This window comes from Silene latifolia, chromosome 2 (assembly GCF_048544455.1).
Source record: "Silene latifolia isolate original U9 population chromosome 2, ASM4854445v1, whole genome shotgun sequence".
Taxonomy (NCBI): domain Eukaryota; kingdom Viridiplantae; phylum Streptophyta; class Magnoliopsida; order Caryophyllales; family Caryophyllaceae; genus Silene; species Silene latifolia.
The window spans coordinates 188,041,257-188,177,686 of NC_133527.1; the positions used below are offsets into that span (position 1 = coordinate 188,041,257).

The 136,430-nt window shown below is 38.9% G+C and overlaps 4 protein-coding genes, 1 non-coding gene and 1 pseudogene across 10 annotated transcripts; 3 read left to right on the plus strand and 3 right to left on the minus strand.

The window, feature by feature from the left end:
- Positions 1-41,695: 41,695 nt before the first annotated feature.
- LOC141643893 (E3 ubiquitin protein ligase RIE1-like) lies at positions 41,696-46,534 on the minus strand. Of its 2 annotated transcripts, none has more exons than XM_074453264.1 (5): positions 46,002-46,534; positions 44,790-44,912; positions 44,094-44,223; positions 43,911-44,015; positions 41,696-42,136 (listed from the first exon to the last, which is right to left on the minus strand). In XM_074453264.1, exons 1-5 carry the CDS (start codon positions 46,376-46,378, stop codon positions 41,966-41,968), a joined length of 906 nt encoding a protein of 301 aa, XP_074309365.1. In that variant the 5' UTR covers positions 46,379-46,534; the 3' UTR covers positions 41,696-41,965. The 2 variants fall into 2 exon arrangements, with proteins under 2 accessions (XP_074309365.1, XP_074309364.1); XM_074453263.1 differs by having other exon boundaries at positions 43,911-44,018.
- Positions 46,535-47,924: 1,390 nt separating this feature from the next.
- Positions 47,925-53,043, minus strand: LOC141643889 (putative UDP-3-O-acyl-N-acetylglucosamine deacetylase 1, mitochondrial). Its single transcript, XM_074453255.1, has 8 exons — positions 52,855-53,043; positions 52,322-52,630; positions 51,538-51,744; positions 50,422-50,520; positions 49,439-49,503; positions 48,854-48,998; positions 48,320-48,488; positions 47,925-48,206 (listed from the first exon to the last, which is right to left on the minus strand). Exons 1-7 carry the CDS (start codon positions 53,026-53,028, stop codon positions 48,444-48,446), a joined length of 1,044 nt encoding a protein of 347 aa, XP_074309356.1. The 5' UTR covers positions 53,029-53,043; the 3' UTR covers positions 47,925-48,206; positions 48,320-48,443.
- A 9,143-nt stretch (positions 53,044-62,186) lies between these two features.
- On the minus strand, positions 62,187-68,044 carry LOC141643890 (E3 ubiquitin protein ligase RIE1-like). Of its 2 annotated transcripts, none has more exons than XM_074453257.1 (5): positions 67,527-68,044; positions 65,973-66,092; positions 64,553-64,682; positions 64,310-64,468; positions 62,187-62,617 (listed from the first exon to the last, which is right to left on the minus strand). In XM_074453257.1, the coding sequence occupies exons 1-5, from the start codon at positions 67,910-67,912 to the stop codon at positions 62,453-62,455; spliced, it is 960 nt and encodes a 319-aa protein (XP_074309358.1). In that variant the 5' UTR covers positions 67,913-68,044; the 3' UTR covers positions 62,187-62,452. The 2 variants fall into 2 exon arrangements, with proteins under 2 accessions (XP_074309358.1, XP_074309357.1); XM_074453256.1 differs by having other exon boundaries at positions 62,355-62,617; positions 64,310-64,471; positions 67,527-68,022.
- Positions 68,045-70,921: 2,877 nt separating this feature from the next.
- LOC141643894 (mediator of RNA polymerase II transcription subunit 23) lies at positions 70,922-87,305 on the plus strand. Of its 4 annotated transcripts, none has more exons than XM_074453266.1 (22): positions 70,936-71,156; positions 71,257-71,300; positions 72,743-72,839; positions 72,955-73,159; positions 73,265-73,926; positions 75,161-75,395; positions 76,354-76,571; positions 77,079-77,286; positions 77,993-78,270; positions 78,901-78,984; positions 79,553-79,647; positions 80,245-80,407; positions 80,498-80,743; positions 81,041-81,211; positions 81,840-81,953; positions 82,034-82,159; positions 82,804-82,952; positions 83,585-83,825; positions 84,147-84,921; positions 85,781-85,962; positions 86,245-86,348; positions 86,558-87,305. In XM_074453266.1, exons 1-22 carry the CDS (start codon positions 71,058-71,060, stop codon positions 86,760-86,762), a joined length of 4,701 nt encoding a protein of 1,566 aa, XP_074309367.1. In that variant the 5' UTR covers positions 70,936-71,057; the 3' UTR covers positions 86,763-87,305. The 4 variants fall into 4 exon arrangements, with proteins under 4 accessions (XP_074309366.1, XP_074309367.1, XP_074309369.1 ...); XM_074453268.1 differs by having other exon boundaries at positions 70,972-71,156; positions 72,671-72,839; XM_074453265.1 differs by having other exon boundaries at positions 70,922-71,156; positions 72,955-73,926.
- A 12,610-nt stretch (positions 87,306-99,915) lies between these two features.
- On the plus strand, positions 99,916-100,022 carry LOC141644819 (small nucleolar RNA R71). The gene has a single exon (XR_012544424.1). It is a non-coding gene; the product is annotated as a small nucleolar RNA R71 (small nucleolar RNA).
- A 13,183-nt stretch (positions 100,023-113,205) lies between these two features.
- On the plus strand, positions 113,206-123,859 carry LOC141643896 (uncharacterized; annotated as a pseudogene).
- The last annotated feature ends 12,571 nt before the right edge of the window (positions 123,860-136,430 follow it).

Consider the following 136,430-nt stretch of genomic DNA (forward strand, 5'->3'; position numbering starts at 1 on the left):
CAAAGTCTAATAGTTTGTTTGGCTAGACAAAGAGTTCCGGACATGGCGGATTGGCAAGGAGGAATGGGAAAAAAAAATTAATTTGCAGATGTTAAATGCTGGTTTCTCCTCCAAATACCTTCAGTTTAAACTTGGCCCAAAATAAAACTTGTTATGTAATGTCATAAAATCGTCTAATCTCTATTTAACAAAATCGGGCAAAATCGTTGAATCACGGGTTTATTACGATTTATGGAGTAATATATCTTTGTAATAGTAGTCGCCTGCGATTTAACAACTATAGAGTAATAAAAATTCAATCTAACATTTAGTGACTTGGTACCAAGTTTGGAAAAGAAACAAGGAACATATGTTCCTTATACTCATAGTAAACATTTTCAGTTCAACCTCATTTACGCAATTATCTTGTCTTCCAACTAAAAAAAAAACTTAATTTCACCATAATTGTAGTTTTTCAAAGGTTAAAAAATTTATCATTTCATATTTTTCAACATAAAGAAAAAAGAAAAAATAATGATTATATTTCATCATGTTTTTTGCCGAATAAACGCAAATACTTCGACAAACAATGATAAAAGTTGCTTTTACATAAAAATATTTGATAGAAAATGTTTACTTATTTGGAAAACAAAATTCACGTTAAATAAAAAATATTTGTAATATTACTGATTGGGCATATTCTGCACGGCTGACCAAGTCAACATATTGAGCAAGGTCAAGGATATCCACAATAAGTCAACGACTCAGACAGCTTAGCCGATGCAACCCATCGGCCTGTCACCTGGGTCTCGGCCTGGCAACTGATCAGCCGGGACACATATCCGCGTACTCATATCCAAGACCCTCGGCCGGCCTGCCATGGGTCCAGCGGCCGAGGGTAGAACGGTCTTTCCACCTGCTAGCCACTTGGCCACTACGTGACAAAAGGTGAAAGTCTATAAATACTCCTCAACCCTCATTGAGGAAAGGATCCATAAATTAACCTAAGAATCACTATTCATCTGGTAATATCTTCCTTATCTCTCTACAATACATCATTAGCCGAGTAATAACAACTTATCCCACTAAGTTCACTGACTTGAGCGTCGGAGTGAGTACGCTTGGCACAAAGCCAAGCCCTCAGTTCGTTCATTGTTGCAGGTGAGGCCGAGAGGAACGATAGAGACGTGAGGAATCCAACTCGAGACATCATTCTACAAGCCACGGGTGGTAACAATACTTGCTCTGGAATTACACCCGGAACAATTGGCGCCGTCTGTGGGGAAAGATACTAGAAGCTAGTCACATTCATTCCCAAACAAAATACACACAAAAACCCACCCCAAAAGCCAAGAAGATGTCGAAAGAACAAGAGGCATTCGTGACCGACGAAACCGAATTCTACCAAGATGATACCGTCCACAAATCTGGAGTTGTGCAACCCTCCGCCGGTCAAGTGATTCAACCGGAGTACGGGATGCCAATAATACCAGACACTCCGCTGCCTGCCGACCAGGTCACCATCATGGGACATGTGGTTGACGTAGCAAAACTGAAGATGCTCTTGGACCTAATTGGGAGTACGCCGACTCACACTGTCACGCCGACAAGAGCGACGAAAACCGTCTAGGAGACCAGGGCCCAAAATGTGACCCCCAGAAACTTAAACGGAGCATTAGGAGAAGCTGACCCTGTCAAGACACCGGGGGAGCCCAAAGTGGTCGTGGTGAACCTAAGTCCTTCTCGCACTCGTGAGAAGACTGCGTCGCCGCGGCGCGAACGAGGCACACCCCGGAGGAGCGAGAGAAGCCCAACTCGTCAGAGTTGGAGAAGAAGCCCGACTCGCCAGAGTCGGAGGAGAAGTCCTTCTCGCTACGAGGAGAGAAGCCGGAGTAGGAATATGAGGAGCCGATCGCCGCGTGTCGTCCGACATGTGGTCAGGCAACCCCTCAGCGCCTACGTCCTAGATACTCCGGTGTCGACTAAGCTGAAGTTACCACCTATAGCATACAAAGGGGAAGGTGACCCGACTGACCACGTCGAGGCTTACGAGTCTCACATGTCAGTATGGGAGCAACCTGATGAGGTTTGGTGCCGAATCTTCCCAACGACACTGCATGGGATGGCACAGAGTTGGTACAAGGGGCTACCCGACGGGTCGGTATATCTTTTCGTTACGCCGACCTAAAGGACGCATTCCTAGCCCAAGTATTCCGCAACAAGAGGAGGTCCGTGGAGACATCGGACCTCCCGACTATCGACGGGGAGGGAGGCGAGTCTCTCCGGAGTTATGTGAAGAGGTTCGACGCCAAGGTTCAAGCAAATTCGTGAGCGAGCAATGAATCGGCGACCTTCGCGGCGATGAAAGGCCTCCCAAGGGGGACCTAAAAAACGAGCTCATCAAATGTGGCGGCCCGACCTTTGACGCCGCGGACAATTGGCGATCAAGCCATTAAAGTGGAAGACTACCACAAAACACGGGTAGGCCCTAGCGAGCCCAAGCCCTCGAAAGAAGAGCGCGGGAGGACAACCCGGACGAAGGACGCCGCGACAATGATCGGTCACGGTCAGTGAAGGACGCCGTGACAATAACAGTCACGGTCGATAAACTGCCAGAAACAGGACTCGACGGGCGCCGGGTGGAGTTCGGGATCGTACCGCCGCAGGCGGTATAATGATAAAACCCCCTCGTCGTATCGGCCGCCGAGGTCTTCGCCCGAGCAAGCACGAGGGCCGAGAAGTGGGAAAGGCCCCCAAGCCGAAGGGAGACGGTGACACGAGCCGATCGTGAGTACCACGGCCACACCGGTCACCCATCGACAAGAGTGACAACTTCCGGCATCTGAAGAATGCCATTGAAGAACTGATCCGAAAGGGGAGCCTCAGCAAGTACGTTGCCAAAGGCCATAAGACTGACGCCAACAGTTCGGATAAGAAATCCGTCTTCGAACGGATAGGAGTGATCCATGTTGTCATCGGGGGCAACGAGAACGGAGGGTCCGCTCATGGGCACAAACGGCACCTGAACGAGCTATATCAGGCCATCAATTTTGTGCCCAACACAGCAATCCCCGCTTCCAACATCCCCGATATGACTATTGGAAGGAAGGACTACGAAGGAGTCATCGCTCCTCACAGCGACCCGCTTGTAGTCAATTTGGACATATCCAACCACCTGGTCAAGAGGTGCACGATTGACACAGCGCCTACACGAACATCATGTTCGGGAGTGCTTCCTCGCCTCGGTCTCGAAAGTCAAGGACCTAAGCCCCCGCACCAATCCATGTGCGCCTTCTCCGGGGCCGGCCTGGTACCACTGGGGTCAATCAGACTGCCTATGATGATCGGCGAAGGGAATGCGGCTAAGAATGTCCTAGCCGAGTTCGTGGTCATTGACGGCTCGTCCGCCTACAACGTTTTCATAGGCCGAGTCACTCTGAGCGAGGCCGACGCAGTGATGTCCATCCGGGCCCTCGGCTGACTGGGAAGGTGTGCATTTGATGAGCCATTAGGACGTTGGTAATCTCGGGAAAACTCTGTATAGCGGCGGAGGTGTCCAAGATAGCTGTGGGCACCCCACCGCATGTTTACACCTAATGAGAAATCGTCCCAAGTCTTCCATCTAAGTGTCCATTTTTTTCTCATCAGTCGTCATCAAGAAATAAGACGTCAGCTCATACTGTCACACCGACAAGAGCGGCAGTCTCCATCAAGAAATATAGCGCCGTCGCAGTCACCCCAAGTAGTAGACGCTTCGGCAGTCACTCCAAGTGGTAGACGCCACGTAACACGTTATCAAGAAATAGATGCCAGCTCATACTGTCACACCGACAAGAGCGGCAGTCTCCGCAAAGGAGCAGGTGCCGTCGCAGTCACCCCAAGTAGTAGACGCCACGGCAGTCACCCCAAGAGGTGGACGCCGTCGCAGTCACTCCAAGTGGTAGACGCCACGGCCGTCATCAAGAAATAAGACGCCAGCTCATACTGTCACACCGACAAGAGCGGCAGTCTCCATCAAGAAATATAGCGCCGTCGCAGTCACCTCAAGTAGTAGACGCTTCGGCAGTCACTCCAAGTGGTAGACGCCACGTAACACGTTATCAAGAAACAGACGCCGGCTCACACTGCCATAACCGACAAGAGCGGCAATCACCCTCAGGAAGCAGACGCCGCGGCAGTTACGGCAAGCGCAGTCGATACTCGCAGAAACGGTCAAAACGCCTTAAAAGCGTTTAAACACAGGTGGGATGCGCACTCTAGACTGCCTCGGCCAGACCGAGGCGAAAACAAAAAGGAAACTCAGACGGAGACACTAAGTACAGTTGATATGCTCAACCATTAGTGCAAGGAAACTCAAAGTGAGGTAAAGACCTCGGCCAAGCCAAAGACAAAAGAAACGAACTCTTATTAAAAATGATAAGTTACAAGTGAGGAGAATACGGATGACGGCCGTCCCCATAAGGACAAGCCAAAACACAACCTGCCAAAGTTGTACAAAATACAAGGAAAAGAAAAACAAAAGATTACAGGTATCATATGAAGCGCCAAAAGTGGCAGGGAGGGAAGGCTTAATAATTGGCTCCCGAAGTGAAGCCGTCCGAGACGCCGGTGAGCTCGGTGACGACGCCCGTCTCCCTATGCCTGTTGCTGCTCGCCATCAGCAGCAGTAGCAGCATCTTCTTCGATGGGCAGCCCAGCGGCGTTCTTAGCGACCTCGGCTTGGCGAGCCTCGGCTGAGCCTCGGCAAAGATCACCGCCCTTGCCCTCACGGCTTCCTCCTTGGCCGCCTTAGTCTTCTCAGCGAGGGCTGCACTCTCCGCGGCCGCCTCTTTTTCTATCTTCACCCTCACCGCCTCCTTGGCCTTCTCCTCCACGGCCTTCTCCTTGGCTTCGAGCTTATCGTCAAACAGCTCGTCAAATTTGGCCCACGGAAAGGAACCAGGAAGAGGGAAGAGCTCCTCAATCACTTCCCTGGCAGCTTCTTCGGCCAGATCCCGGAACTCGGTGCACATGTTAGGGAGCATTTCGGTTTGGAGCATCTCGATGTCGTCCCCCTTTTGTCTAATAATGGCCTCCTTGCTCCGAATCACCTTCCCCTGGATCTGAAATCGGCCCCGAATTCATTCTCTCTTTGGAGATAAAGGTCGGCATGCCTCTGAACAAGGTCGCACTTATCCAGCAACTTTGCAACTTCGGCCGCAGCAGCCTCGGCCTTGGCTCTCTCAGCAAAGACCTCCTTTTCAGCGTCCTCCCTGAGCTTCCTCTCAGCCAAGAGCGCTTTCTCAGCATCTACCCTAAGCCTCTGCTCATTGAGGAGATCCAGCTTCGCCTTCGTGGCCACCTTCCTAGTGGCATCAAGCTCAAAAGCGGACTGAGCCGCGGCCTTCTCCTGCTCTATAATACGAGCACCGCCAGCCTCGTTCCATCTCGCCGCCTCCTCGACCAACCTCGCGCCTTCCGCCGCAAGCGATCGGGAGGGGGAAGCCTTCGGGATGAAGGGTCACAGACGTTTCGATCACCACGGCTGCGGCGGGAAGGGGAAACCTTCTGGGATGAAGAGTCGGCGGTGACGTTTCGATCACCAGCCTGCAGTCGGGAGGGGGAAGCCTTCTGGGATGAAGAGTCAACGGTGACGTTACGATCACCAGCCTGCGCGGGTCTCTCCCCCACTTGCTGCTCATTAAGAGCGACGGCCGACAATGGGCCGTCGATCTCGCAAAATTTAACAAAAGCATCGTATCAACATACGACATGCCGAAAAACCCGTCATCAGCAGCGCCTAATGAGCCGGCCAAATCTGAGCCACAGAGTAGATCAGTACCATGCTTGGCCTTCTTGGCCGAAGGACGCATTTCCTCGCCAGCGGCAGAAGCAGCGACAGCGGTAGAGGCTGTCCCCTTCCTCTTACGGACAAGGGGAGGCCCCTCCTCGTCAGAGTCCTCCCCATTGGTGATATCAACGATCTCCACCGTTGCCTTCTGAACAGGGGAGTAGGAGGGAATCGATGTCGACGCCATCGCCGCCGAAGACTTTGTTTTTCGCGTATGGCGCGACATGTTACTAACAACCTTCGCCTGGGCCTCCACCACATTCAAGCTCCTCAGCCGCTGATCCATGAGATCATTCGGCGACGTCCTGCGATCATGGTCAAGAGCCTTGGGGTGCAAGTTAGCAACGGTTTTATCTTTGTGCAGCCCCATTCTCCGGAGAATATTCTCAGACAGGTCCGGTCCGAAGTGGTCTGCGAAGGAAACAAAGCAAGAATTAAATAGAAGAAATAAACCGAAACTCGAGAAACAGGAACATTGAGAGCGGCGATAGGCCTCGCACCGACCCCACTCACTCTGTGCTAGGGCCGGTATGAGGCCGACGTGACAGAGCGGCTCATCCTGGAGGATGATCTGCGTTGGGGGAATCCATCTTTTCGGCACCCCACTCTTGTCCGCCTCGAAGAGCCTCATCGCCAGCTTCTCATCCTCCTTAAGAAGGACCTTGCCGGCATCCATCTTGAGCTTCTTCCGGGTGACCCATCTGTCGTGCTCCGCTTTAGTTTCACACCGCAAATTAACTTGTGTAGACACCTCGTTTCTGCACCCCTCGCAAACCACCCGGTGATGATTGGGCCGCATGTTTGATTCGCGGAACGATTTGTGACAATTCGTAAGATTATCGTCAAGTGATTGCTCAAATATTAATGTCAACCTCTTAATTTTCATCTACGTCCTGGTACGGTCGTTTTGACAGTAATTAGAGTGCATTCGGAGTCCGGGTCAAAAACCGTCTCCATTTTCTGATAGCTGTTAAATCCCGAGTCAGAATGTTCTGGAATGTTCCGGATAATTCTATTCCATATTTCTCAAATTTTATCTTTTGGCAAATAATATCCCGTAATATTCAAAAGATAATCGAATCAAATCCGTCCTACCATAACTTAAACACGGAAATCTTTCTTAAACAGGAGGAAACCTCCCGGGAAAGACGCAAGCAGAGTCTGCGCCTCTTCCAAGAGACGCAGTGGGCTCGCTGCGCCTCTTCCCAGGCCCTTCTTTGCATGATTTACGTATCTTTTTCATATCTTTCCGAGATTCACTTCCAAAGAGTCTCCGAAACCCTAAACCTCCGCGTGATTAGTATAAATAGGAGCTTTCGTTCCTCATATTTCTCACGCGAGTGTCCGCCCTTCTCTTCTCCCTTTGCATTCTAGACTTCGTTCTTACTAATTGGCGCCTACGTGCTTGAACCTTCGACCACGTAAGCTCGGATCTTTCCGGGTACCAGCCTCTCCGTTGCATGACTGACCAATTTGACCACTACACTCAATCAATCTAATTAATCAACTTGTTAAATCGTTTTCCTCTTTCGAGGGCATTCTTTCCTTGCATTCGCGTCGAGCATCACTAATCGATTTTCTTAGTTCATCTCGTTCCGTCAACATGTAAGTCTGAGGGTGTAATAATCCTTATTTTATTTATTGTTATTTATTTTATTGTAATCATCATTGTAAGATTCACGTCGAAAGCACCTCATTAAAACCGATTTCTAAAAACCGTCTTTAAAACTTTTTTTTGCGGATTTCCGGTGAGATGGACGTCGAGAAAAGACGCAAGAATCGCCGCGCCTCTTCAAAGGAGCGCAGCACCTGCTGCGCCTCTTTGTGAGGCTGCCGCAGTTCCTGCTTCTTTTCTTCTTCCTCGTCCTCTGTAATTCGTCTTTTGTTTTGTTTTCTTTTGCTTCGTCTGTTAATTCGTTCATCATGATAGTATATTATTCACATGTAGGTTGTATATTATTCGTTCACATGTTTTAATCATCATAAATCCGACTCAAATCCCTTATAATCAATATTTGCGGGTTTTTTCGTCATTAAATTCAATTCGAGTTTCAGAAGTTCAATTTCATCATGTTGAGTTTCTGGGATTCATTGTTGATATACTTGCATCCTGTTTAGTTATTAATCCGTCGCATTCATCATGTTTAGTAATTAGTTTGTTTTATTAATTATTCATTAACATCGTCCCTTCACATAATTAATCCGTTTGTTTCCGTCTCATCCATGTTTTACTGTTTTCATGACCTTAATCGCATGTAAATAATCCATTAATCACTTTTATCCGAGCAAATAATTTAATCAACCATTAAAATCACCAATTAACATTAACGGTTTGCAGTTCCGGCTTCACAGCCAGAACTCACCCTTGGAACCGACGCAAAGAATCGCCGCGCCTCTTCCAAAGGGCGCAGCGATTACTACTGCTCTGTTCGGTGATTGCACGAACTCCTTTTTCTCGCCTTGACGTAGTTTAATTAGTTTACGTATTAACCAACTAATATTCGTATTATCGCTAATTTCAGTTCGTTAATTTATTTCTTTTATTTCTTTTATTCTTTTTTATTAAATCATCCGTTTTAAAGGTATTTTCGACATAAATCACCTATTCCATTGTAATTAATGTAATTTTCATTATTGTAATTTTCTTTTATTATATTTACCCTATTTCTTGTATGCTTTCACATGTAAATCAACATTAAATCCAACTTCGACCCAATTGTTTGATAAACTAGTTGTTCACCGACTTAGCCTAATTCTCACATGCTAGGATTAATCTATGGATGTCGCATTGCATGCATATAGCCGACAGTATATCAAGTACAAATAAACTTCCCTAATCATTAGTAGAGGCCGCTATCGAGGCGGGCGGGATTAGGTGTTCGATCAAAAGAACTTCATAATACGTACCCTCACCCCTTACTCCAGATCTCCGTGAGCACCCGTGTTCATTAGCATCCACGAGAGTCATTCTAGACATAGAATGCTAAGGGTAACGATTGCTTAGTGTTCATGTCACTACTTTGTGTCTTGACATGACACGAGGTATTCGAACGGTTCCAATTTCCCATAAAAATTGGTGGCGACTCCATACAAAATGCAAACGCTTGTCCCTCGTTTCTCAACCAAGCGCCCCCGTGGGCGGCCCGCTGTCCACAGTTTGGCGACTCCGCTGGGGAATACACTTACGTGTAGCTAGGGTGAAACTTGAACAAGGTTAGGGAATAGTTTGTACAAGACAATTGTCGGTTTTCATAACTCGGTCTTCCTAGACCGTTTAATTCGGCCTTCCTAGGCCCAACCCAACCCTTTCGACCAATTGTCCCGTCTAAACGGTCCTAATTCTTATTTGGACCTAAGGATGGATAGCGATTGACGTCATCCATACCATGATGCTTACTCTTGTTTGTATCAAGGGCCTTCACTACTTGAGGAAATGGACTAGGAATCGGCCTTACTCTTGTTTGGCACGAGCCTCTCCACAGACTTCGGGTTTGATGGTTCGGTATGGCAACCCACCCTTTAAACCAAAACCCTTCTAAATGCACTCAGCATCCCGTTATAATGCTTGTATAAATGTGTAAACCTTACGTGATCACCATTTCAAAACAAATCATGACGAATTTTCAAAAAAAAATCAAAACCCCATTTTCAATCAAGAATTTCGAAAAAAAAGGGGCCTTTAATTAGCACAAAATCCGGTCAAAACTCTGTCCGTTTGTCGCGTCAAAATTCGGGCCACAAGCCCATTTCAAACCTCACCTCGAGTCCACTCCTACAACTACACTACAGTTGGCTAGGACACACATTTTCAAAGACCTTGTCTTTCTTCAAAACTCACTCAACACAAGTGGCACACACCCACTTCACGAGTCAAAACTTTTCCTCTTTTAGCAAGTGTGATAGAATGGTCGATCGTGTTTTGATTCGTCGTCGATCTCTTATCCAGTTTCCAAGATGCCTGGGTCAAGTGATGAAACAAACCTCCAGCAACTTCAAGAAAATAGCGATCGAATCCTAGCCGCGATAGCCCAAATGCAAATCACTCAAGAACAAACCTATGACCGCCTCGAACTTATCGAAGGCCGCATCTTTGATGTAGAGGGAAAGTTACCTTCTCCTGAAAAAGAAGTACTACAATTTTCTGATGATGAGTCTAAAGATGAGAACCCTTTCCAAGGGACGACCGCAGCTGAGAAAAGACTCCAATACCTAGAGGAGCAATTGATGTACCTTAAGGGGAATGACATTTACAGAGAGAACAATCGTAAGTATGAAGCCGTCAATTCCAAATTGCCCACTAACTTTAGCATGACGGATATCCCTAAGTTTAAAGGACAAGAGAATCCTTTGAACCACATCCGCGCATTCAAGGACTACATGTCTATCAAAGGCATCAAACCTGAGATGTTCTTAAGGATCTTTCCTTCATCTCTCGACACCATCCCAAAGCAATGGTTCTACACTTTAGATCACAAAAAGGTCGCTACTTGGGAGGACGCCGCCATCGAGTTCTCGAAACAATACGCGGATAATGCCGAGATCCAAGTCAACATGCGTACTCTAGAGGTTCTTACCCAAAATGACAAAGAAGGATTCACCGACTTCCTAAGTAGGTGGAGGAAGACTAGTACCCAACTAGTTGAACGCCCGAATGAGGCCACTCTTGTGGAAAAGTTCGTGGACAATCTCAAGCCCATATATGCCAACCATTTGAGATATCAAAACATCAAAACCTTCAAAGACTTAACTGTACTAGGGACACGAATTGAAGACAACATCCGTAAAGGACTCCTGTCCAAAACGGTAGGTCGAGGATACCAAGGGTCCACAAGTCGTTCATACGGCTCTACTAGCAAGACCGACGAAGTTAACCTTCTCGAGCCATCCAAGAAAACTAGCCCGCCAAGGAAGTTCACAAACCTTGGAGATACATACTCCAACGCTCTAAAAAGACTAATGAAGCAAGGTAAACTCCAACCCATTGGGCCTACTCCCGAACCTGAAAGGAAGTCCAAATTATGGGACGAAAATTCCTACTGTGAATACCATAGGGGCAAGGGGCACGATACAGAAAAATGCTACAAGTTGAAACACGTGCTTCAGGATATGATTGAAGACGGTCGACTTCCAATTCCACCAGGAGGTAAACCCAACAACACTCAGAATCCTCTTGGAGTTCTAGTGATTACAAGTGACGAATCTACCTTAGATTGCTCACATCTCATTTCTCCCACCGAAAATGAAATTCATGCAATTGAGAAAGAAAGACTCTACTCTACCATCTCCCCTACCATTTCCGACTTCATCGCATGGGCAAGGAGTGTAGATAGACAAGTGTGGGAACTAGAGAATATGGTAACAAACTTACGTGATCCTAGGGCAACGCCTAAAGAACGCGCACCATTGACCTTCTCTCAAAACGCCACCATGCAAGAAGTAGTCGCCGTGGTCGACAAGCTAGTCAATCAAATCATACAACTAGAAAATGACATCATGAGGATGAAGGAACTAGCTGCAATCAATGGGGTTTGGGCCGATGACGACGAGGACGAGTATCTCATTGAAAACTCCTTAGTCAAAGAAATAGTCCAAAATGGCGAAGACCAAGATGTGGATCACCTAACTCGCTCGGGTCGTCCATACCAAAGCACCACTCAAAACGGTCCAACCAATGTCATCACTCCAAATGACAACGAAGACGACCCCACTGATCATTTGCTCAAGCAATTACAGAAAACCAAGGCTGATCTTTCAGTCTGGCAACTAGTGGCAAGCTCATTCCCGCATCGCCAAGCTTTACTGCAAGCGTTGGCCAAACTGAATGTAGCGCATAACTCTACTCCCGAAGATGTAGTCAACTTGGTCTTCCAAGAATCACCGAGGTTAAGTAATCCTATTACTTTCTCAGATGAAGACTTGCCACCTTTTGGCGCTAGTCACAACCTCGCTTTATACATCACCGTCATTTGTCTAAAGAAGAATGTGCCAATGACCTTGGTAGATGATGGCTCATGATCAACGTCATACCTCTCAAAACGGCGTACAAATTAGGCATGAAAGAGTCGGATTGGACTCCCACCAATCAAGGTGTACGTGCATACGACGGTACACGACGAAAAGTGGTTGGACTTACTAGCCTAACCATAGCCACGGGACCAATCGAGCGAAAAGTCAACTTCCAAATAGTGGACATCGAAGCTTCATTCAACATACTTCTGGGAAGGCCTTGGATTCATGCTTCCAAAGCAGTAACGTCCACCCTTCACCAAAAGATCAAGATCCCACTCAATGGCAAAGTTGTGACAATCACTTCGTCGCCTATCAAGGCAATAATTGAGAAGCAATCAAACAATCAAGTCCTTACGGATCCCATATATGAACTTGGGGGCTTCCAAGGTGTAAATGTCATAGAAAGTGAGTTGGCACCTTTATACTATAATCCCTACTCTAACTTGGTGGTCAACCACATGCTCAAAAATCAGGGATACTTCCCTGGAATGCCTTTGAACCCGATTCGGAAGAACACCTTCGCGCCATACAAGAAAGGCAACTCATCGAGAATACCACTTGGACTAGGGTACAAACCCACAATAGAAGAAGTTCTCGAAATGCTTGCCCAAGTCCAAAATCGCAAGTATGTAGGAGTCCAAATGAGGCCATATCTCCCCACCTTAAATGGATACTTCGTTCAAGAAGGAAGTTCGAACTCTTTCACGGGTTTCCCGAACCTTGGCATTACCTTGAGAGGAAGTTAGCCGGAATCGAGATCTTTCACGATTGCTACTTCATCCCTCCCGAAACGGTTCCTACCGTCAAAACCCGTCAAGCACCTTGCTTTGACGAACAAGCCGTTAGCCTATTGTTTGGAGAGGACCGATTCATTAGGGGCGCGCGCAGGATGAGATCATTACCATGATACTTGGGACGATCGCTTCAACCCCACCGCGTTGATCACGTAAATCGACACAAAACAGCAGAAAGGATGGAGGAAATCCATCAAATGGACCAACAATCAGGGAAGACTCTTCAAGCTCACTCTCTGGAGAAGGAGAGATGTTCAAAGGAGAACCAGAAGACGACGAGTTCGAGTCGAGTCGGAGTCGAGTCGGAGTCTAGAGAAGTCATTAGAAAGTCTACTCCGTTGTCATCCCCACTCCCTTCGTTTCTCCTAGCCTAGCATCGAGTAGTCACGGTAGTTCGGGAAATGCCCCAAATATCGTTCCTTTACCGCCACCGACCATGGATCGGTTGGCTTCTTTGTTTCAACTTTACTCAAATTTTAATATGAATAAATCAGTTCGCTTACTCTTTGCGTTATCTTGAGTGCAACTGTTTATGATGATACCGAGGATGACCAAGACCCGGACTTGACCGAAATACCTCCCTACGTAGCCAAAGAAATATTACGGGGAAAGGGAAGGGGGACCAGTAATTGAGGACACCGAACCCATCAATGTAGGAACTGAACTAGAACCCAAAGAACTTAGGATATGGACTACCTTGAGCTCTACCGAACGGGCCGACCTCATAGACCTCCTAAATGAATTCAAAGACGTCTTCGCTTGGTCCTACAAAGACATGCCAGGGATCGATAGGGATATTGCCGAACATAGAATTCCGATTAAGCCAGGTTTCAAGCCTGTGAAACAGAAGCTCCGACGAATGAGAACAGAATGGGCTCTAAAGATTAAGGAAGAAGTGGATAAGCAATTCAAAGCCGGGTTCATCAAAGTTTCCGAGTATTCTGACTGGGTAGCTAACATAGTACCCGTACCCAAAAAGGATGGGAGAATCCGAGTTTGTGTTGACTTTAGGGATTTGAACAAAGCGAGTCCAAAAGATGACTTCCCTCTGCCTCACATCGACATATTGGTGGACAATACTGCAGACCACGCATTACTATCCTTCATGGATGGGTATGCGGGTTATAACCAAATCAAGATGGCCATGGAAGATATGCATAAGACCGCGTTCGTCACCCAATGGGGAACCTATTGCTACACAGTAATGCCGTTCGGATTGATCAACGCCGGAGCTACATACCAACGCACCGCAACTACACTCTTACACGACATGATGCACAAAGAAGTTGAGGTATATGTAGATGATATGATCGTCAAGTCCAAGGAGCGAGGGGGACATATTGCGAACCTTCGCAAGTTCTTCGCAAGGCTACGGAAGTACAACATGAGACTCAACCTCGAAATGCACATTTGGGGTAACATCCGGTAAACTCCTAGGATACGTCGTTAGCCAACGAGGTATAGAGATAGATCCTTCCAAAATCAAAGCTCTGATTGAAATGCCACAACCTCAAACAGAAAAAGAAGTCAGAGGATTCCTGGGAAAAGTTCAATACATAAGTCGATTCATATCGAAACTTACGATGATTTGCGAGCCTATCTTCAAGAAACTCAAGAAAACAGACCACACCATGTGGGATGATGATTGTCAAAAGGCGTTCGACCGAATCAAGGAGATATTGGCTAAACCACCAGTGCTCATGCCACCACAACAAGATCAACCTCTTGGTTTGTATCTCACGGTAACCGAAACCGCCATGGGCGCAATGCTAGCTCAAACCGTAGGAAGTGAAGAAAGAGCTATTTACTATCTAAGTAAGAAGTTCTTAGAATACGAGTGCAAATACTCACAACTCGAAAAGACATGCCTCGCTCTTGTGTGGGCAACAAAGAAGCTACGTCACTACATGCTTAGCTACTCCGTTAAGATATTCTCCAAAATGGATCCAGTCAAATACCTCTTCGAGAAACCCGTCCTCAACGGACGCCTGGCAAGATGGACCATGATGCTCTCGGAATTTGACCTCAAATATGTACCACTGAAAGTAATAAAGGGTCGCGCCGTCGCCGAATTCTTCGCAGAAAATCCCATCGACGACGCACAAACCATAGATACTTGGTCGTTTCCCGACGAGGATATACTTCAAACAGATGTAGACTCCTGGGACCTATACTTTGATGGAGCATCCAACCTAAGAGGATTTGGAATAGGGGTGTTGCTCATTTCTCCTGAAGGTGAGCATACACCGATTGCTGTCAAACTCGACTTCGAGGTGACAAACAACGCCGCAGAGTATGAGGCTTGTCTAATTGGACTACAAGCGGCAGTAAGCTTAGGCATCAAAAACCTCCGAGTTCATGGAGATTCGTCACTAATCATCAACCAAGTTACGGGATCCTGGAAAATCCGAAGTGAAAGCCTAGCACCCTATCAGGCTAGGATAGATCAAGTCGCTCAATCCTTTGATCACGTAACCTACTTACACCTACCTCGAGAGGAAAATCAATTTGCAGACGCTCTTGCGAAACTTGCATCTTTGATAAACATGCCGGATTACATGATGGAAATGCCTTTGTGTATCGAACGACGGTCGGAGCCGGCTTATGTCCATCAAATTACCAATGAAGAAGAAATCGCACAGGAGCCCTGGTTCCAAGCAATCTTGAACTTCAAGCTTAATGGTACCTATCCACCAGATATGGATAAGAGGGGACAACGAGCTATACGCCTATTGTCTTCACAATACGTTCTCATGCAAGGAGAATTATACAAAAGAACACCTCTTGGTGTAATCCTACGTTGCCTTGATCATTCACAGGCACGAAAGGTGATGGAAGAAGTCCACGACGGAGAATGCGGTCCTCACATGAGTGGACCTATGATGGCAAAGAAAATCACACGTCTGGGGTACTATTGGACCACAATGGAATCCGATTGCGTCAAATATGTGAGACATTGCCACAATTGCCAAATCTTCGGGAATGTACAACATGTCCCTCCTTCGTTACTCTATACGATGACATCTCCTTGGCCATTCTCCGCATGGGGAATTGACATAATTGGGAAAATAACCCCAGCAGGAACAGGAGGTCACTGTTTCATTCTAGTAGCAATTGACTACTTCACCAAGTGGGTGGAAGCGGCTTCCTACACCGCTCTTACGGCCAAAAATGTAGCCAAATTCATCCAAAATAACATCATCTGTCGATATGGTTGCCCACATGAGATCATCAGTGATAATGGCTCCCACTTCCAGGCCGAAACCGAACAATTGCTAGCCAAATACAAAATCAAGCATCACCACTCTTCGCCCTATAGACCACAGACTAACGGCGCGGTAGAAACGGCTAACAAAAATGTCGTCACAATCCTCAAGAAAATGACTGACAACTATAGAGATTGGCCAAGCAAAATACCCTTCGCTTTGTGGGGGTATCGAACATCCGTCAGGACGCCCACTGGGGCTACTCCTTTCTATTTGACTTACGGCATGGAAGCCGTACAACCAGTCGAGCTATAAATACCATCCCTGTGCATCCTACTAGAGAGTCAAATCCCAGAGGCCGATTGGAAGAGGGATAGATACGAAGAACTCATCCTCCTGGATGAACGTAGGCTTCGTGCCTTACATAATGTCCAAACATATCAAGCACGTATCAAACGAGCTTTCAACAAAAGGGTTAGGCCAAGAAACATAAAAGAAGGAGATTTAGTTCTCAAATCGGTCAGAGCTCTTTTACCTGTCGACCCAAGGGGAAAATTCAAACCTAACTGGGCCGGACCATATCTAGTCAAATCAATACTCCCAGGGGGTGCGGTTAGAATCACAGACCTAGATGGGAATGAGTTCTCAAACCCCACAAATCTCGACCAGCTGAAACGATACTATGCCTAGAATAGGGACAAAAACGCGCCTCGCGTAAACCTACGTGTCGCTCTTGTGGCACTAAATAAACGGCCCCTGGCCCATTTGAATGTCACTATGCTCGTGCATCTTGGCAAACTTGTCATCCTCATATCATCGAACAAACTAAATTCGCACCTCCCGAGTAAGCACAGGCTCATGCCTATTTTCCATGTTCATTACAAGCTCTTGCTTCGAACATTTATTCTTTTACATTTACTTGAACTACGCGCAAGGGTTTGATTTCGCTTTCTTAAAGTGAATACGTAGGCAATCCTTCACAGGATTCAACCCACCATTATATTTAAAATGTAAATAGAAGGACATTTGCATTGCATTTGAAATTCGACAAGAATAATTAAGGAAAATCACAACGGTTTCGTAACCACTTAACCTCTTTTATTTCATTCAATTTCTAATAATAATAATACGTTACATAATATAAAAAAATAGAATAGGCTAGGATTCTAAAAATCCCTCCCTTTTATTACAACAATAATAATAATAATCAAATAATAAATAAGACTTGGGCTATTCCTCCATCTTTCCTTTGCCCTTGTCGTTCTTGTCATATTTCTTGTCACGACCTCGAGCCGGGCGCTCTTGCACCACTTCAGACCTAATCACCAACGGTCTTTCTCGAGGCCTGACTTTTCCATTCTTGCCAATCACCATCTCTGCGACAGGAGTAGTCTTCGATTTCTTCGAAGGATGAATGACTTGGAACCCGGCTTCTTCTTCTCCTTCAGTCAGATGCTTCTCCTTCTCTTTCTCTCCCTCGCGCACCTTGTAGTCAACAGGCTCGCGCTTCCTCAGTCTTTCGCGCTCTTCCGAAGTTGAAGCCTTCCTCCACATCAGATAAGAGTCCGACACCCACAAGGCATTGGAGGAGAAGTTCAAGAACCACATGTTTCTTTGGGCCCACTTCATAGCCCACTCTCTTCGGCTCTCTGTAGTAAGCGCCATAGCATCTGGAACGGTGTCAAGCCTAGGGATCATCTCGCTTCAACCCGACTTGCCTCATCAATCTCTCGGGAAAGATGCACACCATAAACTCCAATCCAGAATGCGGACGGACCTAGTAGGATCCAAAGAAGACACTCCAGTGACGGACTTGAGGTGCCACCACGGAACGACCCATCCGATCGGCGGGCCATCATCATTCTTGACTTGTTCTTCCAATAATCGCAGACCGGGTGAAGTCCACCATGTACGATCGTGTCCTCATCGAAATCATACGGGCATGATAGGAAAGTGCATGAACCGGGGGCTCGAGCAATCGGAGCCGTTCCATGAGCCAAACCTACCAAAAAACAGTATCGACACCCAAAAAAAAAAAAAAAAAAAAAAAAAAAAAAAAAAAACGAAAAGAAAAAAAAGAGAAACAAAGAAGGGTGTCTTTTACCTGTAGGATAACGGGACTCCCCAAAAATGGAAGATCGCGGTTGGATTTCCTATTATCCAAGCCCAAGATGATCTCCCCCAAACATAGACAAGCTGGGCTCCTGCGCAGCTCCATTTGCTCAATAAGGCCCAATAGACGAGGATCACCTCTCAAATCTTCGTCAACATGTCCCTGAAAGACATAAACATGAAGCAAACAGAAGCCAAATGCTCTCCTCCTAGCAACATAAGAGATAGTAGGGTCGGCCCTGTTGATAAATCGATCTATAAAGTCTAGCATCCTCACGCCCTTTGGAGTAACAAGGCGATCTACCTCAAGTCTAGTAAGTCCAAGCAAATCTCTAAACTTGCCCTTATACCCCTGAGCAGTAGAAGGGATGGCAGGTAAATATTCGGGGTCCCACCCGCCAATAGCAGCAATCTCCTCCGGAAAAGGACAAATGTCACCTCCTGGGAACGCAAAAACATGGTAATTCGGGTCCCAATAATCAAGGCAAGCGTCCAAAAACGGTTTTGCAACCTTAATGAGTTTCAAACTCAGCAAAGATCCAAGGTTATAAGCACCCATGTCATGTTTCTCAATATTCGAAAACTCATTAGTCCATTCCTTCAAGCGAATCTCTAGGGTATTCATGATGATAATTTTCTCTTGAAAATTTATTGGGAATTTTTATGTGTAAATCGACGAAGAGGAGACGGAAGAATTATATGATTTAAAGCTTCGTCGACGCCTCTATTTATACTATTTGCCGTTTCCAAAAATCCGTCAGAACCGACCTGCTTGGGAACAGGCGCGGCACCTGCTGCGCCTCTTCAAAGGGACGCAGCTCATGTTGCGCCTCTTTCCCAGCCTTATCTCTGTGATTTCCGCATTTGGATCTTTCCTAATTCTATAAGCGAATAATTTCCTATTCCTACGGGATTTTATTTTGGTAAATCCGAGTAATTTACCATGCTTCAGGTTTCCTTGATCCGCAAGCGCGCATTTCGAGGCGATATCGACATTTTCCGCCATTTTTCTCACACTTTTATATTTGATTTTTTCATTTTAATTCTTTTTTTAGTCATTTCATTTTCTTAATATTTTTTAATTCTAATTTCTAACTTATAGATTTCTTTTTTCTTTTTTTTCGGGGGTAACCCTCCCTACCGTCCGGTCATTTCCGACAAAATTTTTGCATTTTCACATCCCTTCGAGTCTCATTTTGCACTAATTAAAGGCCTTATGTGTATATAAAAATGTATGTTTTACGTGATTTGTCTATGTAAATTTCGGCAGCATGACGGTGTAAACCGTTGTCTACCAAACCTGTTCAAAGGCTAACTGCAGTACGATAACGCAACCCAGCAACAAAAGGCACTCAGGCCGTCGTATATACAAAGAAGCAAATATACAAGCAAACTGGGGGCTTCGCCCCAAGCAAGTTCAAATGTGCAACTGGGGGCTTCGCCCCAAACAAGTCCAAATGTAAACTGGGGGCTTGCGCCCCAAACAAATCCAAAAAAGATGTTCAAAATCAAAACCAAGCAGACTACTGCTGGGCACCCTCCAACTCGGCAACCCTCGCCATAAGAGTGGCGATCTCGGCATCCCGAAACTCGAGCTCCCTCGACAAACGAGCCGTCTCCTCCCGAGACTGGGTCAACTCTCGCTCCAGCTCACGATCGGCCTGTGGACAACAAGAAATTGGCTCATGTCAATCAATTCAAACAAAACTGGAAAACCAAAGATCAATGAAAAACAAATGAGGTTCATACCTGACGACCTCGACCGCCGACGAGTGCCTCGATGGCTGTAGCTCGTAGCCGGTTGGCCACCCTCCATAGTGCCACAAACCGAGATGGCGCGACCTGCATTTCAAAAGAATTGTCAGTAAACTGAACAAGTTCAATCAAATGTGTTCTTACACGAAAACTGCGTAAGATAAGAACTCACCCTCCGAATCGATCGCCGGTCGTCTAGGCGTCCGTCACAGCCACGTCAAAGTCACGCAGCTCGGAGATCGTCGTCCTCCCAGTAGCGTCAGTGTACTCAAGGGTCTCGGGGTACTCTGGGGGCTCGATGCCCGCCGCCTCAACCTCCTACAAAGACAAATGGCTCTCGTTAATCGATGATCTTTCGTCGCAATTCTCGAAAATCAAAATCCAACAAGAAATAAAAGACACTCACCACTACCGGCCAATACGCCAACCTCCCGTAAAGGAACGCCGAGTAATCCTCGTCAGGGAGAAGAAGGTCGTCGCCACTGGCACCAGCCAAGTCCGCCTCCCTCTCAGCCTCAGAAGGCTCCCTAAACATCGTCCTAGGAGGATCGACGGGAACCGTCAACGCGCCCCGAAAGCACTGACGAGCTAACCGCTCGCCCAGATACCACACAGGACCCATCGACGTCCACAACAGCAGCCGACTCGAGCTCCTAGGTCGAAGGACCTCAGCGACAAAAGGAGGCGCTCCAGCGTACTCCGCCCAAGGTCTGGGCACCCACTGCGATAATATGAAGGCAAAAGTCATTCCTATGATCAATTTAAAACAAAGTATGAGAAGAATAAATGCATACAAATAGGATACTCACGCTGCTCGGCTGAAGAGCGTTCACATCTCGCCGGTAGACATTGTGAGAAGAGCGTTTGCTCTTCGTCCGGCACATAACTTGATCCCTCACCACGGGGTAGGCCCTCTCCAGCGGCTCCGTCCTCTTGGGCGCGAGGCCCGGAAAGTAAGAGTACACCCACGCCTGCAAAGCATAATAATCAATAACGATCTTTTGTGATTCAACGAAGAAAAGAATTTACTTTGGTCTAAAGAAGGTTCATACCTCCAACAATAGCCCAGGTCCGACGGCGCCGGGAGAAGTCCCCTTCTCCATCAACTCCGGACGAACCATGGCCCTCATAAAGCGGATGAGGACCGCAAAACCAGCAGTGACCCAGTCCCAACGCCCTAGGGAACTCAAGTCAGAAAGAAAGGGGAGAAGCTTCGTCGACAGCCTCTCACCCTTGTCTCCGAGGTAAATCGAAGACAAGAACCACCAAAGCCAAAGACGAGCCCTCTGCTCAGCTGTACAAGGAGGAGGAGCAGTCTCCCTCCCATCAATCACCACCGATGCCGGGGTCTTCCCCGCAAAGTAATCTCGAACATAGGTACTGGGTACCAAGCCCGGCACCGCAACAGCCTTCGGCGACAGGTTCCAGCCGATCAACCTCCTCGCCTCGGCCGAATCCGCCCTCATGCCAGCCTCCGGCCACACCATCTCCTCAGTCCCGCACGGCAGACCAGAAATCATGCCGTAATCCTCCAAGGTGACTCCCACCTCACCAAAAGGCAGGTGAAACGTGGAAGTCGTATCCCAAAATCGATCCAAGAAAGCACGAACCAGGCTAAGGTTGGCCCGCAACTTCCTCTTCACGATATCCCTCCAGACCTGAACCAGAGGACCGAACGCTCCACGCTCGATCATGGCTCTCTCCTCTCGACAAACCCGCTCGTAGTGCTCCATCGCCGTCGTGTACCCCGAGAACGACCGGATGTTCCCAGCCTCCTATTATGATTCGAAATAAAGCTATCTTTAGTTTTGAGTAAATTTGAAAGGAAATTTGAACAAAAATAGAAAGGGATAGGCAATGAGTTAGGGAATTCCTATTTACCAAACTCTTCACCGTCCTGTAGGACAAGTGACCCTCTGCAGCCCACACAAGGTGCCTACTCTCCTGTGTCTCGGCCACGCGGAGCTCCCCGACGACCCCTCGTCCGAGGTGGGCCCGTCTCGAATCTCCTCCTCGTCGCAGCCTCCTCCTCGGGAACCTCGTCTGCAGCAGCCATCATCGCGGCGGTGAAGGCTTGCTCCAAAGCCTCCTCAACAGCAGCAGCGTCTATATCCATGGGAGTCCTCCCAGAAGTAGAAGCATCATCACCTGCAGCATTAAAGTGAATTCAGGCCGCGTCACGTGACGACAAGCCTCTATTAAGAAATTTTCGAGCCTCCAAGGCCCGAGAATTCCCCATTTCTGGCCATCCTTGGCCATGTTCTCGCCAACCCAATCACTCATGTGACAAATTGGGTCAAGTCAAGTCCGAGTCAAAGCCTAGTTCCGGGTTCAAGTCGAAAATTCGGCAGCATTTCGCTACAATGGCGGTTATGCCCTAGAAGAGGGTCCTGCAAAAGTTGTCACAAACCAAAATTCCAAGATGACAGGAAGTTTACCCATCACCCAAGGGTCCCAAATATCAAATTTCATCACAAATGGGCGGTCCTAAGGCCATTTTCGAAGCAATTAGCGGTTTAGCTGTGAAACCGTCTCAAAATTCGCTCAAGGGCTCAAAACTCGATGAAAATTCAAAGCAAATACATGGTTATGTCCCTAACATTACCTATTATCCATTCCTAGCATCAATTTGGCAAGACAAGTCCATTTGGGGGGAAAAGCCCCAAATTTTCGATCAAATGGGTCGAAAACCCTAATTATTGCGGCTCAAAATTCGACAAAAATGGATGATTAATGCAAGATTAAAATGCATACCTCGATTAGTCATATTTCAAGCAAGCTTTTGAATCCAACCTTGGCGGAAATGGTGAAGATTTGAGAAAGAAATTGAAGAAAATAAGTTTCGAAAATAATGAACATAAACCTTTCTGATTTCGCGTTTTTACGCAGAATTGCCAAATTGGGGAACAGACGCAGCAGGTGCTGCGCCTCTTCCAAGAGACGCAGCTCTTGCTGCGCCTCTTCTTTTTGTTCCCTCCATACGAATTTTCAAAAGTTCGTTATGAGTTCGTTATTTGTGGGCCCATCTTTGGTGCGCCTCTTCCTCGATGCTATTTTGTCATTTTGGTCCGTTTCGACGATTTTCTTTCGTTCCGGCCCATTCTCCCCAGCGCGACAGTATTTTGCAGTATTGTCCAAACCCATTTTACCCGCGCAGCGAGATTTTGTGATATTGCTCAATTTATTTTATCCAGCGCAGTGGTATTTTGCAGTACTGCTCACTTGAAGTTTCTCCCATGACGATCAAGATGTTCCTAGTCGTCAAAATAATCACCCAACGAGAGTTTGCTTGAGGACAGAGACAGGCAGATTCCCCAAAGTCATCAGTATATTCCCCAACGAGAGTTTGTTTGAGACCGACGCAAGCAAATTCAGCCTCTAAATTTCGCCAGAGTTCGCTTGAGACCGACGCAAGCAGACTTCCCCAGCAGTTTCTACCGACGTCCTGCTATTTTTTTAATATCTCTTGTTCCCCGCAGAGTTCGACCAAAGTTCCCTGTGACTCCCTAATGCCTTCAGACACCAAGTTATCTTCAGACCAAAGAGTTTTTTCCGAAGCGTCTTCAGTCCCGCTTCACCCAGGGGTATCTCAGGTATGATCTCTTCTTATGGCTGGCGAGCTTCCTTACGTAGTCTAATGGACTTTAAACGACCCTCCCCGATAGTCGACAGACTCTAAAATGTTCCCGACGATAGGTCCTTGGCTCAGACCCCTTGAGCCGCCTCGCGTCGCCATAGTCGTCAGGTTGTAATCTTCGATTGACCTGATGGCTATACTTTGACTTTCGCCTTGTCCAAGCCTCGGTCAAAGTGGGGGCTCAGAGACACCTCGTTTCGCACCCTCGCAAACCACCCGGTGATGATTGGGCCGCATGTTTGATTCGCGGAACGATTTGTGACAATTCGTAAGATTATCGTCAAGTGATTGCTCAAATATTAATGTCAACCTCTTAATTGTCATCTCGTCCTGTACGGTCGTTTTTGACAAGAATTAGAGTGCATTCGAGTCGGGTCAAAAACCGTCTCCATTTTTCGATATTTGTTAAATCCCGAGTCGAATGTTCTGGAATGTTCCGGATAATTCTATTCCATATTTCTCAAATTTTATCTTTTGGCAAATAATATCCCGTAATATTCAAAAGATAATCGAATCAAATCCGTCCTACCATAACTTAAACACGGAAATCTTTCTTAAACAGGAGGAAACCTCCTGGGAACAGACGCAAGACAGTTTGCGCCTCTTCCAAGAGACGCAGTGGCTGCTGCGCCTCTTCCCAGGCCCTTCTTTGCATAATTTACGTATCTTTTTCATATCTTTCCGAGATTCACTTCCAAAGAGTCTCCGAAACCCTAAACCTCCGCGTGATTAGTATAAATAGGAGCTTTCGTTCCTCATATTTCTCACGCGAGTGTCCGCCCTTCTCTTCTCCCTTTGCATTCTAGACTTCGTTCTTACTAATTGGCGCCTACGTGCTTGAACCTTCGACCACGTAAGCTCGGATCTTTCCGGGTACCAGCCTCTCCGTTGCATGACTGACCAATTTGACCACTACACTCAATCAATCTAATTAATCAACTTGTTAAATCGTTTTCCTCTTTCGAGGGCATTCTTTCCTTGCATTCGCGTCGAGCATCACTAATCGATTTTCTTAGTTCATCTCGTTCCGTCAACATGTAAGTCTGAGGGTGTAATAATCCTTATTTTATTTATTGTTATTTATTTTATTGTAATCATCATTGTAAGATTCACGTCGAAAGCACCTCATTAAAACCGATTTCTAAAAACCGTCTTTAAAACTTTTTTTGCGGATTTCCAGTAGACAGACGTCGAGAAAAGACGCAGCAACTGCTGCGCCTCTTCAAAGGAGCGCAGCACCTGCTGCGCCTCTTTGTGAGGCTGCCGCAGTTCCTGCTTCTTTTCTTCTTCCTCGTCCTCTGTAATTCGTCTTTTGTTTTGTTTTCTTTTGCTTCGTCTGTTAATTCGTTCATCATGATAGTATATTATTCACATGTAGGTTGTATATTATTCGTTCACATGTTTTAATCATCATAAATCCGACTCAAATCCCTTATAATCAATATTTGCGGGTTTTTTCGTCATTAAATTCAATTCGAGTTTCAGAAGTTCAATTTCATCATGTTGAGTTTCTGGGATTCATTGTTGATATACTTGCATCCTGTTTAGTTATTAATCCGTCGCATTCATCATGTTTAGTAATTAGTTTGTTTTATTAATTATTCATTAACATCGTCCCTTCACATAATTAATCCGTTTGTTTCCGTCTCATCCATGTTTTACTGTTTTCATGACCTTAATCGCATGTAAATAATCCATTAATCACTTTTATCCGAGCAAATAATTTAATCAACCATTAAAATCACCAATTAACATTAACGGTTTGCGATTCGGCCACGACCAGAACTCACCCTTTGAACCGACGCAAAGAATCGGCTGCGCCTCTTCCAAAGGGCGCGATTACTCGCCGCTTTGTTTGGTGATTTCGTCCTGAACTCCTTTTCTGCCTTGACGTAGTTTAATTAGTTTACATATTAACCAACTAATATTCGTATTATCGCTAATTTCAGTTCGTTAATTTATTTCTTTTATTTCTTTTATTCTTTTTTATTAAATCATCCGTTTTAAAGGTATTTTCGACATAAATCACCTATTCCATTGTAATTAATGTAATTTTCATTATTGTAATTTTCTTTTATTATATTTACCCTATTTCTTGTATGCTTTCACATGTAAATCAACATTAAATCCAACTTCGACCCAATTGTTTGATAAACTAGTTGTTCACCGACTTAGCCTAATTCTCACATGCTAGGATTAATCTATGGATGTCGCATTGCATGCATATAGCCGACAGTATATCAAGTACAAATAAACTTCCCTAATCATTAGTAGAGGCCGCTATCGAGGCGGGCGGGATTAGGTGTTCGATCAAAAGAACTTCCTAATACGTACCCTCACCCCTTACTCCAGATCTCCGTGAGCACCCGTGTTCATTGGCATCCACGAGAGTCATTCTAGACATAGAATGCTAAGGGTAACGATTGCTTAGTGTTCATGTCACTACTTTGTGTCTTGACATGACACGAGGTATTCGAACGGTTCCAATTTCCCATAAAAATTGGTGGCGACTCCATACAAAATGCAAACGCTTGTCCCTCGTTTCTCAACCAAGCGCCCCCGTGGGCGGCCCGCTGTCCACAACTTGGTGCTGAAAGGAGCGGGGCAGCGGGTAGTCATCCGGCACCTTAACATACACCCACCGACCTTGCCAGCCTTTGCAGGAAGAAAGCTTGTCAACAGAGACATAGCCCTGCTCCGTTTGCACACTGTACCATCCGACGCGGCCAGAGATTGATGGTCGGAGTGAGTGAAGCCGGCGGAATAAATTCACCGTTGGGGCCTCTCCCTTGAAGAGACAAAGCCAGACAAAGCCGACTATGGTCCTCACAGCTAACGGGTGCAGTTGGGCAACAGCAACGTTCATGGCCCTAATAATGGCCATAACGTACTCATTCAGCGGAAACCGGAGCCCGTACTCCAAATGCCGCATGTATACGCCGGTGTAGCCCGGCGGAGGGCAACAGACGGCCTGACCCTCCCCAGGGATAACAATCTTATATCCCCTGCCAAAGAAAAAATGGCCCTCGAAAAATTTCTCGCCGGAACAACTGGCGAGCTTATGGGTCCAAGCACGGTCAAGGCGGACCTTACAGGCGTCGCCATGATCCATAACGTACTACCTCTCATTAGGACGAGCCTTTTCAGCATCACCACCAAAATCGTCTGCGTCGTCATCGATCTCATCATCGTCATCCCATTCCTCCAAATATCGAGGATCAACTTCAGGAGAAGGGGACCTAGGGCCCCCCGGCGCAGGAGTGCTAGTCCCAGCGTCAGCAGAAGACATGATAGCAATGATTATTTAACAAGAGAAGAAAGGAAATTTGTTTGTTTACCTTGAAGAAAAACACTCGCCGGAGTAGCAACCCTGAAAATTAGAAGACAAAGAAGGCCTTGGAAGTTTAGAGAGAAGAAAATTTTGGGAGAATGAAATTGGTGGCCAAATTCACGGAACAACTGCCCTATTTATAGGAAAAAAGCCCATAAAGAAGGACCAATCAGAGAACAGCCCATAAAGCGTCAGCCAATCAGCAAGCAGACACGTGTCGGACATGCAACCACGGAATGTCAATCATCGCAACAGTTAAACGTCAATCAACGCAACAGTGATCAAGCGTATTCAACACGCCCTTTCATATCTCTGCCCATTCATCTTCCTCAACAAATTCCTAGGTATCTGCTCTCCGCCGGCCACAGGATCAACCATGCTAAGGAGCACCGGCCTGGGGGCAATCAAAAACAACCGACACTCCCAACCCTGGTCTCGGCCAGCGTCACTTCCTTTTCCACATCGGATGCCCTTTACACATCCATGCGGAGGGGGGATATATATGGTACGGCCTGATAAGAACCAGGCCGAGATAGAAGAAGCCGATACAGAAAAGTTTCAAAAATTACTTTCGCAGAATATACGCTCAGCATACATCGGAGCCCATACCACGGCATAGACTACGCTGGGGGCAAATTGATGGGGCATATTCTGCACGGCTGACCAAGTCAACATATTGAGCAAGGTCAAGGATATCCACAATAAGTCAACGACTCAGACAGCTTAGCCGATGCAACCCATCGGCCTGTCACCTGGGTCTCGGCCTGGCAACTGATCAGCCGGGACACATATCCGCGTACTCATATCCAAGACCCTCGGCCGGCCTGCCATGGGTCCAGCGGCCGAGGGTAGAACGGTCTTTCCACCTGCTAGCCACTTGGCCACTTGGCCACTACGTGACAAAAGGTGAAAGTCTATAAATACTCCTCAACCCTCATTGAGGAAAGGATCCATAAATTAACCTAAGAATCACTATTCATCTGGTAATATCTTCCTTATCTCTCTACAATACATCATTAGCCGAGTAATAACAACTTATCCCACTAAGTTCACTGACTTGAGCGTCGGAGTGAGTACGCTTGGCACAAAGCCAAGCCCTCAGTTCGTTCATTGTTGCAGGTGAGGCCGAGAGGAACGATAGAGACGTGAGGAATCCAACTCGAGACATCATTCTACAAGCCACGGGTGGTAACAATACTTGCTCTGGAATTACACCCGGAACAATTACCTTGTTTTATTTTCGGTTAAATTATCCTCGGAAACGTTTTTGTACCAATTTGTCACTTATTATCCACTTTTTTTTTACCAATTTGTCACTTTGCTTAGTTTTTTTTACCAATTTGTCACTTATCCCCTACTTTTTTTTACCAATTTGGTCATTTGGCCTCATTTTGGTCAATATTACCTTTGGATTGGTATTGGTGTGGACAAGGCCCTCGGGAACTGCGTCCGCGGGATCCACACTAGGCATAATCGACTCGAGGTTCTTTCGAATAGAATTAAGACCAATTAGAGTCACCACCAAGTTTTTTGGGAACTTGGAACCGTTCAAGTCAACTTTACACCTTTCATCAAAAAGCATAAAGCCAATCGACTACGAGTGATTAAAGATAAAGACTTGTACCCTATATCACTCGATTTGAATGACTCTCGTAATCCAATGGTATTTAGACGGATCCACAAACCATAGATCTTGAGTAAGGGGTGAGGGTACGTGTTAGGAAGCCCATAAGGACACCTAACCCCGCCCGTCGATAACGGCCTCTACTAAGTCAAGCGTCGGAGTTCAAACAAGGTCATAGCTACTACGATATATGGTATGCAAACATTGTTTTAAACCCTAACATGTGACAACAATTTCTATGTCGTTTTAGATGCAACTAAACTAACTTTGTCAAAGTTGTAATTTAGCATGTGGGTTGATTGATCTAACAACATACAAAACAAAGCAAACAAGGCTTAAGGGGGAATGGGGGAGCCGTTGGGATCTACCTATTACAAACTAGGCATTTCATGCCGACACAACAATAAATTAAAGATACAACTCGATCTAAATACAATTGCTACATACAACACTATACACGACAGCACACACGGCCAATCGGCCTAGAAAAGAGTGCACGTCTTACATGACTTATGGCCTTGGGTCACTCCTCGTGATGTGTGCTTTCGCTCAATCTCATCGAATTAGACATAGGGCCACGCGCCAAAGCATGCATTAGCATAAACCGGGCCATGTTGCTTTAAACAACATGCGGTTTACTACGCTCCTACAAGCATTGGGGAACAACCGTCTAAACAAACAAGACTAAGGTTTTAAGAAATCATTTGACTCGATAAAAGAAGACTAATTACAAACAAATTACAAAACGCGAATCAAAGAAACATAAATTAATTACAAGTGACAAGACAAATAAAGAACGAACGATGCAAAAACAAACGCAATAGGAAAGGCCAAAGGCCACGGCCAAAACCAAACAGGCTACCCTAAGTCCTAGGTTAGGTTCATTAGTTAGATGGATTTGCAAAGCGATACGGGAGATACATTAGAAAACGATGATAAAAAAAAGGTCAGAAAGCTTCGCTTAAGATCGAGTGTTCCACACGGCCCAAAGGGGTTGAATTAGGTCAAGTTTGCAAATTAAGTTAACTCATCGAGTATTAATAAGAAGGTGCTAATCACGCACTCTTATACTAGCGAGAAATTAGGTGAAAGAGAAAGATGCGTTCAATTATTTACAGAATTGTTAGTTGATTTTTAAAGATATGTCGATGTACCCTAAAGTGTCTAATTAGATTATTAAATTAATTTAATATCATCTAAATACGTCATAGGTTAAAAATCAGAGGTTAAACTAACATACAACGGGTCCTAGGGTATGTCGAATTGGCCGAAATAACAAAGGGGTCAAAAGCGAAGAGCGAAGTTAGAAACTCGTTTTATTTATGCCCTACCTTGAACACGAGGATATGTAAATGAGACGGGGGTGTACGACCGACTGAAGTAGCGGTTTATTTTCCCATCTCAAGTCAACGCGGGTGTTCATGGTGGTACTTTAACTCATACTCGGACTAAACTAGCTTCATAGTTAATTAAACGATAAACAAAACGATAAACGAAATAAAACGAGACAATAAAAAACAAACATAAAACAAACGAAATAAAAGGGAAAAGAGGAGGATTTGATGCACCCTCAACCTACATGTATCGTTGACACCGTCTTGGGTCGTAATCGATGGTAGATTTTATCTCGAGAGGCCGTCGTCGACGAAGAAATAAAGCAACACGCGTTTTTTGACAAATCTGGACAGCAACTTTCAAACGATGATATCTCCCTCGTTTCACGACGAAAATTCGATTTAAAAGATGTTTTGAAAACTAGAAAGAGAGGATAACAGGGATCTTAAAGCAACCCCTGCTCGTTTTGGGTTATTGGGCACGAAAAACGAGCACAAACAGAACTGGACAGACAAGAATAAACCGCGAAAGCAGAGTGTATAACACTCTGTTTTTTGAGGGATTTCGTGTACTCTCAAGGGCAATTTGGCTCGTAAATCTTTGTCTAATGTGTATATGGATGTTATGTGGTTAATTAGGAACAAGAAAATCGAGTTTTGATGGAGGTTTGAAGGAGGAACGAATTGTTTTTCGAAGAGGACACACAAACTATTTCAGTTTGGATGTCGGTTTTGTGGAGGGTTTTTGAGAGGCAATTAGGGTTTGTTTCTGAGGTTTAAAGCTTGTGAGTGAAGGTTGGATGTATATAGAACTTAGAGGAATGAATGTATGGTGAAGGGGTGGTATTTATAAGGAGTTAAAGTAGGTTAAAAGAGAGGGAGAGGCAATCGGGCTTCATCACGTATGGCTGCTGTCCAGCAGCTTTTGTGAGGGTTTGAGGGGGGTTTTCTTGGTGATTAAGCTAGGATAATATGGGTAGGATACTAGGGTATGGGTTAGGGTTAATGGGTACGGGTTTTGGTAGTGTTTGGAGCGGGTTTTGGGCTCGGGATTGAGCTGCCAAAACAGGGGCTGCTCGGTTTAATGCGGGCTGATTGGGGGGTGTTTGGGGATGGAATTTGGGCCGTGGATAGGGGGTTCGAACAAGGGTGGATGGGTAGAGGCTTAGTTTGGTTAGTGTACTCGAGATTCGTGCCAATTCGTAAAGGAAACGGGCTCAAAAACCGAGCTAAAACGAGCTCAAAAAAACATGTTTAAAAACGAGTTTTCTTTGCTTTTAAAATCGATTTTTCAAATCAAGTAACCCATTAAAATAAATGACTCATAAAATGATTTTTCAAATCAAATATTTATTTTATTTTCAATAAAATAAACTTGGGAAAATAAAATTCAAAATAAAATAAATTAAATTGAAATCACTTTAAAAAAGCTTTAATTTAAATATCATTTAAATTAATAAAATGAACTCACTAAAAAACATTAATTTAAATATCATTTAAATTAATAAAATACTTCATCGACGACGCCCATTCTACCTCGTAAAACGAGCTCCAAATAATGACAATGACAACTAAAGAATACATGTGTCCTATCATCATCAGGTGTTTGTCGGGTTCTCTATAAATTCCAATATCGACGGATACGGGTATCTACAGAGCCCCCACTTTGACTGAGGCTTGGACAAGGCGAAAGTCAAAGTATACCCCAGGTCCCTTTCGACCTGAGGATTCTTCGGGTCGTTTATAGTCCATTAGACTTGCGTATATAAGCTCTTGACCATAAGAAGAGACCATACCCGAAACTTTGTTGGGGATTGACTCTTGCTTCTGTTGTGTCAAATTATCGTCGTTGGTCGTCGACCCATAAAATTACATATATGGTGAGTTGAGCCTTATCCTTAGGCGCCTACGTATCCGTTTCTGACGGAATCAAACCCGCGTCGTAGTTCGGCAAGAATCGCCGACACATGCCCAAAGTTTATCATCTGCTGGCGTATGTCCAAAATTCATCATCTGCTGACATTTGCCCAAAATTTATCATCTGCTGGCACTTGTCCGAATGGGACGGGACTTTCCAAGGAGGTTGCCGCCGCTTTCATCATTTGCTTTCAGCTACGGAATTCTTCCATTTCATACTCTTGTATTGAATTGAATTCTTGGTGGATATCATCCTTTACATCTTGGTAATGGTCTCTGAAGCCCACGGCTTCAGAGCCCCCAGTTTGCAATTGCTCTAAAGTCGAAGACTTTAGAGCCCCCAGTTGAAGCATATCCTGCTATATTTGAAACACAGAAAATGTACAAGCAATAATCATCACATAAGCACATTTGGATCATCGATCTTGAAATTGGATCATTTGAAAGGTTGGGTCATCGACCTGAAAATTGGATTTGAAAATTTTGAATAATTGGGTCATTGACCCGAATTTTGAATTTGACATCACTTGGAATGTTGGGCCAACGACCCGAAATTTGAGTTTGAAAGACTGGGTCATCGACCCGAAATTTGAACATGTTGAAAATTTTGAATAATTGGGCCATCGACCCAAATTTTGAATTTGAAATGAATCACTTGGATGTTGGGTCATCGACCCGAAATTTGAATTTGAAACGAATCATTTGGATGTTGGGTCGTCGACCCAAAATTTGATTTTGAATTTTGAGATTTGAACCTTGACTTGGATCATCTATCCATAATTCGCAAAAAGTTTTTGGAATTTTGAAATTTTGAATTTTTTGAAATCGAACCTTGATGGGTGAGCATGAAATACGACTCAGACACTCCGTATGACCCGTAAACAACGTGGGCGTAGCCCGCTACCGTAAAACAAAAAAGGAAAATAAAACCGTAAGTGTGCACGGGTTTTAATTCAAATATTGACTTATTGGGGGTAGAAATGTAAATTGGCCAATCCGGCGCCAAAAGATGGCAAATGGGAATCTCAAGGTCGTCGGACTTGGGACGAAGATTTCGTATGGCATGGGCGTGCTTTCGAGGGCACATGGGAATCAAGATCACTTGGCATTGACACGGTGGATTAAAATCACAGAGCAACAACGTTGGCTTCGCCCACACACTAAACACAGACTGATTTTATGAGAACACTTAGACATCACATATCACTCTTGTTGGGAACATTCTGTCACTCTTCTCCTCGCCTCTTTTCTTTTCAGCGAGTTTTCATTATTTCTTGCCACCGCCTTCTTTATTTTCAGCGGGCTTTTACTATTTTTCTTCCACGCCTTCATTCTTTTCAGCGGGTTTTTCATATTTTCTATTCCCAACAAAAACCCACACCTATCTGACTAAGCATCTTTGTCTACACCGTTAGATAAAGCTCATTCCGAGACTAGACACTACTCATCTGAATCTATATCCTTATCCTAGCCTACATCGAGTGCAAAGACCGACTCAAACAAAGGTGGCTTCATTTGGACTTGGTTAAGACCCGTAAGAAACCGACAAGATGACAACTTGGTTGATGAGTGGATTGAATCCTTTAATCTGAAGGACTGCCTACGTATTCGCGTGGAGCGAAATCAAATCCGACGTAGTTCGATCATGGTGCATAAACTTGGTATATTGATTGTGTGTACACACTCGAAGGTTTCACCTAAGGTATCATGTCGTATCCCATTCTAGCCTGTAAGGTACCGTTGTATCCCGTGTCTAGGGTCGGTGAAGAAGGTTTGTGATTTTTCGGGATGTGGAGCTTGGCAACAAAAGGCTTGAATAGTGGACCGTCATTCTGAAGGTTCATTTTGTGGTGTTAAGGCTAAGGGCTATGGCTTCTGATGTGGTTGGAAATGGTGTCTCGGGTTTGATGAAACCCGAGTGCAAATGGGTTGGAAAATGACGTGGGTTCAAATTTCCATGTCTGGACCCTAAAGGCTGGGTGTAACAACACAAGCGGAATAATTCTCAAAATTCTCGACTATCCCCTTGTAACTGTCTCAGGAAGGACTTAGAGGGTAAAGAGGTCACTATTTACGCTTTTGGGCTTCGCCCATTGAACCTCAACTATGGGTACTTGACTTGAATTCTGGCTTCTGTAACTTCGACATTCAACCAAAAGCATTCTGCAATAATTTCAACATCTTTTTTTTTTCTTTTTTTCTTTTTTTTTTCTTTTTCTTTCATCACTTTTCTTTTTTTCATCTTTTCATTCTTTTTCATCTTTTTTCTCTCTTTGAAAATGATCTTCTATTAATTCTCTTAGTCATAAATGGATACACCTTGAAAACATGGCTTCGCCAACTAATTTGGGTCAGAACGAACAATTCCTTGTTAGAACGGGTTGGTCTCTTCTCTCTTCGAGAGGGGATGATTTTGTTGGGAAAAAGGCTTGCCTTCCATCATCGATAAGGGAAACAAGGAGCTAGTCCGGGTTTGTCATAGAATCATCTAAAGGCTTGTGTTAAGCATTGGTTTTGATGGAGGTTTTCTACCGCCAAACATGGAATAGGTAAAGGAATCAAACACAGGATCCTAGTGTACCTTACATTTTTAAACGAGACATATTTCCACCCCAGGGATGCCTTTGAGTGTGTTGTGCGTTTTATCATATTTCGGAATGATTTAGGATGGGAAACAAGACATATTTGGAAATGAAACTGCAATTTTTTTATTGGAAAGACAATTGCTTAACAGACTCGAAGGAACGATTCCTAGGACACACCCTTAGGTCATCGCGGAACAAACGACTCAACTTCAAGAAAAGAAAGTCCTAGACTCGACTCGACTATGATAAGAAAACAGATCCCGACTCATAATTTTCAAATCTGGTCTTGAGCTTTCCTTTGTTCAGCTGTCAGCTTAGATGCTCGGTTCTAGTCCTTGATTTCTGTGATGGTTTGCCTCCATCCTGAGGTAGTCCTCTGAGGATCTACGCAAGTGATGGAGGTTGGTGAATCGAATTGTCTTTTATTAACTTCGTTAAAAGAGAGGAGTACATTCTAGAGCAAGACTCCCGACTTGAATTTCATTCTTCGGGTTTGGCAAGAATTTAGAGCAATCCACAAATATTTTCCCGATAAACACCCCTTTCAAGTGACATGGGCGAATAAGATGGGAATAATCGACATTGTCTTCGACAGAAACAAAATTGGCGTGATCGCTAAATGGATTGGTGATGTCATTGGGTTTAACAGTTGGGATCGGGAGTGTTCCATTCTCAATCATGTCTTGGATTTCGTGCTTCAGTCGATAGCACCTTTCAGTATCATGGTCTTTCCCTTGATGAAAGGCACAGTAGGCATTTGGTTTATACCATTTACCTTGTTGATCAGCGGGAGGGTCCGGAGTTGGACCAATAGGCTTCAGCTTTCCTTGGGCTATGAGCCTTTGGAGAGCGTATGTATAAGTGCATCCGATATCGGTGAATGCCCTAGGTGTTTGGCGCTGCGACTTCTTCGATTGCCCTTCTAAGAGATTGATGGCTTCATCAATATGGGTCGTTGCTGGGGCTTTTGTCTTAGATGACGAGGCCCCTTGGTATCCTTTTGGCTTTTCGGCCCGCCCTTATGACATCATCTTCTACCTTTATCCCGATTCTTATCAATTCTTTGAAAGAGCCAAAATTCTGGTATTTCAGAGCATTGCGGTAAATAGGTCGTAGATTCTTTACGAACTTATCTACCATTTCAACTTCGTCAGGCTTCTTGGCTAATTTCACGCTTTCAGCGCGCCATCTTGCAAGGAATTCAGTAAAACCTTCTTTGTCTTTCTGTGTCATCACCTCCAATGTTCTTATGTTGGTTTGAATCTCGACATTATCAGCATAGTGCTTGCAGAACTCCACCGTGATATCTTCGAAAGTAGGGAAGTTCTTAAGGTCCAGATTGTAGAACCACGCCTTCGGGTGTTCATCCAGAGATTGAGCGAAAATTTCAGAGAGCATATCAGCAGGTACTCCCTTCAGTGCTAAGTACCCTTTATAGGCCTTAACATGGTGGGTGGATCTTGGTGCCCTTGAACTTTGGGATGTCAGTGAGTACCATGTTCGTGGGCAACTTATCCTGAACTGGGGCATAGGCCCTAGCATTCTCATAGTGAATATTCTTCCCCTGGGAGAGTTTTAAACGGTCTTCGATGAACTTGAACCGTTTCTCCAGATCAGTCAGAGGTGGGGTGGATGAAGAGGAATCTTCACTCAGCTTAGATTCGATTGCATCCATTCGGGTCATCATGAGGTTCACGGCCTCAGTGAGCTTGTTAACAGCATCTTCCATTGCTTGACGTTGGGTTTTTGGCGGCCTTTCTACAAGAAAACCCCGTACTGAGTCAATATTCGAATGTAAGAGCCCCTGCACACTTAAGGACACGATACCAACTTGACTCAAACAAAGACTCGACTTGAGATTGACTAACCAGAGGTTCGACTCACGGTTGGATCTAGACCTTGGTTCATTTTAGACTCGACAAAACGACATGACTCAAACTGTCATAAATCGGTTATAAACCGGACTCGGTGTGGCCAAACCCGTGATTGGACTAACATAGCCCATAGGTTCGGGTGAAACGCCCTAAATGGCCTAGCTTGGGCGTTTTTGTGGACTATCCTAGACCAAAAGGTCGACCAACATGACTCAAGGCCCAAGAGGTGAGCTTGGGTGACCCAACAAGGTCGTGTTCTAGACTCTTAGAACGAAACACACCCGGCCTAACACGGCCATGACCTGGACACGACTTGACGCATTTCATGCTTGGTTGAGGTTCGAGAGGCATTTTGGATTTATTTTGAAAAACAAATGATCGATTTGAAAAATGAGATTTGAAATGGACAGCATGCCGGCTATAAAAACTTGTTTTGGGCCGAAAATTCTAGTCCTATTTGGGCAGCATTCCGCGTTTTTAAAATCATGCTATTTTGAAAGTAAGTTGTTCAAAAGTTTGGTTTTGAAAAGGACATGGGAAATTTCGAAAAGACTCGGAAAAACAATTTGCACATTGTCATTCTCATGTTACAAGAATGTATGCTCCTAGACATCTCTAAGTCTCGGCAAGTCTTCTACAAGAAGGTCTATGCCCTCCATCCTTTTGCGGTCTTATAGAGCAAGGTGTCTTAAGGTAGAGTACCTAGAAGATCGTCCCCACCATCAAGAACCACGCGAGGTGAAGTGGAAGCGAGCAATGTGCAGCTTCCTAGCATAGTGGGACGTCGCCCCCACGCATCACGAAGAAACATTTGGGGACGGCCCGGCAAGTCCTTAAGGGTTTATGCATGAATCGTAGCACTATGAGTAATGTTTTACTTTCCAACACTTTCTTTTCAAGTTTCACCTCGGAGGAAAAGACCCTAGAAACAATGTGTAACTAGTCCTCTTTTCCCCAGCGGAGTCGCCAAACTGTAGACAAGGCCCTCGGGAACTGCGTCCGCGGGATCCACACTAGGCATAATCGACTCGAGGTTCTTTCGAATCGAATTAAGACCAATTAGAGTCGCCACCAAGTTTTTTGGGAACTTGGAACCGTTCAAGTCAACTTTACACCTTTCATAAAAAAGCATAAAGCCAATCGACTACGAGTGATTAAAGATAAAGACTTGTACCCTATATCACTCGATTTGAATGACTCTCGTAATCCAATGGTATTTAGACGGATCCACAAACCATAGATCTTGAGTAAGGGGTGAGGGTACGTGTTAGGAAGCCCATAAGGACACCTAACCCCGCCCGTCGATAACGGCCTCTACTAAGTCAAGCGTCGGAGTTCAAACAAGGTCATAGCTACTACGATATATGATATGCAAACATTGTTTTAAACCCTAACATGTGACAACAATTTCTATGTCGTTTTAGATGCAACTAAACTAACTTTGTCAAAGTTGTAATTTAGCATGTGGGTTGATTGATCTAACAACATACAAAACAAAGCAAACAAGGCTTGAGGGGGAATGGGGGAGCCGTTGGGATCTACCTATTACAAACCAGGCATTTCATGCCGACACAACAATAAATTAAAGATACAACTCGATCTAAATACAATTGCTACATACAACACTATACACGACAGCACACATGGCCAATCGGCCTAGAAAAGCATGCACAAGAGGGGTGGCCCACGGCTTACATGACTTACGGCCTTGGGTCACTCCTCGTGATGTGTGCTTTCGCTCAATCTCATCGAATTAGACATAGGGCCACGCGCCAAAGCATGCATTAGCATAAACCGGGCCATGTTGCTTTAAACAACATGCGGTTTACTACGCTCCTACAAGCATTGGGGAACAACCGTCTAAACAAACAAGACTAAGGTTTTAAGAAATCATTTGACTCGATAAAAGAAGACTAATTACAAACAAATTACAAAACGCGACTCAAAGAAACATAAATTAATTACAAGTGACAAGACAAATAAAGAACGAACGATGCAAAAACAAACGCAATAGGAAAGGCCAAAGGCCACGGCCAAAACCAAACAGGCTACCCTAAGTCCTAAGTTAGGTTCATTAGTTAGATGGATTTGCAAAGCGATACGGGAGATACATTAGAAAACGATGATAAAAAAAAGGTCAGAAAGCTTCGCTTAAGATCGAGTGTTCCACACGGCCCAAAGGGGTTGAATTAGGTCAAGTTTGCAAATTAAGTTAACTCATCGAGTATTAATAAGAAGGTGCTAATCACGCACTCTTATACTAGCGAGAAATTAGGTGAAAGAGAAAGATGCGTTCAATTATTTACAGAATTGTTAGTTGATTTTTAAAGATATGTCGATGTACCCTAAAGTGTCTAATTAGATTATTAAATTAATTTAATGTCATCTAAATACGTCATAGGTTAAAAATCAGAGGTTAAACTAACATACAACGGGTCCTAGGGTATGTCGAATTGGCCGAAATAACAAAGGGGTCAAAAGCGAAGAGCGAAGTTAGAAACTCGTTTTATTTATGCCCTACCTTGAACACGAGGATATGTAAATGAGACGGGGGTGTACGACCGACTGAAGTAGCGGTTTATTTTCCCATCTCAAGTCAACGCGGGTGTTCATGGTGGTACTTTAACTCATACTCGGACTAAACTAGCTTCATAGTTAATTAAACGATAAACAAAACGATAAACGAAATAAAACGAGACAATAAAAAACAAACATAAAACAAACGAAATAAAAGGGAAAAGATGAGGATTTGATGCACCCTCAACCTACATGTATCGTTGACACCGTCTTGGGTCGTAATCGATGGTAGATTTTATCTCGAGAGGCCGTCGTCGACGAAGAAATAAAGCAACACGCGTTTTTTGACAAATCTGGACAGCAACTTTCAAACGATGATATCTCCCTCGTTTCACGACGAAAATTCGATTTAAAAGATGTTTTGAAAACTAGAAAGAGAGGAGAACAGGGATCTTAAAGCAACCCCTGCTCGTTTTGGGTTATTGGGCACGAAAAACGAGCAGAAACAGAACTGGACAGACAAGAATAAACCGCGAAAACAGAGTGTATAACACTCTGTTTTTCGAGGGATTTCGTGTACTCTCAAGGGCAATTTGGCTCGTAAATCTTTGTCAAATGTGTAGATGGATGTTATGTGGTTAATTAGGAACAAGAAAATCGAGTTTTGATGGAGGTTTGAAGGAGGAACGAATTGTTTTTCGAAGAGGACACACAAACTGTTTCAGTTTGGATGTCGGTTTTGTGGAGGGTTTTTGAGAGGCAATTAGGGTTTGTTTCTGAGGTTTAAAGCTTGTGAGTGAAGGTTGGATGTATATAGAACTTAGAGGAATGAATGTATGGTGAAGGGGTGGTATTTATAAGGAGTTAAAGTAGGTTAAAAGAGAGGGAGAGGCAATCGGGCTTCATCACGTATGGCTGCTGTCCAGCAGCTTTTGTGAGGGTTTGAGGGGGGTTTTCTTGGTGATTAAGCTAGGATAATATGGGTAGGATACTAGGGTATGGGTTAGGGTTAATGGGTACGGGTTTTGGTAGTGTTTGGAGCGGGTTTTGGGCTCGGGATTGAGCTGCCAAAACAGGGCTTCGGTTTAATGCGGGCTGATTGGGGGGTGTTTGGGGATGGAATTTGGGCCGTGGATAGGGGGTTCGAACAAGGGTGGATGGGTAGAGGCTTAGGTTGGTTAGTGTACTCGAGATTCGTGCCAATTCGTAAAGGAAACGGGCTCAAAAACCGAGCTAAAACGAGCTCAAAAAAACATGTTTAAAAACGAGTTTTCTTTGCTTTTAAAATCGATTTTTCAAATCAAGTAACCCATTAAAATAAATGACTCATAAAATGATTTTTCAAATCAAATATTTATTTTATTTTCAATAAAATAAAATTGGGAAAATAAAATTCAAAATAAAATAAATTAAATTGAAATCACTTTAAAAAAGCTTTAATTTAAATATCATTTAAATTAATAAAATGAACTCACTAAAAAACATTAATTTAAATATCATTTAAATTAATAAAATACTTCATCGACGACGCCCATTCTACCTCGTAAAACGAGCTCCAAATAATGACAATGACAACTAAAGAATACATGTGTCCTATCATCACCGGGTGTTTGTCGGGTTCTCTATAAATTCCAATATCGACGGATACGGGTATCTACAATTGGTATAGAGGAAGTATGTCATATCGGGTGAGGCCGCGAGGGTCGATCAGGTTTTGGGTAGAGCTGGCCAGCAATGCAGGCCAACTCAACTAGGCACGATCCAGTCAGTTGACTGGGTCAGGGCCAAGGTCACCTTGCACTAGGCCCCCGACTCTAGCACTAAAAAAATAATAATAAAAAAATGAAGTATGCCCTCGCCAATCAGTGGGTCGTGCTCGGGCCACTGATTTCAAAACCTAATTCAACACGGCCCAGTACTGAAAGAGAGTAATCAGTGGTAATGTCGTGCCCGTGCCCCTACCCCTCAGCCCAACCCTATGGCGACCCTTAGTCGCATCAAGATTTATGATTATTGGCCCTAAATACAATGGTTCGGGTTTATGAGTGGTCAAATTTTGACATGTCTAGTCTCGAGTTCATCTAATATGATAATATGATAATTTAAGTTGACTTAATTTAGTCATCTATAGACGTTGAAACTAATATGGAGAGGTTTGTTGTCAAGTACATGGAGGTAGCTGAGTTCACTGACGATCACCATGGTGGGGCCAAGGTGGTCCAATGCTAGTGACCCGGTGGTGGTTGGATAAGGCTTGAGTTATGGAAGAGTGTGCAAATAAAATAGAAAATAGAGGGGGAATACTTCTTTTGGCATAATATTGTAATCTTTCCATTTATTTCATAATTGCTCATCAGGGGCGGATTTGGGGGGGTAAAAAAAAAAAAAACGATAAACACAAACAGAAACATCAACACAACCACAAAATAGAACGAAACAAGTTGCCTGGCGATAAACCCAAACCACTGTCCACACCTCACACCTGCAATTTTCAAGTGAGTGATGATGATGTTATTAGGCGTTTTCAAGATATGAATCCTCGTCGGATGGCTTTAGATTTTTCTTAGATTTTTCCTTTGTAATTTACTATGTATTGACGATATTTGAATTTTAATGTATAAATGTTGTCCGCAATTTTTTTTTCTTACTGTGCCCCCTTTACCCAAATCCTGGATCCGCCACTGATTGCTCTTCTACACAAGATAAAATTGGCAAAATTTCGATATTTTCATTCCTTAAACTAGGAAAAAAAAAATAGTTACTCCGTACAAGAAAAGCTTATATACAGATCACAAAATTGCGCAGAAAGGCATAAACACAAGCGCATCTTGGATTAGTTTTAAAGTTTAACAAATTACAGTTCATCAACAAATTACAGTTCAACAGCTAAGCAATAAATAATTAACACCAATTTCACAAAAAATGTATTTCAAGTTTTAACCTTTTTAAGTATCGTAACTACCTAAAGATTAAGACCAATTTGGAGGCCCTTTGCTAATCGTACTATGCAATTGCAATTAACGTAGAGAGGAAATAGTAACATGAAAACGGAAGACTAAAACAAAAGCAAAAATCGGTTTTGACGACTAAAATTTATTAATGAAGTGAGTATTAGAGAGGCAGAGAAAGCTCGTCTATGTGCAAATAAACTGAAAACTATTTACTAGGCACAATGAAATCAAGAACTCGGATTTCAAACGCCAAAAAAGAAGCTCGTCATCAAACAGTTAACAAAGTGTTAATGATGGCTGCATGATACAGCATCAAGCTCCATTCTTGTTACAGACTCTGCTCAACCAGACATGCTACCTGAACATCATACTTGTTTACTTACAACTCGTAACTACTATGCAAATTTACTTGGCTATTGTTTTTGTTTCCTTCATTCACCATATCTACAATGAAACCAAAGACTCTGATTCCCCCCACCAGAAAAGAAAGTGTTACTAGCATGTTCAAACTCATATGCTGTAACGCCTTAAGAGAGTGCGGCAGTTGTAAGCGTTGCAAACGGGGCATGTTGCACTGACTTTGAGCCACTTCTCAATGCAAGTTAGATGAAAATGATGGCTGCATCGTAAAACATGGAGCTCTTTTCCGTCATCATCTGAACAGCGGCAGATACAGCATGCCTTCAAAAAAAAGATAAACAAACACTTGGTCAGTAAACCACATTTAGCAGCATAACAAGGGGCCATAATGAACTATACAACACAACTAAAAGTACAAAAATCAACTGATAATCTTCAGTTTCTTCAGTTCTTCAAAACGTTTTGAAACCCAATACCCTTCCTAAAGGCTTTATGTTTACTTTGTCCAAAAAAAAGAAATTCAATCCTATATTCCCGAACAAGCCAACAACAGCCACAAGATTACCCTAGTGCCTGAAAAGCTCCCACAATAGCAACTAGATTTACTGTGGGGATCATTTTTATTGTCTAGTTCTTGATACTCTCACCTTAGTTTTACACAGTAAAAATGTGAAACACCTTGCTCAAGTTCCAAACATTGTACATGAGAGCCGAGAACAACGGCACAACGCCCACTATATGGTTTCACGAAATCAATCAATCTAGTCATGAGCTGGTCAAATTTTCATAGGTGTCTCACTTTCTCCTAAATCTATATGCATACAAAAGGGTCTGTATATCGTACATATCAATCTTTACTCACCACCTAGCCTTCTTATACACAGTATGTGGTCAAATATTCATTTGAACAACGGTATTTAATCACGGTTTCAGACAGTCATGGCCAAAATGTGGCGCATACAAACTCAAAATGTGGTAGTTGTAAATTTACAAGTTGGTATCATGGCAGGAAGTTAGAGCCCAGGACACTTAATTTTCACGCATAATTTTTTTTTTCCGCTAAACACTGCTATTAGAGTATCAGACTATTAGCAGGGGGAAAACAACCTATCATCACTAATGGGTTACGTTTGAATACCAAAAGTTCCATTCAAATAGCCATTATCAATAAAGCCGGTCCTTGCACCTTCAGTGAATCTTTCCAAAATTCACCGAGTTGATCATTGTTGGCCATGGGACCACTTGATCAATTTGATGCTCAAACACGTCTGACTCAAGAAAAGATGAAAGAATGAATGCCATTGAATTACATGCATTAAGTAGAATCCTGACCCACTACCATTTACAGAGACGACAGATGCTTGAACATTATACTAGTGTGCTAAACCAGAGACATGCTGCCTCAGGTTCAGACCCACTGACTTCGCGCTGCTGCCCAGCTCATAATTAGAAGGTTCACACTATAAATGTGACACCATGCTGCATCATCTATAGCACTAGACCTGGCAAACAGGTCAACCGGGCCGAGTTCGGGTCGGGACAGTTTCAAGTTTGCTGGCTTCGGGTCGGGTCGGGTTATTTCAGGTCCGGGTCAACTTTTATCAAGTTATTCATGGATAATAATCCGTTTGCAACCACCAATATTTGGGTTGGTTTATAGTGGGTCAGGTCAATTCAGGTTTCAGGTCATACTCGAGTCTTGAGCTCGGTGCCAGGTCGGGTTAGTCGGGTCAGGACACTTTACCAGGTCTAATGATGCTGAGGTTGTATGCAGCTTTGCATGTGTGGCCTCATGTGTACCTAAAGGTGTGTTCTGTATAATGAGTGTCTAACCATATGATTTTATGTATTTATTTCCAAGTATAACACCCAATATATGTGGTGATGAAAATAACACCCTTCCAAATTTGGGCTTAAGCAACACGGCTCACTTGGGTACTTCTATAGTTCTATGTTATTGGGATGTATAACAATTGTAAGTTGAGGCACTTGAATCAGTAGTAAGAAATTGCACAATGACTGAAGCACATCAACAAAAGTATTTGCACAAGGAGAAGTTACAACTTAAAAAAATGAATATAGAGAAAGCACTTACTGAATTACGCAGAAGAACATGTTCAGCTCCCCGGTCTCCACTACTGGTATCCATAGGCACGACATCACTTGGCTTTTCCAAATTCCTTGACATATGAGCACCCTCCTGCTTCGAGCATAAAAAAATCAGTATGTAAAGAGTTCACATAAGGTACATCTTTACTTCAAATATATAGTCTCATACTTGTTGAGCAACTGTCCGCACTCTATATCGTAGGATTAGAATGAAGCAAGGCAAACCGCAACATGCAGTGATCCCCGCTAACCAGATCATGGCAAAGGTAACATCATATGCCAGAAAGGCCCTAGTAAACCTGCACAAATTTACATTAAAAGCTGTTATAGCTGATCAACGAAGGTACTGCAGTCTTATGAAGAAGCAATGAAGCATGTACGGTGAAGTGCCTCCAACTTAGTACTGACACCAAGCAAGTAAGAAAAGAAAAGAAAAGATGTATATATAATAGACTCTGAGTTTTAAGGCAAATTTTTGAGGGAAAATCATCAAAATCAACCCTAAACATGATGTGTATAACATATATTACCCAATTTTCATCCTTTTACACACAAAAGACAACCAAAATTCAATTCAAAATCTCAATCCCTAGAAATTTTGGGTCATATAAACTCCTAATTTGATTCGATTTTTGCATAGCTAACAACAATAATCATCAAAGGAAACATCTAGGTCATATTTCAACATTTAGAGGCAAGATTTAACCCATACAAATCGATTTTCCAACAATTTCCAACTGACATTCTCCTGGAAATAAGTGATTGCGGAACTACAGAGCAATAGCAGAGTCTTCTATCCTGAATCTTAATAACATATCCTTTACTGGAAGCACTGAAATCATGTCTGAAATAAAGGAGAGCATACCACAAATACAGCCATTGAGCATGTTGCAAAAGTAGCTTGTCCGCAGACTTTACCCAATTGAGAGCAACATTCAAATAAACAAGCGGCACCGGCAAGTAGAAGAACTCACAACAATAGGCGAAGCTGATCCATGAACCCACAGGTAAAAACACAGTATTAATAAAATATCAAAAAAGAAACGGCAACGGACCAAACAACAATAAACCAGATACACAAGCTGATGCAACTCCGAAAACCGTTCTAAGCAGGACAAGTTCATACAGACAATTATTATAAGGAACCAATACACTCATTTGCAGTAAGAATATCCATGAATTGACAACCCTGAAGTATTTTAATAAGAGCAAACTAATCATTTTTGCATTTTGAGTTGTGCAATCACCCAAATCTTTTTGGGACTAAGGCTCTGGTGTTGAACACTAACTATGAGACTTCAGGACTTCAGGAATCAAGCTTACAACAGTCACATTCGGACTCTTTTCAATCAAGCCTAAAAATGTTCTTTCACTAAGGAAGCGACCCTCAGTAAACTACTGAAAGGACAAGTTACGGCTATTTCACTTGCATTGAGAAGAACACTAGTTCTTCATGGCTAGGATCAGGATCTTGGAATTCGAACATTTTCATCCACAATAGTAGTTTGCACAGCACAGCTTAGAATCAGGATCTTGGAAATCGAACATTTCCTTCCTAAGAAATCTCTATCTTGCCTCTACAAATCAATACAGAAATTCCATCTGCTTCTAGGCATAAATGCATAATATTCTCAAGAAAACATATCTTACTCACAATAATAAGTTAATAACCCATACACGAGTCTTGATAGTAAGACCTAACAATCAATGCATAAAACGTAAACTTTCCTTCTCTGCACAACAATCACAAAACCCTAAATATCGAAGGGAAGGGGAAAGTGTCATGTAAAACCGTTTTACACCTTAACAACACAATCTTGGATTCTTGGTAGTTATTAAGTTGCTAAATTAGGGGAATTCACGTCAATTGTCAGTTAATCGGCAGTTTTAACACTGATTTAAACCCGTCTTCCACAAGTATTAGTTCAAATCGAAAGCAAATCACACAATCTTGGTAGTTTATAGTTATACGCAGTTAATTTAGGGGAATTCATGTGAATTGTCAGTTAATCGGCGGTTATAACACTAATGTAAAACCGTCTTACACAAGTATAAGCGGAAATCAAAAGAAAATCACCTAGTCAGTACGGAAGTGATAAAACCGGCATTGTCGATATCTCCCTGCAACTCAAGCTCTCTCCGTCTCGAGACACGGCGATACTCAAACCAGACCAAAATCAAATGTAACAAATACCGAACCAGATACTCGGACACCCAAACCCTAACCGAAAAACTGGGATCATTGGTCCCGAGACAAAGAAACGTGACGGCCGACATCAGAAGGTGAAACGAAATAAATAAGATATTGGTAATTATTTCGAGGGTGATAGTATCCTTGGAATACGCGCTATCCTCCATTTGACGCATCAGACTCTCCCTACTCGGCGCTAATGGGCCCCAGATGGTTATCAAGCTGCATAATATGACCGGCAGTGTCGTAAGGCTAATCGCCATTGTTGCGTTGCTCAAGTAAAGTAAATTGGTAGGATTCGGTGTAGAACTGTAGTCCACTATTTATGGTAATTTTGGGCGGGAGTGTGTATTTGTTGAATTGTTGTATTCGAGTCTTCTTTGGTTCTTGAATTTAGGTAGGGTTAGTCGGTTTGATATAATGGAGTCTACTTTGGAGACTTGGTTGTATAATTTCTAATCGAGTCGGTTTTGGGTCTGATTATTTTAAGTTAGTCAACATCTCTAGATAATTGATGAACTGATTACGGAGTGATATTATTTGTTTAGGCTAAGAAAATTAAATTCCCACGAATTTACAACACATTAATTCATTTGTATTTGAGTCCAGTAATCTACTATTTCTTGAGTTCGGGTTAGATGTAACCGAGACTACTTTGGAGAATTGGACCACTCGGTTGTATAATACTTGGGTCTTGAGTAAACCGGTTAATTGGGTTGGACGAGTCAGTTCCCTGGTCGGTTTAAATATGGTTTAAATTTTATAATACTTATAGAAATAGTTTTTGGTATCTTATTTTTAACCATTTTTAAGGGGTGAAAAAGGAATTATTCATAGCCAATATTAATAGCATAATTATATTTATTACTTACCGTACTTATTTTAACGCGTTTATAGAAATTATATTTTTTCCTTATCTCAATATAATATATCAATATTAATATTTTAATGAAATTCTTAAATTTATCTTAAACACAATGGGTCAACTTGTTCAGATTGGCTTTCAACCCCAAATTAACAGGTCTTAGCGAGTTAGGGACAATCAGGTCGCGAGTCAAGATTTATGGTTACGAGTCTTGACTCTAAATAAAACAGCTTGGGTTTTACGGGTGGGCAAATTTTGACAGGGGTTTAGTCTCAAGTCAAACATGTCTTATCTGATTGTTTTAAATCCAGCTTAATTTAGTCATCTCTAAACATTAAATCTATAGTATATATTTATAAACCTAGAAATAAGTCTAATGTAGTTTTTATTCCCAACCACAACCAAGAGTACCAACCACAATTTTCACAAAATCTTATTATAGACGACAACTATCCGTCTATAACTAAAGATGGGTCAAGTAACATACCACATTACGCATAAGACAAACAACCACTTGCGTGATGGGGCCCCAAAATATCACCACTTTAAAGGTATTTGACCTGTCTCTTACTATAAACGATATATACGTTATAGCAAGACTTGTTGCACAATTTTAGGCTCACCCTTCGGGTCGCTGAAGACCGGCGACTCCGGTGCTCCTATACCCCTATCGGATGATCACAACCACCAATCTAAACTTCCTAAGCTTCCCCACATTGCCATGGTTGCCAACTGCCGGCAACCGATAACGCTAGAAAGGGAGTTTGTTGTTGACTACATGGAGGAAGCGGAGATCATTGGCGATCAAGGTAGGGCCACGGTGGTCCATTGCTAGTGGGCTAGTGGTGGTTGGATAAGGTTTGGGTTATGAAAGTGTAACTAAAATAAAATAGAAAACAGAGGGGCAATTGTATTTTATTTTTCGCGGAGTTGGTATAATATTTCCCGAAAACCGCCCTTCTACATCGGATAAAATTGACAAATTTTCGACATTTCATTCTTTGAACTAGGAAAAAAGAGAAGATTAATTACAATAAACGCTTATATATGGATAACAAAATTGCGCAAAGAGCCAGAATCACGAGTGCGTCTTGAAGTAGTTTAGTTCAACAAAATACAGTTTTCCAAGGAATTTTCCAAAAAAGTAGATTCTTTGCTTCCAGCCAAGATCCCATATCGCTTGAATGCTTGCTGACGCCTTTGACGATCTCAAAATGTGTAGCTCCCTATAAATCGGAATATTAGGTTAGGAGTTAGGACAAGCTTAATATATTTCAAAGCATACTGGTGAAAATATTACTGCGATAAAAGATTGTTGTAATCACGGTAGAGCTTGTACCATTTCATGATAAAGCGTGCCAAAGATCAAGAGCCGCTTGCATCTTTAGATCAAATTCGAACAGCCAAAGACAGGTATTCTTCAGTCTCTTCGCCAGCTCTAAGCCTCTGATTGAGAATAGAGTTCAGCTAAAATTACGCAGCAAATCCGCGTGTAGCGCATGGCCAGCCTGTGATTAAAGAAAACAAGGACTGCATAGTGAGCTCTCAAAAGTCAAAACGTATGCTGGAGGTTACAAGAGGAAACAATTAGGCCAAACTACATTGTATTAAGGTAATCAGGAATTCGTAGAAGAAACTGTCTTTCAGTTTCATATAGTAGGGAATGAAATAGGACAACAAATTTGCACGAACGGAAAAAAGAATAATAAAAGGATTGACAATGAAAATTTGAACCCAATGACATCCTTTTTACTGGCAGCTGTAGACATCAAACCCAACAAAAACCGTGTCCTTAGCAGTTTGCCATTTTACCCGTCTACCGGTACCAACATTGAAAGACAATTCTCTCACACTTTCACACAAAGAAAATCACCCTGTAAGCAACAATGTGAGCCACTGGAACACCTTGACTACCAGACTTTGCAAAAAGAGAGAGATCCCCGATGAGATCCAGGACTTTATGGCGACAGGGTTCATCATCAAAACGCAGGGGTGGGTTTAACCAGCCGTCTGAGGCACTGCACATATGAAGAGGCGTATTAATTTCAAGAGAGATCTAAAAGACCTGGGTAACCCAAAGTTGCTGATTTCTGAAACGGTCTGTCTATAGATATTCTCTCACTTTTCTATAGCCTAGTAGAATTTGTGTCCGCAAATTTGCATCGATCAAATAACTGGACAGACTAAAACTCATCAAAGTACTGGAGAGGTGATCAAATGTGGGCTTATGCCAGACACTGGCCAGAGTCACATGGATATTTTTGGCCCACAGACAAGCAAGTTAGCGAGGTTGCAAGGAGTTAGCGGACAGGCCTTAGTAAAATTTGGGGAAGTGCATTGTCTATAACGGCTTATTTTGCGAGCAAATGGGTTGGGTTCAATGAACGGGAAGGCCCTTGAACAGATTATGGAAAAAAAAAAATTGTGGCAGAAGAACAGCCAGAAATAAGAGGCATACCTGCAGACAATGGCATTTTCCATTGATCCCCCTTTTATGAGTCCCATTTCACGCATTCGCTCCACCTGCCATTAAATACTAATTAGACTTAAAACAGAGGAAGCAACATACTAGAGAAGTTATTCACTTTAGACTGCAAAAAAAATGATGGGAAATAATATACTACAACAGTTGCATCATAAATGTGTACTCTACCACTCCACTCCTCTCTATCCAACACCATAGATCAATGCGAATTAGATCCGTATCATACTTGATCACTCCTATCCACAGTTTTTAGGTCTTTCTGCCCTTATCATGTCCTCAATTTTCCGTTGATCAATTTCCAGAACTTTGGCCATAACACATTCAAGATAAGACATTTATTAAAATCGCGCAAAAGCTTTATAATCATGTATTGTAAAACTTGTTTAAGGGAATAGACGTAGACTCTTTATCTTCTGTTGAACTCTCTTCTTTCACTTTAAAATGTTCTTAACATTTTTCATTTCTCTAACTCAAACATCCATACTTTGGACCAATCACACACCTGACAGGGGCCCTTAACCACCTGCATAGGACATCACTCAATTGTACTGACTTAAATACAGCAGTAACATAATCAAAATTTTGCCAAAATTAAGCTTATAGATGTTTGATAATGGTGTCCATAAAAACAAACTTAAGACACTTTTTTTTTTCTTGTAAGCTACATTCACCTCCTAATAATCGTCCCACTTATTACGCTTGGATGTGAACTTTTGAATTTTCAATTTCAAGTAACCATTATTTTGACCACAAATTACAATGTTTTCTAAGACTGTGCCCAAGCCCCCGGGACAGTTTTGTGGACGAAAGAGCATGATAGTATAACAATGTCCTGTTAATTAGCTAGCATCACATATTACATGGAAATTTGAAAACTGTGTCTCTTCATGCAAAATGAGCCACAAAAAACCACAAATATGATATGAATCCGAATAATTGTTTGGGGAAAATCCAACCTCCTCGTAGACACAAAATGTTCTGGAGGAAGCTATATCAGTCCTGTAAAATGATTTCTCAGGGGTGCAGGAGAACCACTGGCAGCCGATAGAAGGCACCTGTTAAAACAAAAGTGCATAAACATAAGTCTACAAACCAATTTCCCTAGGCCAAATACGTCTTTAAGAGCATAACCAAAAGAATTTGTGGGATTTGTCACCCCACAGAAAATTCCAAACACAAAAGCTGAGGCATTGGCTTATTGCCAAAAAAAATGAAGTGAATGATACTAATGTAAAAAGATATAAACCATCGAAATGAGGTAACTGACACAGAAACAGATGCGACAAATTTCAAAAACATTATATTCAACATTATTTACACTAGGAGCAACAAGATTAAGTTTAACATAATGGACACTAAACTATACTAGGAAAAAGAAAAACAACTTAACTCAGCTCCCAACCACATCCAAAGCACAATGTCCGTGTGACAACCTCTAACATATTCATCCATCTTTTCTAAAAACTAATTGGAGAAACATACAACTTTAAAATGGACACAATCAAACCACAAATCTAGGGAAACTATGGTCATCCGAGAATAGTGCTCACGCCATCATATATATGTGATCAAGTAATGCTCAAGACATTCTCCACCCAATTGACTAGACAGATGTCAACAAATGCTCAAATAGTCGATGTCATTATGCCAGCGTGCCAACAGTTATAAGGATGAACTAAAACCTTTTCTTTAGAAATAATAGCCTCTGCATCTCATTTATATTGACCGTTATATATTCCAAAATCTTAAATAGCCTAGTTTCAAAAGGCACGAGAGTGATGAGCCGCACCAAGTCAACTTGGGTCTGTAACGATAGGGCAGAAGGCATGAATCTCATAGACATGAGGCACACTATTTTGCAAACAAATTTACCCTTTCAAAATTAGATTTTGTGCTGCAATACTCTTTTTTAAACTTTAAGGGACTAAAAGCTAGGGACAATGTGATAAATAGAAGTGGATGATGAAAGAAAACGAGGGATAAAAGTAGGTCTAGCAACAACGATGATAGGTTAACAGTGATCCATTTAAATCAAAACACCAAGAAGCCAAAAGAGAATTAGCTATATAAACCTCTGAAAAATTGATGCCATACGTAATTAGAAGTTTCGATGATGGAAACGCTGCAAGAAAAGAGTCATTTCTCTTTACACAAACAGGTGCATTGAGAAATGGTGTCATCTTCTCGAAACTTTTACCCTTTTCATCAACGGCATCATCCAACCCCGCTTCATCTATTGCCTCCACCCACTCCCTTGCTGATCCATCCAAGATAGGTACCTGGCATGGCATCATTGCAGCAAAACGCTTCAGCGGTCACTACACTCATCTCATGAGTAAGCAACATAGAATCATATCAGGATGTCCAAGCATGTTATTCAAGTCTAATTACGAGTAACATGCCGATCTTTTGGACTAATATTGGCTACACTAATACTCCCTCCGTCCCGGTCATTTGTTGTCCTTTGGTTTTGGCACAAAGACCAAGGAAAGGAAAATGGGTCAATTACTAAATAACAACTGGAACAAATTGAGTGTGAATGATCAAATTATTCATCAAGTTCATTCTTAAAATAGAAAGAACAACAACTCACTAAGACACCCCAATATGGAAAAGGACAACAAATGACCGGGACAGAGGGAGTATTAACTTAGACGAACTAAACTGAAGTGAAAAGCAAAAATAAACCGAGCTGAACGGAAGTCAAATGCAATAATAAACCGAACTGAACTAAATTAAACTTAAGTTATAAGGCGTCACCTGACCTAAAATTAAGTCCAAAAGAACGGGGCCTAAAAACAGTAGCAATTCTACAGCATTGACAGCATAAACCAAGAGTAAAAACTAGTGCTAAACCTCAAATTCACGGTCATTCCGATCATCAGAATCGACATGAATGCGACAATTATCGACACCGGAAGCTTCCAAAGCAGAAAGAAGATGTTCAACAGTGCGAATAGTGAAACCATCCTTACAGAGCTGAGTACAAAGCGGCGATTCTCGAACAAAGTCAACGGATGCCGGAATTACGCCGGCGTTGACTTCAAAATACCGACCTTTTCCGGCGAATTCGGGCGATATTTGAACCCGAGTTTGTTTACCAGAATGTAAACCAATGCCTGAGATTTGTATACATTTGCTGATTGTTTTCTGCAGATTTCCTGTCTATATGACAGTATAACAACTATCAGAAAATGCAATTAGTCTCTCTTAAGACGGATATAGTATAAGACGAGTCAAACATTTTGTTAGTCCGTGGTCTCTTTTAGCATATTTGACCCGTATTAAGCTTGAGACGGATACTTCCGTCTAAAACAAGATTTTTGTGCAGAAAATGAGATTAGTGTTACTGAAATCATTAAATTGAAGAAATTAGGGTAATTACGTACTGATTTCCATGAGATAATGGCGGAGGACTTGAATGCGTTGAATGCTGCTGACTTCGACATTGAGGCTAACTCTCGTTCTCCAGATTTTATCAGTCCATGTTTTGCACTAATCCACTTAAATGGGGTGTAACCGAGCCGATTAAAGAGGTAATAATCAAGGGTCCTGCTATACATCGTCGACAAATTACTAAATATCGTCGACAATTAACGTAAATTTCCAAGTTTGCTCTCCATATTATAACTCCATATCCGTCTCACCAAAATGCAATTTCCGTCTCAAAACACAAATGCAAATTCCGTCTCACTAAAACACAAGTCACCGTCTCACTAAAATATTTCAAACAAAAAAAGAAGTCGGGTTTTGTAATTAACAACATGAACGGGAACGATTTTAACAACGATTTCAACAATGAAGCTAGTAACGAGGTTAGTTTACGATTTAGTTTTGTTAAAAATTTATGTTTTATTATCGTTTGAATCCCGAAATAGGATAGATGCCATGAATGTAGACGGAATTATGATAGAATTTGTGACGGATTTATATGAAAAAGCAATTGAAAAAAAAAAAAAAACAAAAAAAAAAAAATGGGCCAAGTATAGAACGAACAAGATAAGTCATTTTGGGAATACTTCTACATCCCGGGTTGAGTCGGCTCATGCGAATTTGAAGAGATGGCTGAATAGTGCGAAACTGGCAGTTGATAGCATCTGGATTCGGTTTCATTCTTTGATGGAAACGCAACATGTTGAGATCCGACACTTGTTGGAGTTATCTAGAACGAGGCGGTTGACGGGGATTCAGAGATTATTTTCCAGACTTTCCTATAAAATATCAAAGAATGCCATCATTGAATTGCGTGAAGAATTCGAAAGGGGTGCCAAGATGACGGAAGATGCCTTGATGATCGATTGCGGTTGTATAAAGGCTACTACACTTGGTTTGTTATGTGCTTGTTCACTTCATCGCATTGCTAGAAACGGATCTCGGGTTCCTGTTGATGTGTTACATGCATTTTGGAGGAAGTTGGAGTACGATGGTTCGGAGGCAATGCCGACTTGTGACGATGATCGATTGGAGGAGTTATTCGATGAAATTCGGAATGCAGATCTGAGTATGAGATCATCCATGTTCGATGCCCTTTACTCTCAGATACATCCGCAAGAGGAGGATGTAAACGAGCCTCGGGTGAACGAGAACCCTAGAGGACGTCCGAGTAGGGGAACTCATAGAGATCCGTCCGCCGTTGAGCATGCACGGGTTCGGGTTCGAGTAGGTACTCCGTCTTCCCAACGTACTCCGTCTAGTACCCCCCGTTCTACTCCGACGGTTCCTGTTACTCCGTCGTCTACTCCCCGTTCTACTCCGACGGTTCGTTTTAGTCCGTATAGTACCCCCCGATCCACTTACACCGTCTACCACTGCTACCACGAGTACGGGGAGTTTCGGCACATCGTATTGCGCACCTCTTGAGGTAGGCTACACCATTGGTCATTCGAGGTACTTTCCTTATCGTGACTTTTTGCCTTCATGGTTTCACGAGCATTTAGAAGCGTGGTTTAATCCTTCCGGAGACGGTCATTGTGGTTTTCGAGTTATCTCACATGCTGTTCGGGGTGACCAATCTCATTTCACGATGGCTAGAACAGATTTACTTAGGGAAATCCGTAGTCCCCTTTACCGTGAACATATTTATGGCCCAGGGAGATTTGATACGGAGGTAGCTAGAATTACATTTATGGATCAGATACCGTGTGGCTCGGGTCATTGGATGGACGGTTTCGATCTATATGGTTATGCTACGATGTAAAATTGGGTGATATATTGTATTTCTGCATTTGACGATCGAGAAAGTCAGCGACATTGGAATGGTAGTTTTACTTATTTGCCTTTACAAACACCCCCCCCGGAGTACGTACCCCATATGGTGTCTTATGGGTATTACATGCGGGAAACCACTATTTGCGGCTCCGGGTACGCCCCTTGTCACCTATGCCTCCAGTAGCCCCTTGTTGGGTACATGATGCAAACGTAGCTCATTATAATGGCCTGTATCGACATCAGTTTCGTGTATGGCGCGATTTCGCGAGTTCATGTTAGCTTTTATTTGTCCGATTATTGTATCTTTTATATTATATATCCGAATATTGTACCTTATATTTTTTTTTATTTATCCGATTATTGTAGGTTATTATCTTCTGCATCCGATTAAATGACTTAAAACGTAATTTAATTAAAACAATCTTTAAAACACAATTTGACATATTTTAATTAAAACATTCCTTAAAACGCGTTTTGACATAATTAAAACATAAACCAATAAAAACATAATTAAAACATACCATACCCCAAATAGCAAACCCTAAATAGCAAACCCTAAACCCTAAACCCCAAACCCCAAACCCCAAACCCCAAACCCTAAACCCCAAACCCCAAACCCCAAACCCCAAACCCTAAACCCATACCATAAACGATTATTACTTAAAACATAACATAATTAAATAACTACCGAACTTAATTATCTTCCGATGATGAAGATGACGATTCCTTATCTTCTTCATGATCTTGAATCTCAATTTCTTCAGGTTGGATAGACATATATTGAGTCAACAAATCATTCAAGTAGAGATAAAGAATTCCTTGCCCCTAAGACTCTACCAAAGACATAAGTCTGATAGTCTTGGGTAATCGATCACGGTGAGAATGCGCTCAAAATATGTAAAGATATCACTTTTCAACCTACGAAACTCCCACATCTTCTCGTTTAGTACTTCATCAGAAACAACCTCATCTCTAACTTCTGGAGTTAAAACATGATCCGGGTTTCCTTGTAAAATTATACAAAGGGTTCCAATTGGAGGTTCTTCAAGCATGTGCCATACAGTGTCACTGGGAACCACTGATTCAAGACGCTCAATTAGAATTGGTAAATTTTGAACAATTAAATCGATTCTTATTTGATAAACTCTGATTTTTTGAGCATTTGTGAGAACCATTTTAGGATTGGATGTTGTGAGTGAATAATTAGTATTGTAGTGAGTGAAGATGATTGGATGTTGTGATTTAAATTGACATAGAATGGCCTATTTATAACCTGTTAATTGTAACGGTTATTTTGAAAAATAACGGTTATTTTGAATTATAACGGTCACATTTGAATTGTAACGGTTATTTTTGAATTGTAACGGCTATTTTGAATTATAACGGTTATTTTGAATTATAACGGTCACATTTGAATTGTAACGGTTATTTTTGAATTGTAACGGCTATTTTGAATTATAACGGTTATTTTGAATTATAACGGTCAAATTTGAATTGTAACGGTTATTTTTGAATTGTAACGGCTATTTTGAATTATAACGGCTATTTTGAATTATAACGGTCACATTTTTCCCTATATAAACATCTACATAATGTTGTAATTCTGCACTCATCTTCAACCTTTTCTATTTTCCAATCATCTTCATCATCTTCCATTTTCTTCTTCAAATCTTTACTTATGTCAATATCATCCTCAATGTGGGGAACCCGACCAATTGAAGGCCTTGATTTTAAAAATCAAATTTGCAATCGTTGTCAAAGAAACGTTATCATCAAGATTTCCGGGTCACTACTAATCCGAAGAAAGCGTTTTTTAAGTGCGTACCTTGCGATCATTTTGTGTCGTGGTTGACTGAAAATCATTTAACAATAACAAAAAAGTTGAATATAGCATGTCAAGATGAAGGTGATGATGCATCAAGTGGAAATGTCATGAAAGAGCAAGTGATAGGTATAAAAAAGGAGATTTCGGAAATGACAAGGATGATGAAGTTTTATTTCAAGTGTATCTTGTATTTGTTTGTTTTCATTATGTTGGCCATTGTCATGAAGTAGTTACTATTTTCAGAAATGTATGAATTTGCATCAGTTGCTATGTATTCAAGAAATTTAAGAATTTAAAACCGTCATGTTTTTTGAAATAAACAACGTTCAAATAGTCAACTAACATAATCATCCAACATAAAAAATGTCTTCAAAAACGTACAACATAAATGAAAACAAACATAAACTAGTCTCCCGACTACTTATCATCCTCTTGCTCGCTATCAGTGTACACACCATCTGATCTACGCTGAACAACATCACCGGGTGTTTGACGAGGTCCTCGCTGACGTATGATATCCCCAGCCCTCGCAATCAATGGGTCGATGTTCTTCATCATCTTGCGGAAGAAGGCAAGCTGTTTCTTGTCATCCTTAATTCTTTTGGCCTCGAAAAACTGAAACACTAAAGCACGTGCAGTCTGCAAATTGACAAAAACAACTAAAACATTATAAACATTATCGAGGAACAGTAAGAAAGTTAAACAATTATTACAACAACTGTAAGTAATATTATTACCTCAGCAGGAATATCAAAATCATCATGTGGCGGGGGGGAATCATGGTGGTCGGGATCAATGATGAACGGGTGAGAATTCCCATTATACCAAGCCTCATACTCTGGCTCCGTCTCACCCGGGAAACTAACTGGTCTCGATTTACGAGAAAGCTGAACCACGTGATCCTGCCAGCAATCCCAAAGATGATCAGTCTCCGCAACCCCAACCCTAACCTCGTACCCTATCCCCGAAGGGGACGATGCGTTTGTCAATCTCATAATGGGATTGGGTATGATCTGCACATACCCAAACTGTCGTAAACACCGATCAGGCTGGTACGGCTCCGCTATGTCCATGAAACGAATACAACCGGCATACAAAGTACGAGGATGATACTCCTCCTGACGCGGCCCGTACGGGTCCCACCTAATGGAAGCACAAGTAAGCCCATCCAACAACCTCCGATACTCCAACAATTTCTCCGCATTTTGAGCGAAAGGACCAACGGATCTCCAAGAACACGACCGAGACTGAGTAGGGTCAATTGCCGAAGGTGGACCGGGTCTGAACATAGGAAAATACTCATAGATCCACGATTGCAACAAAGTCAAGCAACCACCAATAGTCTTCACACCAAAGACGTTAAGCCACCCCCAATCTGTCGGTACATGAAGGCAAGTACACCGCTCCCCAAGCGTAGTCGTGTACACCATCAAGCATCATACACTAAAGGAAACAACTGAGGACGTAACCTATCACCTGATTTGTCGACAAAAAGTGTCGACCCCAATACCGCAGCCAAAAACCCCTGAGCAAAAACAACATCACAATTAGCTCTCGCCGTTTCACAAACTGCATCTACCAATATACCCCCACTCTTGTAAATAGGGACCTTATTACTAGAGTTTAACGGCAACCTCAACTGGTCTGATGAAATCCCAAAAAAGCCACAAACATACATAAGGGGATCCGCCAACGTCCCGTCATTACTCTCCACCTTACAACAGTTACCATCAACCCGAACGCCTAAGATCTGCGCAACATCGTGAAGGAGTATGGACATCTCCCCAAAAGGCATGTTATAAGAACCCGACCCGCCACTGTCGTAACACAACTCCAATAAGATGGGTGTGCACTTTTGGGCCCATTAATTGTCCTCACTTAAGCCCAAAAGTACAAGGCCTTGTTACTAAGTGGTGGGTGGAATCCCTTATAAACATATCACAACCTCCTCAATTTCCCGATGTGGGACAACATTACTCTCAATAACTTGGGGTGTTACAATCTCCCCCACTTAAAGAACATAACGTCCTCGTTGTGCCTCCAACTTGACCGCAGCCAAGCCCAGAATCATCCCCCGCTAGGTGTGTGACCCGGGTACTCCCGACCACGGGCTCACCACACGGTCGCAGGGTCGCTCTGATACCATTTATAAGAACCCGACCCGCCACTGTCGTAACACAACTCCAATAAGATGGGTGTGCACTTTTGGGCCCATTAATTGTCCTCACTTAAGCCCAAAAGTACAAGGCCTTGTTACTAAGTGGTGGGTGGAATCCCTTATAAACATATCACAACCTCCTCAATTTCCCGATGTGGGACAACATTACTCTCAATAACTTGGGGTGTTACACATGTGAAAACTGTTGGTGTCGGGTTGCCATCTCTCAACAAAAGCAGAAATAAGGGGCATGTTATAATACTCGGCCATGGAATCTAATAGGTGAGAAAGACCAATACCGTCATAAATAGTCTGAACGGCCGGAGGGAGTTGCCAACAACTCAACAACCTCGTCTTACCAAACCGGTGGTAACCCGTCAAAACTGGTCGACCAACCTCATTAGGAGTCGCCCATAAGGTGTTGGCAATGTGGCCCCCGAAGCTAGGAATCACGAGGGGAAACCCAGGACCACCAGGAACACGATGATCGATCAACCAAGAGACATCCTTACCCGACTTCTTCTTCGGAGCCACCACACTACTAGAACTACCATCCGACCTCCGCAGGAAACGCCCCTCCTCATTCCGTCTACGTGGCACCCTACGCACTCGCTCATAACCCGACTCCTCCTCACCTATCACATCACCAGACCGAACCAGCTCCTCCTCCAACCGCTCATCAGTCCACGAATCAGTACTACCATCTCCAACCTCAGACTCAAACTGGAGCCCCTTTCGAGCTCGAACGTGACGGTCATTTCCTCCACCGGCCATCTATTCAAAAAATAAAACAAAGAATTTATAAATATAAGTTTAAGTAAATTAAAAATTTAAAAAAAAAAACAAAATAACCCGGAACGGGGTTTATTAATAATAATTAATTAATATTTTACGTAAACTAAACGAGACGCAACAAAAATATATTTACAACAACTTGATTACTTAAATTAATAAAACAAAGAATTTATAAATATAAGTTTATGTAAATTAAAAAATAAATAAAAAAACAAAATATCCCCAAAAGAAGTTTATTAGTAATAATTAATTTATATTTTACATCGACAAAACGAGACGGAAAAAATATATATTTACAACGACTTCGCCACGAACGACAATTATTATTAATAATTTATTACTTTATAACGATAACAAAACAAGACGGAAAAAAATTTATTTTTTTTTTAAAAAAAAAAAAAAAAAAGTAACGAGAAATTCTAAAACAAAAAGAAAAAAAAAAAAAAAAAAAAAAACTGAGGAATGGGCCAGACGAAGAATTCTTTCGTCCAACACCAAGCCCAGACGAAGGAATCCTTCGTCCAAAGGCCATATGAGACGAACAATACCTTCGTCTGGCCTGGGTCCGGGACGAAGAAATCCATCGTCTCAGCCCAGAAAATCGTCTTCCTTTTTTTTTTTTTTTTTTTTTTTTCGATTAATTGTTTCGATTATTCCGTTTGATTTTCGCGTAACACGACTAAATCCGATTGAAATCAAAGCATTTATCCTAATTCCGTCACTAATTTGGCATCTATCCTAATTCCGTCACACATTTACAAACTAAGCAAAATACTACAAAAATTTTTTAATCCCGAATCACATACCTTGTTGAATGTTTGAATTCGTGACGGAAATGATGCGGTCGATACGTTTGTGTCGGGTTTTTTTTCTTCAAAATCTGAGTCGGGTTTTTTTTTTCAAAATTTGGAATGTGATAGGTAGTTTTTGAATAAAAGGGAAAATATTAGGGGGAGTGTGAGGGAGGGGCAAATTTGGAAGTTCATTAAAATTGTCGACGATATTTAGTAATTTGTCGACGACCTTTAGCAGCCAGGATAATCAACCCGACCTCAACTCGAGCTTAAATAGGTTTGGGCCGTTTGGCAATTTGAGATTGAATCCAATTTGAGCCCGGTGTCACGAACGACAACTCACTTATACGCAAACACAATCACATACTTCATAGATAATTTTTATTTCTCATCAATGCAAAAAGTTGCATAATTTTTTGTGGGCCCTCTTTCCCTCTCCTTTTATGACATGAAACTGATTTCTTAAATAAGAAACCGGTTTCATATAAGGAGCTCTTTATTTTATAAATCAATGGATAAGGAGCTTCTTATATTTAAGACGAAAAATAAATATAATAACAAATGTTTAAAATACACTTAAAAAAATGATCTCAAGCAAGCTTTAAAATTAAATCATATGAAAACGATCTAGGTATTGTAATAAGGCATGAGCTGATACATTTTAATTTTCTGCCATCAGAAAAATTAAATTATGAAAATACGGATTATTATATTTAAGACGAATTTTTTTTGCATATTATATCCTTAGCTTAACTTGGGTTGTTTCATTAACCAATGCCAATTGTTATGGATTTTTATGACTACCATTAGTTTTGTTAATAAGATTACTAATTTAGGGGTGTTTGGTTGGAGCTTTTGGAATAGATTGGAATTGATTCAATCTATTCTAATGTTTGGTTGGAAGTTTTTGGAATATGGTTATACCCAATGGATTCTAACTCCATACCAGTATCACAATCCATTCCATACCATTCCAATACCTCGAACCAAACGACCCCTTATAACTTATAGCATTAGATGCGTAGGTATATATATGTTTGGATCAGTTTCACACTTAAATGATTTGCAAGAGAAGCATCATAATCATGATTCATCGAGTTAGGTTGGTGAAAGACAATATAGCTTTGTATATACATACTTCATAGATAATTGAACTTTCTACTTTCTTCTTTGTGTTGTTAAAGATCGAATTATAAAACCGAAATTTTTACAAACTAGTTGTATATTTAATTTCTTTGTTTCAACATACCACTAATAATAATATCACTAATATGCCTTGTTTGAATTGAGGGTAAATGGGGGAATGAATAAGGAAGTGAAATATAAGGTACATTTTTCATGTTTGGTATGAGAGTAATTATTCACCTCCTGAATCTATTACCCTCATGAAGGGGTAATACATTACCCACCCCACCCCCTATGGCTAATGTGATTAAGGGAGTATCAAGGAACTCATTTTCCAACTAATTAACTTCTCCTGTAATTATCACCCAATTAAAATTGGGAAATGATAATGGGTTGTATTTAGCATTTAATACTCTTCCAAATTTGGTGTTAATTTAGAAATTAGGGAATAAATTACACATGAATCAATACAATTAATGCATGTATTAAGTATTTATTTCCTTTATTAGTTGCTTAAGTGTATTGGCAGTGTGCATGTATTGAGTTGTATTTATCATTTCCCATTAAAATTTACCCCCGATTATTCACGGACTCCAGACAAGCCCTTAAAAACCGATATACCATCTCACTTAGCAAACACCGTCGTTGCCACTCCGCGAGCTTCTATTTAATGATTTCTACTTCCATAAATACAAACAACTAAGCCTCAACACGACAATAAACCCTATTTCAAATCATCATAATTCCCAACCACCATCTCATTTTGTTCAACCTTACCGTAAAACGATTTTATGCGAGACTTTCTCAACCAAAAAAAAAACATCAAAAATTTTTCTTTACTCATTCAATATTAAAGACCTGTTATTTACATGTTACAACTAGTAAATACAGCTGCCAAAAAAAAAAAAAAAAAAAAAAAAACTAGTAAATACAATGAAACTCTTTGCTCCGTACTAGGCACTCTAATAGTCTCTTGTTTTTGTTTCCTTCACTATGCTTCTACAATGAAACCAAAAACTCGAATTTCGAACACCAAAAAAGAAGCTCGTCCTCGAACGGTAAACAAAGGATTGCTAGCATGTTCAAACTGCTGCTACACTCCAATTGAGAATATTGTACTTGCAAACAGGGCATGCTGACTTGATATTGAGCCATTTCTTAATGCATGTTGCATGAAAGTGATGATTGCATGGTAGAGCATGGAGCTCTACCCCTTCCTCATATGAATCAAGGCAGATACAGCATTCCTTAAATACAAAGATATAAATAATCAATCAGCATAGAAAATAACTGGCAAATCATAATGCACACAACAAAGCCGAATGAACTATACAATATTAGAACTTAAAATAAAAATCAGCTGCTAATCTTCAGTTTTCTACATTTGCTCGAAACCTTTTGAAACCCAAAACCCTTCCTAAAGGCCTTTATGTTTACTCGGTCCAAATAAAGCCATTCAATGCGATATTGCCACAGCAACAATAGCCATAAGATATCTAGTGCCTCAAGACTCAAGAGCTTTCACAAGTAGCAAGATGGGAGGAACTTTACGGTAGCATGTATCAAGAACTAGACATTAGTTTTCAGCTGGTACTCCTCCACTTAATTCTACACAGTAATAAAATGTGAAATACCTTAAGTTCTTAACATGGTACAGGGCAACCGGGATCTATGCACACTACATGGTTTCCCGAAATCAATGAATCTAGCCATCAGTTGGTTATGTTTTCATAGCGGTCTCCGAAATCTATAAGCACACAAAAGGATTTATATGTCGTACATATTATTCTTTATTCAGAATATTCACCACCAAGCCTGTTATACATTGTATATGGGCCAATATTCGTTTGAACAGCGGTATTTAATCAAGGTTTCAGAGCCATCATGGCCAAAATGTGACGCAGACAAACTCAAAATGTGGTCGTTGTAACCTTCAAAGCTATTACAAGTCAGGTATTAAAAACCCTGAAAACTTAAATTTCATGCAGAAGATTTTTTTCCACCAAACACTTGTATCAGACTATTAGCAGGTGGGACACTCACACAACCTATCATCGCTAATAGGTTAAATTTGAATACCAAAAGTTCCATTCAAATTGTCATTATCAATAAAGTCGGTCCTTGCACCTTCAGTGAATCTTTCATAAACACCCCCAGTTGATCAATTTGAATATTTGATGCCTAATATAAGTCTGACTCAAGAAAAGATGAAATTATGAATTATGAATGCCAATGAATTACATTCATTAAGTTGAGCCCTGATCCACTGCCAGTTACAGAGTATACTTGGACATCATAATATCATACTGGTGTGCTCAACCAGACAGACACGTGCTACCCGAGCTTCAGACCCATTGACATCGTGCTGCTGCCCAACTCTAAAATTAGAAGGTTCGCAGACTTCACACTATAAGTGTGCCACCATACTCATCCATGGCGAGGTTTACGCACCTTTGAATCTGTGGCCTTATGTGCACCTAAAGGCTAAAGGTATGTTCTGTCTAGTGTCTAATGATTGTCTAGCCATATGAGTTTATTTAACTTACTTCTAACTGTATCCCCCTAATAATTGTGATGATGAAAAATGACTCACATCAAGATATATACCCTACTCTAACGATTATGATGAGATTTCATTTACTCCATTGGTCAAAATTGAACCCTTTTTGTTTGTGGCTTAAGCAACAAGGCTCACTAAGTCACTAGGGTACTCCTGCGTTATTGGGATGTACAGCAACAATTGTAAGTTGATCTATTACATAAACCCTAAGAAACCCGAGTTGAAGCACTTGTATCAAGCTCACCTCTAATAATACTTGGGTTCAAAAAAGCAGACACTACCGCGATCAGTAGCAAGAAATTGCACAATCACGTCAGCAACAGTATATTCACAAAGAAAAGTTACAACTTTGGAAAAAGAATATAAAGAAAGCACTTACTGAATCCTCAGGTAAAACAACACGTTCAGCTCCTGAGTCTCCATTACTGATATCCATAGGCACCATCACTCCAGCACCAACACTTGGCTTTTCCAAATTCCTATACATATGAAATCTGTATTTTGGGAGCACATTGAGGTCTGCTTCTGAGGAACCCTCCTGCTTTTAGCGTAAAAAAACATTGCCAATATGTAAAGATTCCACAAAAACTACACATTTAGTTCCGAGAATATAGTCTCATACTTGTCCAGCAACAGTAGGCACTCGATACGGGATTAGAGGGAACCATCGCGTCAAGCAACAAAAGAGGGTGATCCCTATGAAAGATAATATGGCAAAGTAAACATCATATGTCAGATAAGACATAGTCAACCTGCACAAATTTACATTAAACACTGTTATAGCTGACTGCCTGACTAATAAGGGTACTACAATCTTAACTTTAATAACAAAAAAGTAAGCTAAAGCACAGCATTTTTCTAGTTAACTACTGTAAATTTCTGACTGTCATATAACACTATATGAAAAGAAGCAACGAAGCATGTATGCCTGTATAGTGAGGTGGCTCAGACGAAGTACCACTACCAAGCAAGTAAGAAAACAAAACGGAAGGTGTTCTAAAAAAAATTATATAATAGACACTGACATTCTCCTGAAAAAAGCGATTGTGGAAGTACAAAGCCGCAGAGTCCTCCATGCTAACTAGGTGAGAGTCCAGTAGAAACCTTGGAAAAGTTGAAAGCACGTTTTGTGTTATCCAATAAAGATGCTATATAAGCAATTCAACCCCTAATGCACTTCATAGATTATGCATTAGAATGAAACCAAACACCCCGCCATCCAAGGAAATTCAACAGTTTTGCTCCTAGGCGTTTACCATGTCCCGTAGACACCGAACATGAACACAACCACGTGTCTCTACAACTACAGTCAAGCTATGCTTAAGGTGCTCCTCTCAATACACCTCTTCTTAGCCACACTGACATTGCAGAAAAAGGTAATAACGCGCTGGGGTATGCTATGTGAGCCTCATGGTAGGTTGGCACGTAGGGACTGCATAGAGTATGATAATAAATATTTATATTCAGTATTTTTTACAGGTGAGAGTACTAAGGGATACCAAAGGGTTGACAACTTGACACACATTACATAAAAGATAGTGTGATGATAAAGATTTTAAGGAATGAGAGAGGTTAACTAAGGCCATCACCAACAACATTACCCCAACGCCTCAATGGCTCCCCCTAATTGCGGAGTAAAGAGGTCGGATGTATACAGTCTTACCCTTGTGTTAGCAACACAAAAAGACTGTTTCCCAATGGGGAACTAAGGCCAGCATGAAGGAAAAATAATTTGGGGTGAGCTACCGAGCTATCATGATTGTTAAGTGGAACCATTTCTGAAATGAGGTAAAAAAAAAAAAGGAAGAAGAAAGAGGGAGGCAAGAGTACAGCAAATTGAAACAAACTGTAACAGCCCAGACAAAACATAAATGAATAGAAAAATGAAAAGCCAAGCCAAAAGGCCAAAAAAAATTCCTACCACGTAGCAACAAGCCAACAAGGTCAATGGGAACACACATATATATATTTAAATGAGAGTTTGTAAACCTATTCTGTACTGGGAATACTGAATTCATGTCTGAAAATGAAGGAGAGCATACCCATACAGCTTTGGAGCATTTTGCTCAAGTAGCTTGCCACCAGATTCTACCCAATAGAGGCCAACACCCGTCCAAACAAACGATGCCATGATGTTCAAGGAGTCACATCGATAAGCAAAGCTGATCCATGAACGCACAAGTAAAAAATAGTATGAATGAACTATCAAAAAACAAACTGTGAGTCTGTGACAGACCAAACAACAATGAACCTGGTACACAAGCTGATGGAAACATAAAAATGTAAAATATGGTGAAAATCCTTCTCAGCAGCACAAGTTTATACACACAATTATGATAAGGCATTGATGCACTCACTTTCAGACTCTCAGTAAGAAGCTAAGAACATGAATAGACAGGTCTGCAACATTTTAATAAGGGCCCACTAGCTTCAGGAATCAAGTGAATCAAGTTTCAATATAGCCTAAAATTAATTTTCTTTAAAGAACTGACTTTCAGTTAACTACTAAAAGGACAAGTTATGACTATTTCAATGCAATATTGCATTGAGAAGCACACTAGTTCTTCATGAGTAGGATGAAGGGTGAAAAGGGTCCAAAGTGATAAAGTGCTTCCTTACATACTTGTGTCGAGTTTACATTTAGGGCTCGCTTGAGATTGAGGGATTATTAACCGAGTAATATAGCTTTCAACAGGAAAAAAACAGGATGATATTGATGGTTGATGGTGGAATAATTACCCCGATATGGAGTAATACATAACTTAGATGGGAGGAGGGTAACTATTCCCCTCTTAATGGAGCAATAATTGCACTCTCTTCCTCATTTCTACCTTCCACCACCATCACATTCCTCCATTTTCGAGTTCATCAAAGCTCTATTACCCGAATGACAATTACCTCCCTCATATGCGAACCTCTTAGGGTGTGTTTGGATTGAGTGATTTGGAGGGAAAAGAAAGGGAGGGAGAGTATGGGATTTAAACTCCCTTGTTTGGATAGCAAATAAGGGTGGAGGGAAATGGAGGGGGAGAGATTTGGAGGGATACATTTTCCCTCCTCCAAGGCATATCAAAATCTCTCCACAATAGGCAAGATTTGGAAGGAAATTGTATTCAAACACCCACTCCCCATTTGCCCTCCCCTTCCCTTACCTCCCTTTCTCTTCCCTCCTTCCCCCTCCCCTCCCTTCCCCTCCACTTTTGCTATCCAAACACACCCTTAGGGTGCGTTTAGATAGCAAAAAAGGAGGGAAAGGGGATAGGAGGGAAAGGAAAGGAAGGGAAGGGGAGTGAAAATGGAGGAGGTGATTTTCCCTCCAAATCTTGCCTATATTGGTGGGGAAATAATTTGCCTTGTAGGAGGGAAATGGAGGGATCCATTTTCCTTCCCCTCCAAATCCCATTACCTTCATTTTGCTATCCAAACAAAAGTAACAACAATCAAAAAACCCTAAAATTGCCAACACAATTAAGGTAAAAGTAGTTATTTTAGAGGTATCCATGTCAATTACGAGTATATACTTATGTAAAACCGCATTACACAAGTATTAGCGAAAATCAAAACCAAATCAAGTTGATTAATCAATTAATCCTCACCTCCCCTGTGCCAAACTTCCAAAAAAATCAGCAGCAGGAGCAGTATCGTTAGCAGCCTCCAAATCAATCAATCTCGTCCTCGTCCTCCTCCTCGACACACGAGAATACTCAAACCAAATCGAAATCACATGAACCAAACACTGGACAGCATACACGCCAACCCAAACCCTAACCGGAACATTAGGACTTTCAGCCGCGGTAAAAACCAACACCAACACCGACACCGCAACGATAATCGTATTAAAAATAGTTTCGACAGTGACCACCTTCTTGGTGTACTCCTTGTCAACCAAATCACGGGCTTCCCCCTCCCTGACCGGCAATAAGCAGCAACTCAACGCCGCACGTTTTAATAGGACTGACAGTGTCGAATTCATCATCACCATTGTTGCCAAACTATAAGGTTCCTTAATCCCTAATCCCTTAATCCCTAAATTGTAAGGAATGTGAACAGAACACCAAAGTTGTATTTATGCTAATTTGGCGGGAATGCGTGTGTTTGTGTTTGAGTCTACTCTGGTTTCTCAAGCTAGGGCTAGTTTTCGATTTTTTATTTTTTTTTTGGGGGGGGGGGTTGACTGTGACTCCAGAGTATCTCATATTCAATTTCATTCTGATACTGAATGGAACTTAATCAGTGGCGAATCTACGATTTATGAAATTTGGGTGTTTAATAAAATTTATAGCATAAAAAACCTTCAAAAATATAGTTAATATAGTTACTTGAATGAGGCCCTGAGGGTGTGTATCGAACCCGGATTGCTCTAACCATAAGTGGAAGAGTGCTTCTACCATTGAGCCACAAAGGCTCTGTTTGGTAAACAACGGATTAATTTCAGCATAAGCAGATTTTTATCAGAAGGTTTGACTAGCATATTATAATTAGCAGAATTAATTTGAGTGTTTGGTAAATGGCAGATTACGATTAGTAGATTGTTAGTTTTCTTTGTAAAATGGAGAAAAATTTCCTATTTTACAATATGCTAACCAATATACTAGGGTAAGCAGCATATTGTAAAACAGCATATTGACCCCAAATATGCTGTTTCAATATGCTGTTTACCAAACACTAAAATTAGCATATTGATTGGTCAAACATGCTAAAACCCTTGAATATGCTAAAAATTGGCCAATATGCCGTTTACCAAACAGCGCCAAAATCTTGATGAAATATAAGCTCACAGACAAATATATATACTGTTTTTCAAAATTAATGGGTGTGAGGGTTCACCCCATCACACCTTATAAATCCGCCCATGAACTTAATGGGTAGATTTTTTTCATGTTTTGTTTTTTCATTCACAAGAGTGAGAAATCGATATCTGACCACTTGTTGTCGAGAGTCTACTTTGGGGACTTGGTAGGTTGTATAATTGTATTTAGATTCGAGTTAATTTTGGATCTCAACTCCTGAATTAGACTTGTCTAACCGGATTGTTTTATGTCCGACTTGATCCTGTTAGGTGTAGGGGTGTACACTGGCCCGGGCGGGCTGGGCTGGAGGCGGGCTGGGCTGTCAATTTGTGGCCTAGGCTCGGCACTAAAAAGGTGTCGGCTGGGCTCCATAATGTATGGCCCGGCCCAGGCCATATAGTATTTTTTTAGTGTTTTTTGAATTTTTAGCGGGTCAAGCCGGACTGGGCACCAAAATTAAGGAAATGAATTTGGACCACACAAAAAACCCTACCCCCAACTGGAATTGAATTTGAACCACACAAAACTTGCCAAAAAAGAAAAGAGAAACCAACCCCCGACTAGCATGAAAATGAAAAGAGAAACCAACACTCAGACTAAGAGAAAATATTTAAGAGATTGACTATAGTTCTGCAACAGACAAGTAGAAATCCGAACTTATGCGAACTTGCTTAGCACAAACAGTTCCTCGTAAAGACGTAAGCTCGATAGTACACTTAAAAAGGGATTTCCCGCTTTAGTGCCACAAGATTTGAGCGTTTTTTTTTTTTTTTTTTTGAGATAGGTTTGAGCTAATTTTTACTTTGGTGTAGAGGTGATCATGGGCCGGGCCAGTGCGGATTTGGGTCTGGCCTTTCTAATAAAACGGCCCATTTGTATGGGCCGGGCCAAATATGTGGGCTTATTTGGCAAGCTTAGCCCCGACCCTTATGGGCTAATTCGGGTTTTTGGGCCTGAATGGGCTTTTCGGGCCCTAAAATTTAAGACTTACATTAAAAAATAATTAACATAATACCTTCAATTACTACTTTAAAAACATACGTAGTTTATAAAATTGTACAAAATATGACGAAATGCTTATGAATTGCTCTCAAAAATAAAATAAAGACAAACACCGCCACTTTAGAATGCTTAATCATGCATTCGTGATATGATTTATGTTATTTACACATTGTTTTTATAAATCTACAAAAATATATTTGAGTTTTTAAAAAGTTGTTTATAACTTTAACACTATTTTAATAAGCTTTATAAGGAAAAAATATTCATTAATTAATAAATATGGACCGGGTCGGGCCAAAATTTGGGCCGAATGCTTGGCCCAAACCCGGACCAAAAATATGTTGGGCCTTTTCGGGCCAATCCATGGGTTTTTTTGGGCCAAAATAAAAGGCTAAAGCCTTTCTAAAAAGCAGGCAGGGCCGGGTAGGGCCAATGGGCTTGGGCCATTTAAAAGCGGAATTATACAAACCTCGGAATATCAAAGTGAAATCACAACTTGAACCTCAAGACACTAAAGCGAAAAATAGACTCATAAAGAAAAGTTCTATGTGAAAAAAAAAAAGTTTGATAGAAGTCCGAAGGGGACTAATTTTCAGCCAACGAATCTTTATATAATCGGTTATAAAAGGTATTTTTGAAAAACACAAATTTTCATTTGTGACAGCCGATATCCGTCACAAGCTTATGACGGGTCAAGTAAAACCCACATATGAGAATAAAGATAAGTCATTTGTAATTTCCTATGCATTATACTTTTTGTCTTATCTATCCATATGAATGATAGATACTTCATACGTGGCAAGCTTGTGAGGATATATCCGTCCTTAAGACCTATTGTTTGAAAAAACCGTCTACGAATTTGCGATTTGCAGCAGACAAAGCATCTATCGACTCTAGGGGTGTGTTTGGATAGCAAAAGTGGAGGGAAAGGAAGGGGAGGGGGAATGAGGGAAGGGAAAGGGAGAGAAGGGAAGGGGAGGGGGAATGAAGTGTGGGTGTTTGGATACAATTTCCCTCCAAATCTTCGCTTTTATGTGGGAGAGATTTTGATTAGGCTTGGAGGAGGGAAATTGGATCCCTCCAAATCTCTCCCCCTCCATTTCCCTCCACCCTCATTTGCTATCCAAATAAGGGATTTTAAATACCCTACTCTCCATCCCTTTCTTTTCTCTCCAAACCACTCAATCCAAACACACCCTAGGAGTCTAGGATGACTATTATATGAATAAGACTGCACTTGCCTGTGTTCATGTCCGGTGGACTCAAAATTAATTTAACACTAACAGAACAATATTAACCTCCAAAACCCTTAATTTAATTGAAGAACACAAATTAATGGAGCAAAATCAAAGAGCATCTTCATCTTCTTTAAGATCTTATCAACTCCATCCTGCTAAACCTGTCATCACTGATCTCTTCAATCTTTACTTGGGGGTATTTTTTTATTTATTTTTTTATTTGTTTTCTTCTGCTTTCCATTGTTGTTGCAGTTTAATTTACTTTTCTTAATTTTGTATTGTTTTGGGTATTTCAGAGAAGCGGTCGCCAAAAACACGACGAAGCGGCCCGTGATCCGCCGTAAGTTTGATTTTGAGCTGTTTTGCTTGTTTTATTTTGTGGTTGTGCGCATTCTGTTGCTCAATTTATATCCGTCTTAAATGAGAATTTGCCGCTTATTTATGATGAAAAACATTGCGAATGATAATAATTGCGTTTAATAGAACTCGAAACTGGTGGAAGTGAGGTAGTTGTGAATTTGTGAGTACTTTTTAATCATGTTCATGAATCATAACTGCAATGGCATATTCAGGATTATAGTTAGGGGGATACATAATTCCGGCTGGGGAGTATTAGTCATGTAATTAGGTAAATTTGGAAAATATTTGAAAATTTCACCTAAAACTTCCAAATGGTTCATTGTTCAGCGAGGATGAGCGCCCTTGCTAGCCCCCTAGCCACTGCACGACTCAATTCCGTTGCTGGTTGATTGGTTTATTTATCACCGCCTTGGAGAAGACATCAAGTAGCTGCGTTTAGTTGTTCAGTGAATTCGTTGTTTTTAAAGTGGTTACAACTCTTACAAGACTTACGATGCAGTTTCGCTACCCACCAACAACAACAACATTACCTCAGTGCCTCAATGGCTCCCGCAAATTGCGGGGTAAGAAGGGGTCGGATGTACGCAGCCTTACCCTTGTGTTAGCAACACAAAGAGGCTGTTTCCGAATGACCCAAGATGAAAATTGCGTCGAGAACTGCATCGAAGGACCACTACTTCACAAGAGAAAGACGCGCAACCACTTTAGTGAGCCATTTTGCTTTATTCCATCATAATCCAGAACCAAAGAGTAATGAATCTTTGGCTCCATTGGAAATATGGAAAAAGCAGTTTCGCTACCCACATAAAAAAAAAAAAAAACATACAGTGTCGTTAGATGTAGTACCTTGGGACGGTGGGAGAGATTTTACTAAGGTTGCATTAGATGCGGTGTTTCTCCAAGAGCCCCCTGGAAAATCATTCTGTTTTGTTCTTCACTTGAAGTGCTAGAGAATCTTGTTTCAAGGAGCAGGAGTCAGTTTCCTCCATGGTGGGATATTCGTTCTTTAGGATACTCAGTTTGCTTCTAAATTATAGACTTATTCATGTTGAGTTCTTTGTTTAGGGTTAGAGGCGAGTTTTGGTCTACAAAAGTGATGTATGCGGACTGAACAGTTCAATTACATGCTCAGTTGTTTCAATCTGGTTTCCTTTTAATGTTCGTTCTAGTACTCTCACCTTTGCTGTTGCATTTGCTTTGGACGGGAATACAAGTTGCTGTATGCAAATCATTTTCTTGCTTTTAAAATTGTCCACTTATTGCTTTCACATATATGTGTATATGAAAATTATATATCACTCCCTGGTTGCTCTATAACTTTCGTAACTTCAGTGATGGCTGTTGTTGCAGACATTTATACTCCGTATTTGTCTTAACTGACATTTGTACATGAACAAGTCAACTGATTCAATTCTCTCCCAGGAACAAGGCACAGAAGCGCATAACAGCTTTTAATAGACAACTTCCTCCAAATGATCAATTTGTTTCAGACTTTGAACAAATTCTAAGGCAGTATCCTGTAAGTTTTTGCCAAAATTCCAGTTTACACAGCTTTTGATTTTCCTCCACACCTCATGTTCTCTACCTGTCATTCTTAATCTAACCTCAAGTCTGGAAACATGACCTTTTGGCAGGATCAAGAGCAACTACGCTTGGTGACCGAAACTGTTCTAATTTCTCTGATTGTGCAATGTAGCAGTCATTCACCACAAGCCGAATTTCTTCAGTTTGCTCTTAGAAGCTTGTGCTCTATATCTTATATAAATTGGGATACTTTTTTGCCATCCCTTCTTAATGCTGTATCCTCTGCTGAGATGGCCCTTGGCCAAGGAAGTCAAGGTACCACATCAAATAATGCATCTCAACCTGGGTTGTTGCCATCTACAAGCGTGTTACCTCTTTCTTCCACTTTTCACTCTAATCCTGCTTCTCCATTGACTTCAGCTCAGGGTATAGGATCACCTGCCCAATCCGCCAATGACCCGTCGCCTGCCATGAATCTGTCACCTTTAAAATTGAATGAGGTCTCTAGCAACACTCCATTATTGTCCTCGAAGGCCGATTCATCTACAAGGGATTGTGCTATAAGTAGTCTACGTTTACTGTGCTGCAAGATCATCCTTACTGGTCTTGATTTTAATCTGAAGCCCCTGACTTATGTTGACATCTTACATCACATGCTTGCTTGGCTGGTCAATTGGGATCAAAGACATCAAGATACTGATGATGCTAATGCGGCAAAATTTTGGAGGCCTGTTAAGTTTCTGAGTGAATGGCTTCATAGCTGTTTAGATGTTGTTTGGTTGTTAGTTAAGGAGGATAAGTGCAGGGTACCATTTTATGAGTTATTGCGCAGCGACTTGCAGTTTATAGAAAATATACCAGATGACGATTCCTTGTTTACGCTTATAATGGAGATTCATAGACGACGGGATATGATGGCGATGCACATGCAGATGTTAGACCACCAACTGCACTGCCCTACTTTTGGCACACAAAGATTTTTGCCTCAAGCAACACCTCATTTAGGAAGTGAAGCAGCAACAAATTTGCGCTATTCACCAATCACATATCCAAGTGTTCTAGGGGAGCCATTGCATGGAGAGGTGATTGTTTCATAGTTACTAAAGTAACATTTTAATGGCTGAATATCTCTTCGGTATTTGCTCCACAAAATCTAATATGCACTCTTTCATACGACGTAACACTCCCTTAATTCCTTTGGATTTACTGCATTTTCTTTTCGTCCATTTATTTGGATTCTCTACATATCATTTAGTAATAGAAGTGCTCTTAAATAAAAAGACAGAAAACCACATACAAAAATAATACCACTTATCCACTTGCCTTCAAATAATGCGACTTGTCTGAAAACCCTTTTTTTATGAAATTTATATCCTCTTACTTTTCTCTTTCTTAAAAATTATGCCATTTCGAAATGCAGTAAACCCAAATGGGCGGAGGGAGGAACTTTTATATGGCTAGTAGGATAAGTATCGGAGTTACCTAATGTCATAAGCTGATAAGAGTTTGGTTGCTCATCATACCTTTTTTGGTCTCTTCTACTAGATTAGGTGGACAATTCATAAGATTCATCAGTTTGACGGATTGTTTTTGTTAAACTTAAGCTACTGTTTCATTATTCTCTATTGTATTGCCAATGTCTATGTGAACCACTCCCAGCCTCTGAAAATGTTTCCCTCTTAGGCGTGGTAAGGGTGGGGTAAAATGCTCTGCACATTATCTAGTCTTTAGTGCCGAAGATAATTATTGAGGAAGGAGAGTGACATCAGAAATTCAGAACTATCCCGCACCTCTTACAGGTGAATCTGTTGTTGACGCCAAATTTTGAAAACTTGCATTATAATAAAAAATGACATTATTAACAATATGGTCAGTAGTTGACGCCATAGATTGTAGAAGCTGCCTCCCCGCCCTCCCAATTCTAAAGCAAGTCAGCAAGTTGGACAACTTGTAAACCTTCTTTAGTGAATTTGTTTTTAAGAAACAAAGAATGAGGGCCTCTTTCGTGCTGTGTAGTCCTGTGTCTTTTGCTTGTTAAAGTCCTTGTATGGATGAAGTGATATATCCCGTAGAGGCGTAGATCTTATCATTCTCTTCATATCTAGGGTTGATGGTGATGTTAGCCGTTTATCGTTCAGAGTTTGCTCAGGCCCTCGTTTTCCTGCAGAAGCCATTCCCACTCTCGGTTCCAGTCTATAAGCTAGAGGAAATTGCTGATACTTTACTTTTCTCTCAGCTTGGATATTAGAGGAGCCTCTTTTATTATGGTATATCTAGGATTGTTTTGTCACTAATGTTTTGATTTTTATTTGACAGGAATTGGCATCTTGTATCCAGAAAGGCAGTTTAGATTGGGATAGAGCTTTGCGATGTATTAGGCATGCTTTACGCACAACTCCATCGCCAGATTGGTGGAAGCGTGTGCTTCTTGTAGCGTCGTGTTACAGACCGCAGTCAATAGTATCCACTCCCGGTGCTGTTTTCACTTGTGAAATGATTTGTGAGTCGACTATTGACAGGATTGTCGAACTATTGAAGTTGACTAACTCAGGCAAGAGTCTATATCTTTTTCTATTATGTCTTCCAGGCTTTTCACATCATGAACATATAAGAAGAGGAAAGTGAATTTGAAAAAAAAAAAAAAAAAAAGAATAGGAAGCTGTATATTTGTTTTTTTGAAAGGTGTAATTTTATTTTTTGCAAAACCTCACCAGAAACTAAGTGCATGACGATAAAGAATATCAGGAGTCTGATGACATCTACTTGACGGGGTAAATAATTTTTGTAATACGTCGCCCAGCATTGTGAATGTGTTCGTAGCCTATTACCCTTTTAATTGGTTTAAGATTGATTTAAGTCTAATTAAATTGGAAAGAACAACGATATCTCATGCAACACTACTCTAGGGCTAGGTAGTGGACGATCTAAAAGGAATATCGCTAGAGATTCTTGGTTTGAGAATAGTTTGTGGGTGTAAGAATGGGTGAATTGTGGTCTAAGAAGGTTTAGCTGTGTTCTTTGAGTATGCCATTTATCTTCCCCTAAAAGACGGTGAGGGAAGAGACAAAAGCATTTATGCACGCAAGTACTAGAATGGTGTAAGAACAAATGAGGTTGTAGCTGCTGCTTCAGTTTATAGAATATTTTCTCCAAAAATGAATTGAGCCACTGATAATTCGGTCGACTCAATCAATTCAACCATGCCATTACAAATTTACAACCATTAAGTTATGGTCTGACATGAGTTAAGACTTTCTCCATTATGTTGCAGTGTCTACATTTTCCATTTGAACATTTGGTCCATCCACACCAATTCGCTACAGATCGTTATATGGTTAGAAATTCACTTTGAAAAGACTAACACCAGACCCTTAAGTGATTTCTACTATATTTATTCTCATTTGCTTTTAAAATTAGACAATTTTATATTTTTATTCTTCCTACTCTTCCTAGTGTTTGGTCTTAAATGTTGGCAATTCTAGTGGCCTGATTGATGCTTTTGTATTCAGATCTGAACTGCTGGCAAGAATGGCTTATCTTTTCCGATATATTCTTCTTTTTGATGAAAAGTGGTTGCATTGACTTTGTTGATTTTGTGGACAAGCTTGTTTCACGTATCATAGATGATGATCAAAGTATTCTGCGAACCAACCATGTCACCTGGCTGCTTGGACAGATTATTCGTGTCGAGCTTGTAATGAATGCTCTTAATACCGATTCCAGAAAGGTACTTGAGTTCTTCCCTCAAATGTCACACTAGATGGGGGAAGGAACCAATACTACTTTGTATATGAGGTCATATTTATCACGAGTTTGTCTCACCGTGTGTTTGTAAGTGACAACATATCTTTAATAAAAAAAAAGTTATCTAAAGCTTTCCAGGGGCAACCGGGCAATAGAGAACGAGATGTCCTTAGTGAAATACCTTTATACAGCACTCCTTTCATTGAAGGAACTTAATTTGAATACCATAAATTACACCTTTTTATATAGACCAAAACAAAGCCGAACAAACTATTCCTGCCAAAAGTTATAATTTACTTTTTCTAATCCCTGAAATTGAATGGGAGTCCTGCTACGACCAAATGCACTAGAAAACAGAAAAACACTGCTCTTCTGAACCCGTATGAATCACCATCCTTCTGACGTCTTTTGGATCACCATTTCACTGCTTTGGGCCCAATATTATTTTTCATTGAAATTAAGTGTTTTTTGTTTGTTTGTCATTTTGCAGGTAGAGACCACAAGAAAACTATTATCATTTCACAGGGAAGAAAAAACCTCTGATCCTCGTAGCCCTCAGAGTATACTGCTTGAGTTTATAACCAGCTCCCAGACCTTGTGGATTTGGTCTCAGAATACCTTAACCAGAGATCATTTAAATGCAGAGCAGCTCCAGAAAGGGAAGCAAATAGATGAATGGTGGAGGCAAGTCAGCAAAGGTAACTCCTGTTCATAGCACTGGTGTGTTACGTATTTAAATTGACTAGTTGAGGACCATGCTATTCTAACTCAGCTGCAAGTGTCGGACATGACACGGGGTCGGAGTGTTGGATACGGTTATTTACCTTGAAGTTCTCAACTTTTTTTGGTAAAAAATGAAGTGTCGAAGTGTCGTGTTGTGTCCGGGATGCGCGACATGTGACCAAAGTGAAGTGTTGGATACGCGACACGCGATCAAAGCAGTGTCGAAGTAACATTAGTTGGAGATTCGACACCATCATATCTGATGGCTTAGGATTTTATTATGTTCCAGTTGTTTTTATGACTTGAGTATCTTTGGCCTCATTCTGTTGCTGGTAGTATCTACAGCTTGTATGGAGTATAATCACCACATCAGTCAGTTATTTTTTAATAACAATTTAATTTTTCCAGGAAACCATCGATTATTTTCGAATTAACTGATAATAATACCTTTTTTATGCACAATTTTGTAAACTTGTTTACCTTTTTGAGTATTGTTTTTGCCAAAACTGGCTTTTGGTAGGTGGTCTTTGAGGGTTTTTCTTGGTAGGTGTTGTGAAAAAAAGTTACAAAAGGGAGGAGGTTTAGAAAAACGTAGCATCACACCCGTCATTCAAAATAGGCCTGAATCCCAAGCCTACTATCTGCGCTCATATCACTTATCGTTGTACTTTATGAATTTAGGTGAAAGGATGCTCGATTACATGAATATGGATGACAGATCAGTAGGCATGTTTTGGGTAGTATCTTATACAATGACACAGCCCGCTTGTGATATGGTAATGAATTGGCTTAGTGCTGCTGGGACAGAAGTTTTACAGGTCTCCAATTTACAGCCTAATGAGAGACTGGTAGTGATGCGGGAAACAACCCCTCTGTCTATATCACTACTTTCTGGATTTTCTATTAAGTTGTGCATGAAACTTGCATATCAAATGGAAGAATCTTTATTCTCTGGACAGGTATTGAGTAATTATTTATGTGGTGATGATTTTACTAATGCTGGGTTTCATTAAGATAATATTTATACGTGGCACGATAAAGATCATCCATGCTTTTCTACTAAAATGTTTCAAAACCTTGCGTTGAGTTTTGTGTCTGTGGCTGATGACCTTGTTCCTCTCACGTTGTTCAGAAACCTTTTGTCTTTAGTTTATCATTCTGTACTCAGTGCCCTTGCAGTCTTCAATTCTCGACTTTGTTTGATAAAAAAAAAAAACTGATCATGTTTCCATATTGGTTTGTCCCGAAATAATTGATCACTTTCTATATTTAGCGAGTTCAATGGTAATATTCTGTTGTGACTCTCCTTTGGAATAAACAAATTCGAAGAGGTGAAGTACATGTATTGAGACATGGGAGTATCATTGTTTAATTTCATGTCGTGTTTCATATTCCTAAAGAAACATATTTCCTAGGGTTTTTTTTTTCCTATTTCTGTCTTTTTTCAGAGTGTCTTTCCAATAAATGAGAAACGGCTTATTGATCGAGATTTTTAATAAATGTCTTTTTTTAAAGTCTCCTAGGTCATAGGCCAAGCATTTCTGTTGTGAGATTTTGACTACTCAATGAATTATTGGTTGCCTTTGCAGGTCATTCCTAGCATTTCAATGGTTGAAACCTATGCACGTTTACTTCTTATTGCGCCTCATTCATTGTTTCGTTCACATTTCAGTGTAAGTAACTTCAATGCTCCTATGACCTTGGAGGCTTTAAAATGTGAGAGAGATAAGATCGTGGGGTAGGGGAATATTTAACAAAAACTGGATAGAATAGTGATGTAGGTAGGATTGAAGAAAATACGTTGTTGGAAAGGTGTAGTCGAGGGAAAGACTCCCTAAGGAAGAATTTATTTGGATGATGAAGTTTGACTTTATTTTGTCGTGTTTGATTTGTTTACTTCTATTTTTCTTTCATTATCCGTATTCTGTTATTTATCCCAAGGTTTCTTATTAATTTTCCTCTTAACTTTCTTGTCACTTGTATCTCTGATTTAAATTTCTTCTTCTTTATTCAAAATTCAAAAGATTGTCCTAAACTTTTTTTAGTTTTCGTTTCTTCTCCACAAATATTTATATGCCCATCTTGCAACATTTTTACTGTGCTATTCCACCTCAATATGACAGCTGTGGAGCCACAAGGAGAGGGTTTTTACGATAGGTATTTGTTGATTGTCCAACTCTTTAGGAGTTTTTATAAGCATGTGTGCTTAACATGTCATGCATACTTCATTACTTCTTGCAGCATTTGACTCAAAGGAATCCAGGCACATTGAGCAAGCCAGTTGTGACACTTTTGGTGCTTGAAATATTGAACTACCGGTTGCTTCCACTCTATCGGTGAGTATATTTGTTTAGTGTTCAAGGGACATTTTAGTAAGTTTTTCCGCCCTTGGCTATATCCAATCCATTCATCTGAGGAGTTTACCGCTCCATGGGCCTAGTTAATCATACTCATCCCATTTCCTTTATGTAAATAGCTCCTAAATCCATTATGAAACCTTTTTCTTTCTCGATACTTTTCTGCACACCAATCCCAAGGGCAAACTAGGCTTTTAAGGCTGGAGGCGGGAACTCAAGCAAAGAAAGATTCTCTTTTGTCAGGGGGAACTATTACTTCTAGTTCTAGTCTACCTACGCTGCTCCCCTTCGATGCGAAGGTTGAGCTTATTTGATCACTGTTCCAATCGCCAAGGAAAGTTGAATCCCACAGGTACAAACACGAGGCTACGAAAGGATAGCTATTCAAAGCATCGAGAAAGAAAAGGTTTCATAATGGATTTAAGAGCTATTGACATAAAGGAAATGGGATGAGTATGGAGCCATCCATATTGCTAATAAGCTTTTTCCTAGTTATACGGTTCCTATTCAATAGTCTTATTTACGATTTTACGTCTTATTTTTGTATAGAGATAAATGAATTGTATGTTTTTGTAGTTATGAAGGGAAGAACAAAAGCTTAATGTATGACGTCACAAAAATTGTTGCTGCCTTGAAAGGGAAACGTGGTGAACATCGTGTATTTAGATTGGCTGAAAATCTTTGCATTAATCTGATCCTCTCCCTGAGAGATTTCTTTTCTGTGAAGAAAGAGGGAAAGGTGGAATGATATGTGTTTTTAGTAACTGTTAACTTTCATTTTGTCATGCTTGAAGTACATTATTTTTAACTCTGTTTTTATTCACTGCAGGGACCTACTGAATTCACGGAAACATTGAACCGTATTGCTATTGTTTCTCTTGCTATTATAATCAAGACACGTGGAATAGCTGAGGCTGAGCACTTGCTTTATCTTCCAGCTATGGTGGAACAGATATTGTCAAGTAGTCAGCACACATGGTCTGACAAAACTCTACGTTATTTCCCTCCTGTTCTACGTGATACATTGGTTGGTCGAGTAGACAAAAGGGGACTGGCAATTCAAGCATGGCAACAGGTTGTTAACCTTTTCTCTCCATGTTCAAGTTTAACAGTCTCTTCATCTAGTTACAAGTCCGAAATCTCCGACCCTGTATAATGGAGTTTCCACGTTAAATATGAGAATGCTCACGAGCTTTTTATCTGACTATGATGAACATTATTTCTTGCTACTTACCAGTTTTGTGGCTTTGTTTTCCTTAGCTTATTTATTGAGATAATGGTACTATATTGCCTTTGCAAATCAATTGTTTTTGTTGCATTTATCTTCGTGTAATTTGTCAAAATGGCTTGATACTAAGTACTGTTTTGGCAGGCAGAGACAACTGTTATCAATCAATGTACACAACTCCTTTCACCATCAGCTGATCCTACCTATGTCGTGACATACATCAGTCATAGTTTTCCTCAACACCGCCAATATCTTTGTGCCGGTGCTTGGATATTGATGCATGGACACCCTGAAAATATAAATAGTGCAAACTTGGTAATCAAAATTCTCCCTTATTTCTTTTTATGAAACATAGTATGAAAATGTGGTATGTTGTGAGTGGTAGTGGCCGTGAATCACGATGTGGATGTTAAGGCGTGTAGTAATGGCCCGCAGATGACGCTAGATGGAATTTCAGAAACATTTGCAAAATGCCTTTTAGTTTTTAACTTCCTTGAAATTTAAAACTTGAGTTGATTTTTAATGTCAGTAGCCCATGTTCCCTTTCTGTTTTTCTCAAATACATTCAATCTGCTTTCATTTACCATTTTTATTTTTAAATTTAAAGGTAACATAAATGAAGACTAAGAATGAGTATCATAAATGAAGACTACAACTGAGTATCATATGGTGCAGTAAAAAATATCAGCCCTTTTGTAAGGGGCATTCTAAAAAGTGAAATAAAGTAACAGACAACTTAAAATTTCATTGTGTGATTGCCGTCTCGTTATCTAACGGCAGCCCCATTAAGTAAAGATCGTCCCATATATGTAATGAGGACATTATTGTACCATGCTTTGGAAAGCTTATTTGTTGAGGATGCACAAGTGTTAATCATGTGCAATGGCTCGATTTTCATAAATTATATGAACTATTTTTTAACCTTTCTATGGAACAAGTGCAGGCGCGTGTGTTGAGAGAATTTTCTCCCGAAGAAGTGACTGCAAATATTTACACCATGGTGGATGTTCTGCTCCATCAGATTCATGTGGAACTTCAGCGTGGTCATCCCTTGCAGGTGATTGTTTTGAAAACACGTATATTATTGTCTGTAATACTATTAGTGAACAAGAAAGCCAAACTGTTTTTCTTTTATAGGATCTTCTTACAAAAGCTTCTGCCAATCTGGCATTCTTTGTTTGGACTCACGAGTTGCTTCCATTGGATATTTTAGTCCTCGCATTGATTGATCGCGATGATGATCTGCATGCTTTGCACATTGTGGTGAGTTTTCAGTAAATACTATTTGCTGTTGTTATCCTTGTCATTTGGGATATATGGGCTGGATCTGAATGTCAGGGATCCTAGCTCTTAAAACAGCTACTTCCTTTTTGTGTAATTGTGGGCATTTTTCTAGTATATATTCAAACATCTGCGATTAAATGGAAGTAATAATTAGAAATTCGGAAACTAAATTTGTCATAGCATAACCATAAGGTTGTATTCTCTATAAAGTAAGCCGCCAAACAACCCCTTTATGCATGTGTAGACAAAGATCATGAAGAACCATTACTGTTGAGTGTGGACTATACAAGTATACATAGATCAATATTGTCTGCTACTGTTAAGCATGAAACCCAATAGTTCTTCTAGCCAACACATGTTTGCCCTAATTTTCTAAAGTTCTGCTTTTGCTATAGTGAGGATGAATTGAAGCACCATCTTATATGTGTGTATATTCTTCCTGCTAAAAAAAATGATTTTATTCATGTTAAATGGTAAACTCCTTAGAGCTTTAATGTAACACTGATTCTTTTTAAACATTCAAAACTGTCAGACAAACTACTCTAGTCTGCCTAGCACTAAAGTTTACTCCGTATTTTCGATTTTGACATGGTAATCTACTTGTTTCCCAACATGGGTTGTAGATTAGTCTCTTTGAAAGACAAGAGCTTCATCAAAGAATGCGATTGTTCTTCATGACTCGCGGTCCTCCTGAGCATTGGCTTCATACTGGAATCTTCAAACGTATGGATCTGCAGAAGGCCCTGGGCAATTATCTCTCTTGGAAGGATAGGTGATCTTTGTTGCTGCTTTACGTATTATGCTCTACTAATAGATGATGTGAAGTTAAATACCACTAAAGTGGTTCTGAAAAGCCGAGTGTATTGTTTTAGCAGTTCTCTGTTTACTGATGCTTATCAGAGGTATCTGTTTCGTTTGGCCAGAGTGCCAGACTACAGAAAAAAAGGTTCAAACTAGAAGTACATCCAATTTAGAACACAAGCACCACGAAATTATTTGAGATTGTTGAGCTAATAACCTATATATATGAAAAACTGGGACAGTCGGCTTCTCCGAAAGATTATGATTCAAGAGTCAAGACTGAGATGTGACCACCAAGGACCCTTAACATCAATTTGTGGGATACAGATTAGAGAATATAAATGTAAAAATAATATAGGTGAGTGTGACCAGAAAACCCATGTTGTTCACTATATGAATGTAAACTCTCACATGTGATGGTATTCAAGGTTAAGGTTGCATGAACTTTAGTTCCAAGGTGCTTTCAGCGCAACATCTAAACTGTTTGATCACAAGTGCCATTTCAGTTGTGGCAGATCTGACTTAGAGCATACATTGAAAATTGGAATCACTTGAAAGTGTTCTTAGTCGTACTACAGCATGACACGTTTACTTATTTGGCAGGTTTCCCGTATTTTTCGATGATATTGCCGCACGTTTGCTGCCTGTTATTCCTTTGGTTGTATATCGACTGATTGAAAATGATGCTACTGACTTGGCTGAGAGAGTTCTAGCGAACTACAAGCAGCTGCTAGCTTACCATCCTTTGAGATTTACATTTGTCCGTGATATATTAGCATATTTCTATGGTCTTCTTCCAGGAAAGCTTATTGTTCGGATTTTGCATGTGCTTGATATTCCAAAGGTTAGATTGTTGTTTTTTTTTTTTTTTTTTTTTAAATGCTCCGTATTTTGTATCATCTGTTCTTTTTATCCTCATTATGAAATATGAATTGTGATGACTATTTCCAGTGGGGCCGAAGACTCACTATTCTTCGGCTTTGGAATAATGCAAATTGGTAGACTGTTTATGCTTCTTGTATAGGGAATGCCGATGCGATGCGAGTTTCATCATAATTCACCCATAAATAACCTCTTTTTGCTTGAACACACCCCGCCACCTGGGGTTAAGAAAGTGTAGTAATTTATGATCACTAATCCCTTTCTAATCCCCTCTTTGGTTCAGATTCCATTTTCAGAGTCATTTCCACAGCACATTGCCCCGTCAAATTCTGCAACGTGCCCACCTCCGGATTATTTTGCTTCCCTGTTGCTGGGTCTGGTAAATAATGTCATTCCTCCTCTCAGTAGCTCCTCAAAGACAGGGTCTCTCGTAGACAGTTCGCATCTGACAACTCGTGGTCCACTGAACAAGACACCCGCTACAAGTCAGTCTGGCACAACAAGTGCTTCTGATGTTCAGAAGGCTTTCTATCAGATCCAAGATCCTGGTACATACACACAACTTGTGCTTGAAACGGCAGTTATAGAGTTGCTTTCTCTTCCAGTTTCAGCTGCTCAAAGCGTGGCCTCACTGGTTCAAGTAGTTGTTCATATACAACCAACGCTTATTCAGTCCAGCAATGGTTTGCATGGAACGTCCAATGTGTCTGGACAAACGTCTGTTCTACCAACTTCTCCTTCTGGCGGAAGCACAGATTCCATGAATGCAACCAGACCCACAGCGCCAGTTTCAGGGCTAAATACGTCAAATTTTGTCTCTCGGAGTGGGTATACTTGTCAACAATTATCTTGCTTATTGATTCAAGCTTGTGGTCTTTTACTTGCCCAGCTTCCACAAGATTTCCATGTGCAATTGTATCTTGAGGTGGCACGTCTAGTTAAGGAGAGTTGGTGGCTCAGTGACGGCAAAAGATCTCCTAGTGAGCTAGATTCAACTGTAAATTATGCTTTGTTGGACCCAACATGGGCTGCTCAAGATAATACATCAACAGCAATAGGTAATAAATTTTTGCTATTTTACAGTTCGAATTTTCAATTTTCGCAAGGACTTTGCCAAATTTTATGCGAAAAATTTGCATCTCATTTTTTTTTGCTCTCCACATTTGTTACTGTTTATTCAGGGCGGCATAGTGTAATGATTGTTTTGTGGATCTTGTTATAATAATAAATTCACTCTTTGAAGGTGAAGTGACTTTTGTCCTATTGCTTGCTTGTTAATATGAAATTTGTAAATGAGGTTGTCCGAATAGGCTTGATGAATTGGTTGCCTACGAATGCTTGCGTATTTGGTAATTGTAATGCACTTAATTTTTAAGTTACTAGTATTTACCATTATTTCCATTTTCAATGCATCTAAACTCCTGGTATGCTTTGGTTTTTGAAATGTCATGGAATATAGCATTGCGCGGTAGGAGGTTTGTTGATGCAATTTTTGACACAATTTTCATTATGGGTCATCCAGAAAGCACCTCTTACATTCAGCATCCCCTTTCCTCTCCACAGACTTGAGTCCTTTGCGTCATTTAGATAATGTCGCTTTTTGCCTTTTTGGTAGTGTTTGCCATCTCAATCCCGTGAACCAATTTTTGTACCAGAAATTTGTGTCCACATTCTTATGAAATAATCAAAGTAATGTTGTGTGAATGAATTAAGTTCTAAGAATGTTTTCCTAACACAAGGGTAAGTATGTGTACATCCGACAGAGTTTGGGTAATGTTGTTGTAATGTTTTCCTAATGCAAAATACATTTATTCTTTGCGGTTGAATGTTGCAATGGAGCTTTGAAACTGTTAGGAGTGTCAAATTTTGAATGAACCATGCTAGTTTACAGTTTCTTATTAGTTTTTAATTATGCAGGTAACATTGTTGGCTTGATTCATTCATTCTTTAGCAATCTTCCACAAGAATGGTTGGAGGGGGCCCATGTCATTGTTAAGCAACTAAGGCCAGTAACTTCCGTTGCTATGTTGAGAATAGTGTTCCGAATAATGGGTCCATTACTCCCAAGGCTTGCAAATGCTCATACACTCTTCGCCAAGGTAAGGAACTCAATAACTCATGTACCTCCAGAAACTAGAGTGTAAATTATGGTGGTAAATGCCGTGCTATCTATTTTTACTCTGGAGTCGATGCTTGAAAAATTGCTCGTTTGCATTTGAACTAATTAAATGTTAACAAAATTTGCATCAACATTGGTATTTTGAATCCCTAATCGTATCTTTTTTTCCGCGGCTTATATGTTAAGAACTAAAACTGCAAACCGCATATCACTTAATTCTGTTGCCCACGACATTTGGTAACCCCTTCATATCATCGTGTAGACTCTCTCTTTGCTACTTGGTGCAATAGTAGACGTCTTTGGGAAGACAGCACAACCATTAGTTCCTGCTCAGGCATCGGAGATAGTCGACATTATCGATTTCCTGTAAGTACTTGCCTACGTTTTAATTTCTCCCTCTATTGCAGAAATACCTTCTTTACTCATATCTATACTGAAATTAAAGTAGGTGTTGGTGTTTTTGATCCTGCTTAATTATTGTATAAATGCGGAAATGTAAAGTATGTATGAACGAGAAGGGGTACTCATGTAAGTTTATTTCACCACTTACTTACTATACCATACTCGGTTTTCAGCCATCATGTTATCCACTATGAGGGACAAGGTGGGCCAGTGCAATCCACAAGTAAGCCAAGAGCCGAGGTTCTGGTACTCTTCAGTCGAGCGTTGGAAAATTTGCGACCAGATGTACAGCATCTTCTTTCTCACCTTACAACTGATGTGAATTCCTCCATTTATGCCGCTACACATCCCAAGTTTGTACCCAATCCCATGTCCTAACACTAATGTCGTGCATTCAACTGATGTGAATTCCTCCATTTATGCCGATACAATAAAGATATTGGCACACTGTAGAGCGTTGTGGACTTGTGGATATACTGCGACAGAAAATTGTCGCTTTAGTGGCCAGAATGCGCTTGATGTTCAGCTGGTGATTACAGCCCTCTCTCGCTCTCATTGACATGACCTATCTAAGAAGTTGACGACACACCTTCTCCATTTACATCACAATAATGGAGAACAAGGCGAGGTAGTCCTTAAAGGAGAACCATTTAGCGGTCCTCATCTTGTTCCGGCATGTTGTAATGTAGTATTGTATTTATGTAATTGAATCTTTTTGTATGATATTAGATTTGCGGGAAGTGATTAGTATAGTTACGTTTACCTGTGTATTTTGTATAATGAGAGGTAAAAGGTTAATTGTGACTTGAATTGCACTGCGTTAATGATGGTTTACGAGTTTCTACTGCAGATGTTCGTTAAACCATCTACATTATTGTGATGGTATGTTGTCTTCAATACTTGGTGATGATATATTTACCATTTGATGAGTTTTTCTTCTCTTATGAATTACACCATATGAATAAGACAAGGAAATATAAATGTAAATAAATAAAATCCAAATTTACCATTAGGGTAAATTGTTTGTACTAATCATGTATGCTGGGTGTAAACACCTAAGTATAAGATAAATAATTTAGCAAAGTGCCTTAGGTGTAGTGCAAGGTATAATACCAAAGTGTGACAAGTGTGTGTGGCATGCTTATCATGTAACCTCCCTTGAGTAGTATAAATAGAGAGGCTTGTGAGCTTACAAACACAAGCTAAGTTGAAATCAAAAAACACTTCACATCAAAAATCCTCTTAACTCTTCACTAGTGAGAGCATTGCATGTTTTTTATAATTACTACTAATCTGAACAAATCTTAAGATAAACAAATGAACAGATGAAGATTGTTCTCACTACATTTAGGGTGTATTTGGATTGGGAGATTTGGAGGAAAAAGAAAGGGAGGGAGGAAGGGAGGGTAAGGGATTTAAAGTCTCTTATTTGGATAACAAATGTGGGTGAAGGGAAATGAAGGGGGAGTGATGTGGAGGGATTCAATTTCTTTTCTCTAAGCCTAATCAAAATCTTTCCACAATACACAAGATTTAGAGGGAAATTGTATTCAAACACTCATACCCCATCCTCCCCCTCCCTTCTCCCCCTTTCCCTTCCCTCCTCCCCCCTTATTTAAAATCCCTTATTTGGAGAGTAAATAAGGTGAAGAGAAAATGGAGGGGGAGATTTGGCCTCCTCCCACGCAAATTAAAATCTCTGTACAATAGGCAAGATTTGAAAAGAAATTGTATTTAAACACCTATATCCCATTACCCCTCCTCTTCTCTCCCTTCTCCCTCCCCTCCCTTTCCCTCCACTTTTGCTATCCAAACACACTTAGTGACACTGCTTATTACAACTTTATAGGCATGACAAACGAGTCAATCCCATAAGTGGTGGTCATATTAGACTTGTTAGTGGGTTTAAAATAATTCGGTTCACGTAAGGTCATTTCAAGTTTAAATCATTTTAATGAGTGATTACTTTTTATTAATTTATTTAAAGATATGGTCAATACAACAATGAACATCAAATCAATCATATATATATATATATATATATATATATATATATATATATATATATATATATATATATATATAAAAGAGGCTTTTCGAGTGCAATTCTAGAGACTCTAAGGCTATGTTTGGCAAGGCATTTCAGGTACCTGATTTGACCAAACAATCTGATTTGACTAATATTCCAGGTAGTTGTTTTACCTAGTGTTGTTTGGCAAAGTCATTTCAGTCATTGAAATGACTTTTTTGAGTACTGAAATGAAAAGCTACTCCAGGTAGCTTTTTAAAGTTTCAGGTAGCTGAAATGTTTTACTTTACATATTTACCCTTTATTTAAATTAATTTATTATACTCCCTCCTATTCACTATATTCTTCCCTATTTCCTTATTCGGGTTTTCTTCCCTATTTCCTTTTTTGGGTTGATTTGTGTGGTCCAAATTAAATTGCATGTAGGGTAATGTGTTTTGTGTGGTCCAAATTCACTTTCTTATTTCTTGTGCAAAAAGGAAAGGGGAAGAATATAGTGAATAGGAGGGAGTAATTATTAATGCCTTTTATGTCATTTTACAAAAAATCAGTTACCTTTTCAGTTAGTTTTACCAAACGCTTTACAATTAATCAGCTACCTTATCAGTTTCCAATTTTCAGCTAGCTTTTCAGGTACCTTTTTAATTTCAGTCACCTTATCAGGTTTCAAGTACCTTTTCAGGTTTCAGGTACCTTTTCAGTCAATTTTATCAAACAGAGCCTAACTTTTTTTAAAACACAATTTTTATTTTTAATAATAAACTCAGCTGAAGATAATTATTTTTTTAGCTAATAAAATAAGAGATATAGTAAAATATGATGAATGCTACTGAAATAAATCTAAAACAATTATTATCAGAAAAGGGAGATAGACTCCTCATCTAATACAATCTCCACCTTTCCAACGTATTCCGTATATTTTAGTTGCATTCAATGTGTATATATATATAATGCTCCTGACAACGTTATGGGTATTATTATTCTTCATGAATCCACAAATTTTTCTTCTATTGACTCTCTTTTAACAATCTTCATTAATCAACAATTTAATGTGTTAATTACATAATAATTACCATTCACGTTATATTGTTTTTATGTTTCTTACTTTTGTTTTAAAATGTTGTATATAACCTTATCTATGTCGTTTCTTAGAATCTTAATGTTTACATTGATGTGTTTAAACCATATCGTAGCATTTAGTCTACGGTAATGTTGTTGCTTTGAATTCGATTGTTCTCTAATGATTTTCTGACAAGTCTTACTTATTGTATGCGCAGGTTAACATATATTACTCCGTATGATTCCGATGGAGATACAGCTATCAATATATTATTCGAGTAAGGATTGCTTTTAACTTTAAACATAGATCTCAACACTTACTTGGATTTAATGTTGCATTAGTTTGTTGATTCTTTAGTTGGATATCGTCATTTTTTTGTAACTACTTCTCATTTGCGAGGTTTTTAAATAATATCATTAAGAAACTCTCTCATATGAAATTTGTATTTGGATTTCATTAAGTTTAGATTATCTGGATTTAATAATTTTTTTTCATAGTATGTATGTGTAGATTATTAGTGGAGGTGAACGCGGGAGAACGAGAAGATACCCTCAAGGCCTCAAACAATCAATAGATTTGTATGCTCAAGATAATCTTTTCTAATTGGCTTCAAGAAATGCCCTCGAACAATTGATCTCAAGCTTTAAGGTTTTTTTTTGATGCAATTTCATGCTTTGGGTTTAAGAATCACATGCCAGATTTCAGTGTATTTACATTTGGTGTACGTATTAAATGAGTTTGTGGAAAGAAATTTGACGGAGCTTTTTATATAATTCGTTAAGATATGTATATATTTATATAAATTTTGCTTAGTTATAACAATTAATATTAAGGAACTATTTGTGTCATAATTTGATATAAACTAAGTGATTTCGTGAAGTCTTCGACGAAGTTTATTAGTGTACTATAATTCTTCGAAGATGATCGAATAATTTCTTTTTTAATCAAAATTGAAAGTATTTCAACCATCTTCATTCTCAGTTTTGTTTAATGCTACCTGATTTATGTCATATAAACGTTCTCAAGTAATTTACGTCATTTTACCAAACTATTTTTGATCATATAGGGAAAAAAATAATGTCATTTAATCATATTAGTAATTGTTGTTGTTCTTTCATCAGATTGTCCTTCTGTTTCACATATTATGTATTCCCTTCCAAATTCTATTTTTTTTTCTTTAAATAGGGTTTGGTGTGTATAACACTGTGAAAATAAATACCCCATATTTATTGTGAGACCACATTATACAGAGTACCAAAAATTAATACTTTGTAATATATAAACTTTAAAAGTAAAAAGCTAAAATGATAAGAATTTTAAAACAATTGTAGACCACTCAAACGAGTTGGATGGGTCGACTGGTGAGGCGATTCATACATATTAAACTCGAATATGGGTCAGACTACAAAATTTAGATAATTACCACATGACTTTGATGCAAGGTTTGCTAGACCACTCAAACGGGCTGGATGGATCGGCTGGTGAGGCGGTTCATACATGTTAAACTCGAATAGGGGTCAGACTAAATATGGTGCGCTTATACGGGTCACGGGTCGAGGTAGAATCAGAATACATGTCAAAATATAGATTGGTATGTTATATTTTATTTGTCAAAGCAATCATATTCAATAATAATAATAATATTATAATTAATATTACTTACCATACTTATAGTGAAGAATTTATAAAAATTATATTAATTTAATAAAGTATATAAACTTGATTTTTCAATTATTTTTGTAATTTAAAATATTTAAAATAATAATAATTTCTAATTATTCTTCAAATATAAGATATAACATACTCCGTATAATATATAAAGTATTAATATTTAATTAGTCAAGACCTTTATTTAACTCATTAATTATTTATTCTACGAAGAAAACCTTACATTTTCCAGATGCAAAAAAAACTACATTTGTACAAGCTCAATTACAAACAGAACATTATTTAGTTACTCGTGCATGACAATTATAACTTTTATATACACAAATTTTAAAAAAAAATGTTAATTTATTTGTATATACTCATATTCTAAAAAAATATTTCAATGTATTTGTATATACTCACATTATCACGAGAAAACTAATGTTAAGAAAGTAAACATAACTTCTCAATTGCGAAGATACAATTAGAGACGAATCAATATTATAACCCGTACAACGTACATGCACAAAATCTAGTTAGGTAATAAAAGTCGGTTCATTTACTCCAGACCAGTTTGACCAAGTTCACACGGGTCACACACATAAAACTACACCTGACAAAATGGTCAATGGTTCGATCAACTTAGACCGGGTCATTGTCGAGTTTGCAAGAATTTGGGTTAGATAGGATCAGGTCAAGTCATCTATTATTATCAAGTTTTCTATGAATAATGGTGGGTTTATGACAATTAGTATTCGGTCGGATCATATTAATTTGGATCAATTAAGTCATACACAAATCCTCACTTTAATTGTCAATTCAAGTTATTCATGTTGGGTTAATTTTACAAGGTTTACAAAATCTACACAAAACCCACAAAGTTGAAACCAACCTCAACTCCAAATAAGGTCGGTCATAATTCATAAAAAGTAAACCATATAACAAAAGACGTTAAGAATTGTTTGGATACTTGGATTTCATTTGAAATCATAAAACTCAAATTAGAAAAGTGAAATTATGAATCTCAAATTCAAATTCTTTGTTTGGGAAACAAGGAATTTGAAATTTAAAATTTGAAATCCAATTTCTATGTTTGCCAATAGAAGGAATTTAACTATAACCCACAAATTTCAAGTCATGAATTCATATTATTCCAAGCTTTTAGGCTAAAAACTTTCGCATTTCAACACAAACAAAATAGTCGTTTACATAGATTTTAACTATAACCCACAAATTTCAACATTAAAACGAAAAAAAAACAAAACAAATTGATCACGATAATAAGCACAACTTATAGTAGCACCACTAGCTCCCTCTTCAAGACGCTCTTGTCCATCACCAACAGCTCGATGGGGTCCAAGCAATATAGATACGTTATTCCAATGGTCGATAAATTTATTGGAATACGGAACAGCATCTGGGTTCGCTTACATTATATCATCAGTGTTAACACTTCACCAGTAGTAGACAATAAATTTAATAGTCAGGTATGCACAACCGGTGGACCAGCTGCCGGTTGGCCCACCGGCTGGGAGCCTCCTAGAGATGTCAGTGGGGCGGGTACAAGTGGGTACTGCTCCGCACCCGCCCCAGTTGGGGCGGTGATGGGTAGAGCTTTGGCGGGTGCGGGTACGAAAAATTTTACCTGCCATGGGTAATGGGGCGGGGATGGGTTTTGCATCTTACCCGCCTCAAACCCGCCTACCCGCCAATTGCTAACAAAATTAGTGCGACTATGACAATTTTTTAAATCTTATTTAGTTATAATTAAGATATAATGTAAATAATAGCTATTTTATAAAGTTTTTTACTAACTTCTTTGGTGAAAAACTAAACTTATAAAGATAAATTCAAAAAAATGGAAATTAACAATGATTAAAATTAACAACATTTACGAAAAAAATTATCGAATAAAATTATGGTGTAGCGAGTTAATGGATAAGCGGGGCGGATACGGTTTTATATTTCCACCCCGCTGGGGTGGGGATGGTTTTGAAAACTTGTACCCGCCACGGGCGGTGGGGCAGGGACGGGTACGAGTTTTTCTTGGTGGGTACGGGTATGGGGAGCCTATATCCACCACCGCCCCGCCCCAATGACTTCCCTAGAGCCTCCTGAACCTTTTCCAGAAACTAAGTGCATGCCGATAAAGTATAGGATTAAAATTCGCAAATCTTAGGGTTTGCTTATTGCAATGAAAATTATAACAATTTAGCTAAAACTACGATAAATCAACAAGCATTAGAGGATAATTCCTGAATAATTAACCTGAAATTGTGAAAAGTGATGAGAGAATTTGGATTGCAATGGGAAAGGTGATGATTGAGGAGAGAGAGCTGTGTTGGGAGATTTGGAAAATCTTAGTTCGAAATTTGGCGGGAATAAATGTGCGGTTTAGATTCAATGTCGAGAGATCCGCCCACGGTCCACCCATATTAGATTTAATTAATGTCTAGACATTCGTCCGCCCATATTGAATTCAATGTCTAGAGACTAGAGATTCGGCATAAACCATAGCTCACGGCCTCACACTCTCACAGTCTCCTCCGCGGCAAGACGGAGGTCATAATACAACAAAATAAACTAGAAATAAAATTATAATAAATGAACCTATAGTTGTGTAATGAGCTATAAAACCTATAAAACTTATGATAGTTTTTGTTCACTTTATTTATTTAAAATCTATTGTTCATTTGCCCATGAGTTTTTAAGGTGTGGATTATATTTTATGGTTTAATTTATTTATTTGATTATAGTGAGTATATTGAGTGTTGTTGCTGTGTCAAATAAAATATATTTTAATTTGTTATGTTGTTGGTTATATGAATCGTTTGCTTTATGTTTGAACTCATATTTTTTATTTGGTTTAATTTATATTATTTACATGTGACAATATTTTTATTCGTTTGTTATGTTTTTGCCATTTGATGTTTTACCTTTTAGTCAATATTTTTTTTTTTAAAACATCATGAAACTTATGAGGGAAGAAATACAAAAGACACAAAATTGAATTAAGGTAAAAAACGTAGGTAAAAACTGATAAGCCATTAATGTATTGTTTTATTAAAATATAGACTCAAATAAAAGAGCATATATTTTACATCAATGAATTGGAAAGAGGAGAAGTGGTAATTAGACCCCTCTACTTTAGTGAATTGTGAAATCAAACCCCTTAAATTTTAATTGGAGTAATTAACCCCTTTACCTTTTACAAAATGTGAAATTAAACCCTTATGTAATTTTCCGGCCAATTTCTCACCGGAACTTCAATTTGTCATCATTAATTAGTATGATTCAAAGCGTACGATATATGCAGAAATTCAATTGATCTACCCACCGTTTGATAACTTTTCAATTAATTTATTCAATTCCATTTTCTAAATTAATCAATCAACGGAGAATAATGGTGTAGATTATTCCATTAAGAATTAATGACGATAAAATTTGGCTAGGCTTGGTCTTCCATTAGAGAGAATGTAATGGTAATAATGAAAGACGAGCAACGAATGACAGACGAGATATTGACGAGAAAATGAAATTCCGGTGAGATATGACCGAAAATTACAAAGGGGTTTAATTTCACATTTTGGAAAAGGTGAGAGGGTCAATTACTCCATTTAAAAGTTAAGAGGTTAGATTTCACAATTCATTAAAGTAAAGGGGTCTAATTACCACTTTCCCGGATTGGAAAGTTTACGGCGAAAAGTTTGGATAGCTACTTTGTTCATTTTTTTTCGTAATAGACACAAAAAACTTTTTATCTTTGTAATTCAAAATATTTATATTTTTAAAAAAATAAGTAATTATGTACATTAAATATTTCATGAATTTAAAAAAAATCCAAGAGTAATGTAACGTGCACAAATCACATCTAAGGTCATAATTAAAATTGATATTTTAGTAATTGTCAACCAATCAAGAGAAAAAAAAATAAAAGATAACAACAACAACAACAACAACAACAACAACAACAACAACAACAACAACAACAACAACAACAACAACAACAACAACAACAACAACAACAACAACAACAACAACAACAACAACAACAATAACAATAACAATAATCGTGGCAAAACATTAATAAACATAACAATATTCATGCCAAATACTAATATTTCGTGGTAAAGTTTAGTAAATTGTGGTCATATACATAACATAACTATATTATACTTTGACGATATATTATGACAATATAAGTATTGATTAATAGAAACTTTTTTTCTGACCATTTCTCCTTAACCCCAATATCTTGTCTAATCTCTCGTGAATTGTGATCAGACACAGCTATTTACCAGTATTGACCTGTTACTACAAGCCTTTGTGTCCTGTCTAATCTCTCGTGATGGTCATTTCAATTGGAAACCATTGGATGATCTTCTTATTCCCGATTCTCTGGATCAAAAGGAAGAGCCTGAGTGTATTCTATACGCCTGTTATGCCTTATTCCTCTTCAAAAGGAATTTAATGGGGGTAACTGATCCAAACATCAAAAAATTTGACCCTTCTTTCGATCAGCTCAGGGAGATTCTTCAAAAGTATCCTGCTAATATCGAAGGGTTTGTAGGTGAGATCTCTGGCAGACCTTTGATGGATGGTGATGAATTCCATCGGATGTACGATGAGGTATAATTATTGTTTTGTCTATGTCTTGTTGAATCTCAGAATTTTCCTTTTGATCTGGTTTAAGAGGAGGGAGGGAGAGTCGTAGAGGGGAAGCAGGAAGTCTAGGGTTTGTGCCGATTTCGAGTCTCTAGACATTTGGGCGGGCAGTTGTAGACATTAATTAATTGAATCTAACTAGTTTAAACCGTTCGAATTTTGTTATTATTAAAAAACGTAAAAATAATGATTTAAGTTTTATTAGTCATAGTTTAGACATATTCTAGATTTGTATTGTAATTTCATTTGCAATCACTAAGTTTGTACATTACGAACATATATAAAACAGATTAAGTATTTCAAATATAAGTCATGCAATTATTTTTGCACTTGTTATTTCAAATATAACCGCATATAAATATAAATGATTATATAAAAAAAACATACACCATTGTACAATAATGTACCCATATTATAAAACTGTATATTATATATTTTTCACCCTCTTACAATCTATGAACTCTAGTACTTATTATTTTAAAAATACTTTGAAGGATGTAAACAGCCTAAGGAACATATTAAGTTTAATAAACATGATTTATTAAAAGTGATGAATTCTTTGACACAAAGGTTATAAAAGTATTTGTGATTACTTCTGTTAGAAAATCCCATTATTTTATTAGGTTTGCGCATAGCTTCTTTTTTGGATGGCTGACATGATGTTTTCTCTAATGCCAGTTCAAAACTCCCGATGACCTGTTGCTTTCTATGTTGGATCCGGTCTCATCCTTCAAACAGAACAAAACCCAACTTCAACTGTACTGGCGTACTTCGTTTGGTAAGCATCTGTCGCACGGTGCATTAGATTCTGACAGTTGCGCTCGATTTAACACAAATACCCACAATACAAGTTTTCACATTCCGAGAAAAAAATTGACTCCTCTACATTTCATAACGTCAATTTTAAAGATTGTTGAACGTTGCATTTTTTTTTGCGGAGTATTTTTTATTTCTAAAATATGCATGATATTTACAAAAGACATTGTAATTTAAATTAAGATAATAATATTATAATTAAACGAACCAAAATATTTTTGAGGATCACAAATTCTTGTTTGTGAGGGGCGTTATCCGTCACAAACAAGAGACGGGGCAAATCGATACCATATTGTGTTAAATGGGCCGGATTGTACAATTGTGTGGGGCTACTTTTTAATATTAAAAATTAGTTTATGATTTGAGTGGGAAACATAAAGTACATTGACATTAAATGCATACATGCATGAATTACACCACCCCATCAAGCTTTACGTCAAAATTGTGCTATCATTGTCCTCACCATGCTTTGCCTTTCAATCAACCCTAAAAAAATTCAAATTATTTCTCACAATCTTCATCTTCTCCTCACAAATCTTCATAATTCTTATCAAATTTTCATAGCTTTCTTACAATCATAATCATTGATTAAAATTTGACTCACCAAACCATGGCCATAGACGAGAACTCGGCAATGGAGGATGATAATAATCAACAAATTGTTGATTTCAAGACTGCTCATCTTGAACCGGAAACTGGTAATGTTGAGACCGTTGATGGTGAATTATTTGATGGTAAAGACGATGATTTTCCGACGATGTTGATGAGCAAAGGTTTTTTTCTTTACTTTGTTTTGATGTTCTTTATGATTTTTTTGGACGATATGCAATAATCAACAAACTGTTTCTATCTTGTATGTTCTTGATGAGTTTGTATGTTCTTAATGAGTTTTTTAGACGATTTATGTGTTCTTGATGAGTTTTTTAGACGATTTAGGTCAATTTTTTATATAAAGCAGTATCTATTAAGTTGTTTTTCATATTTGTGTTCATTTGAAGATTTACTAGAACATTTTCTTGTAGATTTTTATGTGTTCATTTGAAGATTTACAGTTTTTATGTGTTCATTTGCAGATTTACAGATTTATTGTATATTTTTTTAGACGATTTATGTGTTCATTTGAAGATTTACAGATTTTAGGTCAATTTTGTATGTTCAGGTCAATCTTTAGATGAATAATGGTAGTTGCATAAGCAGATGTTTCGTTCATGAGATTGTTCAATTTGTTAAGTTTTTGCTCATGAGTTACAGAATGAGCATATTTTTGATGTGAAAGACAGACATCTGATGTTGATGCGTTGAAGCTGAAGATTAACTGTGCATAAGTTAACAACAGCTAACCTTATTAAAGAAGCACAAATGCGTTTGCAACAGAGTATCACTCCACGTTATAGTGTCACCATTTTAGGGCTCAGTGTTATGACTTCATGACTTCAGATTATCATATTTCATATATGTTAGCATTGTGTATTGTACACTGTCACCATTTTTGACATCAGTGTTACCATTTTAACCAAAGCCAGTTATTTTGTGTATCTTGTCATAGATATTAGTCTTTAAACTGTAAATGGTGACATTATTAGTAAAGTTGGTTACATTCCAAGTTACTGTTAAAATGTGACCATGATAGTTATGATATGTAGACGTTTTATTAAGAAACGTGATAGCAAGTTGTGTCTATTTACAACTTATAATGGTGACACCCTGACTTAATATGGTTACCTTCTGATGTACTATTAAAATGTCACCATTATAGTTGTGATTGTAGTTGTTTTCGTATGAAACGTAAGAGCATTTTTAAACTTAAAATGGTGACACTATCGATAAACTTGGTTACATTCCGGGTTACTGTTAAAATGCGACCATCATATTCATTGTATGTAGACGTTTTAAGCTTATAATCTTTAATCTTCACGTTATAGTGTCACCATTTTAGGGTTCAATGTTCTGACTTTATGACTTAAGATTATCATCTTTCATATATGTTAGCATTGTCTATTATACACTGTCACCATTTTAGACTTCAGTGTTACCTTTTTAGCCAAAGCTACTTATTTTGTGTATCTTGTCATAGATATTCTGTAAACTGTAAATGGTGACATTATGAGTAAATTTGGTTACACTCCAACTTACTGTTAAAATGTTACCATGACAGCTATTGTATGTAGACGTTTTAGCTAATAATAGTTATGATATGTAGACGTTTAATTAAGAGACGTGACAACAAGTTGTGTGTGTTTACAACTTAGAATGGTGACACTGTTAAACTGTCACCATTATAAGTTGATTTGAAGTTGTTTTAGTATGAAACGTAAGAGTATTTTGAAAGTTTAAATGGTGACATTATAACTAAACTTGGTTACATTCAAGGGAACTGTTCAAATGTAACCATGATAGTTATGGTATGTAGGCGTTTTAAGGTAATAATCTTTAAACTTAAATAGTTGACAGTTTGAGTAAAGCTGGCTACATTCTGATAAATTGTTACAATGTGACCATGATAGCTATGATATGTAGACGTTTTAGACTGCAACGTGACAGCAATATTGTGTGTTCTAAAACTTAAAAATGGTGACAGTTTGACTAAAGTTGGTTACATCCTGTTTTCGTCTTAAATGTGACCATGATAGGTATGATAAGTAGATGTTTTAGTAAGAAACGTCACAACATGTTCTGTGTGTTTACAACTTTAAATGGTGACAATATGACTAAATATGATTACCTTTTTATGTACTACTAAAATGTTACCATTTTATATGTGATATGTAGTTGTTTTAGTCTGAAAGGTAACCGTATATTTAGCCTGAAATGTGACCAATGTTTATATTATCTTATTATAGGTACTGATTTATCAGGTTGTTTACTTGGAATAAAAGCTAAAAAATGGGAACACATCTTCAGCTTGTATAAGAAACATTCGCAATTGAAGGGATTTAGTATCAAGAAATCAACATCTCGTAGGGCCGACGTGAAAGACAGGCCACTGATTGAGAAATACTTCAGGTGCTCTTGCGAAGGTGTACATGCGATTGGTAACCAAGTCAGTACTAGCAATGCGAGGAATGCAGCAATTACTCGCTGTAAGTGCGAAGCCTTTGTTAGGACACAAGTTGTTAGAGGATTCTTCTTTACCTTTAGATGGCACAACTCGAGAATTGACATATTGGGCGTCATGGATCGCCATAGATTCGATCGTGGAATGAGCAAGATCGGTATCAATTTGATCAAACCGCCCATTGTTGGCGGAATCAAGAATCCTTCGGGACTCGGCACAACATCCATTGTAGAATGTTATTGCTAGAAACCAATAATCTAGCCCATGATGTGGGGATTGCCTTTGAAGCTCTTTGTACCTCTCCCAAGCTTCATATAAGCTCTCAAGAGCTTGTTGACGTAATCCGGTGATTTGGCTCCTCAAAGTTTGAGTTTTCTCCGGTAGAAAAAACTTTTGGTAAAAAGCAAGAGCCAATGTCTCCCAATTGGTGATTCCCAAGGTGGTGCGGTCAAGGCTATTGATACAAAGCTTGGCCTTATCCTTCAAAGAGAAAGGGAAAAGTATTTCCCTTATTTGGGCTTGGGTGACGCCCGTTTGCCGGATCATGGAGCAATAGTCACAAAAGTTTTGCACATGCAAATTGGGATCCTCCAAAGGACTTCCTCCAAATTGCTTTCTCTCCACAAGGCTAATAAAAGCCGGTTTGATCTCGAAGTCCGGCGCGGTGATTTGAGTGGTTGTGATTCCGGCCGGAAGCATAGCCGCGGTGGGCTTTGAGTGATCGGAAAGTCTCACCATCTTTTTGGTATTAGATGGTGGTGATGGTGGAGTTGATGAACAAGAAACCTCCTCCTCTTCAAGAACCTCTAAATCGTCTAAGTAAGACTTTCTACCACTTTCAACTTGTATGGGAGAAGCGGCTTCTTTTACTTCCTTACAAAAACGTCGTCTTCTCCTAAATGTTTTCTCGGGATCGGAATCCGGTGAAAGCAATTCTCCACTTCGAGAGGACCTGGGCATAAGACAACAATTTCTAGAGAAGTGATAAGTAACGGTCTCAAGGAACAAGTGTTCCCCAAGACAAAGAAAAACAAGATAAAAATCGACAATTCAATAAGCAATAAAACCGTTTCCCCGGCAACGGCGCCAAAATTTGATAGGTTTTATCGCGTACCTATGCAAAGATAATTTCCCTAGACACAATTAAATGTAGTAATAGGGGTCGAACACAAGAAAACGGGAATTACGTCGTGAATTGCTATGAGTAGATTTTTATCAAGGTCGATTACGATTTGGATTTGATTTGTTTGTTTGATGATTACTAAAAATGCAATGTAAATAATATGATAAAAGGGTAGTCTAAAGGATTCGGGTCACTCATGCAAAGGTAAACATATAAACATGATAAACTTGATACTAATAATCTTGTCAATTGCTTAGGCTTAAAGATTCCCACCTTACGGCATTAGTATCAACCATAGACCGGGTCCTAGAAAAACTCTCGTCCATGACTAGGTCGTCCTACCACACATGCTTAGTCTAATTCAATTCCGTGCCTCTCGACTTTAGAACGAATGAACAAATATAATCTATGACTACGGCCGATAATCAAAGATTAAGCGTAACAAAACAAGCATGTGATGGAAACAATTGATCAATATTATTATGAACTTTATTTAGTCATATTATATGTTTGATTTTGCATGGTTCCCCTAGCCTTTAGACTAGAGAATTTAGCTACTCATACTAAGATATAAAATGCAAACTAAATTGTAAAGAATATTAAACATGGTTATATGAATTATATTAATTAGGTGATATAACATATGAAAAGAACAAAGCTAAAGTAAATATGAAATACTCAATTATAAAAACTATGTGATAACTAAAGCAATGGTGTAAATTGTAAACTTGTAATAAGAAATACCTTAAAAGGAGGACTTGTATGGAAGAACAAACAACTAATAACCAAAAGATTGAATAACAAATGCTTGAGAATCTCTTGAAATACAAAGTATTGAAAGATTAAACAAGGAATGCTTAAACAACTTATAACTTGAAATGAAAACTAATGAGAGAAAACTTATAATGCTTGAGGCTTATTGTAGTAAACTTGGACGTAAAATGGGATGCCTAAAACCTAGGAATACCTCTCCTATTTATAGGAGAGGAGGAAAAACGTAAGCCATCAATGGTCATGCAACCCTGATCGGGGTTATGCGGCCCCGATCGGGGTCGTGTGATCCTCGGTCAATCCTCTTAATTCTTGATTAATTACGTGAGGAATCTCTATGCTTCGTTTTTAATGCTCCTTAATCTCCCAGTAATGCTCTAAATTCCTACCATCCTAAGCTCTCTTGGCATCCAATGCTTGCACCTTAATATGGACCTTCATTTTGGGCTTGACTTTACATTTGGCTTCATTTGTAATTCCCTACTTCAATCCACTAATCTTCATGCAAAACCCAAGCAATCTTCACACACTTAGTCCAATATTTGGCCTTGTTTAGCTTAGTGAACTTGGTGTACAAAATCATAGGAAAAAGCCTCTAAATGCTTAGATTCCTACAAAATGGTAACAAACACAACAATACACCTAGAACACAAAATTAGCTCAAAAATATACTAATTAAAGTATGATAATCAATAGAAACCGAGCTAAAATGAGGGGTAAAAGTATATATAAAATGAACATATCAGTAACAATCTTTAAACTTAAAATGGTGACAGTATGGCTAAAGTTGGGGTTACTTTCTGATATACTGTTAAAATGTGACCATGATAGTCATGATATGTACACGTTGTAATAAGAAACGTGACAACAAGTTTGTGTGTGTTTACAACTGCTGACAGGTTTATCAACATTTGTGTCTAATTCTGTATCCGTTAAACTGGTGATAGGATTATCCACAAACGAGACATCGTCTGTGTCAGTGGCACATTCAACAAAACGCCATTTTCTCACTTCGGGAAGTTAAAGGGTGATCGTCCGTTCCAGAACCTATTCAACAAATGCCTCCATGGTTGCTACAGTGAGACTGAGTTTGATGCAACTTGGCATAAAATGGTGACAGAATATGGGTTAGTCAACTATTCATGGTTTAAGAGATTGTACAAACATAGAGCTAAATGGAGCACTGCCTTGAACAATCAATTCTTTTCAGCCGAGATTCTATCGTCCCAAAGGAGTGAGAGCACAAACCATGCGATTGGCTTCCAAGCTTCTAAGACCACTTCTGTCACTGAATTCTTTCAAATATTTGAAAACACGGTGAAAAGATGGCGAAGTGAGGAAGAGCGTAAAGAATTCAATGGCATACGATCTACACCATCCTCTGTGTACCCTCTAGTAGATTTGTTACTACATGCATCTCAGGTTTACACATTGGAACTGTTTCGGGTCTTTGAGAAAGAGTTTGCGCTTGCCATGGGTACTCGTGCTGTTATCCTTCCGATTGATGACCCTGAGGTGTTGCTGTATTGTGTTTCCCCTGCGAGCCACGACGAGGACGACCACCACGTGACTTATGATTGCAAGAACAACCTAACAGAATGTACGTGCCGAAACTTCCAGGTTAAGGGTATGTTTTGCAGTCACATCATCCGTGTCCTCCACATGCATTCTGTTGTCGAGATACCGGACAGGTACATACTACGTAGATGGACCAAATTTTCAAAGACTATAGTGTGGGAGAGGCTCCTCCCAAGCGACATACGCAGAACTGCCGCTCATGACGCCATCAATTGGCGTCGTTCAATGTTGACGGCTATGAACTACCTCATCACTAAATGTCAGTTTGTATCTGATGCAAGAGCTGTTGTGGATAAGCTGTTTATTAAAGCGAATGATGAGGTGGAATTGTTGCTTTCTAAGCTTAATATGGAGGAAGATCAACCAACCGTAGAAGTGTCTGTGCCTCCGATTCTTGACCCTGTACGTTGTACAACAAAGGGTCGAAGTCAACGAAAAAAATGAACATGGGGACAAGGAAGAAGGCCCGGAAAGGGTCTGATGGTGGTGCAGGGGAGAGTACTATGTACGTCGATGTGCTGCGTCTGCTATGATATATCATCTACGCCTCAATCCTGAGTGTGTTTGTACTAATGTAGTCGTAACCGGTTAATGTCACCAAGGCAAAGGCGTAATGTGACCATTTTTTATTTGTATGATTCTGCTGTTTAAATGCCTGTTATTTGGGTGCACTTAGACCTAATTGAGGCGGATTATTGTTAACATTCTGAATCTCTTATTTTGCTGTGTAAATGTATGCGTATTTTGCTCCACATGTGATCATTGTTGTCATTGTTTGCTAAATATGTTACCCTTTTAACAAACAAATTTTCACATAAATGGTAACATCAGTACCTATGACGATAATAAGTTCTGGTTAAAAGGATAACAGTGAACTATAAAATGGTCACATTATAAAATTGATAAAGTCACTAACCCTATGTCTTTAAACATCTATTATAAAGCATAAATGTTATCATTTTAATGTATAATGTGAGCCTTTTACCTTAGTTAAAAATGGTCACATATGGATTTATGATTGTTGTCATTGTGTATAATGTGACCATTTTATAAACTTGTGTTTTTTACACACGTTTTTACACATGTTATAAAGCACAGATGTGTTCATTATAAAATGTGACCCCTTTAACTTAATTACAAATGGTAACATATGGCACTATGATTGTTGGCATTGTCTATAATGTGACCATTTCATAAAGTTTCTGTATTGTAATCAGGACCTATAATGTTTTTTACAAAAACTTTTACACATGTTATAAAGCAGAGATGTGTAGTCATCTTAAGGTAGAATGTTACCCTTTTACCTTATAAATCAGGAAATATAATGTTAGTTAAAAATGGCAACATATGGCACTATGATTGCTGACATATGGCACTATGATTGTTGACATTGTCTATAATATGATAACACCTGCTTAATAAAATTGGGACATATTACTATAACTACATTACTATTAATAAAGTCACCACACGCGTCTTAACACGTCATAGCATAGGTAGTTCAGAAGTTGCTTACAAAACAAGGACTAATTCACAGTTCCTTCACAGCCTGAAGCACAAAAAGTGCAGTCCCAAAATAATACATCCTTAACAGTACGAAAAGCTAAAAAGTTTTCATTATTAACAACCGACAGTTACATTAACTTAACGCGATCCCACTTCATTTCTTCTTACCGCCCCCAGGCTTTGGTACTGGACGGGTTTGGGCACGGCTGATATCCTTAGCGCTGTTGTTAACCACACCTTATGGACGATCTCTAGCACGAGTGTACCTGAGCTCGTACGAGCGTGCTGGAGCCTGTGTGCCAATGTCCTCTATCCCCAAGGAAAAAGAGGGCGGGAGAACCACGTTCTCCAAAGCCTGGTCCACCTGATCAAGCATGGCAATAAAGTCGGCATAGAATGCGGGGTCACCATCCAATTTCTGCGTCAAGGTCTCTTCCACTTCACTTGCTGCTTCACCATCTTCGCTCTGCTGTTCCCGCACCTGCTGAGACAATGGAGGATCCGCCACCATTTCTGCTGCCACTTCACGATGTAAGCGCGAAATTAACCTCTGGTTCCTCTTTGTCTGATACCATTTCAGTACTCGCTCCTGTACATGGATAAATATGACTTTTTAAACACATAGAACATTGGCACAACCTCAATATACCAATATAAGGTTCAACATACCTAGCTTTTAATATCACTTTTTAAGATAGGTAGATATCACACCTACTATGCTCACATTTTAACATTGAATCAAAATGTAACCAACTTTAGACAGAATGTCACCATTTTAAATGCTCAACAAACACCTACATATCACATCTATTATGGTAACATGTCATCAGCCCACAGGAATGTCAGTAAATTTAGTCACTTTGTGACCATTTTGAGTTTTAAACACATAGAACATTGGCACATTTTGACAACTTACACACAAACAACCTTCTGTACTTAATGAAACTACATATCACAACGACCATTGGCACATTTTAACAGTCAATCATTATGTAACCATCATAAGTCAGAATGTAACCATTTTAAACAGATACATATAGACAACTTTCTCCCCCATTTCATACTACAACACCTACATATCTGACCAATGATGGTCACATGCTCACAGTCCATAAGAATGGTTACATTCCTGATCAGAATGTCAACCTCCACTGTATTCAACAAACAGAACATGATATCATATTTTAATCTAAAAGAACTTCATATCAGAACTACCAGGGTCACATTTTGAAAGTATATCATAATGTAACCATCTTAAGTAAAAATGTGACCATTTATAGTTTAAAGACACACTACATGTCCTCACATTACATACTAGTCATCCATCAATAGTGGAAATATTTAATTTTGTAAAACCCAATAAATTATTCAACCAAAAATTTACATGCATGCATTATTCAACAAGAAAATTGTAAAACCCAAATAATTATGACAGTGTTTACTCAACAAAAAAATTGTAAAATCCTTATCTGACAGTGTTTATTCAACAACAATGTCATAATACTCACATTTTAATCAACAATAATGTCATAATACTCAAAAAAAAGATAATTATTCAACAAAAATATCTGTTTATTCGGTTTATATACATAAAAAATAATCATTTGTTTATTTGGTTTATTCAACAAAAATAATGATGAAGATGATGAATAATGATGAAGACGAATTTGTTTATTCGGTTTACTAAAAAAAATCAACATCCCTAAACAAAAATCATACCATCCATTGCTTTCTTCGGCGGTGTCCTCCTAGCCATTTGTTTCTTGCCCATTGTGATGAAGACGATGAATAATGATGAAGACAAATTTGCAGATCAGGGATGATGAAGACGATGAAGATAATGAATATCTGGGTTTTTCTAGGGTTTGAAGAGAGAAGTTGTGGATGATGAGAAAAACGATGAGAGAGGGAAGGAAATTATTTGATTGTGACTTTCTAGACTAATTTGATGGGAGAGGGGATGGAAACCGTCAAAATAGGAAACCCAACCAACCATATATATATATATATATATATATATATATATATATATATATATATATATATATATATATATTTTTTTTTATTAGGTAAGAAAACTAGGTTGATCCTCTAGGGTAGGACCAACCTATCTCATCCTTTCGAATGAGGGAGTTAAGTTGAAGCTACCGGCTATCAAACCACCTCGAAAGAGTTGGACATGAATGTCCAATAGAAGCCATGAAGTCAACAACCTTGTTGGCTTCACGAAAGCAATGTTTAACTACCACTTCATCGAAAAAATGAAGGTCTAATTTCACATCCTTGATAATACTATAAATTTCCCACGGAATTTGCCAAGTACCTCGAATCGAGTTAATAACACATAAGTTATCACCCTCTACAATTAACTTTAAGATTCCTAAGTATTTAGCTGCTAAAATACCTTCTTTTAAAGCAAGTGCTTCCGCAACAAGGATACTATTGGATCCGCACTTTTTGCTCCCAACAAAACGACTTTACCATTGTGATCTCTTATAGAATATCCTAAAGCGGCTTTATTACCTTCTATTCTCGATCCGTCAAAATTTAGCTTTAGGAAACCGTTTGTAGGTTTATCCCACCAAATCTCTTCCTTATTAAAATTGTTTCTAACTGACTCTTCTACCTCGGGATTGTTGAGATCCTTAAATGTAGTCACATTCCATGTCTTAGTGCTATTATTACATAAAGTAATAAGTTTGCTGATACTTAAATTAACATTATTAAAGATAATATCATTTCTATGGAACCATGCATTCCACCAAACAAAAATAATCTTTATAAAGTCATCTTTTAGAATTAAATCCTTGAGATAATTAAGTTTCGTTAGAAACTTTGATTTGTAATAGTATCATAATTTGACAAAAACCCATTGAAACTAATGATGTTCAGGTCTTGGATGACAGACCCAATCAAGGGACATTCGTAAAAGAAATGATCTTTGTTTTCAATAGGATGGTTACATTCCTGATCAGAATGTCAACCTCCACTGTATTCAACAAACAGAACATGATATTATATTTTAATCTAAAAGAACTTCATATCAGAACTACCAGGGTCACATTTTGAAAGTATATCATAATGTAACCATCTTAAGTAAAAATGTGACCATTTATAGTTTAAAGACACCCTACATGTCCTCACATTACATACTATAACACCTACATATCACAACTAACAGGGTCACATTTTGAAAGTAGATCAGAAAGTAACCATCTTAATTAAAAATGTGACCATTTATAGTTTAAAGACACACTACATGTTAATATTCCATAATAATGTAACCATGGTTTGCCAAAATGTCACCCTTTATATTAAAAAACACACAGAACCTGTTGTGGCATTTCATTCTAACACAGCTCCTACATATCAAAACTAAATTGGTCAAATTTCATAAGTAAACCAGAATGGGCGCAATTTTATCAAAAATGTGACAATTTCAAAGATTTCAAGACATAACATGCTGTCAAGTTTCAGACTGCAACAAACATAAATGGAAGTGGTAGGACTTACGTCATTGTACAGAAGGCGCAGATCCTCGTCTGAAAGAAGGTCATCTGGTAGTGCGAAAGACACAGTCCTACATCCCTCGTCCTCGGTAGTCGAATCTTTCTCCGTCGGAGGAGCTTCGTCCTGCCTGATATCTTCAGCTTCCTGATCGGCAATCGTACTTTTCTCCGCCGGACGAGCCGCTGCCTGCCTGATAGGTTCCACGTCATGATCAAGTCCTTCAACCGGTAGTCTGTAGAATGATTTCTCCAGATGAAGGGATATAGGATACGTGGTCAGGTCCAACACCTCTATCCCGAAGCCCTTATGGATGGTGTAAGTTTTGCACTCCTCTTTAACTCGCTTCTTCACTGCCTCATACGGCCAATGTTGTATCAATGACAGTCTTCTTGGCCTCAGGCTCACCCCTCCAAATCATTCGGTGAAAGTAGACTAACTGAAAGAACATTAAGCAGCCCCCAATACTTTTGGACTCGTTCCCTTTCCATGATTCAACAGAATAGTCAAACCGATCCAGTATGTAAGAGCACCAGTCCAGCTTTGGTATGGCAGCAACATCCTCCACTGCCCCAACCAACCTAGTGTCAACACGATTGTGAACGGTTGGGGCCAAGAACGATCCCATCGCAAACAACACAAACATTTTCTTAAATTCTGAACCACCTTCCACTAATTGCTACATCTCACCCCTAACCTTGTCCAACACTATTTCTTTGTTCGGTAAAGCACCGAACCTCTCTCTCCATCCGTGCAATAGCTCCTTATCGTCATTAACAGTTGGCACATCCTCACCCCCACATGGTAACATAAAGACATCATACACATCATCTTTACTGATTGAGAAACGATCAAATCTGTTGAATAACATCAGCCTAGTGTGCGTATCGTAGTGCTCCAACAGCCAATCAACCATGGTATGAATAAACTTAGACGCCTTCAGCTCTAGAAGACCTCCGAACCCAATATCTTCCACATCTATCCTCTGAGCTTACGATAAATGTTGTATGACATAGTGCAGGGACGTCGGTGATCCATGTCCCTCGACCGCCTTCAGTTTCCTATGATAGGACACAAACAATTTGTCGTTAAAGAAAAAATATAACATAAGTAACATGAAGTGAAGACTAACATGAAGAGGAACAATTCAATGGTTAACATACGTTCCTTCCTTCCTCTGTCGTTTCTTTTTCTGAACCATTGCCCCCTCGGGTAACTTTCTCTTCGATCCCTGCCCAACCTCTACCTTCTTCGGTCTTTCGACAACAGCTGCTACTTTTCGAGAATCTGCTGCAAAAAATTGGTCAATTTTGTAAACTTCAAAAACATGCCACCATACTGCCTAGTTATGTTACCATTTTAGCATGCAAATCACCCTAAAAACAAACATACATATTTGCATGTAAGATGGTCGCCACAGAACATACTAAAGATGTAACCATCTCTGAAGAATAATGTAACCATTTTATAATGTGTACTATAATGCAAGAATGGTTACAGCTGAATACTAAAGTATATGTTACCATGTTAACATATATGCAAGATGGTCACATAATAAAGATTTTATAATGTCACCATATGTTACCATGTTAAGATATTTAGCCTTCACCAAGGTAGTCGTCACATTTATACGAAAAAGTGGTCACATAGTATAGATTTAATAATGTCACCATTTTTAATATAGATGTTATGATGTTAATTAATGTATGTTCATCTAATGTCTATTATGTTACTATGTTAACATATTTACAAATCACCAACGTAGTCACATTTCTAACAAAAGTGGTCACATAATATAGATTTGATAATGTCACCATATTTTTTATAGATGTTTTGATTTTAATTCATGTGTGTTCATCTAATGTCTATTATGTTACCATGTTAAGATATTTAGGCTTCATCAAGGTAGTCACATTTTTTAACAAAAGTTGTCACATAATATACGTTTGATAATGTAACCATGTTTTATACAGATGTTACTATATGTAGTCTTCACTAAGATGGTCACAATATCCAACAAAAATGGTCACATAATAATGATTTAATAATGTCGCCATGTGTTATACAGATGATTTTACCAGTTTCAGGTAAGTACCCTTCACTAAGGTGGTCACATTTCATCACATATACATGCCACAAGGATATGTTAACATTTTAACATTTATTCACCATGTTTTATACAGATGTTACTATATGTAGTCTTCACTAAGATGGTCACAATATCCAACAAAAATGGTCACATAATAATGATTTAATAATGTCGCCATGTGTTATACAGATGATGTTACCAGTTTTAGGTAAGTACCCTTCACTAAGGTGGTCACATTTCATCACATATACATGCCACAAGGATATGTTAACATTTTAACATTTATTCATCACAAGACAATGCGTCACATTTTAAAGATGACAAATATGTCACCTTGTGTTAGCATATCTGTTACCCTGTCAATATTAGTTCAGACCAGCCTAACAAACAGTTACATTTATTCATCACAACAAATGTGGATACATTTTACAACTGTCAAATTTGTGACCATGTGTTATGCATATCTGTTACCCTGTAAATATTACCTCAATTCACCCTAACAGAGCCACATAACGCTAACTAGGGCACATTTATCGAGTTAAATTCATCACATTCATCAAATAAAATGGTCACATATGAAGCTTACCGTTTACCACGGACGATTCTTCCTTCGTCTTCTTATTTACACCAAGAGCAGCTGCCATTTTGACGACTTTATCAAGAGCGTCTGCCAAACCCCCATCCTCTGACTCCGTCACATGCTTATCTTCCTCATCACTTCCTTCCTCCTCCTGATCACTGTCTTCCATATCCCCCTCCTGACCACTGCCTTCCTCCTCACCACTGTTTTCCAACTCCTCTGAAATCTCCTCTGAGCCATCACTCTCTTCATTTTCTTGCTTATCCACCGGATCTCTAAAGAAAATCCCCGATTTCGCTTTTTCTTTACCCTTCTGCGTCGAAATCTTCCCTTTATCTTTCTTATCACCTAGTCATCCATCAATAGTGGAAATATTTAATTTTGTAAAACCCAATAAATTATTCAACCAAAAATTTACATGCATGCATTATTCAACAAGAAAATTGTAAAACCCAAATAATTATGACAGTGTTTACTCAACAAAAAAATTGTAAAATCCTTATCTGACAGTGTTTATTCAACAACAATGTCATAATACTCACATTTTAATCAACAATAATGTCATAATACTCAAAAAAAAGATAATTATTCAACAAAAATATCTGTTTATTCGGTTTATATACATAAAAAATAATCATTTGTTTATTTGGTTTATTCAACAAAAATAATGATGAAGATGATGAATAATGATGAAGACGAATTTGTTTATTCGGTTTACTAAAAAAAATCAACATCCCTAAACAAAAATCATACCATCCATTGCTTTCTTCGGCGGTGTCCTCCTAGCCATTTGTTTCTTGCCCATTGTGATGAAGACGATGAATAATGATGAAGACGATGAATAATGATGAAGACGAATTTGCAGATCAGGGATGATGAAGACGATGAAGATAATGAATATTTGGGTTTTTCTAGGGTTTGAAGAGAGAAGTTGTAGATGATGAGAAAACCTGATGAGAGAGGGAAGGAAATTATTTGACTGTGACTTTCTAGACTAATTTGATGAGAGAGGGGGATGGAAACCGTCAAAATAGGAAACCCAACCAACCATATATATATATATATATATATATATATATATATATATATATATATATATATATATATATATATATATATATATATTTTATTAGGTAAGAAAACTAGGTTGATCCTCTAGGGTAGGACCAACCTATCTCATCCTTTCGAATGAGGGAGGTAAGTTGAAGCTACCGGCTATCAAACCACCTCGAAAGAGTTGGACATGAATGTCCAATAGAAGCCATGAAGTCAACAACCTTGTTGGCTTCACGAAAGCAATGTTTAACTACCACTTCATCGAAAAAATGAAGGTCTAATTTCACATCCTTGATAATACTAGAAATTTCCCACGGAATTTGCCAAGTACCTCGAATCGAGTTAATAACACATAAGTTATCACCCTCTACAATTAACTTTAAGATTCCTAATTATTTAGCTGCTAAAATACCTTCTTTTAAAGCAAGTGTTTCCGCAACAAGGATACTATTGGATCCGCACTTTTTTGCTCCCAACAAAGCGACTTTACCATTGTGATCTCTTATAGAATATCCTAAAGCAGCTTTATTACCTTCTATTCTCGATCCGTCAAAATTTAGCTTTAGGAAACCGTTTGTAGGTTTATCCCACCAAATCTCTTCCTTATTAGAATTGTTTTTAACTGACTCTTCTAACTCGGGATTGTTGAGATCCTTAAATGTAGTCACATTCCATGTCTTAGTGCTATTATTACATAAAGTAATAAGTTTGCTGATACTTAAATTAACATTATTAAAGATAATATCATTTCTATGGAACCATGCATTCCACCAAATAAAAATAATCTTTATAAAGTTATCTTTTAGAATTAAATCCTTGAGATATTAAGTTTCGTTAGAAAACTTTGATTTGTAATAGTATCATAATTTGACAAAAACTCATTGAAACTAATGATGTTCAGGTCTTGGATGACAGACCCAATCAAGGGACATTCGTAAAAGAAATGATCTTTGTTTTCAATAGGATTGTTGCACAGAACACAATGAGGTGGGACATCAATATGACTCTTGAGAAGTCTACTTTTCGTTGGAAGGCCGTCAACGCAGGCTTTCCAAAGAAAAAATTTCAATTTAGGAGGAATATTCAATTTCCAAATCCACTGAAATTCGCATTTGTCAAGAGCTTGATCGAACTCTCTTCTCTTTTTGTCATTTCCAATGCTAGACGGGTCATTTTCGCCCATTTATAACAATATGGTATCAATTTAACTCGTCTCTTTGTTGTGACGGATACCTTCCGTCACAAGGAAGACTAATTGTTTAAGGATATATCAAGTTAAAGCAGTTTTAAACGAGGTGTACTGCAAAGTCTAGAAGTCTAACGCAATTTTCACTTGCCGTTGTTCCCGCCAAATCCCCAATTTGTCTTAAAAATCCCCAATTTGTTCCCGCCATTTCCCAAAACCCTAAATTTATCGCGCAACTCTCTCTCTCTCTTTCTCTCAATCAACATCTTTCCGACTGCAATCGAACATCCATTTTCCAAACCCTAATCATCCAGGTATTGTCGTCTATCACTTTGTTAATTTATCATAATCTTAGCTCAATTGTTATAATTTTCATTGCAATAATCAAACCCTAAGATTTGCGAATTTTAATCCTATAATTTTTGTGAAATCAAGGTTATAATTTAGAATGATGCGAGAAGATGCTGATAATCGACGAGATGATATGTTAGTTGATGGCCCCGATTTTCAAAACCCTAACCCTAATCAAGGAAATGCAATTGCCGATGAATTTAATGCTAATTATCTCAAAGTTTACTACGGTAAGATCCAGGTTTTATACATTTTCCGTCTTTTTTTGATATAATTTTTGTTTTACTGTTTTCAGATGAGTATGAAATTTGACTTGTGTGTGTTATATTTCAGCGAAGTTGTTTCCGTATTCTGATATGTTCAAATGGATGTCTTACGGAAATGGTACGGTAATCATTTCGCGATACGTCATTTTGCTCTCGTAGTTTTCGGTAGTTTAATGTAATTCTGAAATCCTGAAATGCTGTGTTGCTGTATCTGGTAGATGGAAAGCATCCTTCATGTGATCAGTCATACTTTAGTAGAAGGGAATTTTCGTTCACATTGGATAGTGATATATATCTCCGCTATCAATCATTTAAGAGTGTTGCGGAATTTGAGAGCTCAGTCAAGGAGAAATGCCCCTTCAAAATCGATATCGGCCCTGTTTTCAGTAATGATGTATGGTTTCTCTTCTTGGCTGTATTTTGAATTTTGGTGGTTGATATTATATTACTCATATCATTGTTTGATTATCATGTGTTACTTCTTATTGTTTGTGAGTTGTGACGGAAGCTACTTTTATGTGTCATGTATGTACCTGGTTTAGGAATGTTTTTACCGTACAGTATTTGGGTCTCTAACTAAGTTGTTAACTGAATCAGTACATTTGTTGAGGGAATTTCTAGTTGTAGTTGGCATATACTCCGTAGTTTGAATGTGTTCAATTTATAAGAAGGGTTTGGTTGCACCTGTAAGGAAGCGATAGAGTCACTTTATCTAAAGGAGGTTTATCTTAAAACAATTAGAAATAGGAGTCACTCCTTGTTTTAAAATCTGATCCACTCACCATTCTTTTGTCAATGTGGAACACTCAAACATGGAAAAACATATAAAACATGTGCTCTTGAACAGAATGCTTTCTTACTTCAGTGCTGTCATTGAAATAAACCTGCTCCCATTACAGTTTTTTTTGGTGGACAATTTGGTGTAATTTTATGTCAACTTGGCCTTTTGATCTTCTATTGTGTTTTAGAGTTGTTTTTCAAACTGTATAAGCAAATTTTGTCACTGCCTGGTAATCATTTGATGAATTATCGGTGATAATAACGCCACACCAAAATATACTCTGCCACTCAAAACCCACCTTACAAAAGTCAAGTTATTAAAATAATGCTCTACATAGCGAGTGGCAGAGTACATTTCATCTTTGGCATGATCATTCCTTTGAATTACACGTGGTATTTTTGCAAAACATGATTACTGCAGCTTGCGTCTGAAAATTTGACCTATGGACTATTGCTGTCTAATTATCGTGTACTTGAACTTCTCTGCAGCCATCCAAGCGACACGCCTATGCACAAATTACTCCTGTGGAGAGAGAGCTCGTATTTGATATAGTATGATATGCAACTACTAAGCACTCCGTATCAGCCAACATATTGGGTAAATTAGTATGCCTTTTGCTTATGATTCATTTGATTCTGCAGGATATGACGGATTACGACGATGTCAGATTTTGCTGCTCTGGGGCTGACATATGTTGTGATTGTTGGCTTCTGATGCCAGTTACTATTAAAGTTGTCGACACTGCTCTTAGAGGTATTTAACTTATAATGTGTATAATTTTCGACCTGTCATCTTTCTGCTGATATTCACTTTCTAAAAATCTATTACCTAGACTTTTGATTTTGCTAAGAACTGAGACGGCCTTAAATCTATGTACTCCATTATTTTATTAAAATGAAATGTTGTTTTCAGTTGTGCTTGTTCAATGAGATTTATGTATTACCAAAAAATTGATATTACTATTTGTGCTTTCATCCTCTAGAATTTTACTTTGGCAAGTGAATGTGATGTTTTCTGCATTATATGTGATTGTACTTGAGCATGTTACATCTCTGAAAATGTTACTATCGCTTTCGTATACAGATGATTGCGGTTTCAATCACATCCTTTGGGTATTCAGTGGTCGACGTGGTGTACATTGTTGGGTTTGTGATGCAAAAACAAGAAGGTATAGAGACAAGTTGAAAATGATCTTGATGTTCGGTATTTCATGATATGAAGGAAAATCCTTAAATCTTGGGTGTCATACTTTCTTTGCAGGTTAACCAATGAACAAAGAGCTGCTATAACCGCTTATTTTCACGTGTATAAGGTGATTTATATCTTGCCAGATGGGCACCCATAGTTGCCTTGATTACTGGTTATACCTAGTAACTGTGAAAGACTTGCTTAGCCTGCTATGTTGTCTTGTCAGGGCAATGAGAACAGTCTGAAAAAGGTGTCTTTAGGTGGTCCTGCTCTTCATCCATTTCTTGCGTAAGTGTGCCTGCGATTATTTTTTGTTTTGGTTTCCTTACATTGATTTGTATCACAAATTCATATCTAATTTTTGCAGGAGATCGTACACTGAATATTTGAAAACTTTTTTTGAGGAGACATTCCTGTGTAGCCAGATAAGTGTATGCAAAAATAGCCTGTTCTGAGCTTCCTTTGAATCTCTTTCACATGCGTAACATGAATCATTTCACCCTCTTTCTCTGTCCTTCAGTTTCTCATCTAGTGAGTGTTTCTAAATCATAACACTGATTACGTATTAGCTGAAGTGTTGATCAATAGATACCTGTCAAAAAGTTTTTATTAAGATTTGAGATGGGGGAATCACGTTTCAGGCACAGGGAATTCGTCGGTATGTTGAAGAGATTGTGTTCTCGTATGTCTACCCCAGGCTTGATATGGAGGTTTGTATTAAATTTTCTCTATGAAACAGAGTTATCTCAAGCTCTGAACATGTTTGGAAGTTCTAATTCTGTCATAGACATGACTGTGGTTTCTTCAAGAAACTCTCTTTCTATATTGCAGGTCTCAAAGCATATGAACCATTTGCTCAAAGCGCCTTTCTGTGTACACCCCAAAACAGGTTGGTGGAGTTCACATATGTGAAGTCTTATCTGGTGAGGTTTATCTTGCCAAAATCCCGAGTCGGAATGTTGAAAAGGTCTTTTGCAGTAAATGTCTTGGATGTTTGCATAAGCCCCTACTTACATTTGATGTGAACATCATTTTTTAAAAAAAAAAAAAAAAAAAATAAGATTTGGTACATCTTGATCCTGTAGATTTTTCTTTATAAAATCTATTATGTTTATGTAGGCCGTGTATGTGTTCCTATTGATCCCGATCGGTGCGAGGAGTTTGATCCTACCAGTGTTCCTACACTTTCTCAGGTGAGTTAGTGCGGCACTTCGAATTGAATGCGTATTCATGTTATCCAATTGGATACTAGTTCAACACTTCAACCTATCGTGCAGGCCATATGTTGGCTTTACGTTCATTGTTTATGGAATATGGATTCATCTTCCGACACTTTTCTGTATAAATTTGCAGCTTTTGGAGGAACTTAACACTAAGTATGGATAGTGATGTTGAAACTGGTAAGCATATGCTCTGATCTTTAGTTAACGTTCCTCACGAGATATTTTGTCATTAGTTTTTATGTAGTATTTAGGAAGTACTTAATCCTATACATTAGAATGTTATAATTATTTTTCCAAACCCCCTTAGAATTAGGAAAGTGACAAAGTCAGAGAATTGGAGGGAGAACCTGATAAGCATCTTGCTAATCGAATAAATGAAAGTGTGATTTTGAATTAATCCAAAAACTAAAAGAAAGTTTGTTTCTGAATTAATCAAAAAAACTAATTGATTTGATAAATGTGTGGCAGACTTGGATACAACCTTGCTCGGCAAGGCAGTTGCTTTTTTCAGGTCATCATTTTTGCAGCCTCTATCGAAATCTTGAAAGGTAAGCTTTTGTCTTTTCTAAACCACTTATCATATGCATCAGATTTGACCATGTTCTTTTCATGCCTGAGGTATCTGTTAGATATAGCAATCAATAGAAATGTGGTGGCTATTATCTCACATTTTTTAGTTGACTTTTTTAAGAAAATAATATGAAAATAGCTCTTTCTGTAGAAAAACTACCTCTTGCCGTCTGCTTTGTTAATCATTGCCACTGTATTAGATGTAAAATTTCGGCTGTGTTTTTTTGGTCTGACTGCAGGATTAACTGGAAAACTCCTATAGCAAAAAGCTTCAGCAGAACAAGGATTCAACAATTGGTGAAGGTATCTCTTTGGACTGAGTGTTTTCCACATTCACGTTTATCTGTTCTTTAGTCAGTTATGACTGAGAATAAAACAGAATCTGCACGAGCAGTCTAAATGTTTTAATTTGTTGAAATTCCATGAACCCGCCTTTCCTCTGTCACTGTCCTGGGTTGTTTCATTTCCTTCATTGAAGTTATTTTAAATTTTACACACTAATATAAAGGTGTTACGAAATTCGAACTCTCTCTGAGCGTTTAGAATAGAAGACTGAAAAATTCATAATATTTGAATATGCTGGTTACGGCCTTACACTTGCCATCACTCATCAGTCTATTCACTTTCTCGGTTCATAACGAAGGCTGATTTGATATTCTGAGTTTATTTTGGCAAATTTTATCAATAATGCCAACTTTTCTCATCATGTTGAAAACTAGAATGCTGGTCATTTTTTAACCCCCCACCATTTCCGAACTCGTTTCGATTTGCATAATGATTAATGACTGTGTTGGGACCTCGAGTAGCCAAAATGGGTAACAGATGAAAGGGAGAGTCGGATATTCAGTACTACCATGAATAGTGTTTTTTTGCATCAAATTACAATCTAGTAGCAGGACTGCATCACTACATCCCTCAAGGACCAATCATATCATAATTTGATCGTGGAAAACATTAAACTAACAATCATTATGACGGTTCTTAGGATTTTTACTTTCAAGTTTTGACAACAAATGTTGAAGTTCAAATTTTTTCATTGGATGCTTGAAGTCTAGAACAGAGATCGTGAAACCTCGTTCTTACCTGAATTCTATTTCGACTAATGAGTTTTGATTTAACTCGTTTGTCTATAATTCTCTCTATATAAAAACATCAATTTAGAAGATTTATTTTTTATCTCCAAGAATCGCCTCCTTTGTCATGCTGATGCTTGTCAAGTTGAGGTGCATAAGATGAAGCTACCTCCTTGGACCTTCGATCATAATCCCAGGGCAAGTAAGCTAGATCCATGCACCAGTGCACCACTGTACAAGTTGACGGCAAGGATACCATGCATGAGTTTTAGGTTCAAACTCTTGTAAGATAATCCGTATGTTTTATTCAGTGTATAACTATGCTTAAAAAACAGTTGTTTACCTTGTTTTATATGCACACCCTAAAAGGGAAAACTCATATTGACCCACATTCTGAAATTACTCACTGGAAATACGGATTGCTGAAGCTCTTGACGAGTGATAAACAAATGCATCAAGGAGTAAAATACCCAGAAACTTGGAAAAAACGTCTCATTAAGTAACAATTACCCATCAAGGAGTTAGTTGTGGAATGCTCGACTGATATTGAATCCCAATTCATCAAGCTCCGCAAAGCTGTTAATGGCTATACAAATCGCTTTGATTCCTAACTCTTGTGAATGATTCCTAACTTGGGAGGGGTCAACTCATTAAATTGCCCTCAGTACCCCGAAGGAGATTGCATCAACTGTCGATAGGGGATACTTCTGATCAACACCAAAAAAACACATTAAATTGCCTTCAATGACTGGTATTTACTTGCATTCGAAACCAGTGGCATTCAAATTGCCATATTGACACCCCTATAGGCCTATACACACCAAGAAGAAAGCAAAAGGAAAAAAAAAAAAACTAAAATTTGCGAATTTCCATTGGTTTGGCTCTGTAGTCCCTGGAATCTTCCTAAGTCTTCAAATTAAATTTGTTACTCGCTTAGAATCCCATTAAAAGCGAGGAATGGGGTATGAGTGTTTGGATACAATTTCCCTCCAAATCTTGTGTATTGTGGAGAGATTTTGATTAGGCTTAGAGGAGAGAAATTGAATCCCTCCAAATCACTCCCCCTTCATTTCCCTTCACCCTCATTTGTTATCCAAATAAGAGACTTTAAATCCCCTACCCTCTTTTTGCTTGAACACACCCCGCCACCTGGGGTTAAGAAACTGGAGTAATTTATGATCGCTATTCACTTTCTAATCCCCTCTTTGGTTCAGATTCCATTTTCAGAGTCATTTCCACAGCACATTGCCCCGTCAAATTCTGCAACGTGCCCACCTCCGGATTATTTTGCTTCCCTGTTACTGGGTCTGGTAAATAATGTCATTCCTCCTCTCAGTAGCTCCTCAAAGACAGGGTCTCTCGTAGATAGTTCGCATCTGACAACTCGTGGTCCACTGAACAAGACACCCGCTACAAGTCAGTCTGGCACAACAAGTGCTTCTGATGTTCAGAAGGCTTTCTATCAGATCCAAGATCCTGGTACATATACACAACTGGTGCTTGAAACGGCAGTTATAGAATTGCTATCTCTTCCAGTTTCAGCTGCTCAAAGTGTGGCCTCACTGGTTCAAGTTGTTGTTCATATACAACCAACGCTTATTCAGTCCAGCAATGGTTTGCAATTTTGCATGGAACGTCAAATGTTTCTGGACAAACTTCTGTTCTCCCAACTCCTTCTGGCGGAAGCACAGATTCCATGAATGCAAGCAGACCCACAGCGCCAGTTTCAGGGCTAAATACGTCAAATTTTGTCTCTCGGAGTGGGTATACTTGTCAACAGTTATCTTGCTTATTGATTCAAGCTTGTGGTCTTTTACTTGCCCAGCTTCCACAAGATTTCCATTTGCAATTGTATCTTGAGGTGGCACGTCTAGTTAAGGAGAGTTGGTGGCTCAGTGACGGCAAAAGGTCTCCTAGTGAGCTAGATTCAACTGTAAATTATGCTTTGTTGGACCCAACATGGGCTGCTCAAGATAATACATCAACAGCAATAGGTAATAAATTTATGCTATTTTACAGTTCGAATTTTCAATTTTCGCAAGGACTTTGCGAAATTTTATGCCAAAAATTTGCATCTCATTTTTTTTTGCTCTCCACATTTGTTACTGTTTATTCAGGGCGGCATAGTGTAATGATTGTTTTGTGGATCTTGTTATAATAATAATTTCACTTTTTGAAGGTGAAGTGACTTTTGTCCTATTGCTTGCTTGTTAATATGAAATTTGTAAATGAGGTTGTCCGAATAGGCTTGATGAATTGGTTGCCTACGAATGCTTGCGTATTTGGTAATTGTAATGCACTTAATTTTTAAGTTGTTAGTATTTACCATTATTTCCATTTTCAGTGCACCTAAACTCCTGGTATGCTTTGGTTTTTGAAATGTCATGGAATATAGCATTGCACGGTAGGAGGTTTGTTGATGCAATTTTTGACACAATTTTCATTATGGGTCATCCAGAAAGCACCTCTTACATTCAGCATCCCCTTTCCTCTCCACAGACTTGAGTCCTTTGCGTCATTTAGATAATGTCGCTTTTTGCCTTGTTGGTAGTCTCTGCCATCTCAATCCCGTGAACCAATTTTTGTACCAGAAATTTGTGTCCACATTCTTATGAAATAATCAAAGTAATGTTGTGTGAATGAATTAATTTCTAAGAATGTTTTCCTAACACAAGGGTAAGTATGTGTACATCCGACAGAGTTTGGGTAATGTTGTTGTAATGTTTTCCTAATGCAAAATACATTTATTCTTTGCGGTTGAATGTTGCAATGGAGCTTTGAAACTGTTAGAAGTGTCAAATTTTGAATGAACCATGCTAGTTTACAGTTTCTTATTAGTTTTTAATTATGCAGGTAACATTGTTGGCTTGATTCATTCATTCTTTAGCAATCTTCCACAAGAATGGTTGGAGGGGGCCCATGTCATTGTTAAGCAACTAAGGCCAGTAACTTCCGTTGCTATGTTGAGAATAGTGTTCCGAATAATGGGTCCATTACTCCCAAGGCTTGCAAATGCTCATACACTCTTCGCCAAGGTAAGGAACTCAATAACTCATGTACCTCCAGAAACTAGAGTGTAAATTATGGTGGTAAATGCCGTGCTATCTATTTTTACTCTGGAGTCGATGCTTGAAAAATTGCTCGTTTGCATTTGAACTAATTAAATGTTAACAAAATTTGCATCAACATTGGTATTTTGAATCCCTAATCGTATCTTTTTTTCCGCGGCTTATATGTTAAGAACTAAAACTGCAAACCGCATATCACTTAATTCTGTTGCCCACGACATTTGGTAACCCCTTCATATCATCGTGTAGACTCTCTCTTTGCTACTTGGTGCAATAGTAGACGTCTTTGGGAAGACAGCACAACCATTAGTTCCTGCTCAGGCATCGGAGATAGTCGACATTATCGATTTCCTGTAAGTACTTGCCTACGTTTTAATTTCTCCCTCTATTGCAGAAATACCTTCTTTACTCATATCTATACTGAAATTTAAGTAGGTGTTAGTGTTTTTGATCCTGCTTAATTATTGTATAAATGCGGAAATGTAAAGTATGTATGAACGAGAAGGGGTACTCATGTAAGTTTATTTCACCACTTACTTACTATACCATACTCGGTTTTCAGCCATCATGTTATCCACTATGAGGGACAAGGTGGGCCAGTGCAATCCACAAGTAAGCCAAGAGCTGAGGTTCTGGTACTCTTCAGTCGAGCGTTGGAAAATTTGCGACCAGATGTACAGCATCTTCTTTCTCACCTTACAACTGATGTGAATTCCTCCATTTATGCCGCTACACATCCCAAGTTTGTACCCAATCCCATGTCCTAACACTAATGATACAATAAAGATATTGGCACACTGTAGAGCGTTGTGGACTTGTGGATATACTGCGACAAAAAATTGTCACTTTAGTGGGCAGAATGCGCTTGATGTTCAGCTGGTGATTACAGCCCTCTCTCGCTCTCATTGACATGACCTATCTAAGAAGTTGACGACACACCTTCTCCATTTACATCACAATAATGGAGAACAAGGCGAGGTAGTCCTTAAAGGAGAACCATTTAGCGGTCCTCATCTTGTTCCGGCATGTTGTAATGTACTACGTACGCCTACATTATTGTGATGGTATGTTGTCTTCAATACTTGGTGACGATATATTTACCATTTGATGAGTTTTTCTTCTCTTATGAGTTACACCATATGCACTAGTGAGATCATTGCATGTTTTTTATAATTACTGATAATCTGAACAAATCTTAAGATAAACAAATGAACAGATGAAGATTGTTCTCACTACATTTAGGGTGTATTTGGATTGGGAGATTTGGAGGAAAAAGAAAGGGAGGGAGGAAGGGAGGGTAAGGGATTTAAAGTCTCTTATTTGGATAACAAATGTGGGTGAAGGGAAATGAAGGGGGAGTGATGTGGAGGGATTCAATTTCTTTTCTCTAAGCCTAATCAAAATCTTTCCACAATACACAAGATTTAGAGGGAAATTGTATTCAAACACTCATACCCCATCCTCCCCCTCCCTTCTCCCTCTTTCCCTTCCCTCCTCCCCCCTTATTTAAAATCCCTTATTTGGAGAGTAAATAAGGTGAAGAGAAAATGGAGGGGGAGATTTGGCCTCCTCCCACGCAAATTAAAATCTCTGTACAATAGTCACCTTATCAGGTTTCAGGTACCTTTTCAGGTTTCAGATACCTTTTCAGTCAGTTTTATCAAACAGAGCCTAACTTTTTTTAAAACACAATTTTTATTTTTAATAATAAACTCAGCTGAAGATAATTATTTTTTTAGCTAATAAAATAAGAGATATAGTAAAATATGATGAATGCTACTGAAATAAATCTAAAACAATTATTATCAGAAAAGGGAGATAGACTCCTCATCTAATACAATCTCCACCTTTCCAACGTATTCCGTATATTTTAGTTGCATTCAATGTGTGTATATATATAATGCTCCTGACAACGTTATGGGTATTATTATTCTTCATGAATCCACAAATTTTTCTTCTATTGACTCTCTTTTAACAATCTTCATTAATCAACAATTTAATGTGTTAATTACATAATAATTACCATTCACGTTATATTGTTTTTATGTTTCTTACTTTTGTTTTAAAATGTTGTATATAACCTTATCTATGTCGTTTCTTAGAATCTTAATGTTTACATTGATGTGTTTAAATCATATCGTAGCATTTAGTCTACGGTAACGTTGTTGCTTTGAATTCGATTGTTCTCTAATGATTTTCTGACAAGTCTTACTTATTGTATGCGCAGGTTAACATATATTACTCCGTATGATTCTGATGGAGATACAGCTATCAATATATTATTCGAGTAAGGATTGCTTTTAACTTTAAACATAGATCTCAACACTTACTTGGATTTAATGTTGCATTAGTTTGTTGATTCTTTAGTTGGATATCGTCATTTTTTTGTAACTACTTCTCATTTGCGAGGTTTTTAAATAATATCATTAAGAAACTCTCTCATATGAAATTTGTATTTGGATTTCATTAAGTTTAGATTATCTGGATTTAATAATTTTTTTTCATAGTATGTATGTGTAGATTATTAGAGGAGGTGAACGCGGGAGAACGAGAAGATACCCTCAAGGCCTCAAACAATCAATAGATTTGTATGCTCAAGATAATCTTTTCTAATTGGCTTCAAGAAATGCCCTCGAACAATTGATCTCAAGCTTTAAGGTTTTTTTTGGATGCAATTTCATGCTTTGGGTTTAAGAATCACATGCCAGATTTCAGTGTATTTACATTTGGTGTACGTATTAAATGAGTTTGTGGAAAGAAATTTGACGGAGCTTTTTATATAATTCGTTAAGATATGTATATATTTATATAATTTTTGCTTAGTTATAACAATTAATATTAAGGAACTATTTGTGTCATAATTTGATATAAACTAAGTGATTTCGTGAAGTCTTCGACGAAGTTTATTAGTGTACTATAATTCTTCGAAGATGATCGAATAATTTCTTTTTTAATCAAAATTGAAAGTATTTCAACCATCTTCATTCTTAGTTTTGTTTAATGCTACCTGATTTATGTCATATAAACGTTCTCAAGTAATTTACGTCATTTTACCAAACTATTTTTGATCATATAGGGAAAAAAATAATGTCATTTAATCATATTAGTAATTGTTGTTGTTCTTTCATCAGATTGTCCTTCTGTTTCACATATTATGTATTCCCTTCCAAATTCTATTTTTTTTTTCTTTAAATAGGGTTTGGTGTGTATAACACTGTGAAAATAAATACCCTATATTTATTGTGAGACCACATTATACAGAGTACCAAAAATTAATACTTTGTAATATATAAACTTTAAAAGTAAAACGCTAAAATGATAAGAATTTTAAAACAATTGTAGACCACTCAAACGAGTTGGATGGGTCGACTGGTGAGGCGATTCATACATATTAAACTCGAATATGGGTCAGACTACAAAATTTAGATAATTACCACATGACTTTGATGCAAGGTTTGCTAGACCACTCAAACGGGCTGGATGGATCGGCTGGTGAGGAGGTTCATACATGTTAAACTCGAATAGGGGTCAGACTAAATATGGTGCGCTTATACGGGTCACGGGTCGAGGTAGAATCAGAATACATGTCAAAATATAGATTGGTATGTTATATTTTATTTGTCAAAGCAATCATATTCAATAATAATAATAATATTATAATTAATATTACTTACCATACTTATAGTGAAGAATTTATAAAAATTATATTAATTTAATAAAGTATATAAACTTGATTTTTCAATTATTTTTGTAATTTAAAATATTTAAAATAATAATAATTTCTAATTATTCTTCAAATATAAGATATAACATACTCCGTATAATATATAAAGTATTAATATTTAATTAGTCAAGACCTTTATTTAACTCATTAATTATTTATTCTACGAAGAAAACCTTACATTTTCCAGATGCAAAAAAAACTACATTTGTACAAGCTCAATTACAAACAGAACATTATTTAGTTACTCGTGCATGACAATTATAACTTTTATATACACAAATTTAAAAAAAAAAAATGTTAATTTATTTGTATATACTCATATTCTAAAAAAATATTTCAATGTATTTGTATATACTCACATTATCACGAGAAAACTAATGTTAAGAAAGTAAACATAACTTCTCAATTGCGAAGATACAATTAGAGACGAATCAATATTATAACCCGTACAACGTACATGCACAAAATCTAGTTAGGTAATAAAAGTCGGTTCATTTACTCCAGACCAGTTTGACCAAGTTCACACGGGTCACACACATAAAACTACACCTGACAAAATGGTCAATGGTTCGATCAACTTAGACCGGGTCATTGTCGAGTTTGCAAGAATTTGGGTTAGATAGGATCAGGTCAAGTCATCTATTATTATCAAGTTTTCTATGAATAATGGTCAGTTTATGACAATTAGTATTCAGGTCGGATCATATTAATTTGGATCAATTAAGTCATACACAAATCCTCACTTTAATTGTCAATTCAAGTTATTCATGTTGGGTTAATTTTACAAGGTTTACAAAATCTACATAAAACCCACAAAGTTGAAACCAACCTCAACTCCAAATAAGGTCGGTCATAATTCATAAAAAGTAAACCATATAACAAAAGACGTTAAGAATTGTTTGGATACTTGGATTTCATTTGAAATCATAAAACTCAAATTAGAAAAGTGAAATTATGAATCTCAAATTCAAATTCTTTGTTTGGGAAACAAGGAATTTGAAATTTAAAATTTGAAATCCAATTTCTATGTTTGCCAATAGAAGGAATTTAACTATAACCCACAAATTTCAAGTCATGAATTCATATTATTCCAAGCTTTTAGGCTAAAAACTTTCGCATTTCAACACAAACAAAATAGTCGTTTACATAGATTTTAACTATAACCCACAAATTTCAACATTAAAACGAAAAAAAAAAAAAAACAAAACAAATTGATCACGATAATAAGCACAACTTATAGTAGCACCACTAGCTCCCTCTTCAAGACGCTCTTGTCCATCACCAACAGCTCGATGGGGTCCAAGCAATATAGATACGTTATTCCAATGGTCGATAAATTTATTGGAATACGGAACAGCATCTGGGTTCGCTTACATTATATCATCAGTGTTAACACTTCACCAGTAGTAGACAATAAATTTAATAGTCAGGTATGCACAACCGGTGGACCAGCTGCCGGTTGGCCCACCGGCTGGGAGCCTCCTAGAGATGTCAGTGGGGCGGGTACAAGTGGGTACTGCTCCGCACCCGCCCCAGTTGGGGCGGTGATGGGTAGAGCTTTGGCGGGTGCGGGTACGAAAAATTTTACCTGCCATGGGTAATGGGGCGGGGATGGGTTTTGCATCTTACCCGCCTCAAACCCGCCTACCCGCCAATTGCTAACAAAATTAGTGCGACTATGACAATTTTTTAAATCTTATTTAGTTATAATTAAGATATAATGTAAATAATAGCTATTTTATAAAGTTTTTTACTAACTTATTTGGTGAAAAACTAAACTTATAAAGATAAATTCAAAAAAATGGAAATTAACAATGATTAAAATTAACAACATTTACGAAAAAAATTATCGAATAAAATTATGGTGTAGCGAGTTAATGGATAAGCGGGGCGGATACGGTTTTATATTTCCACCCCGCTGGGGTGGGGATGGTTTTGAAAATTTGTACCCGCCACGGGCGGTGGGGCAGGGACGGGTACGAGTTTTTCTTGGTGGGTACGGGTATGGGGAGCCTATATCCACCACCGCCCCGCCCCAATGACTTCCCTAGAGCCTCCTGAACCTTTTCCAGAAACTAAGTGCATGCCGATAAAGTATAGGATTAAAATTCGCAAATCTTAGGGTTTGCTTATTGCAATGAAAATTATAACAATTTAGCTAAAACTACGATAAATCAACAAGCATTAGAGGATAATTCCTGAATAATTAACCTGAAATTGTGAAGAAGTGAAGAGAGAATTTGGATTGCAATGGGAAAGGTGATGATTGAGGAGAGAGCTGTGTTGGGAGATTTGGAAAATCTTAGTTCGAAATTTGGCGGGAATAAATGTGCGGTTTAGATTCAATGTCGAGAGATCCGCCCACGGTCCACCCATATTAGATTTAATTAATGTCTAGACATTCGTCCGCCCATATTGAATTCAATGTCTAGAGACTAGAGATTCGGCATAAACCATAGCTCACGGCCTCACACTCTCACAGTCTCCTCCGCGGCAAGACGGAGGCCATAATACAACAAAATAAACTAGAAATAAAATTATAATAAATAAACCTATAGTTGTGTAATGAGCTATAAAACCTATAAAACTTATGATAGTTTTTGTTCATTTTATTTATTTAAAATCTATTGTTCATTTGCCCATGAGTTTTTAAGGTGTGGATTATATTTTATGGTTTAATTTATTTATTTGATTATAGTGAGTATATTGAGTGTTGTTGCTGTGTCAAATAAAATATATTTTAATTTGTTATGTTGTTGGTTATATGAATCGTTTGCTTTATGTTTGAACTCATATTTTTTATTTGGTTTAATTTATATTATTTACATGTGACAATATTTTTATTCGTTTGTTATGTTTTTGCCATTTGATGTTTTACCTTTTAGTCAATATTATTTTTTTTAAAACATCATGAAACTTATGAGGGAAGAAATACAAAAGACACAAAATTGAATTAAGGTAAAAAAACGTAGGTAAAAACTGATAAGCCATTAATGTATTGTTTTATTAAAATATAGACTCAAATAAAAGAGCATATATTTTACATCAATGAATTGGAAAGAGTGGGAGTGGTAATTAGACCCCTCTACTTTAGTGAATTGTGAAATCAAACCCCTTAAATTTTAATTGGAGTAATTAACCCCTTTACCTTTTACAAAATGTGAAATTAAACCCTTATGTAATTTTCCGGCCAATTTCTCACCGGAACTTTAATTTGTCATCATTAATTAGTATGATTCAAAGCGTACGATATATGCAGAAATTCAATTGATCTACCCACCGTTTGATAACTTTTCAATTAATTTATTCAATTCCATTTTCTAAATTAATCAATCAACAGAGAGTAATGGTGTAGATTATTCCATTAAGAATTAATGACGATAAAATTTGGCTAAGGCTTGGTCTTCCATTAGAGAGAATGTAATGGTAATAATGAAAGACGAGCAACGAATGACAGACGAGATATTGACGAGAAAATGAAATTCCGGTGAGATATGACCGGAAATTACAAAGGGGTTTAATTTCACATTTTGGAAAAGGTGAGGGGGTCAATTACTCCATTTGAAAGTTAAGAGGTTAGATTTCACAATTCATTAAAGTAAAGGGGTCTAATTACCACTTTCCCGGATTGGAAAGTTTACGGCGAAAAGTTTGGATAGCTACTTTGTTCATTTTTTTTCGTAATTGACACAAAAAACTTTTTATCTTTGTAATTCAAAATATTTATATTTTTAAAAAAATAAGTAATTATGTACATTAAATATTTCATGAATTTAAAAAAAATCCAAGAGTAATGTAACGTGCACAAATCACATCTAAGGTCATAATTAAAATTGATATTTTAGTAATTGTCAACCAATCAAGAGAAAAAAAAATAAAAGATAACAACAACAACAACAACAACAACAACAACAACAACAACAACAATAACAATAATCGTGGCAAAACATTAATAAACATAACAATATTCATGCCAAATACTAATATTTCGTGGTAAAGTTTAGTAAATTGTGGTCATATACATAACATAACTATATTATACTTTGACGATATATTATGACAATATAAGTATTGATTAATAGAAACTTTTTTTCTGACCATTTCTCCTTAACCCCAATGTCCTGTCTAATCTCTCGTGAATTGTGATCAGACACGGCTATTTACCAGTATTGACCTGCTACTACAAGCCTTTGTGTCCTGTCTAATCTCTCGTGATGGTCATTTCAATTGGAAACCATTGGATGATCTTCTTATTCTCGATTCTCTGGATCAAAAGGAAGAGCCTGAGTGTATTCTATATGCCTGTTATGCCTTATTCCTCTTCCAAAGGAATTTAATGGGGGTAACTGATCCAAACATCAAAAAATTTGACCCTTCTTTCGATCAGCTCAGGGAGATTCTTCAAAAGTATCCTGCTAATATCGAAGGGTTTGTAGGTGAGATCTCTGGCAGACCTTTGATTGATGGTGATGAATTCCATCGGATGTACGATGAGGTATAATTATTGTTTTGTCTGTCTTGTTGAATCTCAGAATTTTCCTTTTGATCTGGTTTAAGAGGAGGGAGGGAGAGAGTCGTAGAGGGGAAGCAGGAAGTCTAGGGTTTGTGCCGATTTCGAGTCTCTAGACATTTGGGCGGGCGGATGTAGACATTAATTAATTGAATCTAACTAGTTTAAACCGTTCGAATTTTGTTATTATTAAAAAACGTAAAAATAATGATTTAAGTTTTATTAGTCATAGTTTAGACATATTCTAGATTTGTATTGTAATTTTATTTGCAATCACTAAGTTTGTACATTACGAACATATATAAAACAGATTAAGTATTTCAAATATAAGTCATGCAATTATTTTTGCACTTGTTATTTCAAATATAACCGCATATAAATATAAATGATTATATAAAAAAAACATACACCATTGTACAATAATGTACCCATATTATAAAACTGTATCTTATATATTTTTCACCCTCTTACAATCTATGAACTCTAGTACTTATGAGTATTTTAAAAATACTTTGAAAGATGTAAACAGCCTAAGGAACATATTAAGTTTAATAAACATGATTTATTAAAAGTGATGAATTCTTTGACACAAAGGTTATAAAAGTATTTGTGATTACTTCTGTTAGAAAATCCCATTATTTTATTAGGTTTGCGCATAGCTTCTTTTTTGGATGACTGACATGATGTTTTCTCTAATGCCAGTTCAAAACTCCCGATGACCTGTTGCTTTCTATGTTGGATCCGATCTCATCCTTCAAACAGAACAAAACCCAACTTCAAGTGTACTGGTGTACTTCGTTTGGTAAGCACCTGTCGCACGGTGCATTAGATTCTGACAGTTGCGCTCGATTTAACACAAATACCCGCAATACAAATTTTCACATTCCGAGAAAAAAATTGACTCCTCTACATTTCATAACGTCAATTTTAAAGATTGTTGAACGTTGCATTTTTTTTTTTGCGGAGTATTTTTTATTTCTAAAATATGCATGATATTTACAAAAGACATTGTAATTTAAATTAAGATAATAATATTATAATTAAACGAACCAAAATATTTTTGAGGATCACACATTCTTGTTTGTGAGGGGCGTTATCCGTCACAAACAAGAGACGGGGCAAATCGATACCATATTGTGTTAAATGGGCCGGATTGTACAATTGTGTGGGGCTACTTTTTAATATTAAAAATTAGTTTATGATTTGAGTGGGAAACATAAAGTACATTGACATTAAATGCATACATGCATGAATTACACCACCCCATCAAGCTTTACGTCAAAATTGTGCTATCACTGTCCTCACCATGCTTTGCCTTTCAATCAACCCTAAAAAAATTCAAATTATTTCTCACAATCTGCATCTTCTCCTCACAAATCTTCATAATTCTTATCAAATTTTCATAGCTTTCTTACAATCATAATCATTGATTAAAATTTGACTCACCAAACCATGGCCATAGACGAGAACTCGGCAATGGAGGATGATAATAATCAACAAATTGTTGATTTCAAGACTGCTCATCTTGAACCGGAAACTGGTAATGTTGAGACCGTTGATGGTGAATTATTTGATGGTAAAGACGATGATTTTCCGACGATGTTGATGAGCAAAGGTTTTTTTCTTTACTTTGTTTTGATGTTCTTTATGATTTTTTTGGACGATATGTAATAATCAACAAACTGTTTCTATCTTGTATGTTCTTGATGAGTTTGTATGTTCTTAATGAGTTTTTTAGACGATTTATGTGTTCTTGATGAGTTTTTTAGACGATTTAGGTCAATTTTTTATATAAAGCAGTATCTATTAAGTTGTTTTTCATATTTGTGTTCATTTGAAGATTTACTAGAACATTTTCTTGTAGATTTTTATGTGTTCATTTGAAGATTTACAGTTTTTATGTGTTCATTTGCAGATTTACAGATTTATTGTATATTTTTTTAGACGATTTATGTGTTCATTCGAAGATTTACAGATTTTAGGTCAATTTTGTATGTTCAGGTCAATCTTTAGATGAATAATGGTAGTTGCATAAGCAGATGTTTCGTTCATGAGATTGTTCAATTTGTTAAGCTTTTGCTCATGAGTTACAGAATGAGCATATTTTTGATGTGAAAGACAGACATCTGATGTTGTTGCGTTGAAGCTGAAGATTAACTGTGCATAAGTTAACAGCAGCTAACCTTATTAAAGAAGCACAAATGCGTTTGCAACAGAGTATCACTCCACGTTATAGTGTCACCATTTTAGGGCTCAGTGTTATGACTTCATGACTTCAGATTATCATATTTCATATATGTTAGCATTGTGTATTGTACACTGTCACCATTTTTGACATCAGTGTTACCATTTTAACCAAAACCAGTTATTTTGTGTATCTTGTCATAGATATTAGTCTTTAAACTGTAAATGGTGACATTATTAGTAAAGTTGGTTACATTCCAAGTTACTGTTAAAATGTGACCATGATAGTTATGATATGTAGACGTTTTATTAAGAAACGTGACAGCAAGTTGTGTCTATTTACAACTTATAATGGTGACACCCTGACTTAATATGGTTACCTTCTGATGTACTATTAAAATGTCACCATTATAGTTGTGATTGTAGTTGTTTTCGTATGAAACGTTGGTTACATTCCAAGTTACTGTTAAAATGTGACCATGATAGTTATGATATGTAGACGTTTTATTAAGAAACGTGACAGCAAGTTGTGTCTATTTACAACTTATAATGGTGACACCCTGACTTAATATGGTTACCTTCTGATGTACTATTAAAATGTCACCATTATAGTTGTCATCTTAAGGTAGAATGTTACCCTTTTACCTTATAAATCAGGAAATATAATGTTAGTTAAAAATGGCAACATATGGCACTATGATTGCTGACATATGGCACTATGATTGTTGACATTGTCTATAATATGATAACACCTGCTTAATAAAATTGGGACATATTACTATAACTACATTACTATTAATAAAGTCACCACACGCGTCTTAACACGTCATAGCATAGGTAGTTCAGAAGTTGCTTACAAAACAAGGACTAATTCACAGTTCCTTCACAGCCTGAAGCACAAAAAGTGCAGTCCCAAAATAATACATCCTTAACAGTACGAAAAGCTAAAAAGTTTTCATTATTAACAACCGACAATTACATTAACTTAACGCGATCCCACTTCATTTCTTCTTACCGCCCCCAGGCTTTGGTACTGGACGGGTTTGGGCACGGCTGGCATCCTTAGCGCTGTTGTTAACCACACCTTATGGACGATCTCTAGCACGAGTGTACCTGAGCTCGTACGAGCGTGCTGGAGCCTGTGTGCCAATGTCCTCTATCCCCAAGGAAAAAGAGGGCGGGAGAACCACGTTCTCCAAAGCCTGGTCCACCTGATCAAGCATGGCAATAAAGTCGGCATAGAATGCGGGGTCACCATCCAATTTCTGCGTCAAGGTCTCTTCCACTTCACTTGCTGCTTCACCATCTTCGCTCTGCTGTTCCCGCACCTGCTGAGACAATGGAGGATCCGCCACCATTTCTGCTGCCACTTCACGATGTAAGCGCGAAATCAACCTCTGGTTCCTCTTTGTCTGATACCATTTCAGTACTCGCTCCTGTACATGGATAAATATGACTTTTTAAACACATAGAACATTGGCACAACCTCAATATACCAATATAAGGTTCAACATACCTAGCTTTTAATATCACTTTTTAAGATAGGTAGATATCACACCTACTATGCTCACATTTTAACATTGAATCAAAATGTAACCAACTTTAGACAGAATGTCACCATTTTAAATGCTCAACAAACACCTACATATCACATCTATTATGGTAACATGTCATCAGTCCACAGGAATGTCAGTAAATTTAGCCACTTTGTGACCATTTTGAGTTTTAAACACATAGAACATTGGCACATTTTGACAACTTACACACAAACAACCTTCTGTACTTAATGAAACTACATATCACAACGACCATTGGCACATTTTAACAGTCAATCATTATGTAACCATCATAAGTCAGAATATAACCATTTTAAACAGATACATATAGACAACTTTCTCCCCTATTTCATACTACAACACCTACATATCTGACCAATGATGGTCACATGCTCACAGTCCATAAGAATGGTTACATTCCTGATCAGAATGTCAACCTCCACTGTATTCAACAAACAGAACATGATATTATATTTTAATCTAAAAGAACTTCATATCAGAACTACCAGGGTCACATTTTGAAAGTATATCATAATGTAACCATCTTAAGTAAAAATGTGACCATTTATAGTTTAAAGACACACTACATGTCCTCACATTACATACTATAACACCTACATATCACAACTAACAGGGTCACATTTTGAAAGTAGATCAGAAAGTAACCATCTTAATTAAAAATGTGACCATTTATAGTTTAAAGACACACTACATGTTAATATTCCATAATAATGTAACCATGGTTTGCCAAAATGTCACCCTTTATATTAAAAAACACACAGAACCTGTTGTGGCATTTCATTCTAACACAGCTCCTACATATCAAAACTAAATTGGTCAAATTTCATAAGTAAACCAGAATGGGCGCAATTTTATCAAAAATGTGACAATTTCAAAGATTTCAAGACATAACATCTTTGTCAAGTTTGATCGCAACAAACATAAATGGAAGTGGTAGGACTTACGTCATTGTACAGAAGGCGCAGATCCTCGTCTGAAAGAAGGTCATCTGGTAGTGCGAAAGACACAGTCCTACATCCCTCGTCCTCGGTAGTCGAATCTTTCTCCGTCGGAGGAGCTTCGTCCTGCCTGATATCTTCAGCTTCCTGATCGGCAATCGTACTTTTCTCCGCCGGACGAGCCGCTGCCTGACTGATAGGTTCCACGTCATGATCAAGTCCTTCAACCGGTAGTCTGTAGAATGATTTCTCCAGATGAAGGGATATAGGATACGTGGTCAGGTCCAACACCTCTATCCCGAAGCCCTTATGGATGGTGTAAGTTTTGCACTCCTCTTTAACTCGCTTCTTCACTGCCTCATACGGCCAATGTTGTATCAATGACAGTCTTCTGGCCTCAGGCTCACCCCTCCAAATCATTCGGTGAAAGTAGACTAACTGAAAGAACATTAGCGGCCCCCAATACTTTTGGACTCGTTTCCTTTCCATGATTCAACAGAATAGTCAAATCGATCCAGTATGTAAGAGCACCGGTCCGGCTTTGGTATGGCAAACAACATCCTCCACCGCCCCAACCAACCTAGTGTCAACACGATTGTGAACGGTTGGGGCCAAGAACGATCCCATCGCAAACAACACAAACATTTTCTTAAATTCTGAACCACCTTCCACTAATTGCTACATCTCACCCCTAACCTTGTCCAACACTATTTCTTTGTTCGGTAAAGCACCGAACCTCTCTCTCCATCCGTGCAATAGCTCCTTATCGTCATTAACAGTTGGCACATCCTCACCCCCACATGGTAACATAAAGACATCATACACATCATGTTTCGATTGAGAAACGATCAAACTGTTGAATAACATCAGCCTAGTGTGCGTATCGTAGTGCTCCAACAGCCAATCAACCATGGTATGAATAAACTTAGACGCCTTCAGCTCTAGAAGACCTCCGAACCCAATATCTTCCACATCTATCCTCTGAGCTGACGATAAATGTTGTATGACATAGTGCAGGGACGCTGGTGATCCATGTCCCTCGACCGCCTTCAGTTTCCTATGATAGGACACAAACAATTTGTCGTTAAAGAAAAAATATAACATAAGTAACATGAAGTGAAGACTAACATGAAGAGGAACAATTTAATGGTTAACATACGTTCCTTCCTTCCTATGTCGTTTCTTTTTCTGAACCATTGCCCCCTCGGGTAACTTTCTCTTCGATCCCTGCCCAACCTCCACCTTCTTCGGTCTTTCGACAACAGCTGCTACTTTTCGAGAATCTGCTGCAAAAAATTGGTCAATTTTGTAAACTTCAAAAACATGCCACCATACTGCCTAGTTATGTTACCATTTTAGCATGCAAATCACCCTAAAAACAAACATACATATTTGCATGTAAGATGGTCACCACAGAACATACTAAAGATGTAACCATCTCTGAAGAATAATGTAACCATTTTATAATGTGTACTATAATGCAAGAATGGTTACAGCTGAATACTAAAGTATATGTTACCATGTTAACATATATGCAAGATGGTCACATAATAAAGATTTTATAATGTCACCATATGTTACCATGTTAAGATATTTAGCCTTCACCAAGGTAGTCGTCACATTTATACGAAAAAGTGGTCACATAATATAGATTTAATAATGTCACCATTTTTAATATAGATGTTATGATGTTAATTAATGTATGTTCATCTAATGTCTATTATGTTACCATGTTAACATATTTACAAATCACCAACGTAGTCACATTTCTAACAAAAGTGGTCACATAATATAGATTTGATAATGTCACCATATTTTTTATAGATGTTTTGATTTTTTAATTCATGTGTTCATCTAATGTCTATTATGTTACCATGTTAAGATATTTAGGCTTCATCAAGGTAGTCACATTTTTAACAAAAGTT

Excerpts from the sequence above, each read along its gene's own strand:
- LOC141643893 (XM_074453263.1), bottom strand. The coding sequence starts at position 46,378 with ATGGCGATTAGCCTTACGACACTGCCGGTCATATTATGCAGCTTGATA. Across the intron at positions 44,019-44,093 it reads TGCGGACAGTTGCTCAACAA|CAGGAGGGTGCTCATATGTC; the intron begins GTATGAGACTAT and ends TTATGCTCGAAG. Across the intron at positions 42,137-43,910 it reads ATGTTCTTCTGCGTAATTCA|GCATGCTGTATCTGCCGCTG; the intron begins GTAAGTGCTTTC and ends TTTTTTTTGAAG.
- LOC141643890 (XM_074453256.1), bottom strand. The coding sequence starts at position 67,912 with ATGGTGATGATGAATTCGACACTGTCAGTCCTATTAAAACGTGCGGCG. Across the intron at positions 64,683-65,972 it reads AATGCTCCAAAGCTGTATGG|GTTGACTATGTCTTATCTGA; the intron begins GTATGCTCTCCT and ends AAATTTGTGCAG. Across the intron at positions 62,618-64,309 it reads TTGTTTTACCTGAGGATTCA|GAATGCTGTATCTGCCTTGA; the intron begins GTAAGTGCTTTC and ends TTTGTATTTAAG.
- LOC141643889 (XM_074453255.1), bottom strand. The coding sequence starts at position 53,028 with ATGTATAGCAGGACCCTTGATTATTACCTCTTTAATCGGCTCGGTTAC. Across the intron at positions 50,521-51,537 it reads ATGGCATCAATTTTTCAGAG|GTGCCTTCTATCGGCTGCCA; the intron begins GTTTATATAGCT and ends TTGTTTTAACAG. Across the intron at positions 48,489-48,853 it reads CTCACATTGTTGCTTACAGG|GCTGGCCATGCGCTACACGC; the intron begins GTGATTTTCTTT and ends CTTTAATCACAG.
- LOC141643894 (XM_074453265.1), top strand. The coding sequence starts at position 71,058 with ATGGAGCAAAATCAAAGAGCATCTTCATCTTCTTTAAGATCTTATCAA. Across the intron at positions 80,744-81,040 it reads CAATTCAAGCATGGCAACAG|GCAGAGACAACTGTTATCAA; the intron begins GTTGTTAACCTT and ends CTGTTTTGGCAG. Across the intron at positions 82,953-83,584 it reads TATCTCTCTTGGAAGGATAG|GTTTCCCGTATTTTTCGATG; the intron begins GTGATCTTTGTT and ends CTTATTTGGCAG.